This window comes from Colletotrichum costaricense (assembly GCF_030867565.1).
Source record: "Colletotrichum costaricense strain IMI 309622 chromosome Unknown Scaffold_38.1, whole genome shotgun sequence".
Taxonomy (NCBI): domain Eukaryota; kingdom Fungi; phylum Ascomycota; class Sordariomycetes; order Glomerellales; family Glomerellaceae; genus Colletotrichum; species Colletotrichum costaricense.
In genome coordinates, this window is record NW_026848267.1 from 1 (window position 1) to 134,054 (window position 134,054).

Here is a 134,054-nt window from a genome sequence, read left to right on the forward strand (position 1 = left end):
AGTATTTATAAAAACTTAAATTTCCTCAAGTTCTATAATTAGTATAACGCTAAAAATTGCATTTTTAAGCTCAGAAAAATATTTTAAAAATTATAGAGATTTAAAATACTTAACTTTATTAATTTTTCTAGCACGTATAGCTTTAACGAGGTAATACGGGATATTCTTATAAAAGAATATAAAAAGTAAATATTCATATAGAAGCAAGAATATATGAATATAGGGGAAATAAGCGTATATAAAAGAGGTTTTTATAGTAAAGAGAGTAATATAGTTAAATTACTATATGAGAAGTTGCTTGCTTAACGAAAGGTCTAAGTAGGTAAATATACGCCTATATATAGGCAAAAAAACCTCCTACTAGAATATTCCATTGCTTATTAATTATGATATAATTAATAAGCGCATACGTAAGTGAATGCGTAATCGTAGTACGTAATTCCGTCTCGAGAGAATTCCAGCTTATTCAGTTACCTTCCAGCACTTTCCATTGCTCACGTAAGCTTATGTAAGCAGTATTGCTTACATAATCAATACTTATAATAATCTACAGAAATCGTAGATTATTATGGTATATAGTTTGCTTACGTAATATTGATAATAAGGCGAATAATAAGGTAAATAAAGTTACCTTCGTAACAATTTTTAATAAAGTTAAAAATCTCATTTTTATATAGTAAAAAATCGCTATATTTAACTTACTAATATCTTAGTTAATATAGAAAATTCTAATTTATAAAAAATATTTTTATAAGAAAACTATATATTATATATCTAAAGGTATTTTTTATATAATTTTAATATTATAAAATGAAGTAGGTAGAATTAGTGGTTTTTGAGTGAATGTGGCCGAATTGGGTGATCTGTCGTAGGGGGTGATCCGTCGTGTGGGGTGGGGTCTTAGTGTGGGAGACTCGAGCGTCTGGCAGTCAGTCTGCGAGTACAGTAGCGATACGGCCTTGCCGCCATACCCCTTCCAGCCGAGCCCATGATTAATAAGGTACTCCGTATCCCGTACCTTCGATAAAGTCCAAGTACATTATGGACATGGGCCCCTAGCTTTCTGTACCTACCGCAAATGTCCACTCCATCTACTCCGTACCTACATACGCGGTTATGATATGCCTAGCACGATGGACAATCTGTGGACGGTGGACGCCACGAAAATCGTACTGCCTACCTAGGCGTTTGACATTTCGTGGGCACTTTGTTCTAAATCACTTCGAGGCGTGAATAATGAAGTATCCGCGTCTTAATTCTTAGGTGTGTATCCATACAGTAGCGAATGCCCACCACGACTAATCAGCTGGTGAGACACCGAGAAACCCTGCACATATGTATGCCTAGTGGGCAGTGCCGGAAAAGACCCTGCGTGCCTGCGTTGAAAGTGAAAAGCGAGAAACACGAGTCGGATCGGATAGGTACTAGCACAAGCAAGATCGCGAATACGCTTATTGACAATTTGGCACTGAAATCCAGGTCCAATTTCTCACTCACTTTCCCTTGAGACTCGCAGTAGCGGAGCGGAGTAGAAGTGCGGACCGTCAGGCATGTGCTACCTACTTTGGCCTTGGTGTCTATGGATAACTCTAAGTACCGACCATACCGTGTAAAGTACCTCAGACATAATGGTCAATTTTGTTATGTCTCCGTTCACTTGTGACCCTTGAGCTCAATTTCTTCAGGCAGCTGGAAGACAAACTTTGTTCAAGAGTTAACATTTCACTCCCCGTTCCACCCTTCCTCCTTGCCCTACGATGCCGCGACGTTTTCACCGTACGTTAGGTCACATCATGCATGGGAGGAAGTGTGGTAGCCAACGTGTCAACCTACACGACCTCAGCGACCAACGTCCGGCTAAAACCCGGGAGCAGAGCTGGCCGAGGCTTTGGTAAGGTGCCTTAGAGGAGTTCTCACCAGCACTCCTAGGCAAACGTCTGGACGCGCAACTTGCACTCACACTCACACCACAATCTCATGCACCATAGCCACACTGCGCTAGGAGACAACCGCTGCGCTGCCCATGAATCCGGTACACCGTACAGCTGCCCACGACCCCAGCATCTGCCGTCCGCCAATGATGATGTCCAAACCCCTCTGCTTTGTACCCAAGGCAGTGACCATCTCATAATTGTGACACAGGATAAAGTAAGGTGAGGGAGGGTGGCATACGCTGCATGTGTAGGTGTAGGTAAGCCCGTAGTAGGTAAGCACGTAGGGTACTTTTCTGCAAGTCGCACCACCCTCTCGTCAAATTCCCTTGTGGAGTCTCGATACAAAACTCTCTCTATCTTTCATCTTATTTCCCTGCATCTGGCACTTACATATGTATGGGCTCTGTAAAGACGCGCAGAATATCACGTGCAAAATGCATCATTCGCATCTCATGTCTTCTCCAGTCTGGATTTCATCCGAGGGCGAGGTCAGGCAATGTCAAGTAAGGCGCATGTTTCCCGGCAGGCTATGTATGTGACGAAGAACACAGGCTCCTCAGCCCACATGTTCAAATACACCGTCGTTGGACGTGGAAGTAATGGAGGTCTTTATTGCTGTGCTGCTGTTCTGGGTTCTGCTACTTATCCTGCAGTCAGCTGTCAAAATAGCTTACAACACTTGATAGGGCCGCAATCGTTTCTCTGCCTCCGACTCCCGTTTCTTCCCTAACCGGCGTCAAGTTGGGCCGATCTGACTCCGGCAACGGGCAGTCAAGCTTCTCGGTCTTCCGATCTTGCAGCTCAAGCTACTCTCCCTAGACCCCTATGCCCGAGGTGCCATGTAAAGTCGACACATAACTACCCAGCTTCAAAAATTAGTAGATATGACGCAGGAACCTGTATTTTCCTTTTCGAGATGGAATTTTCGAGACTCTACTCCTATCTATCTCACTGAAGAAATCTACCTACCCGGGGCTGAAAAGGCTACTTCTGCGCCGTAGTAGAGAAGTCCACCTCTTCGGAATGGCGATGTTGTGTCTCGTCACTTCTTCTCTGCATCCACCCCGACGATGCGAAGAACGCCAAGATCACTGTATGCCAGACAATATTTCGTTGGCGCCCAGGCCACAACCGGGCAAGGACCAGCTGTCTTGAAGGTATGGACGTGGTCTCCTGACTCTGCATGTCGAATATCCAGTCCAGAGCCTGGCGATGTAGTCAGCATCTGCGCTTTTCTGGCACCAGGCGACTTACCTTCATCGCTGCCTCCGACCAAGAAGTTACCATCAAAGGTGAAGCCTGTACAACCATTAGACACTGTTCGCAGTTACTAGCATATTTATTCAACTCACTGATAGACCGCACTGGGCCAATCATGCTGGTTATGGTTCGCTGGCAAATCCAGTCTGTTGTGTCCCACAGAGAAATTATGGAATCCGAACCTCCCGTGGCAAGATAACGTCCTGTGGGTTGTAGCTCGGCTGTCAAGCAGGAAGACGTGTGTCCGTTGAGGGTAAACTCCTTTGACTCATCACCATGTTTGAACTGGAAGGCAGGCTTAAAATCGGGATATGTCAAGATCCGTGTTCTTCCCTCGCCGGTTGTCAAGAAGATCGTATCGCCGGCCCAGTCAAAAGCAATCTGGTTGGTCTGACTGGGCTGCTGATGCGACGATATCGGCGTAGACTGTGTTGGTGACAGTACAAAGATATTATCCGTCTGGCAGATTGAGTGTCAGCCGAATGTACCCAAGTAATGCCAAAATCAACGTGGCTGACCTTATTTCCAACGACTAGAGACTGTCCGTCGGGCGCCCATACTAGAGTGAAGGCGTCTCCCAAGCCTCTTATCTCGTTGATGCAAGTCTTGGACCGAACGTCCCAGAATTTGACGACTCCATCGTTGCTTACACTACACAACTCAGCATCCTTGACTGGGTTGAATGCAACCTTTTCAATGGCAGCGGAGTGTCCTTTTAGCTCAGTTGAAAACCGTACGTTTGGCTTCTCCGGATTCCCTACAGAAGTAAGATATGTCAGCCTGCTTGCCCCATGGACAAGCGAATCACGTTCATCACGTACAGACGCGTAGCGTTTTGTCCGATGAGCCTGTCGCGACCAAAGTTCCCAATGGATTCCAGGCTATTGATCGTAGCCTGCAAGAATAGTCAGTATCTCCAACTCAAAAGCTCCACAGGGACTGTCCATAGGTAGGGGTCATACGTGTGCCCTCTAGAGCTTGAGCTGGGATCGTGGTACGGCTGGCTCTTGAGGTTGGTCAGAAAAGCCGGAAACCTCTCCTTGGAGAGGCTCAGCCTTGTGCGAGGAGGCACCATTATGACGCGCCAGGAACGCCTTGTATGATGAGCAGCAATGTGGGTTGAGTACAATCCTAAATGGTATGTGAGGGTCAGTCTGGGAGCGCAACTCGAACAGTGGAGGAGCAAGCTGGAAAATACGATAGTATGCAGTGTGAGTCGACCGCAGTGATCGGAATTCAAGTACACAATACTAATCGATCAGTACATACAGACTGAGTCTCTCAGCAGAACAAAATCAATGCTGTCTAGACTGTACGCTGATTATTGTTGGTCGACGCCAAACCCCAAAATGGACTTCACAATGTTGTCGTTAGTATGCAGGAGCGAATGCGGTATACAAAGTGGATATCTGTACCTACCTAGGTGCTTGGGTACCTTACTCCTCTGTATGAGGTAGGTAGGTAGTATCTCGAGGCACACCTCATTGAGTTCATCTTGCGGCGCCACTGATTATCTAATGATGCTCGGGTAAGGCGGTCCGAACAAAGCGCCTGTAACATGCTGGAGTGCTGCGTGCAGCTGCCAAAGACCGAAAAAGGCGGGTCGGGTACCTTATCGACGGGAAGCTCCCCTGGTGGCTTCACAAGCTCCCGCCGGCAACAAGAAGCTCGTACAACGATGCTTATCCCAAGCCGCCATTTCGCATGATCAATCACCTTTCCACTCCGCATATTGATGTCGTCCAAGGGCCTCGATTGGTTTGAAAAGAACACGATGATTCTCGTTTGAACAATAACAGCGGCCATGATCAAAACATTGTGCGGTTCGACGACAAAGAATACCTGGTCTTCGGCTCGACGAAACCCCCGTTTGTCACCAACAACACCTTGCCATTGCGACGGCACATCCTCACCGAAACGATCGACGCGTTTACATAGGGCCTTGTCGAGATGTATTGGCCCATAGGAACCCCGAGAATCTTCGCAACGAGCAGCAGGTCTGGTCCTGCCTTCAACCTAGTCGTGTCTCACGATGGCCTGCCCAATCCCTTCGACAATCGGCCGACAGGCGAGGCCTTAGAATCGCCTCCCGGAAATGCTCACCAGCAACAGTCGCCACACGATGCTCTTGAGCTGGCGACGCCAATGACACCGCTGACGCCCGCCATTCAACCAGTTGACGATCAAGATCACGATCTGGAAACAAGTCGTTCATCACCCCGCCTCAACGTCAATATTCCCCTGAAAGATCCCGTCCTCGCACTGCGCATCTCCCGTCCTGGCCACCTCTTTGCATCGATATCCTCTACTTCAATGACAATATGGCAAGCCAAGGTTGGTTCTTGCTCTGGATAGCTCTGTCTTTAAAGTCCAATGAACCATGCTTACGTTCTTCTCAAGCCCACTGTGATTTTGGCAGTGGTAGTCCGCTCGGAAACTTCTTTATCGACTTATGGCGAGAACGTCGACCTTCTTATGAGACCTGACTCGGCTATTCTTGTGGTTCGGACGACCCTAGGCTATCTTATCACATACTCACTCGCGATGGACTCTGAAGCCCAAGTTTACAAACCGTATTTCCCGAGTTACGCAAACATCCAACGACGTCGTCAGAACCACCACGGCCAGCCCGGGAGTACAGCTCCAGACCAGTATCTCTGGGGCCCTGGTGAGGGTCAAGGAGTGCGTGATGTAAGCGTTCGTTTCAGGATGGTCATCAAAGTTGATGCTGGCATAGAGAGCGCTCTAGCACTGGATGATGAACTAGTTGTTGCCACGCGCAAACCAGGCGCCATCCAGTGCATCCGATGGACCCCGGACCAGAGCGGAAGCCAGACTAAGACAGAAATCATCAGTCGAATGGGGTGGCTGGAAAAGAAGATAACCGTTGTCGAGATGACCCACGATCGGCCTATGAACCTGTCAACCTGGACCACAAGTGACGGCAAGGTCTATGCAGTCCAGCGACTTCATCCTCGCGAAGACGCTGACCCAAAAAAGCTTTTCAAAGGCTACTGCTTCCACACGCCCGCTGAACCGGAGGAGTCCGCCAGAAAAGCAGTCATCAACGCAAGATTCTCATTGATTGCTGTAGGTTGCGCAGATGGGTCCATCCGTGTTTACTCGGCTCGAGATTATGCTGGCAATATTCCTCCTTCGCATACACACACCATTCCAGTGTCGACAACGGTTTCTGGTTCACTCACGACGCTCAGCTACTCGCCTGACGGCTACTGTTTGTTTGCTGGATATGAAAACGGCTGGGCTACATGGAGCGTCTACGGGAAGCCGGGCAGTAACAGTTTTGGCGCACATGACACTATCATTGAGGCCAATGGCGAGAACTGGATTTCTGGCATTGGAGACGCCGTCTGGCTCGGCAGCGGTTCGGAGATCCTGATTACACATCGCAAGCACGAGGCAATATGGGTACTGGAAATGGCGAGAAGCGCAGTCGTCGGCAACTACAACGCTGCAAATCTCATGCGCACCGTTTTGCAGACGAGTACCAACGTCATGATATATCGCGGATATGACTTGCCAGATCTAGCCAGCATCTCTGCGGAGCCGCATCTGTGGCACACAACGAAAGTGCCCTTGGCCTATCTACTTCAGCAGTGGCCCATCCGCCACACTGTCATTTCACCAGATGGTCGATACGTTGCTGTGGCTGGGCGCCGAGGTTTGGCTCACTATAGTGTCAACAGTGGTCGATGGAAAACATTTGCCAACGAAGCCATGGAAAATGAATTTCAGGTCAGGGGCAGCATGTGCTGGTATCAGCATATCCTCGTGGCTGCTGTTGAGGCTAATAAGTCGCACGAATTGCGCCTCTATTCGAGAGAAACGGCGCTCGACAACTCTCAAGTGCTTCACACCGAACGGTTACCAGCTCCTGCAGTTTTAGTGACTACTTCAGGGGAGGACTCGTTACTTGTGTACACCTACGACAATCTACTCTACCACTTCATTTTCGCGCCCACCAACGGTTCGATCAGATTGGTGCAGCTAGGACAGATCGCATTTCATGGCATCGTGCGCTCGCCTGCAAGAGTCCGCGGTCTGAGCTGGATTTTGCCAGATAGCCAACTCGTTGACGGTGATCCGTCACAAGATGTCGCCGTGGCGTCTGTCCTGTTCCTAGTAGATGCCAAGTTGGTATTGCTACAGCCCTCATTCAATAGCGAGGGTAATTTGAAGTACGACATGAAAGTCATCGCTCAAAATGTTGAATTTCATGTTAGCATGCGGGACCAGCCCCATTTTGATGGGTTAGCTACACATGCTGAGGAGTTGTCACCTGCGGAGGCAGACGTGACTCTACGCAACTCACTCTGGGTGTTCGATGGCCAGGATTTCAAGGTCTGGGCAGACATACAAGAGGTGCTGCAAGCGGCTTCAAATGAGGCACAGCGAGAACTGCCGAAGACAATATCGGTCCCTCTAGACTTTTACCCCCTTTCGACACTTCTTGGAAAGGGCATTATCCTTGGGATTGAAGCTGATCTAATACAGCGAAGAGACATCAGCTTCTCCTTCTTCCGCTTCGCCATTCGAGTTGGTTTACCATTATTACTTTTGAGAGACGACTTGCTAATAGTAATTAACAGACACATTTATTCTTGCCTGACATTCTGCGATTTCTCCTGACCGAGGGCCGGAAAGGAGACGCAGTCAAGCTTTCAGACCGGTATCAAAATTTGGAATACTTCGCACACGCGTTGGAGATACTGCTTCACAAGGTGTTGGATAAGGAGGTTGATTCCGGACCAAGCCCTGAGGAGGCGATCTTACCAAGGGTGCTTTCGCTTTTGTCGTCTTTTAAGCAGTACCTAGACATTGTGGTGCAATGTACAAGGAAAACGGAGGTGCGGCAATGGCGCACACTTTTCGCATACCTCCCGCCAGTACAAGAACTTTTCGAAGAGTCGCTTCAGCGAGGGTCGTTGAAGACGGCCGGAGGCTATCTTATCATCTTGCATACTCTAGATGAGCTTGGATCTACGTCAGAACAAACAGTACGATTGCTATCAAGAGCAATGAAGGAGGGTGACTGGGAACTGTGCAAGGAACTTGCGCGGTTCTTGGCAGCAATGGATGAAACTGGCGACACGCTCCGTGAAGCGATGGAAGGCGTGAATATTTCCATGCAGGGTAACAAGGATCAATCCGGGCTGATGAGTCGTCTTGATGTGCCTCACAGCAAAGCCGTAAATGGCTTGGGGTTGAAGTATGTAGAGCAGAGCGACGAGATGGAGTTGGAGGGTCAGTCGGTCAGCTCTGCCGCCAGCTTTAGTTCAGACGGCCGCTAGAAGGTGCTGTCATACGTAAAAACGAAGTCCATGAGTGCCACTCTCAATAATTCCCCGCGACATTACAAGTATGATGAGCTTGTCCTTTAAATAGATGACCTTGATGAACGAGGCGCTGTTGTTCCATTGCCACTTGTGCAGACGCGCCTGCATAAACTTTGGGTTGTGCAATGACCGGTGCAAGAGGTACGTACCTCCCCCGCCCCCTCCAGTGTCCCTGGCAGGCACGGCTGGCCAGGCGCACCACAGCCCCGCCAACTGCTTTCTGCCCTGCAGATGAGCGCAGAGAAACACTGTCAATCACCACCCAATGAGAAATACCTTCCCTCCTGTTTCTTCACATCAGCGCCCATAGTCGAGACGGCCGAGCGACCGCGAACAATCGACATTTACGAACGATCTAGACGTTCCGACGCGACCGTACCTCTAGGCCATGATCTGAGCGCTCGTCGAGGCACGAGTCGCACTTTCTTCCCGCCATGATGGACGACTTCGTTAGCGAGTCGGACAGTGACTACACGAGCTACTGGCGAGACTGGGTGAGTGCGAAGAGACTGGCGATGGGCTATCTGCGGTCGAAGGGAAGGGAATTTTGATGAGTGTGGAAGCCGAGGTTGCGAGCTTTGGACTGCGACGCGGTCATTGGCGCGCTGTTGAATGCCCTTGCAATACCCTCGGAGGACGGCCACTTAGCCACAGATGAATCGCCTGCTGACCGTGGCTCTTTGTAGTTCATTTCCTCTCGCGGAAACGAATACTTCTGCGAAATCGACGAGGACTACCTCACGGATCGGTTCAACTTGACTGGGCTGAACACGGAGGTCCAATACTACCAATATGCGCTGGATCTCATCACTGATGTCTTCGACCTCGACTGCGACGATGAGATGAGGGAGACGATCGAGAAGTCTGCGAGACATCTGTATGGTCTCGTACACGCCCGATTCATCGTTACGACAAGGGGCTTAGCTAAGATGGTAAGCCATATCTTCTCTGGAATATTTGTCCAGCTTCTGTTTCTCCTTGCACCGATGGAGAATGAGAAGGACGGATCTTGGAACATCTGCACTTTTACTACGATGGCAATACTAACGCTGCTCGCAGCTTGAAAAGTACAAGAAGGCCGACTTTGGAAAATGCCCCCGTGTGATGTGCCATTCGCACCCTCTCCTTCCCATGGGCCTCGCCGACATCCCCAACCTGAAGCCCGTCAAGCTCTACTGCGCGCGTTGCGAGGATAATTATAATCCAAAGTCCTCACGCCACGCCGCTATTGATGGCGCCTACTTTGGCACCTCGTTCCACAACATCATCTTCCAGGCCTACCCGGCACTCATCCCTACCAAGAGCGCCGAGCGCTACATCCCGCGCGTCTACGGGTTCAAGGTTCACGCCCCCGCCGCCCTCATCCGGTGGCAGCACCAGAAGAAGGATTCCATGCGCCGTCGCCTGCGGAAGATGGAAGTGGACAGCGGGTTCCGAGACGAGGATCTCCTGGAGGAGGAGGACGACGATGTCGAATTTGAGGGCACAGCAGCCCGCGTACGGGCCGGGGATGACGAGGGCGTTGCCATGGCGTAAATTAGAAGAAAGAAGACAAGGCGAAGACGGTCTTCGCTCATCTTTGGCTACTTCTCTAGCCAGGCACAATATCGACATTGCACACGGGGGGCGACCTGATAAAAGGCCTTCTTCGGGCCAGGGCATGGCTTCCTCCCGCTTAGCTGTCACTTTTCTTTTCTAGTTTTCATCTCTCCTATTCGGTAGACTGGGGCCTCGGGAATAATGATATGATGGCTTTCATGATCAACAAGCTTACCCTTTCGGGCCGCGGCCGCTTGATGGTACACGTGAAAGCTTGGTGTGACGTTCATCAATCCACAAACCATCGATTCGTCAGCAAATGTATACAAACCTAGATGTCCAATGAGCTTGCAGATTCTCTTGCTGTTCAAAGTGGCTTGCTGTTCAAGGTAGCCAGGGAGAGTTTGGTAGTAGATCACGGCTCAGGTTGTCGACGCAGGCTCAAATTCCTCCCCGACATGACAGCACAGTCGAATAGCCATGTGGTAAAGTAGACCAGCTAGATATCTTCGTCTTGTACCGCGGTTCGTAGTCTACTCGGCCAAGCGCAGATACCCGGCTTGTATAGGCAAAGCTAGCTTGGTCTCGTGGGCAGGGAGCCCGGTGATCGTGAGCATGTATGTATGCCTCCCCCCGACATTTGATAAACTGTTCATAGCGCCGTGGTCCTGGCGTCGCCATTACAAATTGAAAGAGTGAGAATCAGGGCCAATTCAGAAATTCGAAGATAGCCTACTACAGCCAGGGCCCTGTAGATCTTAGTGGAGAAGGGCTGTAGCGGTAGGTAAGCTATCAATGTTCCTTGTCCATGATCAACATTGTGCACAAGTAGAACGGGTCAACAGAGGTCGTCAGTCACAAATCTATTCCGTAAAGGTCATATCTGTATGCCATGCCTGGCCCCCATAAGAAACAATTGCCCTAGGCACCCGCCAGTTCCTTTTTTCAGGCGGGTGGTATACCGTAAACTCCGTTCATGCCCCAATATGCCCAGTGTGGAAATGCGATGGATGCTATAGCATGCCGCACCCATTCTATCATAATCAGAACCGATTTTCAGCCTCAGGCTCATCATGAGAGCTTTGCTTGCCCATGTACTGCGTTGATGTTGCTTGACCAATGACTGGTCTCGACACATATGCCTCTTCCTCATCGCCAGGCCGAATAAAGTCTCCTTTGTCAGTCGCGTAACTGTACGAGCCAACACCAGACCACCAAGCTTTATCGTGGCTGCGAGGACCCCATGCCCAGCCAGCACCCTGAGTGATCGGAAGGTGGTAGTAGCGGAAGGCGAAGATGGATGTAAAAATTCCAATCATGTAGCCGAAAAGAATGTCGAAACCGTGATGGCGGAAGTCAAACCAGCGAGAGCCAGCAATGAAGATGGAAGCGAACCAAGGTATAACGACGATGGTCAGGAGATAGATCGGAGGGGCAGCAGCTTGTCGACGGACAGCCGTAACGACCTTGTTATGCTCAGCCAAGTTCCTGGCTGCAGTGGTGGAATCGGGATTGAGCGATCCGCTTTCGCCGAGTCCGACCTCCTCATAACCGGATCCAGCCTTCTTGATGCGAGATGGGAAAGCCGAGTGGGAATCGGCACCGTTGTCTGAAGCCACGAATGGTAGGGTAACGGCGAACTTGCTGGCGAGGAAAAGAGACAGGTAGATCAGACCGGCGGCGGCGGAGCTCGAGTGACCAGACGGGTAGCTGCGGAAACCATCGTTGAGCGTGTGCGAATCGGTATTTGTGCAAATGGCTGCAGACACAAGCTGACCAAAGCCTGCCGCACCTGTTAAGCCGGTAATGTTGGCGGATGTACCACCGACGATGTACTTCTGTATATTGGCCAGGTCGGGCTGGCATCGAGAAAGAAGATCGGGTCGTGGTTTACCGAACATGTTCTTCATGCCGTTGGTGATGAAGAAGGCGCCAACATGAGCGAGAGCAAGACCGAGATATCCAACGTGCAATTCCCACAGCTTCCGTTTCCAGATGAGAGACTTGGGAGTTCCCTTAGGAACAGTATTTCCGGGGACGAGGATGAGGCACACGGCAGCGATGACGATGATGGGGCCAGCGACAGCAATGATGGCGGCTAGCCACATAGGCACGGTCTCGTGGTGGGTGAACGGGAAGCTGTTGAACTTTGGGTCAGCAAGATGCGGTAGAAGAAGGGACGTTAAGCGGCGGTTCTAGTGTCTTACGAGATATTGGGGTCGAGGACAGAGAAAGGACGCTTGTTCGGCTCGACGATGCCCAATACGGTGGCAATGCCGCCGACAACGGCGAGGACAAGCCAGTCGAAGACGTATGATCCAATTAGCGAGGGAGTCCAGTGGCCGCGATGCGGACGGCGCCTGGAGTAGGGCGCTGGTGATTCGGGCATCTTGTAGTACGAGGGCCTCGACGAGGGCGACAAGTTTGCGAGAGGAATGGACGAGGACATGAGGTGAAGGGTAAGGGGAGAGAAGAAAAAGGCAAGAAGTAGTTGGGGGAGGGGAAGGAGGTCATCCGAATCCGAAGGGAGGTGGCTCCAAGCTACTTCAGGTGAATGAAAGGCAGCAGGCGTATCTGTATGGGCAGAGGGAAAGAGAGTTTTAGTGTTATGGGGTTAGGAATGGGGAAAGGATCCGCACGGCGACGATGATGGCGTAGTGAAAAGTGCACGCGGATACGGCACCTGGGTGGTGGCTGGCCGGGGCTGCGGTACCTCGCGGAGAGGTATCTAGGGTGAGATGTGAGTGAGGCAGAGAGCGAAAGGCAGGGGCAAATGTCGGGCTGATAAAATTATCAGGCCAAGGTAAGGATAAAGTCGGGTCTGAGTTGCGATGTGAAAGTGAGGAGGGTAAAGTTTGGCCGGCGCGAGTAAAGAGAGAAGTGTAGAAACGGCAACAAGACACGAGGGGCCGGCGACTTGTTTGATGTTTGAATAATGTGTAGTGTAAGGTACGTGTAAGGGACCTGAGAACGCGCCAAGCGTGGTAGCACGGTATATGTAGTGGTGTGTATTTGGTCTACTGGCTGATCTTGTCTCTGGTGAAGAAGGGCAGTGGAGGTCAGGTTACGGATTGTAGAAAACCCGATGGCAATTGAATACGCGAAGACGTTTGGAGAAAATATGAAAAGAAGTCGAGCTGTCAGGTACTCGTACACTCAGGGCTCAGGACCAAGGAGACATGGGAGCTGTCGAGAGGTGAAGAAGGTGGAAGGGACGGAAGCACTTTGAAGTCGACGACAGGGTAGGAGAGTGCCGAAACAAACGGAGTAAGCAGTCGCGTGGCAGTGCTCGAGACGGCGGCGGCGGTAGTTTGGGGCGATTCAAGAGGAGCGGTTGGCTAACGTGATACATTGAGGTACATCGATCAGCGGCAACGCAACCTTAACATTGAGCAGCCAGCCAGTCTAGCGGAGGGCATCAATAATCGTGCAGCTCACGAGCCGTCAAAGAATTCAAGCATGGCAGAAAAGTAATTGGTATTATCGACTGCGTTAGGGGTCGTTCATCCGTACACGTCTAAACTTTGATGGGCGTTATGGGGTCTGCAGATGGCTGACAGCGCAATGCATGAATGCTGAAGGTGAGCACGAGCTTGAGCTACGCCAACAGGCAACAGATGAAGGAAGTCCCCTGATGCAGGCGCAGCCGATCATGGACCATCGCATCTAATGTATTTTTGGGCTTGGACGAAGCCAACAGAGTACAGGCTAACACAGCATGGCCGAGCCATTTGACGTAGCTGTACGATTAGTATATAGCTCTTGTCCTCACTCGGCTAATCTCGCAGCTTAGGATCCCGCGGACTCGTTGCGACAACCCTGCCATTTCATCACCCACGTTAACCGGAACCCGAGGGGCGGTACACTTAGATGGATGGCAGCACGTAAGGTATCCATATGTTGCGCGTTACGCACTGCGTGAAGAACCGAAAGAAGAACGAAGATGGGAAAGGGTAAAAAGGGTCACGGCAGCCCCAGCCATTTCTTGACTCGAATCATCAATCCCGAGTCTCTCAAGTGTTTGAGAAAGCGCCTGAGGGAGCCCATTTGGCCTGCCTTGTGTGCGACTTCTTTCACCAGAGGGAGGAAAAGGGAAGGGAAGGAACATACCTAGGTACTTGGTAAGGCTGTGCCTGGCGGGTACTTGCAAGGTACCTCTGGTTTCCATTACCGTTGCGGAGGTGAGAACGGAAGGAAGGCCCCATCTGAGACTTCACACCAGACCCAGACCGACCTGTGCGCCTACTTCCCGTGTACCCGTTGCGAAGTACGTTCCTACCTAGTGAGGCAAGGTAAAGGTACTGAACGAGCCCCTTTCGCTTACCTTAGCTAAGGCAGTACGTACCACAAGATGCACGATGCACTGGCGAGGGTGGCTTGGGTCTCGGCACTGTGGATCACAAGAAGCAGTCAATCGACTGAATCCTGTCACTTCTGACTCTGCCAAGAGTCTTGTCAGCTTCACTTTCATTAACCTGCCTTTTTGACTTGCCCATCGCACCGCATTCTTTTGCTCTGATCATTGACCATGCTAGGTCTAGGATTCTATAAACCACTTTACAGACCAAGGACAGAAGATTGCGTACCAATTCGTTGCTCTATGCCACAAATGTGCCAAGCATGCGCCGTCACTCGATCTTCAATTACCAACCACTGACCGACCACTGGCACACACATTCATCTACACACAATCACAGCTGACACTTGTTCCCACAACGAGTCTTTAAGTCCATTGATGGAGCTTTTAACTGACAGAGAAACACGTACTCCGTACAGCTCTTGTCTTGGCCTGTCACCTGCTATTAGGTATTCCTGAGAGATTCCACGGTAGCTTACCTACATTCCAACCTGTTCCCTAACGTCGTCTTAATTTGCCAGCCATCACGACTCACGACACTCGCTTCTCGTCGCACAACGGCCTTGTGTGCTCGCCTGTTCCGCCTTGGTCCCGCCCATGCCCCGGGATCATCGGCAGACCGGCACGTCGACACCTTCGTCAATTTTCACACGCGTGGCCTCTGCCCAATGCCACAGCTCAGCCCGCTTAAGCAGAAGGCACATTTCAGAAGACAACGCTAACCAAAATCGAAATACGGGTATGGGTTCTCCATATTTTACTGCTCAGGGCCGCCATGAACTGGTCTGGCACAACAACATTGCTATCAAGTTTTTCCTCCACTGCATTGTGACAGCCAGTAAATGCTCCGCGGTATTCTCGGGCACCGATGCAACGGATGGGAAAGGTGTTCAATCGTCATCAATCAGTTTCTTGCAGACGGTCGCTACAGCAACCCAAAGTACAGTGTCATGGCGGGCGAAAATATATACCCAAGTAAAAATTACTTTGTTCATTTGTTCAAATGAACTGAGAACTTGATCAGGACTTCAGAGCCAAAGAACGCAGTCTGTATGAAGTACAACTCAAAATGTTTTCTGCTCCTGCAACGCAACATACCCCCATGACGCCTCCAGACTGGGAACGCCAAATCAATCCCTTGTCCCACGCCGTTTAGGGTGCTTCATTGGCTCTGCAGATCCCGAACCATGCCTATCGACCTGGAGGTCTAATGACCCTGGCTCATGTTTCCAAATGGCTGCCACCCCTGAGATGCGAACGGATTCAGCCAACATCCCGTCGGAGACAGGGTCAAGCTGCGGCTGAGGGCAATTAATTCTCCGAGTCTTTGAGATGGCAGCGATGAGTCGTGATTCGCCAGCACTTGGCTACCCTAAACAGGAGCAGCCTCACCATCACTGCATACATACTATAAACACAGGTACAACTGGAACAAGGTTCGCAGTCGGCCATGTTTATTCATCAAGTCACAGCACCAAAAGATGTTTTCGGGGCAAAGTGTAATGCTTGCGGCCCCGCTTCTCCCGTAGCTCGGCCGGACCATTGCTTTGGGATATCGGTTTCCGGAGACCCTCGACCCGAATTCGCCACAATTGTCGGCTTTCAGCGTTGAGGATATCAAAACACCAAAACAAAATCAGCCGTCGTACACGGGCTCTATCATTCACCTGCCGCAATGCAATCTAGCTTCTGAACGGCCACCGCCACAAAGGTTCGGATCCAAGTGGTAATCCGCTCAGTTGGCTCGGATTTGTGATCAGTGATCAAGCACCAATGGGGTCGATATCTTTGCGTCTTCAGATATCGTCAACCGCCCGTGGTGATGTTATTCGATTCTCATCGCCAAGTCTTGGGTCCGCGATATTGACGTTCAGCTAGCGCATAATATCTATCATGATGGTTCGCGATTTGTCTCAAGGATGCCTCAGGGCCGTTTCTCAGCTCCAGTCTACCACACGCAGGCTAGGGTAGCATTAGGTTGTTTCCGAGCAACTCTGACCTCGTCGACACACGGTCCTCGAGGGAGCATCCGCTAGCCGCATCCTACATCGTAAAAGCAGCCTGTTTCGGTCAAAGCCCCCTATTCTCGCCCGCACATCGCTATGCCCATTCTGGTCTTCCATCTCTCTGCAACGGCACCAGGAGTCTTTGTGGAACTAGAGCCATCCACAACTCTGAAAACGCCACCATCTCATACGATGTAGCAACCGATGGTAGTTTGGCGACCCAAAAGTAGTCGACCCTGACATTGAACTGATTCTCAAACACAGCAGCGGGGCCCCTTTACTACCGCGCCATGACAAAGATAGTCCCATCTCGAGCCTCTAGAAGGATCTCGCGGCTCACCGTTTTGGTGATTCGCGTTTTTCACAGCTTTCTTTTAGGGGCTTTTAGGGGCAATGGCTCGATGTTCTTAAATCGTCTCCCATCGCCGTATTTCTTGGCTTGATCTGGTTGACATTCACTCGCTCTTCTCCACACCACGCTCGTTCTTCTTGGCTCTTCGGGACTGTGCCCTGTTACTTGTCGACTAACAGCTCAACATGTCTATTCTCGAGCTCCTCGTGCTCGCCCTCGCTGGAACGGCTGTGGCCTCGCCTCCCCTCGGCATCCGGGCCGTCTCCCCAGATAACTCATGTGGAAAGACTGGAAACGGAGGTAGCTCCAAGGCGTACACCTGCCCTACGAATTTGCCATGCTGTTCAGTCAATGGCTGGTGCGGCTCTACTGACGCCTACTGCTTGCCCGCCAACGGTTGCCAGACCGGCTTTGGTACGTGTAAGGGAACGACGAGTAGCAAGGCCCCAGCGGCAGCAAGCAGCAGCAAAGCATCAGTGAGCGCTAGCAAGGCACCAGTCAGCAGTCCCAGCAGCACCGCAGTGGCAGTCAACGTCTCTCCCGATAACTCGTGCGGAAAGACTGGTAACGGGGGTAGCGCGGCGGGTTACTCTTGCCCGACGGATCTGCCCTGCTGCTCCGTCAACGGCTGGTGCGGTTCGACCAACGACTATTGTCTGGCGACCAATGGCTGCCAGACTGGGTTCGGTACTTGCACAAACGACGGCAGCCCGCCGGCAGGCGGTGGTGATGGCGGAGACTCCGGGTCAGGGGTCTGCGGCCCGGATAACGGGAACGCCAAGTGCGCCGCGAACGAGTGCTGCTCTGCTGCAGGGTAAGTGAACAAACAACCCAATCTTGAATTGTTCTCCTGTGTTGCTAACATCACACCAGATTCTGCGGAACAACTGCCGGTAATTGAATTCCGTGTCATGCCGGTTTAGATAAATAGCCCCTAACATAAATGTAGAGCACTGCAAGGCTCCCGACTGCTTGTTCCAGTATGGCCCGGCATGCGACGCCAATAAGATTCCTCCTGGTCAGAACACCTCCAGCATTGCCCGCCCCAAGCTCGGCTCGGTCGAGTATGGCGGTCCTGGTGTATACAGCTGCGTTAAGCCCGGCGACGTTGCCCTAACTTATGACGATGGCCCGGCCGCGTACACAAACGACCTGTTGGATCTCTTGAAGAAGTACAATGCCTCGGCCACATTCATGATCACTGGCATCAACAATGCAAAGGGTGAAATCGACAATACCACTTTCCCCTGGGCCAACACCATCAAGTATGACGACTTTGCCGTCCAGCAAGACTCTGGGAGCTTTTTGGGCTAATATTGAGCGACAGGCGCATGTACTCCGAAGGCCACCAAATTGCCAGCCACACTTGGTCTCACGCTGATCTGGTATGTATTCTTGCCAAGGATCCGTCTTCTCGTCGACGGGTTTGCTGACTTTGAGTCACCAGTGCAACATCACCTCGGCGCAGCGCAAGGATGAGATGTACAAACTCGAGATGGCTGTCCGTAACATCATCGGCGTCTTCCCTACTTACATGAGGTATGAAAGCAACCCCATCACCCAACCCTGCGATAAGACCCGACTAACACTCATCTTCTCCCCCCCAAAAAAGACCCCCTTACTCCTCCTGCACAGCCGCCTGCGGCTGCGAGCGCGACATGAAGGCACTCGGCTACTCCATCATCTACTTCGACCTCGACACCGCCGACTACCTCCACGACAGCGCCACGGAGATCCAGCAGTCCAAGGACATTGTCACCCAGGCCATCGCCGCCAAGCCTGCGGCCAGCGACAACTTCCTCGTCATTGGCCACGACATCCACTACCAGACCGTTTACAACCTCACAGAGTTCACGCTTCAAAAGTTCAAGGGCAAGAACATGGTCACCATTGGCGAGTGCCTCGGCGATCCCAAAGCCAACTGGTACCGAACGGATGCGCGCACCACCCTTGGCTAAGCTCTCCAGTCGTGTCGACAGATTTTGAAGAGTGTCAGATTCGTGCCCTCTTCAGCATAGCTGCTCGATGATGTTAGTGTCTACCCAATGATCGCCTCGTTTGGGAGTCTGTATCAAACCGTAATATAGTGTATATTATCTAGTGTTACATAGTTCTTGTTGAATAATACTTTTCTCTATGCAAAACAACTTGCGGCTCTGATACTCAGCAGAGTTGAAGACCATGGGCCTCATTCCCCTTTAGTGACGTCGAATATGAATGAACCCCAATCAGTCTACTTAAACAGGCTCAAGTAAGTCATCTCACGGGTGTGGCACTGTGGTAGTATAAGTGTGTTTGACCCTCCGCTGTGGATGCATACTGAATCCAACAGCTTACTGGCGACATAGCAAATATAGACACGTGAGCTCATGATGACTCCTATTATGTCGAACAGAAAAAAGCAATGCAATGTATTCAGCCCTTCCTGAACCCGATTCTCCGAACAGATGTATGTACAGGTTTTTTTCACGATGCCGTTGGCGATAAGCCAGCCCCCACTCCCGCCCCCGATGTATGGTATGTTTGCCTTCCCTCATTGCGCATCATCAAAACACTCCGAACGGGAGCAACGATTAGACGACGACAAGACACCCTCACTTGTAGGCCAGCCATGCCTTAACACACAAAAATAGTGAATTCCATGTCTTGCCAGCCCAGTGGAAGACAGAGTCAACGAACTCCAGCCAAACCGTCCGCTTTCGTGATATCCTTGTCCTGACTCCATGCGCCGTTCATGAGACAAGAGCAACGAAGTCCCAATGCGATGGAAAATATAAACCCACAAAAACAAAGCAACACAAAACAGCTGCCCATATCTGACAGATGAGTCTGGACACAATCTAACCCAGAGAAAAAGAATATAGCCCAATCGCCATCCCCCCGCAAGCCCGTGGGGGCTAATGTCAAGAACCTGGGGTAGCGCGACAAGGATGACTACTGCACCTATAGAGGTGCGTGTCGCCGATGTATGCATTCGTAAAAGTGGCCGTAAACGCAGAAGATGATCCAACTATTCGGCACAGGATGGCTAATAGTTGGCCTCCTCCTCCTCCTCTTCCTCAGGATAGTGCTCGTCTTCCTTGTTTGAGATCTGGTCCAGGGACAGATGAACATCGACAATGCCGAAGTGAGGAGCACTCTTCTTCGCCCATTGGCGGGTGAGGATGGAGGCTACACAAATGTCAGCAACGAAATGAGGCACGAGGCCAAGGAGGTACTCACCCTTGAGGAATTTCTTGCTCGCATACTTCTTGAAGAAGGCCTCGTGGACGACCGGGCGGGCAAGATAGTCCACCATGAGGCGAACGACGGGCTCAATCTCCTCTTCGTTGTAGCCAGCATAGAATGCGATGGTGTCATCCTGTTGAATTGTCAGTCAACTAGCCCACTTTGTTATGATCCATATTACATACCCAGTCACCACGGTCCAGGATGAGGCGGGCCAGGTACATAGCACCGGCCGCGACATGACTGGGACGGTATGCCATGAAACGGTGGTCGAGGAGGCTGATCTCCATTAGGTACTTGCCGATGGTACGGCACTGAATGTCGTAGTTGTCGGCCTTGCTGATGCGACGCAGGAAGTTCATAGGGTTGGGGTAGCTCAGATCATAGTTCAGGGTTCCAAGAACGAATCGCTCCGCGCTGAGGATCTCAGCCTCGCTAAATCCATCATCGGCAACATGGCGAAAGTTGGCGACGTGAGGCGACAAAACTTCCTCGTACTTGGAGGCGATGAACATAGCGGTGATGCCAACAAGCTGCAGGCGGTCGAGCTGCACGACCTTTTCCGAGAGGAAGCGGTCAATGATGTTGATGGCCAGGAAAAGAGTCTCAGGGAGGAGGTGGAAGCGCGTGTGCACCTCAATCAACCAGTCGACTAGAATTCCACGCGTCTTCCACTCCAAGTCGTCTTGGTGCTCCATGTAGTTGGGGTTGGGAATGGAGTTGCACTCCAAATCCTTGAGATATTCAAAGATCTCATTGGCATACTCGGCCACCATCAACGGGTCATCCAGGTCCTCCTCGTCCAGGTTGGTAACATTCTTGGGGTAGACGAAGGGCTTGTTGGCATTGACGGGCTCAGACTCGACTGGAGTCTGGCTCTTGACGTTCTCCTGGTCGGACTTGGTTCGGCTCTCGGTAGCTGGCTTCTTGCGCATAGGTTCGTTGTCGTCCAGAGAGATCTCCTTCTCCTCCTTGATGACCTTGGTCGTGACCTTTCTCTTCGAGATCGCGCCGGATCCTGAGCCGGGTGCCTTGTCCTTCTTCTCTCTGGGTGCCACAGATCTGGTGGTGCTGGTAGACTTCTTGGTGATTCCAGTAGGCTTCTCAGCCTTGGAGACGAGGCCAACCTTGCCGGTAGGCTTCTTGCCTGCGCCAGCCTCTGGCTTGTTAACATTGCTGACGTCGCCGAGGGCGGCGCGTTTGGTTCGTTGAGCTGCCGGGATCGCGTTGGTTGCAGACTTCTTCGTGGCGAGAGCCTTTCCTGGGACAGCGAGCTCGTCAACGCTTAGTGCAGCTGCTTTAGCACGCGTCATGCGCGTGGTTCCGCTGTTCTCATCGTTCTCGTTCGAAACGAGGCGTGTTGCACGCGCCGGACGGGTAACCTGAAGGAAAGGGTGAGCACGATATCGACGCGACGAGAGCTTACTGGACGTGTTGCAAGGATAAGCATTCACGAGTAGACTTACGGGCATCTTGTCAACTGAGTATGTCAAGTTGAGTATCTGAGGTGTAGGATTCTATTAGGTCAAGGTTAGCATTGGGACGCGTCGAGATGCCGGTGCCACCTCAAAGGTAAGGTTCCAAGCAGAGACAGTATAGGATAAAGCAACTTTATGCTTGGAGGAAGAGGAAGAGGAACAGCGCGGTAATGGAAAGAGGCGAGCAAGGTCGAGACATGCATACCTTGGGGAATGATGATGACGGGCGACTCGAACGCGGGCAAAACGCTTGCTCAGGCTCGACGCCAAACACTTGATGGGCGAGATCAGTCGCGTCCCAAGAGCCAATTGACAAAGATGCAAAGATGCTGAGACCAAGGAGGAGAGTGCAATACAGAGGTAGAGGTAGGGGTATTAGGAGATTGGGCTTCGGGCAAAACTGAGGTTGTTTATGTGGGAGGAGGTGAAAGGACAATCAATGTGTGATGTGTTTTGCTGAGGTAGTGGGAACGAATCGACGTGATGTGGTATGCAGTGGGGACCGTATTGTGAATGGGACCAGAGCCGCCAGCTTTGGGAGGTACGTACCGATTTTTTCAAGTCGCGGCTCGCGGTGGCCCTGGTTTGGTCACCACAGTAGCGTATCTGAAGCAGACAGGCGTGCAGTTGGTGCACACGCGAACGGCGGACAGGGAGTGGCTTCTTGACTCTCGCTAAAGGAAAAGTCGCGTCGGGGGTGTCTTTGTCGTGAACGATGGCTGAGGATGTAGTCGCGACTCAGTGAAATCTCATAAGAGAATTCGGTTTCTTTGTGTGCAACAGGTGAAGAATATGAGGGCCGGACAGCTGAGCTAGACAGATATATCTAGCTCTGGGCGTGTGTGGCGGTTGAAGGTAGTGAATCGAAGAAATTCACTGCCGTGAGTGATTCAAATAGAGGGCCTGGCGGTGCTGGCTATGACGAGCAGGTCGGATGGAATGCTGGTGAGAAGGTGGATGTGTGCGGTATGCGACAAGAAGGATGATGCCGTGGTGATGGTTTCGATTGTGGTAAAGTGAGGATGAGAATGAATAAGAAGCTGTCTTGAGGATGGAGGAGCAGCTTGAGCGGTGACAGTAGTGAGAATGTGTATCTGTTGTCGGTTGCCTGGGGCGAGATTGAAGATACCTCGAAAGGAGCAGCAGGAATATCAAAGTGCCTTGAACCCGGAGATAATCGTAGGCTTATGAGGAAGTTCGAGAATCGTGGTGGTAGCCAAGCGAGAGTGGAAGCAGTGTGAGGGTGGATACGCGATTGCCCCGGCTGCACGCGAAAGAAGGTCTGCTGGCTGATGGAGAAGACTGCAAAAAAAGACGTGGAAAATGGGGAGTTACCCCGGTCACAATAGCAATCAACAGCAGCAACCGCGGGGCAACCAGAGCACCATTGGCTGCCTTCCCGACCACGTCCCGTCACGCTTCCAGAGGCGGCCTGCCTGGTCGTGTCGAGGCGTCTGAGGCTTAACCCGAGGGTTCAGCCACCCAGGTCCACTAAATGTGGCTGAAGCTTCTGCCCCTTCAGTACGTACCGCCAATGACTGGGCTTCCGTTCCTGGACGTCAGTTCATCGGCGCCGGCAGAATAATTATTTCCTAAAGCTCGAAATCTGCACTGGCCTCAAGCGTACCTGATAGAGCCGCTTCAGCCATCACGACAACAGGGACTGTATTCCCGCCCAACGAGTATCCCAACAGCAATTAGGGTCGAATTCGGATAGTTCTGGGCACAATTGAGCAATTGAGACCTATCTCAGGGTTGTCTTCGCTATCCTGCAGCCACTACACCCCGACCGAGCCGTCCCTTTACGCGATATGCTGCGCCTGTCCAGCTTCTCCTGAACGTAACCAACCGACCCGAGAAAAGGGAGCCTTCACTTGGACTCATAACCGCACATTGATGCCAATATGTCGCGCTCTATGATGCTCTTGTCAGCTCAGAGGAGCTGCGCAAGTCTCCTCGGTTCGACCGCCTTTCGTGGGCTTGCGATTCGACAATATGCCACTGCCACGAGGAAGAAGTCCGTCGAGAAGCCCGCCACGAAATCCAGCGAGCCTGCCGCAACTGCCCCCACTATCGAGAAAGCAAACAACGACTCCGTAATTATGCGCACCTACAAGCCGCGAACACCCGGAGTCCGTCATCTGAAGCGTCCGATCAACGATCACCTGTGGAAGGGCCGACCCTTCCTGCCACTGACCTACCCCAAGAAGGGCCACGGCAAGGGAGGTCGTAACAACTCTGGAAGGATCACCGTCAGACATCACGGAGGTGGCGCGAAGAGGAGGATACGAACCGTTGATTTTGAGCGCTGGCAGGCTGGTCCGCATCTGGTCGATCGCATCGAGTACGATCCGGGTCGAAGTGCTCACATTGCGCTGCTCTCGAACAAGTCTACCGGGCGCAAGAGCTACATCGTTGCTGCTGAGGGTATGCGTGCCGGCGACGTCGTCCACAGCTACCGTTCCGGTATCCCCAAGGACCTTCTTGACAGCATGGGTGGCGTCGTCGATCCCGGTATTTTGGCAGCCAAAACGGCCTGGAGAGGCAACTGCTTGCCCATGCACATGATTCCTGTTGGTACTGTTATCTTCAACGTCGGCTCGAGAGCCAAGGGCGGTGCTGTGTTCTGTCGCAGTGCTGGTACCTACGCAATCTTGGTTTCCAAGGAGGAAGAGACCAGGGACGACGGTACCAAGGTTGTTACGGGCAAGTACATCAACGTTCGTCTTCAGAGCGGCGAGATTCGCAGAGTCAGCAAAGACGCTTGCGCAACGATTGGAGTCGCTAGCAACCCCCACCACCAGTACAGACAATTGGGCAAGGCCGGACGAAGCAGATGGCTCAACATTCGCCCCACGGTTCGTGGTCTTGCCATGAACTCCGGTACGTGTAACCAACCTTGCCTCTACGTATTGGAAACACTAACAATCGTGTGACAGTTGACCACCCTCACGGTGGTGGTCGTGGTAAGTCGAAGGGTAACCGCCACCCTACCAGTCCATGGGGCACTCCCGTACGTTTCTCCCTGCTGCCCCTCATACTCTCGCAGCTACTGATACACACATCCTACAGGCCAAGGGCGGCTTCAAGACCCGTCGCAAGCACAACTTCAACAAGTGGGTTGTCGAGCCCAGAGTACGCAACATGGGCAAGAGAAGAAGCAAGGCCTCATAAGTCATGCTAGTCCATCGACGAGATCCGACTGTAGACGGACGCGAACAGACATTTACCGAGCCTGAAACGACGCTCGATGCCCCTGCTGTAAATGTATGTCATAGTATTTGTATCATAGAGCTATTCATGTTGAGTTGCCGGCCTCCGGCGCATTCTCCCAAGATACCGCAGCTTCATTTCTGATCATGCCCATTATCCAAGTCTTTCGGTCACAACTATATACTATCACGTGTAGCAGCAGAGGCGCCCTGGGTTGAACCGGCCGTGCTATTAAGCCAAGCTCGTAGACGCTCAGCCATCTCCCTCGGGCCTGTTTTGTCCAGCAGTGGTCGTCTCCTCGGTGCGCTGCTCGGGATCTGGACCGGTCCCAGTTCCGGTTCCGTTAGCGGTGGTTTCTGCTCCACGGCTCCGCTCCCTCCAGGCCGTCACTCCGCCGGCGAATGTCTCCTTATACGTTTTCTTGGCTCTTTCAAGCTCTTCTTTCGCAGCTTTCTGAGCCTCCTTGAAACCCGTCTTCTCTTTCTTTGCGTCCCGACTTACCTTGTTCCGTTCGGCTGTCATGGAGAGAAATCGGTTCCAAGATGGGGATGAAGCGAGGCTGTTACCGCCCACCATGATCCACCACAACTTCGGGACGGGGTTATCCCCCGAGGATGTATCTTGGGACATTGGTTCTCTTTTTCTGAGCAAAGACTTTTTACGTGTTCCAACTTGCTTGTCTAGGTGTCTTTGGCTTTGGATAGCTCAATAGCTCACGACTTTTCGGTAAGCGTGAAAGTGTATTGAAATAGCCTGTTTCGAATTGATGTTAGGACGGGCGGCCCGTTTTGATTGAGGGTTCCCGAAGGTGTTGCTGACTTACGCTAGTTGCTGACGTTGAGGCGATGGAACTGTCGCCTTGGCTTTTCTTTATTTGATCAAGTAAATAAATCAGTCGCTTCTCTACCCTGGAGGGCTGTAGGCACTGCTAGTAAGTAAAGTGCTAGGTTGGTGAGCTGCTAAAGGAGGTGCATGAAGATCTCTTTATGGTAACAGGATTATCTCGCATCGGGTTGTTTCCAACGGTGAATCAGACGTTGTCACTAACAATACACGTAATGTACCAAGTGTCAAATCGGATACTGTCAGCTTCATTCACGGATTCACTGAGGGTTTTGCCAGACCGCTGGGCTTGCTTGTCATTTGTGTTGATTTGAAGAGATGAAAACAGACTGTTAACATGTTGCGTCGCTTTTAAAGCTGCTCCTCTATCGTAATCGCATCATGGCGATTTCTTAACAGTGGTAATCTGGCCTCCAGCCAGTAAAAGAAATCAGTGTCTCCCAGGACGCCTGTTCTAGGCTTATCCACCAGGAGCCAAACTCCTAAACGCCGCCTGTGTTTCCAAGCTTTCCCATTGAAAACAGATCCCAGTCTAATCTGATTCAGGCCCAAGAGCTCCGAGGCTCATAAACATCATGGCGTGTCGAAAGTCCATCGTCTTCGCCGTTCGTAAAAACATGTGACCAAAGTGTGATATTTGCGCTTATAGTGATCCAATACGCTCCTCGACGCTGCCAAAGTAGAGAACAGGGCGTGGCTCAAGAATGCTGAGCTCGCTTCCGAAGCTCTTGCGCTCTTCCTCGAGGTCAAGCATCGAGGGCTGACGGAAGACGATGCTGTTGATTGTGCTGACGGGAGACGATGCCGTGGTAGTAAAGGAGCCTCGGTCGCTGCTGGCACGGGACGATGCTGATGACGAGCGGCGGAAGGTGGTTCTGAGTGTGCTCGGAGAGAAGCGGGAGGTGATGGACTGGAAGCGGGAGGACTGCATTTTGAACGAGAAGGAGACGTTTCCGACACCTTGGTACGTATAAAGCTTGGTGAATGTGGGTAGTATCGAGAGAGTGGGAGGTGACAGTGTGCAAGTTCGATGACAACGCTGAGGAATCTGGGTGTAGATGTTGGATATTGGAGGCTCAGCCTGGAGTGTATGTGAACGAGTGAATGGCGAGAATTGAAAATGTTGGTTGGTCGAGTAGACTGAGTTCAAAAACTGGTTGTTAACAGCGGGAACAGGACGGATTATATCAAGTGTCGGAAAACATGGACACTCGAGAGGGAGAATAACTTGAGGCTAATAGTAGGCTAGTGGCAGAGTAGGTATGCTAGGTTCAGCAGCAGCAGTAGTCCGGCTGAGACGAGCGAATTGCCCCTGGCAGTAAATCAATCGCAGACGAAGCGAAGTGGCAGAGAGGGAACAAGGGGCCGCGGGAGGTGGAAAGGATGGGCAGGGAAGGCAACTAGGAGGTGGACAGGGGAGTGAGGATATGCGGAGGATTAAGAAGTGTGAGAAGGGTTCAAATACCAAGGATGTATACATAGTATGGAGAAACGGGCTTGAGGTTCAGGGGTGTGACGCAGACGGCATCAATGCGAGGTGTGGCATCAGGACGCTGCCTTCTTTTGGTGACGAGCAATGCGGTGGGAACTTGGGAAGAAGAGATGCATGGATGCCACCGGTGTTGGATGCTCGAAGACAAGTTGTTCAGACGACGGGCGCAGATATGCGCCTTCTGCCTGCACGGCAGCGTGTGAGTACGTAGGCAACGGCATGTTTTGGGAGTCGTCTTGGGTAACTTGACGAGCTCTGAGATTCAGTCTATGAGACTGGACCGGTCCAACTTGGACGAGGATGTCGAACCTGGCGTTGAGCCCGTCCATTGCTTGGCGGATGAACTTTGATCGAAGAATTCGGTAGTCTGTTACTGCGATAGATACTGAGGCAGCGTCTTTCTCTGACATGATAGACTTGTTTACGGATTTCTATCGATAGAAGACTGAGGGGCCGGTGGGAGACCGAAAGACCACATGAGATATGAGATGGCGTGCCGCATATGCCGTACCTGCGCACCACCTTCTCAACGAGAGATACGTTCAGTATCCGTAGATTCTGGCTTACATACCCAGTAAAGGAAGACAGTCACGGATCCAGAGCAAGAACCAGCGGTTTATGGAAGCAGCACGCGAGGGCAAGAGGCAACGAGTGCTCTGTAACGTGCAAGAGATGCCCCAGGAGCCGGTGCAAGGCAGTCTGAGGTATGTAGCAGCCTCCTGCTCCTTTAGTCCCAATTGGCTGCATTGTGTGATCGTCGTCAGGGGGGGCCAGGAGCAAGGGATGAGTTTCCCTTGGGGTACCTTGAGTTCTTCGTACCTCTTTAGGTACCGTTCCTGCGGTAAAAGTATGGGAAGGATACGGGCGGGTACGGAACGGCCTTCTCGGCTTGGCTTATCTTGGCTTTCCACCGACTTCAGAGCTACCCGTACTCCGTACTGCCAAAAAAAAAAAAAAAAAAAAAAAGTCTGTTAACGCACAGGCGGTGAGCGTCCATCCCTCAATGTACCACCCCACGCATCGTCGCTACGATTCTACTGACACGGGGGCCAAGATAATACATCGGATCAATGACTTTGGAGAGCAGAGTCTAGTAAGATACGAAGACTGGAAGAGTAGTGCTGGATTAGGTAGGCGTCAGGGGGGGACAGAGTGACAGCCAGACAACCTAGCGGTGCAGACAAAGAACGCACGGCTGTTTCAAGGGCGCCCGCCAACGAAATTGCCGATGTCATGCGTGCTTCATGGCTGACGCTGATGCTGACGCTGACCCTGACGACAGTTCTGGGACTTACAAGTTGGTGAGTGGCCACGATTACGTACAAACACCTCACCCTCCTCAGCCTCAGCGCCGTGCGTATGTCTCCATCCGGATAATCCGCTGCTACTTATGTGCAAGGCTTCAATAATGCCATCTTTCCCAAAATAAGAACCGAGCATTGCCCAAACCCATAGCCTCAAGCCTGGGAGGGTTGAAGGGCAAGCTATGGACAGGCATGTGCGCTATGTGGTGGATGGCTACCGCTGGACGGTTGACCGCAACCGCATAACGTGCTCATCGCCATAGCGCGGCGTTCGTGCCACTCGTTCGCACCAGCGTTTTCCCTTGACGAGGATGGCTGTTGCCAACGCGGCGGAAAGCCCGTGATGTGGGTGTCGAAGCCTTCTGGAAGAACTCTCTGAGCCACTGTGGCGATGCTCTGCCACGAATATTCTTGGGCCTGCCCGGAGACTTACTCATATAAGCCCACGATATTATATGCTAAAAAGGGCATATCAATCTAGGGGAGACTGTGGCAGTCTATCTATATGGTCTTCCCATTGCATCGTAAATGACACAGGTGAAAAAAAAAAAAAAAAAAAAAAAAAAAGGGACTGCCGATACCCGTAGTGGGTGTGGTGTTGAAGCTAATTACAGAGAACATGTTCCATCAGGGCACTGTACGGCGGACAGGTAACATCAAAGAGGTCATATTCCTGTCGGTTCTTCATCTCAAACCTCGTGTTGTTGTTCTGAGTACTAAACAGGAAGCTCGTCCGTTCCTTTGAAGTTATACCCGAATCACAAACGCCATCACACGCATCAAACTCTCCAAATCCAGGATCTTCACTCTCCTAATCGCTTTGCTGTCACATCTCCTAACTGATCCTCCGGCAAAACAGATGTCCAAGTGTCCTCTCTTTCGGGGGGCATCCGTCGATCTCATGATTAAAAGCTAGGAGAGGGGAGGAATAACGTGATGGGACATGGGCTCACTAACACTGGAAACAAGGCCACCCCTGGGTATCCCCTCACCATACCCCTGTCCTGTCCATACCCTATCGTTGCAAATCGTGCCCACGTCTGTGTAGACGAGTGTCGAGTGAGAGTCCGGATAATACTACAAGCAGTGAAAGCGTGCAACAAACGAAAAATCTCTCTCAATCTTGTCGATGGCCCCCGATCTCCCCGTCAGAAAGTAGACAGCCAGTTGTGCGCCCAGGACGGACAAAGTAGGAGAGGAGGGGCATATTGAAACATTCGCGAAGATGAAACGAGGAAGTGCCAAGCGACGACGAGACACGGACAAGACCAGACCAGACCAGGGCCTACACCGGACGAGACGAGACATGAAAGTCACGAAATACGAGACTCAGACCCGTCTTTACACTAGGACTTTATCAATTCCCCGAGGCCTACCCCCGGAACCATGTTCGACCCCGATGGGTGACGGTTGATGAAGCTTCTTTTCTATGTCGTCCCGTCTGATCTTTTTACTGCCGGCTTTCAAGGCAAGGCCCAAGACACAAGATTACTGAATTTAGGGCCAGGTATCGAAGCCAAGAGGCATTCCTCAATGTCAAAAGCGGCGTTCTTGGCACTGTTGCAACTCAATTTATCCGTCATTCCGCCAAGAGCCAAATCCATTCACTGTTGACGGCTCGTAATCCCGTATTATATATACTGAAAGTGATGGCTTGATACTGGCCAGCTTCTTTTATTCAATCTTTTTCGCTAGAGAGCGCACTCGTTTGTTCAGGGCATTTTTGGAGCAGGGTGCAAAGGCATCGAGGATGGAAACTTTCTAGAATCCTTCTATAAGATGCTCGAGAAAACATACAGCTTCAGCCCTCGGATTCTTCAATCCTGGGAGAAGGGATGGGCAAGGATTCGTAATTCCGGAGAAGGAAATCCACATCGTTCTGATGCTCTGTTCATGCGCAAGAAGTTTAACCTCTCTTTGACGCCTGCCAAGCAAACGTTACTGTTTTGATGTCTAAACCCGAGACGAAAGAATCACGAGAAAGTGTACGAACGGGAGCAAACCTCTCAATGCATGGAGAAGCTTTCAATCTTAAAGGGTCCTCTGCTACACTAGCAAAAGATGGTACGAGTTGGTAAGCTTGATATTTGCAGTCACGTCATGCCGTTCCCGTCACTGTCGTCGCTGGGAATAAATCGCCCTTTGCGATGGACTTTGCGATCATCGTCTTCAGATGAACGAAAAACTGGTCTCTTCTTTCTAAGCGTCCAAGTCTGGTCACAACGTCAAAGCGGGGCATTAATCCGTCTGGCCCGAGTGCAGTCAACTATGACTGTGCATCGGAGACATGTCTTAGATTAACATCGACCGTCTTCGCTAACGAGAGTCGAGAATGATCGTAGGATTTGTGTATGACACTGGGACAGCGAGATTGACAATACGGGTGCTCACTTTTCTTCACACGAAATACGTGTTCATGATATCCTCCGCATTAGCTACACTACCCTACGTGCAATCTACGAAGCCCTTGCTTGATCATAACTGTCATCATGCTGCAAGTATCAACCAAAGCCATGAGCAAGTTGCTTCGTCTATCTTTCTATCAAACATAAAAATCGAAAAGTTCATGGTGCTCATGCCTCTCGTGGCTTAGAAATGGTCTAGGAGCTACGCCCAGAATCGATGACACGTCTTCATCTCAAACCTAAACGCCGTCGCTGAAGGAACAAAATCCACCACGCACCACTTTCTGGTGCATCTATCTACTCCAATCGGATTTTCGGACCGATTTCCGTACTGTTGCAGTTCTCCGAATACTCTCAAGCCAAATAGAGTCATCCAGCATGTTGCTAACTTGTGCGGGGCTGACAGGGCTCTGTGGTGTGACAGCACTTCCCCTTCTACTGCTCTGAGCTGAAGTCTGGCCTCCTTCTTGCAATTCAAAGCTGAAAGCAGAATGCGTCGATTGGTGGCTCGGCGTTGTAGGCCCAGATCTCGGGAAGCTGAGCGGGTGCTGGTAGTCGCCGTCCGACGTATCTGTCGGCCCTGGTCCAGACCAGCTATTGTGTACCGATTTGTGAGCGTCTTCCACTGTCAGCAATGCTGACCTCGTTTGTCCGGTTCCGGCCACCGGCGAGGACTTGTGGCGTGTATCATCATCGTCAACAAGAATGTGAGGGATGTCGAGCTGGGGAATAGCAGTCATCCTCGCCGACTTTCTCATGTCAATGTGCTTCTTGAACTTGCGAGTCCAGTACCTGGAGATGATGTCATTAGTCATGGGACTCTATAGTCCGTAGTCATCGAGGAAACTCACAATGTGTCAAAGAAGCCAAGAACGACCCTGCGCCGCACCTCCTCTTCCACTCTCTGTAGCCGAGCACGCCTTCGCAAGAATTCTTCCAATCTGCAGAATTGTTAGTCTGATCAGTGACTATGGTCGATGAGGAAGTACCTACTTCAAACTCTTGCTGTCATTGATGATGTTATAGTGGGCCAGAATCATGAGCACAGAAGTGAACGAAATGCCTTTGTCGGGGTCCGCAGAGACCATGACTTCCTCGAAAAAGATGTTGAACCGACGGCGACGCTCGCGAACCTTGACAACGTCAATCTGTGCGAGTCTCCGATTGAGTCGTTGGATGTCAATGCCCGCACTGTAGTTACTCGCAGAAGCTATAGACATGTGGCGTGCTCCAGATGTCGAGGCATCGTTGCGAACATCCTCTAGGATCTGCCTGACCGAATCGTCGGCATCATAGATGCGCATTTCAAACACTCCAGAAAGCTCTCCTAGAAGTCGGGGGAATGCATCCTTGCTGATGAAGCCGGTCCCGGCAGGATCGACGCTCCGCCACGCCTCCTTGAAGCGCCGGATCTCATCACGGTCTACCGCAGCCAATCCGCTAGACCGTTGGTATACGTAACTAAAGCTCTCATAGATGAGAGAAACGAAAAGGTTGACAAAGATATACATGCTCAGAATGTTCCATGCAACGAAGAGGAAACGAGCCCAGGGTTTGCTACCGCAATCGCTGTTAAAGAAGTCGGCGTTGTCAACGCAAAGCGGCGGCTCGATAGTCGCATAATCTTCCATGACCTGGTTCCAGCCTTCACCACAACTCATTCTAAATAGAAGAATCAGGGCGTTAGGCACGCTGCGGAAGTTGACGTTGGCTTCTTCATTCTCGCCAAAGCGCGTCAGACTGAATGCTTGTGTAAGAGCAATGGCGAAAACCAGGAAGAACACAAGCCAGGTAGCGAGCAAGTTTCCAATTGTTGTTAAACTTGCAGCAGCCGTTTTGAATAGCTGGTCGAGAGCATCATTCCGCGGGATAAGAAGTAGGAGGATGGCCACAAGGAAAAACTTGTGGAGCTGCACATACGTATCGCTATTTCTGCTGATGATGAGCACGGATGTAGAGACGAACGCGCCGGTGACAACTACTAGCGAGTATAAGTCCCATGAGCTCCTTCGGAACCGGGCCCAGCCAAGACCAATGATCCTGATGGCAATGTTGGCCATGTAGACTAGCGTGAATGCCAAAAACAGTCCATCCCGAGAGTCTGTCCACCATTGTGGTTCGCCGTGATACTCGAGTAGAAGGAGTAGGAGATGGCATATGAGGACGTAGGTGACGGCTGTATACCATTTGCCCCTTTTCTCTATGGCGCGTTTGTGACACCACTTCTTCCAAGTTTTCTCTGATTCATTGTATGAGCTCTTGGACGGAGAAATCTGTCGTAACAGTTTTCGTAGTTCAAGCCAGGACCGCTGCTCAGCTGTCAAAAAGGCAACTCCAGTCTGCTCCGTATAATTGCGCATGAACACTGAGATAAACAGCGTGAGGACGAAGACTGTGGCCAACAGGTTGAAGACAACAAAGAACATGGCATTTCCCTGACGGTTGAGGTCTTTGGGCTGATTACCGAGCCCTGTGACTGCCTGTGCCGCGAACATGACATCGGTCCAACCCTCTTGACTGACAATTTGGAAGAGGACGAACAATGACGCTGCAAAGTCATCAAAGCTGAAATAGTCGTTGGAGGGAACACGTGGCGCCAACATGGGCCAATCGTCGTTGAAGGGTGTATTGTTGAATTCGCCAAAACAATCGGAAATGAGCATAATGGAGTCATCTCCGTCATTGCATTTAACCATCTGGCCGTTGAAGATATTCAGTCCGTAAATGGCGAAGGGGATTAGCAGGGAGATGGACACGAACGCAGCCTGTAGAATCAGTGAGAAAAAGATTGCTTGTGGGTTTGGAGGTGAAGCTTACACTGAGGATCTTCCATCCGCCAACTACGATGAGTGAGTGGAAAGTATCCCTCGCGCTGTCGCTGACATTGAGCAGGCGTAGAGCACGAAGAGCCTTGAATGCACCAATGGCTCTAGAGACGGCGCCATCGTTGGCGAGAAGTGTACCAACATTGATGAGCAAGGTGATGAGCACTATGCCATCGATGAATCCCCAGGAGCTCCGGTAGTAGGCGTTCGGCGTGAAGAAAAAGCCATCCGCGACGACTTTGATTACAGCCTCAACCGAGAAGACTGTGGCAAATGCCAAGTCCGTCCAGACATACCAAAACGTAATGCTGAACTCGGGATGCTCGGCTTGGTATTGCTTTTGGTAAAGCGGTGTTGTGACGCAAGCAATGACGACCATTGCAACGATACATGCGTAGATGAAAGCTGAGGAAGTATACCAGGCAATCTTATTAGGCTCGACACCTTCGAATCTTTCATTTCCTCGGCCAGGACCAACGATTCTTTGACAGAACCGCCTGATAGGGTTATTGGGCGTAAAGACGAATAGCGAGTTGTTGTAATTGGGGTGTCTTGCAAGATAGTCCCGCTGGGCTTTCTTGCGCGCTGATGTGGCGAAAACCGCCTGCCGTGCCATTTGCCGCGGATCAAGAGTATCGTTGGGACCATCGAACCGTAGATTCGAGTAGAACGGATTCGGGTCTTTGCTGCTGAATATAGACTTAAACTTCCCCCACATTGAAGACAAGAAACCAGGCCTGACCTCACCAACGTGATGCGTTTGAGCCCTTGTAGGCGAACGTTCCTCGTTGGGTGTATCCTGCGGCATATCTGCGGCATCATCGAGGAATTCGTGCACTACGGCGTCCTTGAGAAGCATTTCCATCATGGCAGGACCGTAGTCCAGAGGATCCTTTCTCCGTCTAGCCTTGCCGAAAGTAAAGATGTTTGATAGCGTGAGGTTACCAGCGGATTTGCCCAGTTCTTTTCTTTGGAGAAAGGCCTTGACCTGCTCGAGGCGCTTCTCATCCTCAGAAACATCAAAATTTTCTTGAATGACAGCAATAAACATATTGACGAGAATCAAGAACGACAGGATGAACCAGCCAATCAGGAAAACAGCGCCAATCCAGCCCGTATCGTGCTCATTCAAGTAAGAAGTGACGTTGTACAGCATGGAAGTCCAGTTTTCACTCGACAAGATCTGATACATGCCGAGGAAGGAGTTGTAGACAGTGAAGAAGGAGACCTCGTTGAGGTCGCCACTATCGCTGTGACTTGGTATCTCGCCTCTGAACAGTTGAGCCGCCAAAATCGCCATAAGAAAGGTGATTAAGAAGACGAACAACATCAAATTGGCAATACCGTTCGAATTTCCGAGGACCATGACAATAAGTTTCCGGGTCATTGGTACAGCCAAGACAAGTCGGTAGACTCGTACAATTTGGAAGACTGTCAGCCAGGCATAAGTTTCTCCAGAATTCCGGATTGGCGGGATCAGGATGATGGTTGTGATGATGGCGAGGCCCGCATCGATGAGGTTACGCTTGCTCTTGTGAAAAGAACGCCAGCCTGCGGCGCAACGTATGATGATTTCAATGTCCAGCAAGATAGTGACAGCAACCTCGGCCGAGTCAATGAACTGCCCGCGTTCTTTAGACATCTTGGAACTCCTGAAGCACTGGGCCATGAGACCGAAGGCAATGACTGCAATCCAAAGCAGAAACGTCTTGTCGTAGATTCGCTGCAAGGCAGGCACCTTCTGAGGCGGTTCGTCCATGGGCTCTTGCGCCGGTGGCTCTTCGGGAGCTGTGAAAGCACTCGCCCGACTTTCCTCTCGGATAACCTGGAAGGAAGACGTAATGACCGCAATAAGCAAGTTGACGAGCCAAAGCATAAGAATCATGATGCCGGCGCCGAAGAAGAGAGCTGCGGGAAGGTAATCGGAGTTGGTTGTGTAGTACATGACGTCGGAGAAGGTGTTGGAACTGATGATGACAAACACCATTTCTAGTGATTGAGCAATATTGTCGAAGCTGACAGTGCCGTTGAATGGGTTGTCTTGCTGAAGACAGATCGAGCCACGAGGACAAAGGAAGCCTTTTCCGGCTTTGCTGCCGTTTCTGAAATTGTCCAGAATACCATCATTTTCCATCATGACCCAGGGCATGCTTTCCCCAGTATCGTTGTTGAGGAATCCTCCACAGAACTGCATGTCATTTGTGAAGGATTTCTCCTTATTAGTCGGGTCTGTTGGGTCAAGCCAGACACATTGCCGACTCAAACTGGCCTTGAAGCTTTGTACTCCAATGATGGCAAACAGTATCCAGAAGAACGTGATTAGGAAGGCGACTCGTACAAGCAGCGGTGCAGCTTTTTTCAGACTTCGAAGGATAATCTGATTATTCAATTAGTGGCGCACTTGAGAGGGGTAGGGCAGGATTACTAACCGCTGTGCCGTTCGTCAAAGCAAGCAGTCTCAAGATACGAAGACACGAAATCATCCTGAAGACGTATAGATGCTTCTCACTTTCGACGCCAGTGATTCTCAGCGCAAAGGAGATCCAGTAGGCAACAACAGCGAGGAAGTCAAGCCGGTTGAATGAATGCCGCAAGAATGCTCGTCGGGCAAGTTGATACCTTTGCTGCTCCTCGACAGTCTGTGGCAGAGTCTGACCCTGCATGATTGTGAAGGACCGCTGAAAAGCTGAGGGGCCAAGGTGAATTTGTTGTCGCGGAGCCTTAACAGACTTTTGCCGCTGAGGCTGGAACAAATTTCTGTACTGATCGACAACCGCTGCTCGGACTCCTTTTTGGCGATCGATGGTGCTGTACTCGGAGGCATTCAAGAGGAAACCGGAGACCAAAATACGGGCAATCAACTCGAGTGTGAAGATAATAAACAGTACCAAAATCGCCCAATCAATCCAGGTGACTCCCCATGAGGCTGGCCGCGGGTTCGTGAAGACATCTGGAGCCGATTCCACGGCCAAAAGAGTAGCTTGAAGGATTATAAGTATGAGAATGAAGGGCTCAGTGAACGGGTGCACCAGCAGATCGCATAGCTTCGTTCTGATCGGATGAGTGGGAGGAAAGATGCCTAAAGACTTTCCTTTAAGAGGATTCTGCATCGGCACCCGTTGTTGCATGGGCGGAGGAGGATCAGCGAATACATTCTCCCCTTCGGGACCCTTCTCAGGTACTTGGAAGAGATTGGAATGGTAGGAGGTATCGGTGAACATCTGAGCAGAGTTGTGTAGCTGCTGACGGCGGTCCGGGGCCGGTGACGGAGATCGACTCCGCGATGTCCGATGGTCCACAAGTTCACCTTCACCACTGATATTGACAACACGCTGAGACATGGCCCTCATGATGGAGCCCGCCCTGAGGAGGGCGCCAGTAGTAGAGGGCGAGCGAGAGCGTCGCTGCTCCCCTCCCGGGCTCAGTGTCGCCCCATAGCTTGGACGTCTGCCGCCAGGTTCCAAGTCATACCCGAGCGATCTTGCATCCCGCGTCCTTGGTGGCGCGTTGTCGATGTCGGATACTGTCTGGAAACTATCTCTCGGCTGAGCGTCCCCCACATTTGCGCTTAGAGAGCCGGAAATGGGCTGGGCCCTGGATGTAAGAGGCACCCTATCCTCATAGTAATCGGGGTTTGTAGCCTCTTCGAAGTATGGTGACGGTCGGTCGAGGGAGTCGAGAGATGGCGAGTTTAATCGGGGAAATGGAGGAGGCTGATTAATATCAGGTGGTAAGGCGAATTGTAATGCTGAAGCATCGATGGGGGAGTCAGGGCCTCCGGAACTGTTGGACTGAGCATAGGGCTGTTCCCAATATGTTGAAAGACCGAGTCCGTTAGCAGACATTTGCGGTTGGCCTCGACGGCCGCGTTGAGATTCGGCTTGGGAGTCTGCCTGCAGACCCTCCCTGCCAGAGCCCGAGGACTCGTCTTGTCGCGAGCTCATCTCGTAGGAGTAGGGGTTGTTGCTTTGCATCGAAGGATCTGGGTTCGATTTGCGCCTGGATCGCTGCTCTTGGTGCAGTCAATGAAGTGTAGCCGCGTGTTAACAGACAGATACTGCCGTTGTGGGCGAGCAGAAGGAGTGGCTGTCTTTGTGTGCCGGTCGGAGGGTGGCCAAGCCCACGGATCGCATGTCCAGAACTATTGCCGGTAAAAGATTGCGAACATGTCGTAGTGCGAAATAGCGTCGCGTACGACAATTCGTTTTGCCAGATGTCGGATCGAATGGAACGGATTAAATCGCAAGTTCCGACAGTGCGGTGGGCTCGTTGTGTGGGAATATGAAATGTCCCCGATGGGCAACAGACGGTGCGTCGGTCGTAGAGTCGAGGTTTGGATGCCTGTAGAGAGGGTCTGGCGTCGTGATTTCGAACGCTACCAATCTGACAGTGTGGACTCTGTGTTTCCGTCGTGAGCGGGGCGGTGCGTTTGCGATTTCGTCCTGTGGTCCGCGTTCGTTGTACGAGGGAGGAAAAGAGCGAGGGAACAATACCAATGCTGTCGAGTGTTTCTTCGTATCGAAGTCCCCGACGAGGTGATGGAATGAAGGAGAAAGAGGCATAGGCTGACTAAGGCACCTTGTCCATGGCGGATTGAGTGCCTAAAATCAAAAGCACTGTAAGGATACTTGTCATCGGTGCCCCCACAAGGCGGGCAGTCGGAGACAGGAGTTTCTATTCTCAGCTTATCCATGGCTGACTCCCCAAGACGGCTGGCGCGGCAGGGGTTCTCCCCCACAAGGCAAGCTGGAATGGTAAGTACTTGTCTAACCGTTGAAGTTCCCAGGCACTAGCAGTACCCAGGCACTTTGGAGGACAAGGAGGCAGGCAGTGGTCAGTGGTCGCTGGCAGAGGCTTCCAGGTTGATTCGGGTCCCGAGAACATGGGGCGCCGTCAGGGGCCGAAAAAGTATCAGCACAGTGTGTATCCAGCCGTGGGCGTGTTTCACCCTTCCCTTTCAGCCCGTCTCGAAACTGCCAGGTTGCGAGGTGAGCCCCGGGAACCTTACTTGCTGCAGGGCTCATGCAGAGCAGCAGAGGATACGAAGTCTTGCTGGGCTTCCTACTTCCTAATACTGTCTAGGGTCTAATGCGGCATTCGGATCTTCCTACGTAGACTTCCGACTGAGACGATGGGACGGGGATGAGACGGCAGCCAAGGGAAGAACGGCACACGCATGAACAGCTTTCCGCAAACTCGTGGTACATAGGTAGTGTGCCTTCTGCCTCAGTCGTACCTAAGGTACCTACTGTCAGCACCTAGGACTTTCAACTGTCCAGTCCGGTCGTTTTCTGATAGGGCTAGCCAATAGTCACTGCCCTGTGCTGATGGGGACACTTGCCCCCCGAAATTCTACTTCTCGGGTTGTCGCTGGCAAGCACGGCAAAGTGCCCAATGCCCAGCTCGTGTCGGCTACGTCCGGCCGACGCTGTGGAGTATGGCTACGTAATATTGTTGCAAGGTCCTAAATATGCTCATCGCCATCAGCCGTGATCTGAATGAATGCCATGAGCATCAACATCAAGGGACTTCGCAGATAAGTAAATCCAGGAAATAAGACGCGAGTACACACATGGTCGTAGAGCGTCTTCTTCTTCTTCTTCTTCTTCTTATTTTCTTCTTGCCTTGGGCCCACATCAGGTAGATATTTGATCGCAGCAGGGGTGATTGCCAAGATGCGAGGAAGGATGGTGAAAATTGCCCGGGAAGGGAGAGAAAGAGAGCCACGAGAGCAAGGCCAAAAGGATAGTGCTCCCGATGGACCCACTCCTTCCCGAGCATCACCGGCCGGTGCATCCAACCTCCGTCCTGATCCCCCCGTTCTGCCCCGTTCTGTCCTCCGTGAGTGTATTATGTAACTCTGCCTTAGGTAATGCTATGGTACCTACCTTAGTAGAGAAGGCTCCCTGCGCACAAGCTTGGACCCGTTTTCGATGCCACCCGCCGGGCAGGCGCCCACGCGCCTGCACCTTAGATACCTACGCCACGGCCCAAACGCGTCCAGACCAGACAAGATCGAGGAAGGTAGGCTGTAGCACTGACGTTCGGCGTCCATCCACGCCAGAAAGTAGAGTAATTTGATTGCATCCACTCGACTTCATCCCGTGTCTTTTGCCTCGCCTTGCCATTATTTTACTTTCTAGTACTGAACAACTCCCCCAGCATTCTACTTCCGTTTTGACTCACTCGAATTCCCACCTCGGGTTTTTTTTCCCCCTCCTCGATCAGCTTTCGTCTTGGTCCATACCATCAGCCGCTCGTCACCACCTCACGATCCCTTCCATACAGTTGACCCGCAGACACTTCGATTGATCGACGGCCGACCTCCTACCCCAATTCGAACATACCTCTTCGAGACCTTGATTTCATCGGCGCTTCACTGCGCGACTATATCGTATCAATGACGCGACAGTCTTGAAGTATACCCAAGACGTCACCAGCAAGCACGCAGCATCATCAGGCCCCACGATTTCTGGCCGCATCGATTCCTCCTTCGACCGCCTTGGCGCATCAACGCAGAACGCAAGCAGAACCATGGTATCATCTCGCAAAAGGACACTGCAGGAGGCTGAGAATGGCTTAAAAGAAGAAGACTCTCTGCTCCTTCGCTTACGGAATCAATGGCAATTCGCAAATTTGTGCCAGTGGATCTATCTCTTTGGCAAGGTGGTCAAGATTGATGATAACCTAGATACAGAGGTATGCGATTCTTTGCCTTAACTCAATATTGCGTGGGCGCTACCACTTACTGACTGCTCGCTTCTAGGACATCGAGACCGAATGCCTGAAGCCGAATGCCCCTGTTCTCCAGGATATCGGTCTCGCCTTACTGAAGTTCGTTTCGTCGCATCGTGGCCTCACGTACGTTATTGAGCCTTGTTGATGTCGCTTGTCGCATGTTGGGACTTCCCATGCTAACATGTCGTAGACACGAGCTCTTTGACGAGTACACGCGAAGGCAATACTTGGCAAGGACACCTGAGAAGAACCCCTTTGGCACAGAAGAAATCGCAGCCAAGTTCACAGACTTCGATGTCTTGACCAAGGTAAATGCATGGTTACTCTCTAAGTCGGTGCAACGTGTCTAACCTAGACGCAGGTACGAATTCTTCAACAAATGACACAATGGGTCATGGCTCGCCCCGAGCGCGTCAGGGAGAAGATGGAAGAACAAAAGGACATTGATCAGACTAGCTGGGTGAGTACTCAGGAGTTCATCTGCTATGCTTTGGTATTCTAACAGGCTTGTACAGCGGATTGAGCCCATCGGCTGGGACAAAGACGATCGGACGTATTTTGTTCTCGATGACAATAGAGTCTATCGAATGACTGAACCGCCAAACCCACCTACTCCCAAGAAGAAGGCCAAAGCTGCGAAATACGGATCCCGTTCAAATAAAAGACGGCGCCTCTCTGCACCAAACGGTACAGATCATGCGGACCAGTCTGTAAATGAACCGACCGATGCTTCCGGGGACACGACCGAGGACACTGGCCTCGGCAGCATGAAATGGGAATGCCTCGCTGTCAGCTTGGAAGATGTACAGGAGATCATTGCGTCTTTCCACAAAACTAAGGACGACAACGAGAAGGTCTTGCGAGACCAGTTGCAAGAGCATTTACTTCCTATCCTAGAGAAGCAGGAGGAGTCGAGGAAGCGCAAGGAGCAGCAGCGAGAGAGAGAACTGTTGAGTCTGGCTAAGATGGCAAATGCGAAGCGTTCTAGCCGCATCGCGAATAAGGCAGAGCAGCAGAAGCAAGAAGAGAAGGCTCAGGAAGAGGCCAAGGTCATTCAAGTCCAACGGGCCGCAGCAAAGAAACAAGAGCAACAACAGCTCAAGATCGAAAAAGAGCGGGACCTCAGACTGATATCCCGAGAGAAACGGCTGAAGGAACGGGAGGCTCGTCGCTTACAACATGAACGCGAACTTTCTCAGCTTTCAGAAGACAACCGCAATGGCTCGGGTCGTATCTCGGAGCGACGGCTGCAAGCCGAGATAGAGAAGAACATGCGAGCACTGGAGGAGCTAGAAGACGAGGAGGAAGACTGGATCTTCGATTGCATCTGCGGTGTCTACGGCCAGGTTGACGACGGCACACATAGCGTGGCGTGCGAGAAGTGCAACGTCTGGCAGCACAGCAAATGCCTTGGCATTAGCGAGACCGAAGCTGAGAAGCCTGAGTTTCATTTCGTCTGCCAACCATGCAAGCGGCGTGAGCAAGAGGCTGCGGCAAAACCAAAGACGACTATCAAGCTCAAGGTAAACCGCCCAGCTGACGTGGCGTCCTCGCCTGCGAAGCAGCCGTCAAAGGAGAGCGACCGCCAGTTGAGTCCGACAGGCCATGACAGGTCGGTTCCATCGAGGGGGGAATCGGTGCTCGGGCAAGACATTGGGGCACTATCAGAGTCTGCGATCACTAGCCGCCGCTCTGGATCACCGACCCAACCTCTAGGGATAAATGGAGCCAAGGAGACCAGCCCGGAACCAAAAACACCCAAGGCTGAGAACGATGATGCTGATGATGGGCGAGCTCATCGTGACGCTACTGCTGAGAAGTCCTTGGCGAACGGTCACGACCATGTGCCTGCAAGCCCACCGCGGGCGAGAACCACACCAGCACCGCGGGACGTCTCATCGCCTAGACATGGAAACTCCAGTCTGCTTGCCACGCCCATCATCAGCCGCGAGCATGGCATCCCGGGCTCGGCACACTCATCATTCACACTGCCCGCTCCTGAGGGTGGACTTTCTCCGACCAAGCATTCTCCCCCGGCGCCCCGTCCGCAGCCCCCAAGCATCAAAACGCCTGCCCTCCCTGCCGTCCTACCGCCTGTGGCGACGCTTTCGCCGTCCCCACGTCATCAGATTCTGACGCCCCCTATCAAGCCTGCGGAGCCAGTCCGACGGCCACAGCCTCCAGGTGCAAGTCCAAATGCGCTTTGAGGCGACAGAGAGTCCGAGGCGTGCGTAAGACAGCTGAGTCGATGAATACGCGGGGTCACTCCTGTATAAGAAGTATGGGAGCCATGTCATAGGCTCTGCCTGGTGCTTGAATTGTTATGACCCTTCCACAGAGTGGACATGACTTGGCTGTTTGGATGTGTATGGATAGTACTTGTATGACGAACGACTGCATAGGATACCTCAGGTAGTAACGAGTAAAAGTTTCCTCAACACGAGCTCATGTGAAGGTGATCTAGGTCATTGCTAGAGACAAAATGGCGGGGAATACTGCTATCCCTGCGAATGAGATCGAGCCTCAGGTTTGGGGATATTAACCGGGTTCGTTTCTTTAGGGATATGCGAATGGCAACAAGTATCCTGTACAAGAGACTGATCGTGTCCCAGGTCAGATGAAGCTGCACGAGCAGCAGTACACGCTAGCTATTCTTGAGATGCGTTTAAATGTAGTTCGATGCGGCCCTAGATATGCCGCTGCAGGTCTCAGAGGTGAACCGCTCTTTCTGGGAGAGAGCACAACCAGCTGCACCGGAGCCAGCTACGATGACTTCCTCTCAAGGCCGTATCTGGATTGTCTGGAAGACAACAGGTTGATGACTCAAAGTCAGAAATCACATCTAGTCTCACGATCAACGAACCAATGGTCTAAGCTTTTAGACAGGCTTGGGCAATGGTTTGAGCGGCAACCTATGTATCGGTTCGCTCATGTCTTGCATGGGGAGGACGGGGAAGACGGGCCTACGAGGACAGGCATAACCAGGGTGATTTTCGGCTGTATTTGCCTGGCCTGACATGGCACAAATCCTTGACATCTCTTTCCCGTTGGTCTCGAGGGATGTCTCGGGCTGTTGAGATGACAGATGATCGTAGACGTGTGGTGGTCTATCATCACCACGGTCCACTGGCGTGTTTTCCCCCACGCTTACGTTACGGGACCACGGGGGGTCGCACCCTGCCGTCGCTGTGTGCTATCACCGGGGATGGCACATTGCCATCCTTGGGTTGGAGAGCAACGGCGTCCTTGATTTAATGGTGACTTTAAGGGAGGTAGTCGAGAGTGGACTTGCACCTCGGCACAACCTCGCCGCATGGCTTCCGGCTGCACGACCTGAACAGAATTATATGAGCAAGCAAATGAGCGAAGAGCATGAGAGGAGGGCAAAGGACAGTCTCCAGAGAAAACTGCACGTCTGCCATGAGGCATGCGTGCCCATGCTACCATGCATGCACATGCGGAAAAGCGGAGAGGCGAATGGAGACGGCCGCGGGCTACATTAGAGCCGGAAGACATATATGATCAGCCACCCTACCTCGCAGCAGTGCCAAGATGAGCCCGAGTCGTGTTGGACCTGAGGTAAACGCCGATACGGATACCATCTAGTGGGAATGGCGGAGGCGGCATGTGAGTCCAGGGCCCAGGCGTCATCTCTCACTCAAATTTGTGAATTTCTGATTCTCAACTCCTATGTAGTCCTCCTGCGGATACTGACGAAGAGTTAAGGACCGGCCGGGGGGGCCGTTACAGCAGCCTAGTGATGCATGGCTCCTGCAAGAACAGGTGCCTTGCATGAATGGAAAACGAGTTGAAAGCGCAGATGCATGTGGCGGTATCCGTAGCCTTTGGACGTCTGGAGATGAGGTGCCAGTGGGTGCAAAGAGCAGGGGCCTACGGGAGTCGGGGATTTGGTGTGTGAGAACGTGGTGTTCGTGGGTAGTGTGGTAATTAGTTTGTATGTAGATTTGACCTGGAGGGGGCCAGAGGCTGGAATCATCGGATGCCATTGGATGCGCTCCGTTGGGATCGACATGGGGCCTGAGGATGCAGCATCCAACCATCCATCCATCCCACCGTGCCACCGTCGGTGCCGTTCCTGTGTGCCTGCAGCGCGGCCGGCCAGTGCCTGCGTATGTGGAGAAGAGAGCGAAAAAGAGGCGAGATGGGGCCGCCGTCAAGAGTCAGGACGAGACACTAAGACGCAGACTAGGGGATTTTCTGAGCCAGCTCTAGGGCCAGATCTGGAGCCAAGAGGCACGGACGAAGACATGGCGCAAAGTAGCTTGCAGGCGTAAGCCGCAAGCGCAGAATGACGGGCAAGTGGTTCGGATGACAGACGACCGGGCAGAGTCTCTTGCGGCGTCCGGAAGCATGGCGGTATGGCCAAAGTCGAGGAAGATGGAGAAGCTGAACTGGAGTCTAGAGGCCAGAGAAGACCGACTAGGTCAGAGGCTGACTGAGAGAGGGCGGTAGCTCTCCCGCACTCTGCAGAGGGCGGCATCCTTCGGAATACAACGGGCTAGCCGAATATATGAACCTTATGGGCCGGAAACTCTCATCTCTCCGGTTAGGCCAACACTAAGTAGGTACCTCAGGTATGCCTCACCTCAGTCTTGGCCCAGGATCAGAAGGTCCTGATGGTTTTTTATGATGCTTGGCTGGCCGAGAACGACTAAGAGCGGGGAACATCGTAGCAGAATTGGGGAGAATCTAAACGATAGTTGCTGAGTGGATGATGTGCTATGCAAGATGAAGGATTGAGCAGATGTATAATGATTGAAAATGAAGTTCAGATGCCGATTTCTGCTGCGCGCGTTGAGTATCATGGGTGTGTCGGGCAGGCCCTGGTCACTGTGGGGATGATTTGCGAGTGTTTCCTATTGATGTGGGTTTGAATGGGAAACAACGAGAAACAAATTTGCTTTGCAATTGGAGGAGGTGTACACGGTGCTTGAGCACCCAGTAACGACTGACCAAGGCCAGGCTTCCGACGTCGGCTGGGGGAAAGGGTACTACGTATGTTCGAATATTGTCGGTTGGCTCTTGGAAAGGAGGGCAAGGTATCCATCCGTAAGGTAAGGTAGTCTTCATTTACCAGCTGGACGGTCGTGGCCATCTGCTGGTCTGGCCCGAAATGGCGAGGCCGGGTTCTGATGCAAGGGCACGGTTGACGATGCAGATACCGGGGCTGCATGTTTGTGATGAAGCGAACGAACAGAGTGAGGATGTCAGACGAGTGAGAATAGCGAAAAGAACGTTGGCCATGGCTTGAGATATGACATACAGTATTACCTTGGTGGAAAAAGAGAGAAACCTAAGTATTTGAGTTCCGTATCTCATGCTTCGGTTGAAGGACGGAGAATCCAAGGCGCCGCCCAAGATGAAAATACCTTGAGGTACTTTACCTTCTGCTGTAAGAGACAAAAAAAGTCGGAAGGAGGGAACGAGAAGCAACAGATTTCTGAAGTAGGCACGTACCGAATAAGGTCAGGTACCTAAGGTAGGTAGGCATGTCAGTACTTGCCCAAGACGAGACGGGAAAGAGAGAGACGGACATGCACCGATCCCCACGCACCATGGCAGGAAGGAAGGACCGACATAGAAGAGTCAAAGAAGGAGCGAGGTGGAATGCGCGCCACGCTCTGTTTCTGGACAAGACCAATGAGAAGTGACGCCACCAACACTTCCGGCAGCAGAAGGAGCAAACAAACATTCCAATTCCCTGCCGGCCCTGCCTGCCTGTGCGGCCTGCCTGCCTCGCCTTCCCTGCCAAAACCGTCTTGCGTGGTTGCAACTTGCGTGAGGTGCTGCGTTGGTTAGGTCCTTGGTGAAGGACGGGGAGGGCAGTGCGTCCCACGCTCCCACTCCCACTCCCACTCCCACCATTCCCAACTTTATCCTCTGGGCTCGTTGCTTTTCTTCCTCCGGGCCAGGGCTCCACGTTGCCGATCATTTTGCTCTTGATGCTACGCAAGGTACTTACAAGATCTAGCCGCTCTTCAACCTGATTATCCGGCTGGTTCTAGCTGAACAAACCTCAGATATTTACATCGCATCTTCCATCCCCGGTCACCAGCGGTTTTGTATCATCATCGACTCCTTTTGTCAATCTTTGCCTCACACGATATTATATCGACTGTGGCATGGCCTTCCTTGCTTCGGCCTCTCTCCCGACACTACTTTGAAAATCCTGCACCGTGTTTCCCTCCCTGCTTTCCATCATAAGTGTTCATGCTAAAAAAAAAAAAAAGGCATGTTCAGCCGCGGAGGGAGAGACGAACACGTGCACAGACATCCGGGGAGGCGTGGCTAAGCTAAGGGGAGGGGTGAGTGGAGGGGGAAGCTCTGTCAGAGTAAACACTGTCAGAAGCTCAATCATGTATGAATGGGCACGATAAAATAGCAGGATGGGTGGAAGACAAGGGTGCAGGACAGGGCGAGGAGAAGCGAACAGGCCATCAGTCAAGTTGGAACTTGAGTGAGTTCCCTCGTAAATGGCTTTGCCAGAAGATGGATCTTGGTCTTGAACTGACCGGCTATCAGCGTGAACCGGTGGGGGAAAACGGGATGAAATGACGAAGGCTGAGGGGAGAGAGCGAGACCTGAACCCCTGTTCAGATGGGAGCCATGCCGTCAGTTCAAGAGGGAAGCGATGCGTCTCGTCACTTTTGAACGTCCGCGCCGGTAGCAACATCAGACGAGGCAGATGCAGCACCACCCGTGCAATTGTGGCAGAAAGACATCTTCAGACTTCATATGGGAGGAAGGTGTCTCCCCACCTCAGCGATGCCCGCCCTGTCTTTATATCCCCTGTTGCTTGTTGGTGAGCAATGTCGTGCCGCACCGCGCTCCTCACATCGTCTCTGCCGCTATTTCATGTTGGTGTATTTGCGTCGTTTACCGCCCCCGTCAACATTGACCAGTTTCGTGTACATGTCCAGGACCCAGACATTGTAGGAACAAGGCATGGCATGGCATAACATGGCAATGGTTCCGTGCCGCGTTGGCCACTTGGGACCGCCTGACACGAGTAATCATAATGGCAGCCGACGATATGGCCGAGCTCGCGATATGGACACACAACCTAACACCAGGATACCGGACACCAGCGTCCCCCGGCCTTAGCAGGGGCGGGGATCTTTCTCGCTCGCTTTAACCGAAGACGGCCAAACAGACACAGCAGCACCAACAGATGAGTTGCCATTTGGTGGTGAGGGCTTGGTAAGGCTGGTACGGCCGCCCGGCGCCGCTTTCAACCCCATGTCCGAATGCGGCAATCAGCTAGATGCTCTTTCGGACACAGAGAAGCCAGCGACGGCATAGAAGGGAGGCTAAAGCAAAAGAAGCAGAGTCCCAACTTGCCCAGATGCACATGCGTAACATGTAGACATAAAACCATCCAGCCCGGCCGAACGCTTTTCTTTCACTCCCCATCTCGCCCCTCCCCTCTTGCAAAGGGTTGAATGAATGAATCCTCTCATCGGTTCTCCCTTCTGACAAAGACCGACTTCCCTTGGCCTTTTCTATATGCCTCTGGGGTTCTTTGAGCACGGCCAGGATCTCTTATTCGCTTGAAATTCAGATTCAGATTCGGATTCCGATTCAGATTGAGACCCTCAGACATCCATCTGGCACGCTCTCTCCCCCCCCTCTCTCTCTAACACACATACACACCCACATCATCCACACATACAGCCATCTCAGTTCAGCTCAGCTCACCCTTGCCTTCTATTCCCATTTCAACTCCCCACCTACCCCTCTGCAACACCGCCGCACTCCCGAGGGACCAAGAAAGAAAGTGAAAGAAACCCTGCTGGCAAGGAGACGCGGGGCGGCAACCCATCACCATCTTCACCCAACGTTGCTATCTTGGGACCGGAAGAGCGGGGATCAGAAGAATAGCCAATGTGCACCGGAGACGAGCAGAAAAAGAGAAGAGAAGCACCGAGGAACAACGAGAAGCGAACAACCGCCTGAACAACAACAAGAACACTCAAAGCCGATAAGAGAAAGCCCGAAGATACCACCCGAGAGCATCAGCACTCTACCGCCTCTCTCTCACTTGCTCTCGCCCCCACCTACCATCAAAGAGAAAGAAGACAGGCTATTCATGGAGTTTCTCATGCTTGGCCTCTCGTCATATTACCAACCCTCATAAGCCTGACCCTGACCAGGCCTGACCAGGCCTTCATCAGTTGGACATTGTGGTTGCTTCCCATATCCCAGGAGAACGGTTCCAGATCACCACCAATCCCTGCTTCTCGGCTGCTTGCAACCTCGTTCACCCGCCCTCCATCTTGGCCATCCCTGGTCCCTGCAACACTGCACCGCAACTCACTGCATACTTGCAGCTAGCTGCAGCTGCGTCTGCAATAGGCATACGGATCAGAGACACATACACAGGCAGAGACTCCAGGTACTTCCTGGATAGCCAACGGCACAAGGGCCTCTCAGGAACGAGCTGCCCGTAGTATCTCTGCCTCTCTCTATAGCCCTCCCTCCACTCTCTGGTCACCGGGGACTACTACTTCTCCCCCGTCCGATCCATCCTACCTAGCTCACCCTCTCCTTCTTTCTCATGCATACACCACCCCCTGCCTAACACCACCATCGGCTCCTCGACATCTACTGAATGTAGATAATCTGTGGGTGCAGCTGCCTCTTTCAAGCCATCTGCTCCACCGCTGCCATACCTGTCTTCTTCCCTCTCGCCTTTACTCACCTGGGAGCCTGCGTCTGCTGCCATACACATCCGCCACCTGACCCAGGCATTGCCTTGTGTTACCATCGGAGTTCAACACTTGCCTGTCGTCCAACGACTACTTTACCCATACACAAGTGCCGAGACAGCCGCAAGTGAAGACAAGAGCAAAACCACCAGAATTAGGAAAAGAAGCAGAACCCCCCCGAGGATCTGCGACAACTTGAGATTCAGGCAACGTCGAGAGAAATCACTTGGTCTGCTTCATCGTCTCTCAGTCCACCGTCTTCGCCCTCTCCTTGCTACTTGTTGACCCAACACTGGTTAGCAGTCGACGACAGATAATTCCAACAGCTTTCCTCATTGATTTTAGCTCTGTGGGATGGAACAAAACGGTCCCCCATCTCCTGCTCCCTCGAACGATGATATCTACCCGAACGGACTGCATCACTTGATACGCCCGGAAGGAGCCACATCCTACCCGCGAGAGCACTTACACCCGAGTGATATGGGAGGCATGCAAACTCCTTCTCGATACGGTACGCCTGGTCCACGACAAGAAATGCAATACGATCACCACTCCCCATACTCACATCGCCCACATGATGGTCAGATGGTAAGCAGTCCCGTCCCGAGCTCAGCTCCACGTGTGTCAATATAGCATGTACTAAACAAGCCTCGACAGTCGTATGGTCATGGATATGACACAAGCGTCAGCTCCATATATGGCCCTATGTCCGGGGAGTTGAGCCACCAGGTAAGCTACTTCGTTGTTCAACTTGGCAATACAGACACTCACATGCTTCCTTACAGCCGTACAGCACCCCTGACACGTCGCCACCCACGCCGTCGAGGCCACCGGATGGGCTGACCACACGTAGCGGTCTCAGCATCCAGAAGGGGCCAACTACCATCAAGCCCCTTGCAGTGAGAGCATCACGTGTTGAAAAGTCAACGCCCAAGAAGAAGAAGGAGCGGGCAAAGTCTGCCAAAAAGGTTGATGTCGTTAAGAGCCCACTAAGCGAATTGGCAAAGGAGCAACCGCACATCCCAGTAGCGGACATTGGGGCCTATGTTCAGCGATCTTCAGAAATACGGATGAAGGAGGTCGAAGAGAGCAAGACCCCAGGCCGAATCAAGCGACCGATGAACGCCTTCATGTTGTACCGCAAGGCGTATCAGAACCTCGCCAAAAGCCTCTGTACGCAAAATAACCATCAACTTGTATCTCAGGTCTGCGGTGCCGGCTGGCCTTTGGAGCCGGAACACATTCGGGACCAGTTTAATGAGTGGGCGAAGGAAGAGCGCGCGAACCACCAGCTTGCTCACCCGGGCTACAAGTTCACGCCTTCGAAACCAAGACCCAAAGCAAGAGAAGAAGAGGACTCAGACCAAGGCGACATGGATGACATGGAATGGAATGGCAGCCGCGCAAGCTCAAGGAGCAGGCAAGTGAGGAAACCCGGACACGGCAGGAACGAAGCACCAGCGTCCATCTTCCACAACTACCCGCCACTGCAGACAAGTCCCATGGGTCTGGGCGTGCAGACACAGTCCATGTACCATTACAGCAACCCTGGAAAACCTCTCCCAGCACCATATAGTCAGAACGGCCTTGGCGGCGGCCAGTACTACCAACAGAGCGTCCAACAGCGTCAGGACGCCACCGGCTTTGTTGAAGACGTGCTCATCAGGAAGACGCCATCACCAGCGATGGGCTACGCAGCACCATCGATGGACCACCGGTACGACGGCATCGACCACTACGGCCCAATGTCGCATCCTGACGGCATCGATCCGATAATTGATCCGGGTCTAATGGGCCATGGAGGTCATCCGTACGGCGACATGTATGGCAATCACATGCTACCGCGATGGACGAATCCGCTCAACTTTGGCGACGGAAGGCAGGAACTGATGGATGGTATGGGATATGATGAAAGTCTTCTGACAGACCCTCAAATTCAGATCCTGAGAGGACCAGAGAGCAGTTGGAGAGTGGAGGAGCTTGACAGCAGCCACTTCACCAACAGTTGGATAGAACCAGAATGAGCAGAAGGAGCTTTGCTTCGGAATCGACTCGCTCCTGTTGTTTGAACATTGTCCGAGAAAAGGAAGGGCGTCAGGAGTATTGGGTATCTTAGACCGTAGGCGGGAATCTCATTTCTGTTTGGTTTTGTTGAGACTGGAGATGAACCATGTTATTGAGGGCGGTCCTTGGGCAAACGAGCGAGCATGAAGTAAGAAAAGGGGAGAAGACGAGGAGAGAGGCCCGGGACTTGTTCCATCGAGGGCGCACACACCGTAGCTGAAGGCTTTCCAAACACAAGTGCCTACTTATTGCTCCAGCTTGCAGTGCCATCCCGATAGACCTGCGGTCTCCAGAGCTGAAATGGTTACTGATCAGTAGAGATGGCGTTCGTTCTTCGCTGTGAAACCCGACGCCACGTCCCTCGGGCCCGCTTCTAGGGATGGCTGGCAGCTTGAGGGCGAAGTGGAGGTCGGAAATCCCTTGTGAGCACGAGGTTTTATGATATGGCAATAAGACCCAGCCGTAGATATGTTTCCCCAGGTAGTAATGCACGAGTGACAATCCGGAGGGGACTTCGGCGGTACACGTGGGGTCGGCCGTATGTAACTAAGCCAGGTATTGGCCTTGTGTTAGTCCGTTATCAGGAGCTTCGTTTGTCCACTATCTTCTCCGCAAAGTAACACTCAACCACTTTAACGAGGCTACAGCAACGTACGTGCCAAAGCTCCCGGCGCCATCGACTTCAACATTGAAACCATTCTAGCTAGTAGCCTGGTCTATCCTGCACGTCGCCCTTCGCCTACCCCACATACTGAGCTCTTGAGCTTGCTAAGGTACGCCTGGGACAATCTCAAATCTTCTCCGGCACCAAATCAGTCGACAAAAACAAGTGTTCATATTGAAGCAGCTGATCGGTATTACAACAACAGGCTCGCGTCAATTACGCTCTTACATCATGACGTGGATCTCGCGCTCGATCACGGCCATTGGCCTCCTTCTCCTCGGCCATGCGTGAGTCTCTCTCTCCCACGTTCCGTTCTCCGGCTAGCCTCGCTCGCATTTATTTTGACACCTGCTTTGTTGAACAGCTGCTACTCTGCGCAAGAGCACTCTGCGCTGCAATCCTTCCGAGCAGCTTCGCCTTTAGCAACATCTGCCTCAGCCACCACGTCGCTACCGGCGGACATTACAATCGAAGCGGCCGTGGCGACCCTCATCGTCGTCCTGGGTATGGTCTTGGGCGCACCCAATCTTCGGCCGATCGAATGGCGCGTGTGGGCAGGCAAAATTGAACGAGAGGGCGAGATGGGATTCCTGACGGGCAGCGGGGAGGTGGAGAAGGACTACGTTGGCAACCCGTTTCAAATTCTGGAGAGCCGGCCCGGCTTCGCCGACGTTCGGAAACAAAAGAGAGACTTTACGAACTGGGTCAAGGCTGGGGGAAAGGCCGGAACCACGGCCAAGTCGGGTTGAGTTCTGGAATGGCGAATGAACATAGTCAAGCCAACAACATGCCTGCAACGTATTTTCAATGTGGGTACGCCCATGTCAGAGTGCTCATCGTAATGGCCTCGGAAGACAGCTCCCTACGATGAATTTGACCCTTCATCATGCAATAGGCAAGGTATTTAGATCCAGTGCTTCTTTCACCACTGTTACAGGAATTTGAGAAAAGGATAATCCAACAGGAAACGAACGGCAGAGAAGACTGTTCCACTTCCCAGGCACATTGACATCGTAGAAGTGCTCGAGGTCGCGTCGGAAGGCAACCTGGCTTCATCAAAGTTAATTGCCTACCCTAAATACCCGCTCATACGTAGTAGCCCCGACGGTTGCGCATGCAGGAAACCATCGAGAAGATCAGCAAAGGCTGGCACTCCTTTCGCGGTCCCGCCGTGCTTGCTTTGGGGCACCCAAATGGTGTCAGAGCTAGGTAATCAACGTGCGCCAGGAGCGCCTTCTACACAAGATTAGGCAAGTACCCTGGGCACCTTGCCTTACCAACCTTCCCATTGTCTCCGAGGCAAGCACGACTGAATTGGGATAAGTTCAGGTCCCTGACATTTAGAGCCGAGAATTATCTGAACTTGCCGCGAGCGAAATCGTGCCACAGTTACCTGGACATGCTCGTGTTAGTCCTGCCTCCTACCACTACCTAAGTTCTGCCATTCTGGGCTTCTCTTCGTCTCCTTTTCGGATTGTTCACACAATAAATCACGCCTGGATTGCCAAGCGGTTCTTTCCCCCAAGGACATATATTACTCATTGTTCTCTCTCGCCGTGTCTAGTTCTAAACGCCTCGTCATTCCGTCCCATTTACTCGCACGCCCAACAATGCCGGGACGAGGCAGCGCCATGTCCAGTCCTTGGCGTGGTCGACCTCGCAGGAGTATCCTCCACGGAGGTTCCAGAGACCGGTCGAGAGGTGGCTCGCAGAGGGGCTCGTGGGGAGGCCAACGAGGTGAATCATGGACTGGCTCGGATGTCAGCTCAAGAGGGAGCTCATATACACCTCGTCGTTCGAGGGGATCTTCCACTCATGCATATCGAGGATCGCGCGGTAGTTCCAGTGTCGTTGGTCCGCACCACACCTCGCCCATTTTCTCGAGCCCACGTCGTACCCGTGTACCATCACTTGAGGAGATTTCGCCATCTGCAGGACAATACATTGAAGATTCCGGATATCAAAATCACCTCGTAGACTCCGCGAATCGACTGACACTGCCGTCCAACAACTATTTCTTGCCCTCGATTGCTGCTGAAGTCGAATTCGGCAATCGTCAAATGCCCCCACCACTGTCAAGCAGCGAGTACGAGGCATCGTCACTCCTTGGCAGAGAAGGAATGGCTCAAGTCGAGCGGAGGAACGAGGTTCTTATGGCCATTTCCGTTCAAGTGAAAGGTGTCCTTGGTTGTGCCTATTATGATACAGACGAAAACAGCTTATTTCTTCTGCAGGATATGTCCTGCACTGCGCCGTTGCAGTTTGTCGAAATGCTCATGCTGCACATTCAACCAACGACCGTCTTGCTACCCCTGAAAGTACCGGATGCGATTCTTCACTTCTTTGAGCAATATCAAAGTAATGTGGACCGAGGTCAGTCATTCCTTGAGATAGGGGCTGTGATTTTGGGCGCTCATGAATCATTCTCATAGGATCTGAAAGGGATAACTACATTCTCCGACTTCTAGGTTCAACTGAATTCAGCCACGCGGCTGCTTTGGAGAGGTTAACGAATCTACCGATCGCCGCCTCGGAACATGCTCTGGTGACGAATACAGGATTCGGCCTCTCCAGTCGCAGCTTGCAGGGTCCCGGAGAGGAATGCCAAGATGTCAAAACGATGCGTCTCGGGTCTTTTGTAGATCTGGAGAGCGTTGCATCAGTAAGCTATGATGAAGAAAATGCCATATTTGTCGAATGCAATTCTAACACATATAGATTGGCTGTGCCGGTGCCGTGCTGTGCGAGACTATACGACTTCAGAATGCTCAACGGGCAGCAGAAAATATAGAGAGAGCTTTCGGAGTGTCGCTGCGGATGTTTGCTTTGGCGGACTTCATGTTTGTAAACGCCGACACGCTCTCCTCCCTCCAAGTATTCCAATCCGAATTACATCCGAGTAACCTGATCTCCGGCACGGGAAAAGCAGTCTCCGGTTCGAAAGAAAGCCTATCTCTATTCGGCATCTTTCACCCGTTCGCTGGCACCCCTCAAGGCAAGGCACGGCTCAAACAACTCTTTTTACGCCCACTAGTCAACATCGACATGATCCGCGAGAGGCAAGCAACCATTGCGGTATTCCTGCAACCGGGGAACGAAGAGGCCTTTTCGAGCATATCTCAAGGACTACGAAAGGTCACAGATATCAAGAAAACTCTGGCTCAGTTGCAAAGAGGCGCAGCAGAATCTCCGGCTGGCTGGGCTTCAATCGAGCGTGGTGTTTAGTGGACACTTACTCGATTTTCGCTCCATGTGCTACGTCTCAGAGACGCCATACTTCAGCTGCGAAACTCCAATGGCCTTGTCATCATACAAAAGGTCAGCCATGGTAGCAACTCGTCTGACGAAGCGAGAGCTGACTCTATCAACTAGATGGTGCAGGTCGTCGCAGTGGACAAGTTGACGGCAATTATAGATTTGGTAGGAAAGGTTGTCGATTTCGAGGAAACCAAGGCAAACTCACGCATCGCTGTGAAATTACACGTAAACACTGAACTCGATGAATTGAAGCAGACTTACCAAGGGCTAGAATCCCTGTTAAACGAGGTCAGCACAACATTGTCGTTGGAGCTACCGACGTGGGCTCGCAAATTCGTCACAGGCTGTGTGTTTTGGCCGCAATTGGGCTTCCTCACTGTTGTCCCTTTACTCGAGGGCACTCAGGCAGGCTACGAAGGTCAAGGACTGTCCGGTGACCATTGGGAGCAAAGATTCACGGCGAACGACAATGTATACTTCAAGAACAACCTCATGATGGACTTAGATGACCACTTCGGGGACACTTACAGCAGGATTGTTGGTTCGTGGCGAAGTCCTACTGACAAAATGATTACCTTGCTAAGATTTCTCTAGATCTCGAGGTTGATATCCTGCACGGTCTAGCCTGTAAGATCCTCGAACATGAGGCTACCCTCAGTCGCGTGTCCGATGTTTGCGGCGAACTTGACTGCCTTGTAGCCCTTGCTAGCGGAGCACTCAAATATGGCTGGATATGTCCCACTATGACAGAAGACAACACTGTGTCAATCTACGGAGGACGTCACCCCCTTCAGGAACTGGTGGTGCCTGCATTCATCCCCAATGATTGTATTCTTATCGGAGGCTCTGCCGATGAAGCAAAAACACCAACATCGATGCCAGACAACAATAACATTGGCATCAGCACTCTCATTATCACAGGGCCAAATCATTCGGGGAAAAGTGTATATGTCAAGCAGGTTGCCCTCATTGTTTACCTCGCCCATATCGGCAGCTTCGTGCCCGCTACCGGCGCGACGATTGGCCTCACGGACCAAATTCTAACACGTATCTCGACGCGGGAAAGCGTCTCGCAAGCGGAGAGTACATTTGGTACCGATTTGAGGCAGGTGGCCTTCCTGTTGAATCGTGCTACCCGTCGAACACTCGTGGCAATCGACGAATTTGGCAAAGGGACGGCAGCTGATGATGGAGCTGGTTTGATGACTGCCCTCATTGACCACTTCAGCACGCTCGGTTTACAGTCCCCCAAAGTTCTGATCACAACGCATTATCATGAGATATTCGAAGGAGGTTATCTTCAAGAGCGACCAAGGCTATCGCTCGTGCACATGGAAGTCCGTCTTGATATCGACGCGAACCAGATGGAGGACCAAGTGATTTTTCTTTACAGTCTAGTTCCCGGAAGGAGCACGTCAAGTTTCGGGAGCAGATGTGCAGCGTTGAATGGGATTGATACTGCAGTGGTCGAGCGAGCTGAGGCTATTGTACTGCTCCTCGCCCGAAATGAAGACCTTGGGGTGGTGTGTGCTAGATTAGATGCTACAGATGAGGCTCGACTTGAGGAGGCGGAGAACGTTGCCCGTCAGTTTCTTCGAATCTCCTTGGATGGCCCTGGAAATCCTCAGTCTAGAGTGCGAGGTACTTTGTCTACTCTGGGCATTTTGGAGAGTCTTCTCGTGCCGGCAATGGTTGAGTGAAGTATCTGCGAGAAGTTGAGCTTTATGAGCATGGGGGAAAGTACGAGAGGTCCTGGCGCGTTGCCGGATGACGACTGGCTTAGATGATGCGTGAAAGGGGAAGATTGCTGTTAAGTCTTAGATCCGGTAAAAAAATGAGACAATTGTTTGCTAAGTGGGTGATTCGAGTAGCTGATATCAAGACGGCATTTGAAAAAGGACCCCGGTATAGACGTTAGACCCAAGGTAACAAGAGACCGCAGACCCAATTGTCTTGCACTCGCACAACAGTTTCATCCGTGACCTCCCAGAAGACTCCATATGACTGATGTGATGCTATCGCTTAACGATTGAAGTCCAAGGTGTCTGCTGTCACACGTTGGCAATGTTACTCGTGATCAGTACTACCACATTGAGAAACATGAACGCGAATAGAGGCAGCCGCACGTCTCCAGTTATCATGTCACACACATGATATCTTTGATAAACCATGTCTTTTCTCAAGATGAATCGCTTCAACAAACGTTGGGCAGCCTCCGATACCCCTGCTGCATAAATACGGGCTGAGTGTTGTTGTAACCTCAAATAGGCGCCGACGCATGTGCATATAGCCGCCGCGAACCAACATTGGCGGATCCTCTGCAGCGAATCAAGTGAGACAGTGTGAGCGAGTGGTTCGCCCTCCCACTCTCTGTTGCATGGGGTCACCGGCCAGCAAGGACATAAGATGTAGGGCTGAGGTATTCGTGCAGCTCAAGGCATCATCGCAGACTTTAGCATCAAAAACAGTCTTTTCAGTCTCACATGCTCTGACTGATGGCTATCCGCCAAAAAGTTCAATGGTCGTAGATCATGGCGATACCATTCGCCGCCGCCGCCGCCGCCGCCGCTGCTGCTGTCACGTTGGACGACAAGTTCCAGAATCTAGATGATGAAGCCGTGTACACTCGCGTCAAGGCCGAGGCTGCCAACGACAAGGCTCTCAACTTTGTCGTCGAGTTCAACCTCCACGAGGCCTTCATCGCCTTCAATCTGACCTCTGATGATTTCGACCAGCTCGCCACCCGAAAGCGCAAAGACGACATGGTGCGATGGATCAATATCTGGTCACCGAGCATGCAGAAACCAGCCGTGGAACGCATCGGCGCCCAGTACGGGTTCTCCAGGAGACTTCTCGCCATCATGACGGCTCCGGCCTTGTCATTCATCAAGCAGCAGGCCAACGCGACGCAGGTGTCACCGCAAGGTAGCGATGTTGAGAAGGGGTCGTTGTCTGACGGCCTCGGACTTCCACCACCAGGACAGACGCAGGCGCAAGTGTTGGAGGAGCTTCAGATCTACCAACTCGTGAAGGAGACGGTCAATTACACCTCCATTGACCAGGGGAAGGACTGTGAGTTCTCGGACACCCCGATTCCAGAAGTACTGCCAGAAGATAGCTGATTATCGACCAGTCCTCTGCATCGGTGCTAACTGGTTGCACACCCGGCCACATTCTAAAGCCACCGAACATAGTCCAAGTCTGTTACCGCCCAGACACTGGTCATGGCTTGCCCTCAGCTCCGACTGTAAGTTTGCGACATGATCGTACGAATCGTCGTGCCGTGCTCATCACCGACATAGCCGTCGTGGTATCTTTCCACGAGACGCCATCGTCAGAATACCCCGAAGACGAAGAATGGTCCATGGCAGAACTCGTCAATACGAGATCCAACACCACCAGCGTTTTGTGCCAACTATCCAAGCACGGCGTAGAAGATTTCGAACGAAGGCTTCTCTCGCTGAAGCCGGTCAGGCAGGCGATGCCTCGCCAAGGACTCGGCAGCAACACTGCCTGCGAGGGCTCGAGTAATCTTTTCTATTATCTTTTCGAGGATTATTCATCGGCCCTGCCAGTTTTAAGAACTTCCAAGCAAGAGCTGGGTCGACTGGTAAGTCACGAGGACCGAGTCTTGACGACCATGACTTGTAATCGAAGATGGATACCTGCTGATACCAAGTTGCGTTGCAGAGCGATCAAATCTTGAAGCCGGTAGGTCACTGATGCCGTACCGGGAGCAGAGAACTGACTTTCAAGCAAGAGTCGAAGAACCAAGATTAAGACAGGGGAGATTATTGAATCACTACATACTCTGAGAAAGGAGCTCAGCCAACTCCAACACTTGTTTGAGGGTTATAAAAGCCTCATCAAGCGTATCTGTTGGTCGCCTCGGTCCCTAGATGCCTGTCACGAGGGTCAATGCGGACGCCTAGAGTTATCTGGAAATATGTTCGGCGAGGTAAATATATCGTCGTCAGCAAGAAGTCGCTTCGAGCGCCTTGGAGACAGACTGCAACTGTTGATGCTCAACACAATCCAAGAGTATCTAGACGAGCAAAACGCACTCTCGAACACGGTAGGTTTCCGGGAAACATGCTCGAGCCGAGTGTATTGAATGTTTGCTGACGATGCTGCTAAACAGTATTTCAACCTCACGGCCCAAAGGGACTCGCAGGCGACTGCACGCCTGAGCAGGAGCGCTACCGTACTAGCCAAGCTGAGCGTCTTCTTTCTCCCCATAACATTCATGACCAGCTATTTCTCTGTAGAGATACCCGATCTGGTGGAACACTACACCCCCAAGATGTACTGGGTCTGTTTTGCCGTGATTGCCGGAATCTCCTTCATTAGTCTTTTCTTTTTCAGTCGCATGATTGAGATCCTCAGCGATGTGCTCGAGGCTTGGGCCCACACCGCGGTGCGAAGCACCCGGCGTTTTGTTGGACTACGTGTACAAGATGATAGAGACGAACATTAATCAAGATGTCGGGGCGCCGCATTCAATAGTCAAGTGATGTACTGCAAAGAATCGGGGTATTCCCTGTCCATCTCATCTAAGCGGATAATGAGCAAGAAAACAAACAACGCAACACAATCGGAACTCCACGAGTCGTTTCTCTACGTGAACAACTTTGTTCCCACGTTGATCCAACTGCTTGCACTGATAATCGTCTGATTTGCCCTTCATCGCATGGCACCGAACACGGCGATCCCTAAGCCCGCCGCGAGTTTGGCCACACATGCCGCTGTCGGACGTGCTGCGGCGTTGATGACGACGCCATTCACCGTGGTTGATTGAGCACACTGGTCATTGTTCAAGCCGTAGCATGCTTGGGAGCTAAGACTGGAACATATAGGTGTTGCCGATGTTCCAACGTCCGGCCGGGTTGCGGCGACGGTGGTTCCACCCCCGCCAGGAACAATCACAGTAACGCCGAAGCCCGCATTGCCGTCTAATTGAGTGACGCAACTTTGGTAATTTCGGGAACATTGGCTGAGGGCCGATGAACACTCGCCGCGATCGAGCGATGTCGCTATGTATGGGAATGGAAAGTAGGCATTGGGGACGTATGAAACTGCCGTAGCAGTCGGTACTGTCGTCGGAGCCGTGCCGGTACAAACAGCTCTAAAATGTGCGACTCCAAATTAGCCGGGCTTTGTCTCGTAACGAAGTAATGCCGGAGGTTCAGTCATACCCAGAGGGACAGCAAGCTGGCCGGTTATTATCGTCCAGTTCGCACACTTGTCCCGTGGCGCAACATATTCCATCAAATGTCGCGCCTAGTGAATCCGAACATTTGGATGTGCCAGCCGGGCAATCTTGACGTCTAAATAATTGCAACGGCGCACCGCCTAGCACGTAGGCGGCGGTGGGAACCATAGCCTTGGTGTCAGTTGAAGTCGGAGTTGGGCTCAGGGCGAAAACCATTTCTGTGGTCCCCAGTATTGCCAGTCGCGTTGTCCATCGTGATAACCTCATAATTTCGTGGATTATAATGGGCCAGGCCCGGATCGTAGTTGACGTAGCCTTCCTGTTTCCTCGCCCTAGCCGTGCGGAAGTGGAGGAGTGTCTGTTGCTGCCTTTTGTGATAGATAAGCCGGGTGTCTCCTCGATCCAGGAGTGAATAGTCAGTTATCCGTCCCGGATGGCATCGGGCAGTTGTCTCACAAGCTGGCTACGAATTCGGTGTGGTTGTGGGAAGAGTGGAGGATAGATGGACCGGAGAGCTAATACAGTAGTACTTGTATGTCGCTCTTAAGCTGCTCCAACAGGAGGATTACACGAGTGTCAAAGCCTGCCCGCTGTCAATCTGCTGGGTACCAGCCACAGCCAAGGCTTTCGCCCAATTTCTCGTCCCTGCACTCGAACTACTGTGAGGAAGTAAGGTGAGCTGTCCAACCCCGCCCTCGTTGGTTTGGTGAGGTGGGTTGCATGCATGCAAATTCCCTCGGACTACCCAGGCCAAAAGGACCGCCAGGGTGGGTGAGGTGGCTGGGCATCTGAGCTTCGCAGGGTGAGGGGGTAGGAAGACGCCAATGAGGGTTGCAATCGCATGATGTCATTGGGCGGAGGACAGTTGGCAGAGCAACCCCGACCTCAGTCCCTCGGGCCCTGGTCTTGACGCACAGAGCAAGCTTTGCACGCAGCACAGCACCCTCGTCGCGATTAACGGCCTCGAACATGGGCCAGAATCTGTCTGAGCCGTTGAAGTGCCTGCATCTCGTCGGGGCCTGTCGTAGCTTCTGTCCCATCTCCGCGCGCCCCTTCAATTTCTTGGTGCGCTTGTCGGGCGAGGGACCCGAGGTCACCCCAAACTTCGTCCGTGTAGCTCGTAAGCACATCGTTCCAGCTTTCCATCCACATGGCTCTGGCTTGTTGCACATCTGCTACGCCAAAATGCTGCAATAATTCGCTGGGATCGTCTCCATTCAGAAAATGGGGCTGGAAGTCGAGGAGGGAGGTCCAGTTGGAGGCAGTTCTTCCATGGGCATCGTCGAAAAGGGCTCTTTTTAGCGACAATTCTTCTTCTGGGGATATATGCGTCTGCAGGTCGTCATCATTCACGTCAAACCCATCCAACTCGAGAGAGTTTAGTAGATCAACAACGCCTAGGCCGTCGTTGGCCTCTTGTATCTGGAAATCGGACTTGATGCCTGATGAGAGAGGCGTGTGTTGAGTGTGTTCGCTGACAAGGACGATCCCAGAGTTGCTTTCCTGAACCTCGGCTGATCTCTGAGGCTGAGAGGGGTCATCGAGAACCGCTTGAGCTTGAGCATCCATGAAGTCTTCATACTGCTGTCCACCAGCGGTGGATAGACCTGTTGCCGAACCAAAGCCCGTGGCGGTGCCGGGATTCGCGCTGCTTGGACTGCGATACGTAGCAGTATCTCGGTGGCTTCCGGAGCCCTGGGCAGAGTAGGAGGAAGTTCCGGGTGAAACTTTCGCTCCCGTCGTTCCGTTACGGATGGTTTCGGTGGCAGAGGAAGCTGTCAGAGCGCTGCGAGAAAGGCTGGCCGCAGATGCCGTGAGGCGGGATGCAAATGAGGAGTTGGGCGGTGTATTTCGGTCACCTTGCTGATGTAGAGCTGTGCCATCATCAGGCGCCGTTTGGACATCGGAGGGAGGGACGGTGGAAGCTTCTTTGCCCTTGCCCTTGTCTGAAGGACTGGAGACGGCATCGCGACTATTTTGCTCGACCATGCTGATAGGAGTGAAGAAGAGGTGTGTAGTGGGCGCTTGGGGGTTCAGAATGGCAACTTGGGCTCAGCGAGACAAGAGGTTGGTGACATGATATTGCAAGTGCGAGATGAGGGGGATCTAAATGTCTGGTATGTATTCGTGTGTTACACAGAGACCGAGGTTCATGCCTGCCGTGGGCTTCTGGTGTCGTTGATGTGCCGGCCATGGGCCGTAGCTAAGGTAGGTAGGTACCTTGAGCTTGTAGAACGGATAAGGTAAGGTAACCTAGGTAAGGTAGGTACGAAGTACCGTGATTAGGTGTACTCTTTACGTTCCAGGTGATAAACGGTACCTAGGGTACCTACCAACAGTAAGGTAATGGGCACCAAGCGTGCGAATTGACCCGGAAGCAGTTGACGTCTCTTCGGCAATCTCCATTCGGCCGGGCTCTTTGGCTGCACATGTGAGCCCCGTTTTTGAGTTGCGAACGGAGTACTGTGCCCCAACGCAGCTGGCAGCTTCAAGCTTCTACTAGGTAGATATTCACCATTCCACTTACGTAGTCGTGGGACGCAAGTGGGGGAAGCGCAGGGCGGGGAATCAGAATCACAGTCAAGAGGGGCGTCTTGAACCCCTCAACGCCTCATCGGGGCAAGGCAACATGGCCGAGTGGTCCAAGGCGATAGACTTGAATTATTTATTGTTCTATATCTATTATCTTCGGATGCGCAGGTTCGAACCCTGCTGTTGTCGACTTTTTGATTCACGACCTACTGAATCATTTCTGTGCCTCTCTCTGTGTCATTTGAGGGACTTGCCCGTGAATGTTGAGTGATACTTACGCTTTTGTCAAGATTATTTATGTAAGCTACTCTACCTAGCTATCGCTCCGTACATGGGACATACATCGATAGCGGCACATTACGGATAAGTAGGTATCCGTACTTACTTACTTTACTTACCCTACTCCGTACTGGGCGAACCTAGGTATGCCTCCAACCCAATCGTGCCACCCACCTCAGACTAAGTAAGGTAAGGTAGGTACTCTGCCCCTCCCCGGTCCCGTCAACAACTGTCTACTGAATTCCAGGTCGACCTTGGGTAGGTAGGGAGTACTCCGTGGCGCGTAGGTACTTCGATATCCAATCGTGATTCCCGCTGGATTCCTATGTTGACCCTCATCCCGCCCGCTCTTATGGCAGCCACAAATCGGAGCTCGTTAGGTTGGGTACGACAACAACCAATGTAGGTACCTCACTTTACCCAAGGCACCTTACCTAAGGTAGGTACCTGGGTAGGTCGCAGTGGACGGGAGGGCAGCACCGGTACCTTACGGCGCCCACCTACCTTATCCTGCTACCAGTGCCATCGATCAGTCAGCCCGGGGTGTATGGAATACAGTACGGATTGGATACCTATCCGTACCTTAGCGAATCTGGAAGACCTGGAAGCAAATCAAGCCCACGCAACATCCCTCTCTCTCTACCTTACCTTAGCGTCACCTCTTTCTATCCCGTCCACCATCACTCCACCACTCCCACCTACCTACCTTACCTACCTGACCTTACCTTCTCACCCCAACCTCAACCTTGCGCAGTCTGCACCCTGCTCTCGCCTACCCGCAATCTGCGCCGCGATACCCCCCCTCCATACGAACAACGTGCAAGCCCTCGACCAACCGACTTTTGGTCTTCGCCGTCATCAGAATATTCAACCGTCCCAGCATCCGAAGCAATACGCCTTTGTGCAAATCCCTGAAGCATTTCCACTCCCGCTGCCGCATACGCCAAACACCACGCACCTACCCTTCCTTACCGCAGAGCCTTCGAGCTACGGGCCTCCCTTTTCAACCCCTCGTCAACTACGACCCGCCCGATCTATCTCTGCCTCATCCCAACGACATAGAAACCACTCGCCTGCTCTTCGTCCGCAATTGCCTCTCGCACTCCTCCACTTTGCCTGCGTGTTTTTAGGTCCCTCTTCTGCGCACACCATCGCAGTTACTCTCACCTCAGCACCAACCCACGCTCTTCGCGCCGTCCAGCTCGACTGTCGTGTGGCCCATCTCAGCCCTGTCCATATTCTCCCAGCGCCGAGAGACAACCTCTCTCTCTCTCTCTTTCCGCACCACTAAAGCTCGCCCCTTCGTTCGTCTTCGACATACCCCGCCACCTCGCCTCTTCCGCTCGTCCATATCAACATCTACAAGTCCATTCCTTAGCTCGTACAGAACTGGTCTGCAAACATGGTGGACAGCGACACGAACTCCCCCACGTGGAAGTTCACCCAGTACGTGCTCTTGCTCCTTGGCTCCATGTCTTCCTTTCCATTATCCTCATCTCGACTGCCCCGCCCTCGCCCTTGCTGGGATAAGTGCTTACGCTACGCAATAGGTGCTTTGGAGACAAGGGCGATGTGGAGGACATCACCGAAGGTAAGCTGCAGCCCGCAATTCCTTGTCTGGCGACCATTACCGCCGCTACTATGGCAGGTTCTGTCGACTCTATCGTCTATAGATCTAACCCTTTCTCTCAGCTGATATCATCTCAACGGTCGAGTTCGATCACACGGGTAACTATCTCGCGACGGGAGACAAAGGCGGCCGGGTCGTATTGTTCGAACGGAACGAAACGGTGAGCCAAACCTGGCATCCAAGTGGAAGGCGTACTCTTCATTCTTGACCTTATGCTAATATTCTTGAACAGAAAAAAACATGCGAGTACAAGTTCCATACCGAATTCCAGTCCCACGAACCCGAGTTTGACTACCTGAAGTCGCTGGAAATTGAGGAAAAGATCAATAAGATCAAGTGGTGTCGTCGACAGAATGCATCACACTATCTGCTCTCAACAAACGACAAGACGATCAAGCTATGGAAGGTATTCGAAAAGTCGCTTAAGGTCGTTGCCGAGAACAATCTATCCGATGACTTGACTCCCGCAAACCTCGCTGGCGGTGGGGGTGCTCCGAAGCAGTCACCTGCGCATCGCTTCAAGAACTCTGAAGACCTCATCATGCCCCGCCTAACCCATCATGACACCGTCGTTGCCGCCGTACCTCGCCGAACGTATGCAAATGCCCACGCCTATCACATCAACAGCATATCCGTCAACAGCGATGGCGAGACATTTATCAGCTCGGACGACCTCCGCATCAACCTCTGGAACCTGAATATCCAGGATCAGAGCTTCAACATTGTCGACATCAAGCCTGCAAACATGGAGGAGCTGACTGAGGTTATCACCGCTGCCGAGTTTCACCCTCTAAGCTGCAATTGGTTCATGTACGCAAGCTCCAAGGGCACCATCAAGCTTGCCGACATGCGCCAGAGTGCTCTCTGTGATAGCCACGCAAAGCGTACGTACTGCGCTTCTCCGTCCGAACTCTTTGCGATCTGCTCGACGCTAACATTTTGTCATCGATGTAGTCTTTGAGCAAGAGGAAGATCCGTCCTCGAGGTCGTTTTTCTCCGAAATCATTTCCTCCATCTCAGACGTTCGATTCTCCTATGATGGTCGTTACATTCTCTCTCGCGATTACCTGACGGTGAAGATTTGGGATATCAACATGGAGCGACAGCCCGTCAAGACGATTCCCATTCACGAGCATCTGCGTCCTCGGTTATGCGATACGTATGAGAACGACAGCATCTTTGACAAGTTTGAGGTTGTCTTCTCAGGGGATGCCAAGAACGTCATGACTGGCAGCTACAACAACAATTTCATGATTTATCCTTCAGACCCCGACAAGGAAGTTGAAGTGGTGCTGCAGGCCGACAAGTCTGCCTTCAAGGCTAAGAAGGTTGGCGTACCGACACCCATCAATTCGTCTACGAGCCCAACCGCAACCAATGGTGGCAAGAAGGGAGGTTCCCGTGCTGGTAGTCCTGCTGCTGGAGCCGGTGGCCAGGGCCAAAGGATGCGCAAGGAAACCGATGCCGACCAGATCGACTTCAACAAGAAGATCCTCCATATGAGCTGGCATCCATTTGAGGATAGCATCGCGATTGCGGCAACGAACAACGTAAGTCCTTGTCGGCATGATGATTCTCTTTCCATCCCTGGAATTTGGGTGTTGAGTGGGCTGACTTCTTTCATAGCTATTTGTCTTCTCTGCACTATAAGGATGGATATCAACCGAAGCCCTTGAGCACTATGACGAGTGAGGACACTCATGCTCGGACGAAGCACAGCAACACAGTTGGACGATGTGGATCGAGGCTATCGCCTCCTATAACCTGGAGGATTTGGTTGACAGGAGAAGATGTCTCGGGTCTACGTCGCAGCTGTGGCCTCTTGATACAATCGCCGTCTTTGCCAGACTTTCGAATCAAGAGGCCAACTCGACCAGTAGGAAAGAGTTTGCTGGGTACTCGGGACCATCGAAAAGTGCTTGAGGAGAGGACAGTGGTGAAGGAACACGTGGAAGATATGGAAGAAGCACTAGGAATAGATGGACCCGACCATCGTGTCACGTCGTCACGGTTATCAATGCCTCTCTGATTTCTATAGTAGAATTGGAGGCAACGAGATTCTCGCCTGTTTTGAGCATATGGTGACGTATGATGGTAAGCCCAAGTACACGAGATGCAGTATCCGAGTGTCGCAGGTGGGCACTGCGGAGGTTATTGACATACCCTTATACCTAATTATCCAAGGTAACGGATATTTCACATACCTTTCTGAGGGTTCCCTAAAGGCTACTGCTGCGATTTGAACATGAGAGGACGGTGCTTCCTGCATGCGATTCGACAATCATGCAGCGACCTGATGCCCAGATGCTGTCATTCAAAATTGGTCCCACGGCTGTGGTTTGTCCCGTTGCGCAAGATTTCGATTTCTTAACTTTATTCCCCGAAATAGATCTGTATCAACTACCTACTACCTAAGAACTCGCACTTATCTATGCAGGTAAGTGAAGTTGGGTGGGTTGGGTGGCTTGAGGTACCTAGATTGGTTCTCAAGAGATGTCGAAGTTCCTGTCAGGTCCCAAGCCTACCTAGCTAGGACGAGGGAATCGAGCAAAGTATGGATCCTCACGCAGGCACGCTGAGGCCATCTTTAGATACCTGACCCAGGTAACGGAAGGTACGGATAAATAGTCGTGACGGAGTTATGGTAGCAAGCGTAGTAAGTAGCACGGCAAGAGCAAGTGGAGCGGGGCATGTTGCTTGAGGTAGCCGCCCCAACCTGCAACCGCTGGCTCATTGACTTCATTGTACAACTTTGATCATAACCCAAGACTACCTTACCGCTTGAGGTAGTAAGTGAAGCCTCCAACTTTGAGAGCATGAGCGGAAAGCCTGGGTGGGAGCTTCAGCTGGATCCAATGCAAGGCAGCATGTATCAACTCCAAAGTGAATTCGAGTAGAGGCTCCTAAGGTCTGTCAGGGACAAGTGCCATAAAGTAGGTAGCCCGGTTTCCCAAGCACCCGACCCCCATCGTGAAAGTCTCCATGGAACCATAAAACGACTGGAGAGACTGAGAGACACAGACGTGGTCTTTGATGGAAGTTTGGGGCGGAGCGGAGTCCCGACACAGCCTGGGCAGCTCAGATCCCAATTGCGCCACTGTCATTGGCCGCCCTCGCCCTGATCTGTCCTCTAAACCTTAAGGTAAAGGAAGGTACCTTACTAAGTTACTCCGTACCTCGTACCTGGTTCCCGTCCCAGCTGTACCGGCGTCCCAGTGTCTCGGACACGCTGCACGCTGCGCGCCGCACCTTTGCAATTATACTTTGAACCCCCCCCCAAAAGTCTAGTCCAATCCTTTCAACTATTCGCACGCAGGCTTCGAGCAGCCTCAATGTCCTCTCCGGCGACTACTCGACGACGCGGACAGCCGAAAGGCATCTCATCGCCTCCCTTGGAGAAGATGGATTCTCCTGCTCGGGGTTACGATGACGAGAAGACGGTCGATCAAGCCGCCAAAGGTTCGGCCATGAATGGACATGCTTCTAGCGAAAAGTCCCTGCAGACTGCCGGTCGCATAGCCGCCGGTCTCTTTTCCCAATGGATCACCGTTGGTGTTATGCTTGGCCTGATTTTTGGCGGCTGCTGCTCCAATGTTGGTGAACCTATGCTCAACCGACCGTATCAGAGCTACAGACATGCTGACCTCACTGTTTAAAGGTGTATGCCTTGGAAGCTATCATCAAGTAAGCACTGCTCCCATACTCCGGCTTTGCCGTCAAACTTCTGAATGTTTGCACTTGCTAATCGTGCCCTTTCCCTCCAGGGTCGAACCTGCAAGTGGTATGTCACCATGGACCCCGCGCTCTATAGCCCCTCCTGACAAGTTCGTGTGCAGGAACCCTCCTGACGTTTGTCCAATTCCTCTTTGTCGCTGTCACCGGATACTTTTCCCAATTCGATCGATCGAGACCACCGCTCTTCTTGCAGCAGAACAAGGTCCCTCTACGCCGCTGGATTATCAATATTGTGCTGTTCTTCAGCATCAATGTGTTGAACAACCATGCCTTCAGCTATGACATCTCCGTTCCTGTGCATATCATTCTTCGGTCCGGTGGAAGTATTACAACCATGGTTGCCGGGTCTCTTTATGGGAAAAAGTACTCTCGCATACAGATCGTGGCTGTCGTTCTCCTGACATTCGGTGTCATCACCGCAGCGTGGTCGGACTCGCAGTCAAAGGTACGCAAGCGTTGCCCAAATCCTGACGGGCTCTCTCGTTCTAATTGCTGTCCAGACCTCTTCAAAGGCAATCGAGGGGAGTGGCAAGCCCGCTTTTGGGACCGGCCTCGTTGTGCTGTTCGTGGCACAGGTCCTCTCCGCCATCATGGGTCTCTACACAGAAGAGACGTATAAACAATACGGCCCCCATTGGCGAGAGAATCTCTTCTACTCACACCTTTTGTCACTACCGCTCTTCTTGCCGTTGGCGCCATCACTGATCCGCCAATTTCGGAAACTAGCAAACAGTCCGCCTCTATCGCTCCCCATGGCGCATCTTCCCGGCCTTGGCCTCAAAGGAGACGTTGGAGATAGCCTCTTCAAACTTCAAGTTCCGAGCCAACTTGCCTATTTGGTAACAAACGTCGTTACCCAGTACGCATGTATCCGGGGTGTAAACTTGCTCGCTGCCGTATCCTCAGCATTGACTGTCACCATTGTCTTGAACATTCGCAAGCTGGTCAGTCTACTTTTGAGCATATGGCTTTTCGGGAATCGCTTGGCTGTGGGGACTCTAGTCGGGGCAATGATCGTGTTTGGAGCTGGAGGCCTATACTCATTGGATTCCAGAGCTAAGACCTCTAGGGTGCAAAAGAATGTGGGTGCGAAATAGAGCTAGAAAGTTTAGACAGTCACTGGACAGACTTACACATCCGATTCAGAGATAGAAAACCCTTCCAAGAGACTTCCAGACATCCATACCTATGGTTGTGTTCAACAGCAGGCGTCTGATTGGGGAACCAGCATAGTTGATGTTTGTACCTCTCGAAAGTGGCCCACCGACATTATGACTACAATCTTTGACTCATCCGGCGAGCTTCATGACTTGGTTATAGACTATTGAATGGTAACGACCTAGACAGGCAGGGTAGATGCCCGTAAGTCAAAGACAAGACTGGTTCCATAATATCTTACCTGAGGGGCCAGAGACATAGGCATAACGGGTAGGTGCCCTACCTTAGGTAGGTATATGATAGCCTATCACCGTGGTCGCGGTCAGTGGCAGCTTAGGACCCCGCCGCGGTCACGAGTCGGAGGTCGGAGCCAACCGCTACCCCTCCACCACCCGCTTAGGTATCCATTGTCCTCTGGTTCTTATCCCACTTTGGAGTGCTAGTGCATGCGATTACCCGATACTGCGATAGCTCCTGCATCATAATTCTGCCGTTGTCTCTGGGGAATTGCTGGATCTTTGTTTTCTTTTTTTCTTTTCTTGGGGGAAGGGCTCTACAGAACTCCACGGTAGGGTTCAACACGCTTCTCAATATGGCTGGTATGTACTCTTTGAAGCCTCTTCCCCCAAACGGATATGGTAGTTTCAATTCACGCTGGTAAGCTACCCCTCATTCCTCATAGAAGGCCAAGTTCTTCTCCCATCCTATAGCGTATAGCTTCGTGCTTCGTAATGTGCTGACAATTTGCCGTAATCAGACACAAGCCTTGTTGAATCCAAAAGACCCGACGTCCGCCTCAACCTCCCCCAAAAGAGGCCCCACGTTCTCGCTCCACGATGGTGACACCGACTCTGACGGCGAATTGGGTGCGCTGGACTCTCGAGGCGACAATAGCTCCGAGGGGTCAGGGGGGCAAACTCCCGGTGATGCACCCGCGTCAGATGCAAACCCTTTGTCGCCCCATGGCCAGGAACACGATGGAGCGAGTCTGCAAGACGGCATGCTTCCTCGGGACCTCCCCACAAGGACCGCCTTCTACGACCCTGTTGCGGACCGCCAGATGAGCCAGACTGACGCCAAATTGTTTTACCAACGTAGCCAGGTTGGTCAGCTGAAGACGGGTAGTGGTGTGTGGTCTCAAGGCCATGCGACACCCCACGGAAGCCCAGTCATTGTCGGCTCTGAGCATCGTGACGTTTCTGCCGGCACTCGGAATCTCGACCATCCGATGGACTCATCTCCCCTAGGTAAAGGACAGGGCCAAGTGAGAGGCAAAGCTGCGGCACACGAAGAAATGATGCTGCCGGAACCGACGCAGCAGCAGCAGCAGGCTGCCAGTGCAGAGCATTTCTCGCCTCCGCGGAACCAGCCTTTCCACGAAGTCGACCCCAGGCTTTTGAATAGTGAGTTCAGCAATCTGGGCCTGGGCCACGAGCCTGGCCCAAGTATTGGCATTACGAACCAGCCTGCTGCCCTTGGTGTTGCTGCCTTTTCAGATACCGATCCGCACATTACGGCCGAGCTCAGTGCTATCTCGAAGAATATCCAGAGCATCATGGATCTACGAGAGAGGTACATCGGACTTTCTCTCCAAAGGCCTGATGACAATCCTAGGGATGATCCTACTTGGTCGATATACCCACCTCCTCCCCAGCCAGCTTGGGGAGCCGAGCACGCAAGAGCTGCGGTTTCTGTCGAGCATACCACTAGCAACGCCAATAGCTTGAATGGCAGCATGGTCTTGCCATCATCTGCCACAGCGGCAAGTGACCACACAGGCCGTCGGGCACAGGATTCCGAAGCTAAGCCCACATCGAAGAAGCGGAAGCCTGGCCAAGACATTGGAGAAGACTTCGATATGCAGGACCTGCTCCCAGTCCCCTCCGCCGACAAGATGACGTTTAAGCTTGACGATAGTGGTGTCTATCAAGTATTCGATGACGCAGAGGCCGAGGCGAGAGGAAATCCGGTTATTCGGGTTCCTACTATCCGAGAGTTTTACATGGACCTGGATCAAATTCTGAGCATTTCCTCAGACGGACCAAGCAAGAGTTTCGCATTCCGTCGACTCCAGTATCTCGAAGGCAAATTCAATCTTTACGCCCTCCTCAACGAGTACCAGGAGACTGCGGACAGCAAAAAAGTCCCCCACAGAGACTTTTACAATGTGCGCAAGGTTGACACCCACGTTCACCACTCTGCTTGCATGAACCAAAAACATCTCCTGCGTTTCATCAAGAGCAAGATGAAGAAGTGCCCGGACGAGGTTGTGCTTTTCCGCGACGACAGGCACCTAACTCTAGCGGAGGTGTTCCAGAGTATCAACCTCACCGCATACGACCTTTCCATTGACACTCTAGATATGCATGTAAGTTTTTGTCCTGGAGCCTTTTTTTTCTTGATACGTTCTGGACCTAATGACTAATACCTATCGAAAGGCGCACACGGATTCGTTCCACAGATTTGACAAGTTCAATCTCAAGTACAACCCAATTGGCGAATCCCGGCTTCGTACAATCTTCCTCAAGACAGACAACTTCATCAATGGCCGCTATTTGGCAGAAATCACCAAGGAGGTCATTGCTGATCTTGAATCGAGCAAGTACCAGATGGTTGAATGGCGCATCTCCATTTACGGAAAGTCCCTTGACGAATGGGATAAGCTTGCGGCCTGGGTTGTTGACAACAAGCTTTTCTCCCACAACGTACGATGGCTCATTCAGATTCCTCGTTTGTACGATGTGTACAAGGCCAGCGGGCTCATGGACACTTTCGAACAGGTGGTCAAAAATGTCTTCGAGCCCCTGTTCGAAGTCTCAAGAGATCCCTCGAGCCACCCGAAGCTGCATGTCTTCCTGCAGAGGGTGATTGGGTTCGACAGTGTCGACGACGAGAGCAAAATTGAGCGGCGCCTGTTCAAGAAGTTTCCCGTGCCTAAGGTTTGGGACTCGAAGCAAAACCCTCCCTACAGTTACTGGCTTTATTACCTGTTCTCCAACATGTCATCGCTCAACGCACTGCGCCAACGTCGGGGTTTCAACACGTTCGTGCTGCGACCACACTGTGGTGAGGCTGGTGACAGCGAGCATCTGGCTGTGGCTCTCCTTTGTTGCCACAGCATCAGTCATGGTCTCCTGCTACGCAAGGTTCCGCTTCTGCAGTACATTTTCTACCTTGAACAGATTGGCATCGCCATGTCGCCGCTGAGTAACAACGCTTTATTCCTTGCTTATGAGAGGAACCCGTTTTACCAGTACTTCCGCCGGGGTCTCAATGTCTCGTTGTCGACGGACGATCCACTTCAATTCGCTTTTACAAAGGAGCCTCTCATGGAGGAGTACGCCGTGGCAGCCCAGATCTACAAGCTAAGCCCTGTGGACATGTGTGAACTCGCAAAGAATTCAGTCAAGCAGAGCGGCTTCGAAAGTGCGATTAAGGAGCAGTGGCTTGGACCCAACTTCAAGCTTCCGGGCAAGGCAGGTAACGCCATGGTAAAAACCAATGTGCCTGATCGCAGGGAAGAATTCAGATACCAGACCCTGAGAGAGGAGCATGACATGTAAGCATCACGGTGGCGGAACTCCGACCAAGATCCAGGAGCATGCTAACGGGTAGTAGGCTTCACAAGTACATCAACTACGGTGCCAATGAAACCTCTGACTCGGCCGTCACAGCTGACCAGCAGAGTGTGGCCCAAAGCATCATCGGTGGACACCACCCAGCAGTGCAACGCGGGCCGGCCAGCGCGGGTGTTGACAGTGCTGCGGGTAACGGAGGTGGCACGCAGACAGCGGTGGGAGGACCCAACAGCGCAGCGGTCCTTGAAGATGATGTAGTTGCCTCCCCTGCCAGTCTCGCACCTTCTGGAGAAGCGTCGTGGTCAACTGACGGCCACACCTCGGGACGAGATCCTAAATTGTTTCCTGGTGTTTTCAGCCGGGGTAGAACAGGGAGCAGCCAGTGAGGTGACTGGCTGCGCTGACGTGGTGAAAGAGATGGGGAAAACAATCTGAGTCCGACATGGCGGATTGCAGATCGGAGATAAGGTTAAGGGGAAGCATTGGCTAATGCATTAAGATACCTGGATATAAGACATTTCTGCGGATATTCACGAAACCATTCATGTGTGCGATAGTGAGTGATTTGATCGCTTGTTCAAACAAGGTGAACTGCCATGTTGCGGAGTGATTCGACCTTCAGCCCGCAGTGATCTTAACCTCATGAGCCAGAACTACCCGTCTCCGACAAGGCCATGGGACAGATGTCCACATTATGAACCGCTCTCTGTGGCAGTGTCCCATATCGGGCAGCGAAGCACGGGGGAGAGCCATTCGGGCCGCAGAGGAGGTTCACTGAGCTTAGGGTGCCTCGAGGCGCAACACCAGGCATGGCACATTCCAATTTGAGGAAGGGCGTTGCGGGATGTAAATATTGTCATGGAAAGGTTATCATTGCGTCGAATTGTATCACAATGAGGAAAAACATGCAATGAGGAAGGTCCATTGACATTCTTCTGCGAAACAACATGGATAGAGTACCTATGCTGAGGAACATGCGCGCCAACCTGACGGATGACGCATGTGTATGTGTGTATATGCATCTACCCGTATTTTCGAGTCTTCTGGTATGGGTGAACAGCCAGGTACCTGCCAGGTTTCTAACAATGACGGCGGCAGTGACGGATAACGGAGCCCCCCACCCAACTTTGCCTGCCACCCTGATTAGGTACAAAGTACCTCAAGGTATCTTCATCTTCCACCCTCCCCATGGCGCTGCTCGTAGTCCAGCTCAGCACCCAGAGCGTACCTAGGTAGGTTACCATTGTCATGCTCCACACCGGGCCAGTCTCACTCAGCGTACCGGTTCCAAGCCCAGCTCCTCCGGTTCCTAGTGCCCATGTATCACAGCCACGACACCTCCACCATCATCGCATATGGCAATAATAGTGTCTAACGGATAACCGCAACTACCTGAGCACCCGCCACGATAATCACGTCTCCATCTCCCATTCCACCTTCTACCTTCCACCGATACGCCTTTGCTCGGTCAAGGTACCTTATTCCTTCAACCACCATCTTGCCTATCACATTAAATCAACAATCAATTCCTGTGGTACTGCACCAGCTGCCAAATCCCTGCAGCCGCAGTTACCGCCAGTCAAGCTCAACTCGCCTTCATTCATCATCCGTACCCACGAACCCACGAACTGATGCGATCGCGATACCCGACATACTTGCAGAGTGCATACTAAACCGTTGCCTGATGACTTGTGAGTTTATTAAGAATATCTTTCATGGCAATTGTTTCGCGCTGTATTTAGTCCCGTCCACGCTCTCTGTACTTGCCTATCCTCCTCTGCTCCGCGACGTTGTCTAGGTAGTCTATGGCAGATGTCATCGTACGGCATTGCCTATCCGTTCCCCAATGCTCGATATATCTTCACTGACCCGGCCCTCTTGAACGTTTGGCTGTCTAGCTGTTTGGCGGCTCTGAAGTTGACCTCGGCCCATTGTGTCTTTAGGAGCCTTTCAACGCCTGATCTCCCAATCATTGCGAGTTTTGAACCGTTGCCCATCCGCGGGGACGCCGGCAGCCAGCAGCGGCTTCTCCCCATACTGCCCTTCAGCTAGAAGTACGACACCCTCAACCACCCACTCGAACTGCGATCCTTCCATCTCATGATACGCGGATTTCCCCGCACATAAACGCCTGCGCGATCATTTACCCTACTCGCGAATATTCCGGCACACAGAAGCCCACGAAGCCCCGCCAACATGGGATTCTTAGGAGTCTATAAGGCCGTCTATGACTACCTTCCCCAAGCCGAAGGCGAGCTTGCCATCAACGATGGGGATATTCTCTACGTGCTTGAGAAGAACGCCGAGGATGATTGGTGGAAAGCAAAGAAGAAGGCTAGTGCCGACGACGAAGAAGAACCCGAAGGTCTCGTTCCGAATAATTATGTAGAAGAAGTAGGCGCACCTGAGGCCGCTCCCACCGAGGCTTCATTCAGCGTAGCGATGTGTATACTAACTTCATCTCAGGCACAACCTGTCGCAAAGGCGCGCGCTCTGTTTGAATATACTAGGCAAACAGACGAGGAGCTTTCCTTCCCCGAAGATGCTGTCCTCGACGTCTACGACACATCGGACCCTGACTGGATTCTGGTCGGTCTAGATGACGATTATGGCTTCGTACCTGCCAATTACATTGAAGTTGGCGAAGCAGAGGATACTGCGGCTCAACCTTCGCCGCCTCCAACGTTACCGTCACGCACAAGTTCTGCTTCTGCTGTCACGGAAAGCTACTCGGAGAGGCCGGAGTCTGCCTACACACCAACCAACTCTAACGATAACAATCCCGCGGCGGCTCTGGCAGGTGTAATGGCGGGTCGTTCCGTCCCTCCACCGCGCGCTGCTACTCCCCCAATGTCACCGCAGTCCCCAGCATCAGAGCCATCGGATGAGGAGCCGGTTAGAAGCCCGGCTCTGCCCGCCCGTCCAATTTCACAGGTCGCACCGGCACCCGCACGTATTCAATCTCAAAGATCGATTGACACCCGTCTGTATGACCAGGAACCCGAAGTCGAAGAACCACCTTATCGTGCGCCTGGTGGATTCCACATGTACAATATCAACGAGATGGTATCCGTGATGGGCAAGCGGAAAAAGATGCCCACCACTCTAGGTATCAATCTAGCAACTGGGAACATATTGATTGCCCCGGAGCGTGCCCAGGATGGTCCCTCACAAGAGTGGACAGCGGAGAAGATGACCCATTACTCTCGCGAGGGTAAGCACGTGTTCTTGGAACTTGTCAGGCCGAGCAAAAGCGTAGATTTCCATGCTGGAGCCAAAGATACAGCTGAAGAGATTGTGGGCGCTCTAGGCGAACTAGCCGGTGCCGTCAGAGCAGAGGGACTCCGAGAGGTTATTCTTGCCGGCTCAGGAAAGGCACAGAAGAAAGGTCAAGTGCTTTACGATTTTATGGCTCAAGGCGACGACGAGGTCACTGTTGCCGTTGGTGACGATGTCATCATAATCGACGATACCAAGAGCGAAGAATGGTGGCAGGTTCGGCGTGTTAAAAACGGCAAGGAGGGCGTCGTCCCGAGTAGTTATATCGAGGTCACAGGCTCCATCGCCCCACCCGCCAGCAACACCGGATTGAACGCGGCGAAGTCAACCGTCGAACAGAACCGCTTGGAAGAGATCAGGTTGACAAAGGAGGCTGTCAAAGCGGCTCAGAGGGACAGCTCACAGCAGGTAGGGCCAGGAATGCCTCTACCAAAGCGAGGCAGCAGTCTTATGGCAAGAGAAAATGGTAATAACTATGGGCAGCGGAGCAAACGCGAAAACGGACGTGGCGAAGGCGGCAGTCAAGGCCGATCCGGCAAATCTAGTAAGCAATGACCCTCAGCCTTAGGTTCTGGTGTACACTCTGTACTAACACTATTGTTACAGAGCCGGATCCCGCCAAAGTGCGGACGTGGACGGACCGATCGAAGTCTTTCAGCGTCGACGCACAGTTCCTCGGACTCAAGGACGGCAAGATTAATCTGCATAAGATGAATGGCGTCAAGATTGCAGTTCCTGTGGCAAAAATGTCAGTGGAGGACCTCGAATACGTCGAACGTGCTACGGGCATTTCACTGGACGAAGACAAGCCATTGTCGAATGTCAAGAAAGCCAGGGCCTCACAAGCCAGAAACTCGCCGCCTGCCGGAATCGGCGCCTCAGTTGGACAATCGCAGAAGCCCGAGTACGATTGGTTCCAGTTCTTCCTCACTTGCGATGTTGCCGTAGGCTTGTGCGAGCGATATGCACAGGCCTTCGCCAAGGACTCGATGGATGAAAGTGTACTTCCAGACGTTGACGCCTCGGTGCTTCGTAATCTGGGTCTTCGCGAAGGAGATATACTAAAAGTTATGCGTACACTGGACCAGAAGTTTGGCCGAGTGAAGAACGGCGCTGACAAGGCAAATGGAGAAGGCGACGGGGCTTCTGGAGGTCTCTTCTCTGGTCCTGGCGGGGCTCTCCGGAACAACACCAGAAAAGGCAGACCGGCACCCGCAGTGCAAACGAGTGATGTCGTGGACCCCAAGGCATTCACTGCAAAGGGGTCCAGCCCGAGCGAAGACACCGACTCCAAGTCGCCTGCCTCTGCTTCAACAGCGACGGCCAAGACGATTAGTGGTTTTGATGATGATGCATGGGATGTGAAGCCCGCAAAGCAACCCCAAGAGCCTCCTCGCCCTGCCGCAGCTCCTACTCCGGCTTCAACTCAACCACCGGAACAACAAACACCGCCCCCTCAAGTGCCTGCTCTCACTGGCTCCATGCAGGAATTGTCACTGCTGTCGAAGCCTCTGGAGCCGCAACGGACAGCCCAGCCGCCGGCGCCAAGCCCGGTCGTTGTTCAACCACCGGCACCGGTGCAGGCGCCTCAACCCACTGGAGCTACGCCGTCATTCTTTGATACCATCAGGCCGAGTTCTACAGGCTTGCCGACATCCCAGCAAGCTACACAGCGGCAAAGGCCAGCCCCGCCTCCGTCTATGGCGACCACTGGCTCGCTGATGCTGCCACCGCCGTCGAGACCATTGTCAGCACCTCAGACTGCTCAGCAGAGCGCCTTCGCGCCACCGCCTCTGATGCCTCAAATGACTGGCGTTTCCCACCAAACTTTCCAGACTCAGGTGGCACCGCCAGGGCAGAGCATGAATGACCTGAATCAAGCACGTTTGCAGCAGCAGTATACCATGCAACAGCAGCAGCAGCAACAACCACAAATGCCACAGCAGCAGATGAATGCCTATCCCGTGCCTCAGCAGCAACCAGTCCCGGGGGTGATGGGCTTCAACCCTGGCATGCAGCAGACTAGTGGACAGTTTATGCAGTCGATGCAGCAGCCAATGATGACAGGCGCGCCTTCTCAAAGCCCTTTCGCGGATCCTCAAAGGCAAAGCCAGTTCTCCCCAATGCAGGCGCAACCTACCGGCTTTCCTGGTCAGTTCGGACAGCTCCAGGGCTTCAATGCGCAACCCACCGGAAGCATCAACTCATTCTTGCCCCCTGCCATGGAGCCGCAAAGAACCGGCATGCCTGGCTTCCAACCGCAGCAAACTGGCATGGGAGGATTCAACAATATGGGCAGCGCCGGACTTCAAGCACCGGTGCAGCCTTTGCAACCTCAGAAGACAGGTCCTCCTCCGCCGGTTCGCTTCGGAGTTACAGGCGACGCAAAGAAGTTGATGCCGCAGGCTACAGGCCGGCGGGCCAATCTCTCACAAGCAAGTCAGTATACACATTCTCATCTACAGGGTTCCTGCAGGATTTTGCTAACTGGAATATCTAGCTCCCAACAACCCCTTCGGTTTCTAATTGCATATCCATCTCCGTTCTTGATGGACTCGTCTTCAGGATTGGAGCGAGCGAATCAACTGGCCGCATTTCCCCCTTTCTAAACACACGCTGCATAGCACAGGTGCCATGTGTGTTTACCACCGTCTTACCAGTGTACGTGCATAGATGTACTTAATACTACTTCTTTGACCTTGCTTTCGGCATCAATGTGAAGCTCGTGATGATTCAAGCCGTCGCTCTAGTAAGTTTGTCTTTGAAGAGCATGGCAAAGTCAAGCAGGAGATGGGAGGCATGTAGGCAGTTCTGAAGGATGAGACAGAAAAAGGCCGTGTCTTTCAAGCTGGTGTGTCTGAACAGCGCAAGTTAAACGAAATACTGATCTATAGATTATGTAAAACAATAAGCAGTAAGTCACCTGCCACCCACGTGCAAAGATTGGGCAGCATCCTACCGTATATTTGTACACTTCCTCGTTCCGCCTAGGGCTGTTATCATTCAGCTTCCTCACACAAAACGCTGTCAAAGTTGGGAAGCACTCTTCGACACACGACGACATGCAAATGGCCCGCCCCTTCCCCTAGAATCGCTCTATGCCTTGCGCCGACGGGCTTGAGTTGCGGGAGATGCTGCTGTGGCCTTGGCAGTAGAGGGCTCGATCGTAGCTTGCTTGTCTGTTGACTTCGCCGGCTGGAATCTCTTCCGAACCGCGCGAATCATCATGATGAACCAGTAGAAGTTCAAGCTGTTGAGAGTTATATTGCTCATCAGGTACGTCACGGCTAGCCAAGTTGGCACCGTTGATGTCGCCGTCGCAAACCTCATAACACCAGTCGGAGCGAGCACCGCGCCTGTTTCCGGAGAAATCTCTTTGGACAGGACGGGATGTGCATTGATTGCAGCGTAGATGTCCGAAAAGACCTTGACGGACTGGTATGTTCCGTATACGAGGCGGCAGGAGAAGAACGTGAATAAGAGCATGAGGCCGTTGTAGAGTTGCGCGCGAGACCCAGTCATTCCCAGCTTGTCAAAGAACCAGTGGATGTTGAGGAAGGGCGTGGATAGCTCCCATAGGATGAAGATGCAGCCATAGTAGTTGAGAAAGGGTCGCTGATTGATTGACAGAGGTCAGCGAGAGAGACATGAATTTAGAGCACTTCGTCCGAGGCAGACTTACGAATCCAAGAGAGAAGACAAACAGGGCGCTGACAGCATGAGCCAAAGTGCCGAGTCCAAAGACATCCATGTTGAGACTCGTGACGACCAAATCCCACAGGAAGTAGCCAGCGGCAAGGCCCTGGATCATACCGGCAGCACCAGTGTATCCCCACATGCGGGCTTGCCAATCCATCGTGCTACGCTCCTCATCAACCAACATGACCCAGAGGGCCAAGCCATTGATGAGAAGGCTCTGGACAAGAGAGACGACATGGGCGTCCCAGTTTATGCGTCTCTTACGGGGTAGATCGAGGTATTTGCGGCCCACTATCAATCGCGACAGTAACGGAGACACGGGGTAGTAAATGACCGAGTAGAGAAGGGCTGAGGCGAGAACTTCGTGGATGTGGATCGGCAGTGTCGGCAGCGAGAAGTAGTCAGCAAAGGGCTGAGTCGCCTTGACGAGCCATGGCAGTGGCTCGAGAAAGAAAGGATCTTTCATTCTTTGTGTTGACGCCTTGATTCGAGTTCAGCTATCTGCTTCTGCTGTGGAGGGTCTTGAAAGCTGCTTCGGTTCGGGAGTGACAGGAGACTGTGGTATACTGGGGAGACGGACGAGAGTGGGCTGCGTGGCTTGATTGCGGCGCTGGACGTTTGGGATGTCTTCCTTTTCAAGGTATTCTTCGACAGGAAGATTCTGTCACCGGATCGATTTGTCAGTCTATCAAATGCTTGAGGTGAACGAGACAAGATAAACAAACGTGAGCAATGAGTGAGTGGTTCAAGGTCTCGTGTGGCTATGAAGCAGGCGAGGTAAAGCAGGGGTCGGCGCGCGGGGAGCAGACGGATTGTTGGGGAAGCTAAGCTTGATGGAGGAGGACCCTTGAAGACTTGTAGCACCTGGCCACCCGCCAGCTGCGTCGTGACTTTAAGAGGTGCCCTGAGTTGAGCACTGGGCACAGAGGTGGGGGCGGCCGTGAGCACAGGTTCACAGACAAGAAGTGTTTCTCAGGCAGTTGTTTTCGAGGCCGTTTCCGCCTGCGCCCTAACTTTGTCTTTTTATTAGCTACCTTGCGCGTCAGCTGCACTATGGTTAGGGGTCGTGGGATGCTATGGCCAGAACTAGCTGTCCGTCTCATGATGGCATCACACGCCTAGGTAGCGCAGTGTAGTTGATCGAGGCGGTGCTATGAAGTGAACCGTAGTAAAGGAAATCGGCGGGGGACTGGCCCCAGTTCCAACCCTTTATTGCTTGGGTACGGGATCCGTACATACTGCAATATGAATACTGAAATAATCAGTAATCAGCGCCCAGGAGGTTCAAACATTCCTGCGCACGCGGCCATCCGTGCTGGTGCACTTGTGTCCGATCTTGAATGCTACCTACCCAAGCGATTTCTCCAATAGCATGGTGCCTACCTAGACTGTGGGAGGCCAGGTGAGACCAACAGCATACCTAGCTGGAGTCCTCGCTTTAAATGGTTTTCTGCTTAAATTCATCGGCATAGCTTTCGGTAACAGGGTAGGTACTCAAGCTATGGTACCTTACTCCGACCCTACACTACCTTAGTCAGGTGGATGCCTTTCGGTGTGCACCTACCAAGCTACCTTATCTTGAGGTAGCCTGCTGGTGGTGCCACCACTTGCTCCTGCCCCAAAGTGACAGAAAACCCCTTGTTCTATCCAATGACATCTACCTGCTGCCCAAGGTAGTTATCAACAGCAACTTTCCAATGTGAACAAGCCGCCAATATGGCTGATGTTCTCCTTGATTTACTCGATGCTCGGCAGTCTACGAGCCTCGCTACCGACGCCAATGCTCTGTTCAACCCGACAACTAGGTCAACCAAGCTCGCATACCTGTCCCACCTCGCTGATCAGAGTCCGGAAGCACTAGCCTCGACTGAGCCTCAATCCCTGGCCCAGACATCACATTCACTTCTCCTCTCGCTCCAAGGGGTCTCAAAGCGCTCTCACAAATCCATCATCGACTCGGCTTCAAACCACACTGGCCTGACCCGCGCATTGCCCACTCTTGTTGCAGACACGGCAGACCTGCGCAATGCCATTCCCAAGCTCGAATCAGAGGCCCTGCGCTTTTCCACCATCTACAGTAAATCCAGGGACAACGAGGACTTGGCCGAAAGGAAACGCGCCTTACTGCTACTGCGCAATGTTGAACGTCTCGTCGACGTGCTGGAACTTCCTACCCTCCTCTCTTCCGCCATCAATACTGTTCCTGCTAATTACGCGTCCGCTCTCGATCTCAATGCCCACATTCGGAGACTTCATGGCTTGTATTCATCTTCGCCGCTGGTCGACCTCGTTTCCCAACAAGCTGACGAGGCCATCGTGAAGATGACGGCCGATCTCATCGCTGCGCTCAAGTCCCCTGGACTCAAGCTGGCCGCATCACTGCGAACGATCAGCTGGCTCAGAAGAGTGCTTCCGGACATGTCTTCAATGAGCTCCACGAGCCGCGGTTCTCAGGAACACACCCTCTCACTACTTTTCCTCTGTTGCCGCGTAGCCACCTTGGACGCTACCTTGGGGGCTTTACAACCCCTTCGTGAGCTAGCTGATGACGAGAGGCAGAGGCAACAGAGCGCCAATCAACAGTCCTGGTCAGGCGGGCAGCAGACAGAAAAGTATCTCAAACGCTATGTCGAGATCTTCCGTGAGCAGAGCTTCAGCGTTGTCTCCATGTTCAAGAGCATATTTCCCAGCACTGGATATCAGACCGGAACTACTTACGACGACGAGGATCCTTTTAGACCCATGCCATCAACGCTATCGACATTCCCACTTCATCTTGTGGAGATGCTTCTCGAAACCTTGACAATATATCTTCCGGTTGTGAAAGACCAAGCAGCAAGGGATAGTATCCTCACTCAAGTTTTGTACTGTTCAGGGAGTTTGGGCAGGCTCGGAGGTGATTTTGGGATGCTCTTGGCAACCTTGGGGGACGAACACGAAGTAACGAAACAGTCTGAATGGGTTGACATAGTCAAGAGGCACCGATTACTTTCTGGGCGCCTTGAATCGGTTATCGGCGACTTCAAGGCGACAGGGGCCAAAGAGGCGTAAGTCCCGAGTTGTTGCTAGTCGTGGTAACGTGCTCGGGTCACGTTCAAAGGAGGATGACTACAAAGGCGGAAGGCAGGGTCGAAGGCAAGGTGGAAGGCGAGTCCACAAAGCGGAAAATCATCTCCACCTCATGAAAAGGAGGTTCGACAGCATGTTAGTCATCGTAAGCAGTTGGCATTATGTTTCTCGCTGCGCTCGGATAGCACCAAACCGGCAGACGAGAGCATTATGCTCTCGAGTAGCTCACCGGATACAACCAGAGGTTCATGTTTCTTCAACGTTGTGTGAGCAAACGTCGAGAATCGGGTCAGGAACGCCGGGCCTGCCGGAGGCTACCTGACCGGAAAGACCCGGTCGGACCCATAGGATTCATATGTATATAACCGTCATTACACCGATTATTGCTCCCTGACTTTCTGCTAAGCGTTGCCCGATACGGCTAGCGACTCAGAAGCACCGACCTGCCTTGACGACCTTGCCTTACCTCAACTTAGCTACCTCATGTGCTTATGTAGATATCTAGCTACCCTGCCAGCCGTTCTGAAAAGTCATCACGACTTGTAATCATTCTTCCCTTCTCATTCTGCCTTGAAGTCCATCACATCTGCTTAGGCAACCCGTATATTTAGGATAAGAACATCTTCGGTTATTGACGCAATGGCATTTGCTTGTAACACTCATTTCCACACATAAAACAAACTCGCCGCCGCACCACCCGATATTGCACCGCAGTTCGCCCAGTATCATCTCCCCGTCTAAAAGATACGACACCAACTCTCTCAGAAGTCCCCATGTCTCAACAGGCGACTCCGGGCCGCACAAAATCATGTAAGAAAAGGACAGGCACACTTATTCACCTGCCACTGTCTGGTCATATGCATGACTCCCTGCGAGCTGCCACTTTGAAATTCTTCTCTAAACTCACCCGTGATCGAGGCTGCGCTGACCTGTCCCTCTCCTCTCACAGCTCGACATTTCGTTGCTGGACTAGGTTCCGGCATTGCATCGGCAGTGCTGCTGCAACCGCTTGACCTACTCAAGACTCGTGTTCAACAATCTGGCCACCGGTCACTGACGTCGTATCTCAGGGAGGTTGCCGCTGCTCCCAACAAGATCCAGACGCTTTGGCGCGGCACAATCCCGTCAGCCCTCAGGACCGGCTTCGGTTCGGCCCTCTACTTCACATCCCTCAACTCCATCCGCCAGCATGTGGCCCAGTCGCGCTTATTGAGCCAAGCCGCCGGCAACAGGGCAGCACACTCGTCCTCACTACCGACGCTAACCCCATCGGCCAATCTGGTCGCCGGCGCCGTCGCCAGGACGTTTGCCGGTTTTGTCCTCATGCCGTTGACCGTCATCAAGGTTCGATATGAATCCAATTTGTATTCCTATAAATCCCTGCTCGGCGCGTCTTCGGACATATACAGGACGAATGGTCCGCGAGGATTCTTTGCTGGCTTCGGTGCTACCGCCGTCCGTGATGCACCTTACGCGGGCATGTATGTATTGTTCTACGAGCTGCTAAAGAAGCAGCTTAGCAGTCTGTCTACTCGAAAAGACAGCCCCAATCCGAATCGCCCCGTCGCCATTACAACATCACATGCAACGCTAGTCAATTTCAGCTCTGCCGTCATGGCGGGTGGAGCGTGCTCCGTCATCTCGAATCCTTTCGATGCTATCAAAACGAGGATTCAACTGCAGCCAGCTGTTTACAGAAACATGTACCAGGCTTGCCAGAAGATGATTTCGGAAGAAGGTGTTCGGTCACTTATGGATGGTGTTGCGCTCCGCATGAGCAGAAAAGCAATGAGTTCAGCTTTGGCCTGGACTGTGTATGAAGAACTGATGAGAAGAGCTGAACGCACTTGGTCCTCAAACTTGACGACGACAACGACAGCGGAGCCATAGCGAATGCGCACTCCAACATACAATCCCAACTTGATCCACTGAAAGAAACCCAACGTCCCGCAAAGACGACTTGTACTAGTAGCCGATGGTATATATTCCCCCCGAGAAAGAACAAACAATCTGGGAAGCTCTAATAGAGCGTTGGGCATCTAAGATATCTTGTGTGGTGTGATTGTAGGATGTTGTCCCAGACACAAACACCCATCCTCGCCTTCGATGCGATAAGAAGTTTGATGTACTCGGTCCAAATGGCGACCAAAATGTCGCCTTTCCCCCCTCCTTTCCTTCCTCCCCCTTTCCTCCTCAAATCATGCTGGTTTCGCTCCCGCAAGGTACATGAGGAGCGCGGGTGACTTGCTTCTCTTCCGGTCACTCTTCTTTCTGACCCATTCAAACTCTGGTTCGTGGCGGTGCGACTTCTTGTCTTCGATCTCAAGTACGAGCTTGGATGAGCGCTTCTCACGAATCGACCTGGTGTGTCTCCAAAGGGTATCTTGCTCCCATTCCGGCACCCATCGTCTGATGAGCACGTAATCAGGATCCTGAGATAAGTCAGCAGATGCAACAGAGGTCAGTCGCCTTCTGAGTATGCTTACAACATCCATTTCCCATTCAACCTGATATGTTCGCAAGGTTTCAATCGAAAGATGCTTCCGTGCCATACGCGTGTAGGTTGGGCGATTCCCAGCAACGAGCGCGTTTTCATGCTGGGCTGGTCTTTGTCGCGGTGGCTCCGGAATCTTCTCCTTCTTGAGGATGGCAGCAATAGCCTTGTCGTCAAGACCTGATTTACGTAGGTCCTCCTGGAGACGTCTTTGGTACTCCTTCTCGCGCTCCTCCTTCTCCTTCTTCTCCCTGGCTAGCTTGTCCAGCTCCTTTTGACGCTCTTCCTTGAGCCTTTGCTGAAATTCCTTTTCACGCTGTTCCTTTTCCTTCTTCTCTTGCGTAAGTCGATCTGCCTCCTTTCTCTTGTAGCGTTCTACGGCATCGGCAGCTTCCTTTTCTCGCTTCTTGGATAAGTCTGCCTTCCGCATGTCCTCTTGGTACTTTTCCAGCTCGATCTTGGTCTTGAAGCGCTGTTCTTCAGCAGCGCGAGCCTCCCGGGTTCGGATATCTTCGAGATCGCGCTTGGCACGTTGGAGCTCAGCTTCCTCCCGGAACTCCTTTTGAACCCGGCGTTCCTCTTTCTCACGAGCCTGACTGATTCTGAGTTCCGCCAGCTCTTGTCGAGCCCGTTCTGCCTCATAATCCTCCCGGGTCATGTAAGAGGATGAAGGTGAGCGGGAATGAGATGAGTGACCACGGGAGTGAGAACGGTGACGGCTGTGGTAGACCTGCATGTGGCGGTCGTCCTCATCATCGGAAGAATGTTCGTTGTAAATACGGTTGTTGATAATTACAGGAGCCGGGGCCGGAGCGGAGATGGAAGCCGGAGCGGGACCCGGTGGAGTGGAATGGCGCTCACGGGAACGCTCTCTTGACCGAGTGCGAGTGGTTATGACTGTGCGCTCAGGAGCCAAGAAGCTAGGCTGTTGACCTGCTGACGGGTAATAGTTCCTACTGGGTCTCGATCTCGCTTCAACATAGTGAACCTGTGAAGGCGACGGTGCCCGACGCCTCGAGACTCGTATGTCAAGGTCATCCGAATCGGAGTAGTAGCTGTTACTCATGGTGCCTAAAGCGCCGAACGGCTCAACAATGGTTGAAGTTAGGATGGTGTGGGCAGCAGCGGAGAGTGAGAATCAGAGGCTCAGTCGCTAGATACCTCTGTGAGCCTACGAAGTAGGAAACGATAGGTTTTATGAGAGAAAACACAACGACGGCGAGCAACCGGAGGGAGGGACAGGTGGTTTAAGAGGGGTTGGGGGCGGAAGAGTACAACTCGATGGTCTTTTATGCTTTTTCTGGCTTAGGGTACTAGAGTAAGGTAAGAGCTGAAGGGGGGCGACGAGATGCGCGACATGAGGTAGTGGTCGCTGGTCGGTCGGCTTACATGGCTGGCATGGTAGAAAGGGGAGCCAGTGGTTGGATTGGCCATAGTGCGAGGATCGAGCCAGGTGGAGGGGATGGCCCACCAGGCCTAGGAGGGAAGCTAAGCGACCAGGTTAGGAGAGGGGGTTTGTACAGGATGACAGGGCCTAGTGTTCCAACACCGTCCGAAGAGGGAACCCAAGGTAAAGGTAAGCGTGATTTAAAAGAAGAAAAATGCTGAGGTACCTAAAGGAGGGTAAGGTAGGGTACCTACCTACCTCACGAAGTTGCTGTGAATGAGGGGCTGTGATGTGGGAGCGGTGTCGCGGGGGCAGCGACCGCTAAGATAACTAGTAGGTAGTTCGAGATGGGAAGAAAACGGGCTGAGGTTGTCTACCTAGGTACACTCAACAAGCGGACGCCAACGCCGCAGGATCATATGCCGGCGTCATAAATTACAACCCTTGGTCAATGGAAAGAGTATCAGGCGTACGCGCCTAGCAATTCAAGCCTGACATCTTCGAAGAGGACGCCGGACCAGAAACATTCACCTCGAGATGGTGTACTTTCCTCACTCCCATCTGTTGGTATATCGGGATCAATGGCGGGGCAGTCAGCATCGGCAAGGCACGGGGCCGACCGTTCATTCGTCGGTTCATCCGCACAACGGATGGATGACCGCCATCCCACCTGGATGGGCGAAGATGCGTTAATACGGATACCTAGTTCTGGACTTATCGATATGTACTGGGTGCCTCCTTGACCTGACCTCCGTACATAGTTCGGCGCAGGGTGGCAGGTGGCAGGTGGCAGGCATGGCAGGGGAGGTACGCAGATATCCTCCCATTCGAGGCCCGAAACGGCTTAGCCTGATGTCGTAGGGCTGCGCGATTGCTGACAGAGTGGGTTCGACGGCCTGTATCCGTATGTACGGAGTACTGAGCATGGACGGAGCACGTACGTAGCACGGAGAAGGACCTAGCAACCGTGCTGACCTACGCGCCTAGGTACCCAAGGTGCCTAAGGGAAGAATAAGGACCTACATGGTTTCAGTTGGCTTCTTACCTAAGGTACCTTGCCTAGGGAGCCTTACCACAGGGCGCTCGCTATAAATCCGTGTCTCATATGGCAACTTGAGGTGTTTGCTGGTACGAATAGAAGCGAAATGGGTAGGTGGTGCTCTCAGAGCATCATTTACCTCACTGTGGTACTTTGCCAGACCTTGGGTAGGGAGGCAAGGAGGGTACCTAGGCACATGTTGTAGGTGGATGGCACTGCAAATCCCTTGTGGGGTCAAAGCCTCCAACCCCGGCCCCGACACCCCGGTCACCCCCTCACTTCTGAGTCCTCCAGCGATGAGCGGCAAGCCCTCACGTCTCCAGCAAACCGCCAACCATCCATCAACCCAACCCACCTTACCAGGCAGCCGTTTTTGGGCCCAGTCGTGGCATCTTGCGAGAACAGTCTGGCTGGCGCAGTGAAACATTTTACTCAGGCCATGGATTCCTTGCCCTGGCTAGGTGGTCAAACATGGACCAATATCGTGAAGCACCCTTTTCGCGGCTGCCTGCGTACCCAGGTAATAATAGCACCCCGAATCGGCTCGTGTACCCTCAAGTACCAACGGGCCAGGCCCAGGTCACCAGAGCTGAACCTCAGCCGCCGGGTCTTACCTTGGGTGTACACACACAAACACAGTAATGTACCACAAGAGGGCTGACCGCCGGTAATTTGGAAAGGAAGGGGAGACGACCAATATAGTTTAGATGGGACTGCTCTTTTTAGCTGTTGGCGGCAAACTCGCCCCAGTCGCGTGGTACGACCTCCTAGACCCTTTTGCAGGCCTAGAGCGATTAGAACATAACATCATCAATGAACGGAAAACGGACAGGAAATGGCTACATCGTACTACCTTAAAGCACGCTTGAGTGTACCCAAGACCACCCGGGCGGCGGTTGTCAAAATGTCCCACCAGAGTCTTATTCTCCCACCTCACCCAGAGAAGACCCATCTGCTCTAGACGAACATACACACGAGACAGTTGACATTGGACTTTGCCGACGTGAGAGAGAGAGAGAGAGAGAGAGAGAGAGAGAGGCGCGGCGCGGCGCTTGAATCGTTGGCGCACGACACTCGCTCATCTTCGTCAAACTGTTGGCAGTAATAGATAAAGTTCAGGTTCATCTTCCACCTCTTATCAGTGCGTACGAGTATATCTTCCCGATCTCCAGTCACCTCACAGAGTCATCGCTCATATGAGAGTCGTTACCGCATGCTGACACGCATGAATCGAGCTCTGAATCGCAAAGAGTGCTCTTGGTCGTCCATCACAGCACCGTTGCTTGCGCCCTCATGTTCGCGAGCCAGTCCCAACTGTGGTCAATTCGATGCTCGAAGAACCCCCCCCCCCCCGGACGAGGATAGCATCAAATGGCCACTAACATGCACAAGTACTTTGCTCACGCCGCATTGCGAGCGATGGCTCGAAAAAATACGTCTTCAAATGCTGTACTACCCGTACTCGGAGCCGCAGAAGTGCTTATCAACTCGGTGATGCTTGTCGTCCCGTCCCGATGCTTAAAGAGGATTGCATGACAAAACATTCCACCTCCGCCTTTTCTTCTGTTGTCCCCGATGCGATAAGCTCCTGACCCCATCATTTGGCCCCCCTACCCTCTGGTCTCTTACAGAATCTGTCATCATGACTGCGCCTTGAGCATCTGGTCAATGTGCTGCCGGCTGTTCTTGTACGTTGTCTCCAGGTAGTGCAGCTTCTGGCTCAGCTTCTCAACCTCGCCCTCCCTATCCTTGATTTGACCCTCCAGCTTTTGTGTAAGCTGCGGGGTGGGTAACGCGACGAACCTTTTCCGCCCCCGAGGCTCGGCGTCAGCAACGTAATCCATATACTCTGGTCCTGGCTGCAGCCGCTTCGTCATCCGACGTCCGTCAAACACGGAACTTGGCTGCAGCGTACACAATCACAAAATAAGAACATGGGTCAGCAGGGAATTTACGTACATCTTGCCGACACCTTCGTAGACGTTCAAGTTTGAGGGCAAGGTGGAAACCTCATCAAGCGTCAGACGGACCATGCGCATTTCTCGTTGCTTTGCCGTCATCTGTGTGCGTGCCTGGCCAATCTGCTGCTGGGCCACGATTGCTTGGCTTTCGATTTCTCGGATCAGCTAGTCAGATACACGTGTGAGTAGGCGGCAGCTGAAGCGCAGAGTAGAGACCAAAGGCAAGGGGTTCCATCGTTGTTGTCCTCTCACCTTTTCAAGCGCTTGGTTCGGGATAGACATGTTGACTTGATGTAACAATGAGACGGTTCCTGGCGGGTCACGTTGTATCGATGCCCCTGGCACTGGCAAGTGGCTCTTTGTAGCTCAAACGATAAGGCTGTCGCGGAGGAAATCGTGGTTTTCGCAAGTGAACTCAGTGTCGTTGGCGACGATGTTGTGGGCAGGCTGAGGCGTGAGATCGCAACTATGAGATGGGGTTTTCGTTTGGCTGAAGCTCGCGACAAGGTGGGGATAATTAGTGGATGGTGAATGCGTGTAACTTTAGTTTGCAGTGGACTGGTTTGGAAAGGCGGTATCTAGCCATACAGGCAAGTGGGTGACAAAAAAAGTGATGCACAGTACCACACCGAAGAACTACCACTTCCTCATACCCAGCAATGCCTACTTTAACCTATTTTTGAGCTTTTAATATTTTAAAAATAACAGAATGATCTTCTCATCTTCTAATATAATATCCTAAGAAACCTAATTAGTATTGGTCTATTTGGGTCGTTGTACGAGTGGTCAATCTTGAGGTTCTGGTAGAAGGTAGTGTGTACCAATTTTTGGCACCAGCCTGACAGGTAAGGTATGGACCGTCACAAATTAAGCAAGACTCTACGGCACTCCTTGCCTACCTCAAGGTACCGTGGCACCGTGGGTACCTCCCAGTGGAGAAAGGCGTTTGGTAAGATATGCAACAAGGAAGAATACCTTCAGGGGATTATGCATTTACCGCTACGTCGTGCTTACTGGCTCCGCACTTACATTACCTTAACTAAGGTACCACGTAAGGTAGGGTACCTGAGGTGAGGTAGATGAATAGAAGACGGCATTGGACTACCTTTCACTTTGCAAAAGGTCACACAAGTTCTATATTTTGTTTCTGGCTCGATTCAATTGCAATTGATGGGGTATTTCTAGTATGCCGCAGGTGCGGGCATATGTCATCCTGCCATCTGCGCCCAGCAGTGCTGGCTGCTAGATACATCCATCTGCCAATGGTTCTAAACAGGGCTCCTAGAGGTGCTTGTGTCTTCCTTGGCTTGAGAATATGCGGCTGCTGTCGCCAAACCCTCGGCTTGGGTGCCGGTGCAATCTTACCTTGAACGGTTACCGATTGTCTGTCCACCATTGATATCCTGATTTCTTAGTCCGACTTCTCTGCTTTGACCACTAGCGGTATCGACGAAAGGGACCTTGGCCAGACGAGTTTGTACTCATCTTCGCGACCCTCGAGACATCTGCGTAGCCATATGCCCCATGTAATGTAGTAGTAAGCTATAACTCATTAGCACATGTCGGAGGTGGGAATGCCGTATGTCCTCTGATCCATACCTCCTATACATCACATTAGCAACAATCTTGGTAGAAATGACAGTACCGCTCCAATCAGAAAACGTACCAACACCTGTCATCAAGTGCCACCAAGCATGACCCTCTAGCAGTGCGCCCCAAGGCAAACCAAGCTGTCGTCGCCATTGTCTTATTTGGCTGCAAAACGCATTGTCAATATTCCAGATAAGAAACCCCATGAGGAAGACACTGAGTCCTAATCAGTCATGTCAGCATTATAGAACAACATGTATGGTTTGGGGCCGTTCCAAGAGACCTGTTCCAACCATGATCCACATGGTTTTGAGAATGAGATCGGCCTTGTCCTTGTTTCTTCGTGCCAGAACTGGCCGCAGCTGCGTCTCCATGACATACAAGCTGCGTAAAACAACCTGCACAGCGTCAGTCAGCATTTCGATAAGGAAGGCATTCTGAGCGCTGATTGAGTTCAAAGTATTACCGTTGCTGTCAACGCTGCATAGCAGGCCTGGTGGAAAGCCGGATCTTTGGTGATGTGGTAGTAGGACTATTGCACAGTGGTCAAAACGGTGGGTTCTCACAATCATCACGCCGTGGATGGCATTGGTTCAGAATCCACCCACCGTGATAAGGCCAGCCAAGAGGACGAGACCGCCGCCCAACAAGACCGAAAACCTGCTAGACTTGGAGAATGAAAATGTTGCAAAGACCATGAGACACGTGGTGTATATCATGGATAGCTCGTCGATAAGCTGCATAGGGTCTAGCCAAGTAATTTTGTCAGTTCAGTACTCCGCGTGCAGATAGCAGAAGATGTCCTGAGCGAGGAGTGAGGACGAACACTTCAAGGATGTGTGGAAGGCCGTAGAGCCCAGTCCAACGATAACGTATCCGAGATATGCGACTAGGAAAATGCGTGGGTGGCCCTGAGATACGCAATTATGTACGCCTTTGAAGCCAAGCCACAGGAACAAGAGGTTGGTCAAGGTCTTTTAGAGGGTCAAGTCAGTAAAGATGAGAGCTGACTGAAGCAGGAGAATGTGTAACTTACATTGCAAACTTCAGCACAGTAATAAGAAACTACATAGTCCTATGTCGACAAAGGTAAGCAGGGGTCAGCAACACCAAGAATGGCACAGAGCGACCACACAGGTGGACGACGAGTTTCTCACCTCTTCGCAAAAATTCAGAGTTGAGGTTTTTTCTCCCCAGTAGCCCTCTGGAGAATCATCATTGTACGCCACACGCAAGGCCTGGAACAGTGGAGATGAAGCCATTTGTAACGAACGACCTTGGCCGGATCAACCCGGGCGAGTGAGACAAGAGGCAGAGGGAAATGAGCAGTTGTTTGTCCAGCTCAAATGGGCCCTGGTTCAAAATAACGCAGATTGCAACTTTGCTGAGAGAGAGAAAGGGTTGTACTGGATCTTGGCCACGGTTGCAGAGATTGTGAAGGAATCCGAGTGTTCTAAAATCTTTTAAACTTTCCGTCTACGTGTTCCAAGCGGCACCGGAGACACAAAGGTGAGGAAGCAGAACAGCAAGGCGCGCGCCCGGTGAACACGGAGAATATAAGCGAGAATAAGAGAACGAGAGAAAGGAAGAAGGAGAGAAGGAGAGGGGGGCATATGAGGAGGGGGAGTACCACTAGACTCGTAGAAAGGGCCGGGTCGCTCGGGGGAAATTTGAATCAGTCAGTATCTTGCGACAGACTGGGCCAGATTCCGCCGGTTGAGCTCCAGTTGCACAGTAGAGAGATAGGCAGCCACAAGCACTTTGGTTGGTACTCGAAGAAATGGGAGGTATTGCAGGTTGCAAGTTGAAGAGGGCCGTCTTGGACTAATTCGTGGCCTTTGCCCGTTCGTTGTCTGATGTTGAGAAATCCGAGGTATGAGAGCACGACGAGCGTGTGGCCTGCAACTTTGCGGGAGGAGGAAAGAAGACGCACTACGATCAACGCAAGTGATTACGGGCTTATACCCCAAGGTAAAGAATGAGTTCTGCCCATAAATCAACGAAGATAGCAAAGACAATCCGTGGTACCTCGTTGGTTACACGTTGCAGACACGACTCGGTTTAGCTCTGGTGGACGTTCCGAGGCCCCAGTGGAGGATGACGTACCTTCACCTCTTGCAGCCCCTAAGGTAGGTACTTCGTACCGGAATGCGGTGGATGCACATATGCACGTTACTCGCATGGGTAATCGGATTGGAGGCTCCTATCAGGTCATTTTCCTGCTTACTTTCATGTCTACTGGAATGAGTATCCCAAAATTTAGGAGTTGGTGTTGTGTTGATAGCAGCGCAGTGGCCATCTTTCCGACTATTACAAACCCAAGTGATCTACCTTGGAGAATATCTAGTTCGTGTCAAGTCACAACTTGCGTTGTTCTTCGTGTGAAAGGTCTCCATAGAACGCCATTAGCCACTTTAGCAAGGGACCCTGGCAGAAAAGGCACTGTTTACCCATCATATCGTCTTGATGAATCCGCGCCATGGAGCTAATTACCAGGTGGCCGGAAAGATAGATGATGGCATACAGTACCATAATATTACGACCTTGGGCTATATATGTGTGCCTATGTTGATCACGTTGGACTCTTATAAACTGCCTCACTTAAAGCAGAGGCAAATTTCAATGTGATACCAGAGCTACACACCCATTGAGGTGGGTAAGTGAGGCGCCCAGCGTGAAACGGTCACCCCTCTTTGAGCTAGATCTTCGTGCTGTACGGAGTAAGAAACTGTAGTTTTCTCATCTGCTAAGTATCGGTGCCGTGTGTACTCTGTACGGAGTACCTCACCTCCCTGCCTTGCCGCGACCCGACACGGAACCGCAACTGCGCTTTGCCCAACCTAAATAAACGATATTGCTCCAGCTCCCTTACATGCCACGTTGGTTGTCCATGTGAGCATTCTTTGTCTACACACCTGGCACAGAGAACCAATACATTCTTCCTTCCACTTGTTCTCAGCCGATCGACGCTCAACCCGATTACTAGCTGCCGCGCTGTACTGCACTGCTCTTCTTGGTCGCAACCGGCCCACCTCCTTCAGCACCACGGATCCCAAAGCTTCTTGCTGTTTTTCGTCACCGAACGCGCAACCTCCACACTTTCTTGTCGAGTACAGGGAAGACAATCAACTCCCTTCTTGCGAGTCGGTAGCACGACAGCTCGATCCACTCCCATCGCATCACGGTCTTTGAAGGCGTACTCGAAATGTTCATGACCTCCGAAACACACAGCAGCCACGAGGCATAGCCCAGCCGTCTTCGTTTCTAGGTATTCAGGACCGATACATCAGCCGATCATCATTATGACAGCTCCCGCAAAGTCGACGCGTTGGGGCTCTTTCCTTCAGCAGGCTGTTGCCGGCGTCGAGGCCCGTCTCGATAACATGCTTGCTGAGGGAGAGAATGGAGCTATCCCACCGCAAGCTCCCCAGTCTGCTACGGCTTCTACCACGGCTCCCTCCAAGGACCAGCAAATAAGTAAACCACCCCCTCCCTATGGCTCGAACCGTCATGGAGTGATACCACAACAATCGTACTGACCACATCTACTTCAGGCCAGCCTCGATCCTCAACGAGTAGCCGTACCAACGACCGCCTACAAGAGCGTCTTACAAAGGCCATTGCCGCTAAAAACACCCAGCCGTCCGATGCCCGTAGCATAACGTCAGACTCCCAGAGTGCTCGACCGAGCGCTGATGGCGGCCGTCCAGGAGCCGGTTCGCTTCCAAAACGGGGTGCTGATACTACTAGCCTGGCAAACACTCTAACGCCGGTAGCAGTCCTGACTGAGGCCGCCGTACCCAATAACACCGTGCAGAATGAGGGCGATCTCGTTGAGGCTTCCAAAGAAGATCCTCTGGACAGCCAGCGAGCTCCGAATTCGCCAGAGAGGAGCCGAGACTCGGAGGCTCAACAAGACAGTGTCTCCGCCGCCCCCAGCCCCCAGCCAGAACTCGAGACGGCCACCACCTTCACTGGCAACCGTCTCGAATGCAAGGATTGTGCGGTACTCCATGCACAGGTCGAGGCTCTGGAAGCTAGGGCAGAACAGTCAGCAAAAGAGCAACAGGAGGAGATGCATCGCTATGTCGAACAGTTTGAGTCCATGCAGGCAAAGCTGCAATTCCTGGCACGGGATGCTACAGACGCCGCACGAACGTCTGCAGCGGCGGCAGGTGCGGGGAGTCACGAGCGAATACTTGCCGAAAGGGACATGAAGATTACGGCTCTTATGGACGAAGGCCGGAATTTGGCCGCTACGGAGCAGAAACATCGGGTCATTATCAGGAAACTCAGGGCGCAGATCGCAGGCGACGAGAAAACTTTGGGAGAGCTACGTGCTCGTCAAGAAAAGCTAATTGCCGACATGGAGACTCTGCGGCCCCGAGCCAGCCGCGTTGAGGAACTTGAACAGTCGAACCAAGAACTGCAGATCAAATCCAACGGAATGCAAGATGAACTAAGCGCGTTGCGCGATGAAGTGTCAACTAACAAATCAACGATGCAGAGGCTACGGGATGATCTCCGGAGGGCCTCTGACCAGGCTACTTCCGCTGTAGGTAAAGCGAACGAGGAGGCGCTGACCGCCGAGAAACGCCGCGTCAAAGACCTTGAAGATACCGTTGCTGCATTGCAGCTAGAGCGAAGCCTCATCGCTGGCCGGGCAAAGGAAAGTGCAGCAGAGGCAGAAGCAAAAGCAGCGCGCGCCGCCGAACGCGCCCGTGCCAAGGAACTCGAGATGAAGGGGGAGCTTCAAGCAATGGAGGGGAAGCTGGAGGCGATGCGTGCGCTAGCAGAAGAAGCTTCCTCTGGCGCTGTGGGTGATTCTCAAGTCAAACTTCTGCGTCAAGTGGAAACACTGCAGACGCAGCATGCCATTGCTGCCGAAAATTGGCAGGGTATCGAGGCCAGTTTGGTCGCAAGGGTAGCCAACCTTGAGCGCGAGAGGGATGATGCTCTGCGACGCGAATCAGACATGCGGAAAAAGGCTAGAGAGACTGTAAGGCACATGATTATTCCTCCAGGCCATTTACCGGAGCTTCTGTCATTGAGTATCATTATTCTAAACGATTACAGGCAACCCGATGCAAACGCCAGGATGAGGAGCTCCAAGAGCTCACGAGCAGGTTTCCAAACTACCAACGGGATATCGAGAGTGTTCAAGCTCGTAATGAGACGCTGCAGAAAAGAGCAGAGAGCGCCGAGGCAGCGCTATCTCAGGTGAGGCTCGACCTCGAAAAGCAGCAGGCAGCTTGGAAGAATGAAACCGTTGAGCCCGACCGTCGGCCTTGGCTGGAAGACCACTTACCCGGTCCTGGATCTAGAGTTCAGAGTCGCCCAGACTCGCCTTTGCTCTCCGTACCTACGCGTACGATGAGTAATGACCTGCTACTTCTGCACAGTGTATCTGGCAAGGGTCGTAAGATATCGACCCCGACTAGCGGAACAGACGGCTTCCAAGAGGGTTCACAGCTGGGGAGAAGACTGTCAAGCCAGCCTCCAGCAAGACCGCCCATGCTGCCCAGCGGCTCCAGTTTACCGGTTGCGCCGTCCATTACTTCGTTTGAGTTGCCTCCAGACTCGTTGCCTACGCCCACATCCTACGCAGGCGACAAGGACGATTTGTTTGACGGCGTAGAAACATCGTCTTCACCTCGCCAAATGATGCATGATATGGTTTCTGTGTCAACGGTTGGTGCAGGGCCTTCGGTGCAGCTGGTCGAAAGAATGAGTGCGGCCATTCGTCGTTTGGAAGCGGAGAAAGTAACGTCCCGAGAAGAGCTGGCGCGCATATCGGGACAAAGAGACGAAGCTAGAGCCGAGATTGTTTCCTTGATGAAGGAACTGGAGTCGAGCAAGACGGCTTCAAAACGGGTGACCGAGTTGGAGGGACAGGTTGAGGATTTGAACTCGAGATACCAGACAACACTAGAATTACTCGGGGAGAAGAGCGAGCTAGTAGAGGAGTTGCGGGCTGACGTGCAGGATGTCAAGGCCATGTATCGAGACTTAGTAGAACGCACCATCAAATAAAGGAATCTTAAGTGCTGAGCACACAAACTGAACGTATTCTTCAAGCGGCTGTCATTTGCTGCGAGTCCATGGAAGAGTATGGTCTCACCACCGCCCTAGCTGGGGAGGCAAAATACTGTATGCTATTCCTGTGGCTAGCTCAGCTGACTCATAGCTCTATGCCGTCCTCCTCGGCTGCACGTTCAATGAATCGGCGGACCTGCAAAGGCTCTCGAGCCCCCAGATTAGCTAATGTAGTTCGTGAAGCAGAAGTTCTGTCGAGCTGATATCATCACGTACCTCCTTATCAGGGGCCAAATCTAGAGGTAGACATCCATCATTGTCCTTTTTGTTGATCACGGCGCCAGCCTTTAGCAAAGCTACTGCTGTGTCACCTAAAATAGAATGTCAGTTGTACTTCATATCGCGTAGTTGAGGCTGGGAACGAGACGCACCGTGGCCCTCAGCAATAGCGTGGTGTAGGGCAGTGTAGCCAGAGGCGTCGGTGGCATTGAGAGGACTCCCGTGTTTGATCAGAAGTGACACCATCGGAACTGAGCCTATGGCAGCAGCCCTGTGTATGGCATACTGGCTGCGTTTGTCGCGGATCTTGGTGGACGCGGGCGGGTCGTGGTTGAGAAGCTTCTTTGCGACGTCCAAGTTGTTTTTTGACGCCACAAAGTGCATAACACTCTGTGTTCAACTTGAATTAGGTCCTAAATAGGAATAGCGATAGCAATGAGAGATCCCTTCTACTCACCTGTCCATTATGGTCTGAAACATGCAAGTAATGATTAGAAGGGTTCAAGTTTGGGGGCGCAACAAGCATAATGAGAATATCTCACTCTTCAGGTTGACATCGGCGCCCTTTTGGAGAAGTAAATTGACGAGATCATCGCCATCTTTGAGACTTGCAGAGATCATCAGCGGCGTCCAGCCGCTGCCATCCTAAGTGTCAAGAGTTGAGCTTAGCGTATGTTTTATAGTCAAGTAGATGGCTGACAATCATGAGACATCCTCAGAGCAGAGCCTCCCAGAAATCTCACTTACTTGGACATCAGGGTCAAAGCTACGACTCTGCGTGAGTAGAATGACGATGTCGATGCAGTTGGAGGATGTGGCCCAGTGTATGGGAAGCCTGCCGTCATCGTCTTCTCGTGCAGCGAGCTTGGGCTCCGTCTATAGTCCGAAGTCGGTCAATGCATACTCCTTGCGTGGCTTCGGAAAATAAAATACCTTGAGTATGGTTTCTGCGATAGATACTGCAAGTCAGGTTAGCCACATTCTTACAACCAAGCGTTTTTGAGAAGCAAAGCGGTGGCTGCTGCCTTCTTGGCAGAGTAAGTACCTTTGCCCTCGCGAGCTGCAGTATGGAGAGGAAACTTGTCCTGGGCCTCTGCCATGTTGACTGTTACCTCCTTCTGGTTGAAGTTTTCGACAGTCTTGTAATGGTGACCAATGGTTGGTGGCGTGCTGTAGTACGAAGAACAATATCGTTACGTGAAGTTGATGGTTTTGGGGTCAAATACCGGGAGAAGTCAATTCAGTGAGAGAGGAGTTCCAAGAAGTTGTAGGTGGATTTAGACCGTAAGAAGTTGCGAGAAATAGTCGATCACAATCCGGACGAAAACCTATTGTACCAGGAAGCCGAGTTCGAGAGGGACCTAGTATCGATTGGAATTTTCGCGTGTCACTTGTCCGAGATGAAATGATGAAAGGTAAGGAGGGCAGTTGTTGAGGTAAGGTAGCCAAGAGGAGTCGGTCTCTCAAGTAATGTAGGTACTTAGCTAAGTAAGGTAGTCACTGCCACCTTGTCTTCAATATGTCCAAAGTTCGGCACCGAGGAATTCACTTCAGCCGCCGTCCGGAGCCAGTACGCAATGAGCAACGCTGTCACTACCGTTACTTCACATAAGTAAGGTACGCAGCAAAATTTCTCAGTCATGTAAGTGACCAAGCTCATAAAGAGGTCTGGAACCATTGCCCAGCGAGAGAAGCTAGGTGATAGGTGAGATCTAGGTTTCTAGGCAGTATACGTCTAAGGCAGTGAAGCTAAGGTACCTTACCTTACACCTTTAATAGCTAAGTCAAGCTTAAGAAAAACCGGGTGAACGTTATATACTCACGGTTGTGACTTTGTTCAGAAATATCCATGACCATGGATCTGTTGATAAAGCGACGCCTTAAAGGCTCATTGCTCCAAGTCCCAAATTACCTACCTGAGGCCTGGTGGTACCTACTCCAGATAAGGTACCTCCTGTATGTAAATACCGTTAGTTAGGTAAGGTAAGGTAAGGTAGGCGCGCACGTTGGTACCTACACGACCATAGAAGCACGTACCCACCCAGACCATCGCTAAAGATGGCTATCCAATTCAAGACTCTGGCGCGTCAGTCTTTTTCCAATCCATCCCATTTCATTCCGCTACACCGCGACGCACCACAATAACTATTCGGCACCTGGCGCATAAACAAGATCGTCGAATCAAGGAAAATTCAACCAGAACGCGCTTCTGCGATACTTCCGCTCCATCGACCCAGTCAGGTTGCCACTGCGATGGGAGCCGCCATGGCTGAACCGACGGCGCCCTCGTCCGACACCACCCCTTTAAGGTCCCTCCTAGACGGCAATCAGAAGACGACCAGAACCATTTACCCCCAGGCTCTCGGCCTTCCCTCTAAGAAACGACAAAGAAACGAGCCCAGCGACTCGTCGACCGAGAGGCCCAGCGACGAAACGGGTGCCGATCGCCGGTTCAAGCTCGAATACTCCGGGGTTCAGCAGCTTCCACCAGCTCTTGCTGCTAAGCAGCCCGCTCCCACGAAGGCACGGCGAATCAAGGCACACTCCAAGCCAGAGCAGGCTGTCATCAGACGAAATTCTGCACAGAAGCTACTTGAGGGCCCCAGTGGACCCGGCCCTGGCGCTCCTCCCATCAATAATGAAAGACCCGGCGTCAAAGACAACAACTACCAACTTTCTCAGCCCACAAGTCTGACCCGAGCGGGCGCGTCAACTCCTCACGGCGCCAGGCCTGAGTGGCATCCGCCATGGAAGCTAATGAGAGTCATTTCTGGTCACTTGGGATGGGTTCGGAGCTTAGCAGTCGAGCCAGGCAATAAGTGGTTTGCAAGTGGTGCTGGCGACAGGACTATCAAGATCTGGGATTTAGCCACCGGCTCCTTACGCCTGACTCTGACTGGTCATATATCGACCGTACGTGGCCTTGCCGTAAGCCCGCGCCACCCTTATTTGTTCTCCTGTGGCGAAGACAAGATGGTCAAATGCTGGGATCTCGAGACAAACAAGGTTATCCGCCACTACCATGGCCATCTAAGCGGCGTCTACACACTTGCGCTTCATCCCACCTTGGACGTACTGGTCACTGGTGGTCGAGACGGTGTCGCAAGAGTCTGGGACATGCGAACCCGAAGCAACATTCACGTATTATCCGGCCACACCGGGACTGTATCGGACGTCAAGTGTCAAGAGGCCGATCCTCAGGTCATGACCGGGTCTTTAGATGCGACAGTGAGACTTTGGGATTTGGCTGCCGGAAAGACCATGGGTGTCTTGACGCATCACAAAAAGGGCGTTAGGGCCTTGGCCACGCATCCCTCAGAGTTTACGTTTGCTAGTGGTAGCACGGGAAGCATCAAGCAGTGGAAATGTCCCGAAGGAGCCTTCATGCAGAATTTCGACGGCCACAACGCCATCATCAATACGCTCAGCGTTAACCAGGAAAACGTTCTGTTTTCCGGTGGCGATAATGGCTCCATGAGTTTCTGGGACTGGAAGACAGGCCATCGCTTCCAGGCTCTAGATACTACGGCACAGCCGGGATCCTTGGACGCCGAGGCGGGCATCATGAGTTCTACGTTTGATCGCTCCGGGCTGCGTTTGATTTGCGGAGAGGCCGACAAGACGATCAAGATATGGAAGCAGGATGAGAAGGCGACACCTGAGTCGCACCCCATTGTTTGGCAGCCAACACTGGCCAGACGCAAGTTTTAGATACTGGCAAAGGATCCATGTAGAATAGGATTGGCTCGGAAACCCCAGCCTTACTTGTCATTAATAGATACCCGACCCCAAAGCGTGCCTGTATTCGGGACCTATATTTCAGACAGTGACCTAGAAAAACAGACCCAAGGCTTTTACTTCTCCATCATCTCGAAACGCCATCTTGACCTCCTCATCACCCACAGCGAGACGTACCTTGCTTGGTCGTTCTGGTTTATGTGCTTCTAACACAATGATGCCAGCGCCCGTTAGTTCAAGCGCCGCCTGAGGAAGCGCCAGAGATTGGACTACTCGGATACTACCATTGCCTTGGCCGACGTCACCTCCTGATGGCCCCGTCGACAGAGCTCCGAGGATGGTGGACTCGAGAGTCGCCGTGTCCAGGTTGATGATGCGGTGTATTTCGTCCACTACATCGCCGAATGTCGTCTCAACAGTGCCGCTTCTTTGAATTGTGACTAGCAACGAACACAGGAATAGCTTGGGTGCGAAAGGTAGAGACCGAAGGTGTTGTTGGACAGGATTGGTCGTGGCCTCGTTGATGGCACGTTTGATTGTGGCGATAGTGACCTTGACTGGCGCATCTGATGGTCTGCCTTTGCTCGGGGTTGATCGTCGTGCCTCGGGGTCGACTACAAGCGTCTCGATGCGGGTGTCGCCTTCGGCGAGCTCTACAGCTCGCCTACAAATGTCCAGGGCTCTTCTTGCATCGCCGCTCACTGCAGCCACCTTCCGGCTGGCGAATTGAATAGCGTCCGCCTCCACGATGCTCCCGGGCACACATTCGAGCCTTGACTGAATAATCTTCATGAGTTGTTCATGGTTATAGCCTGGGAATGTGATTCTTGTCAAGCCTGGTTTGTCATGTCAGCACGAAACACTTTTCGCAGTATGCATGCATAGAACTCACCTATGCGACTGCTGATTTTGTTACTCAGAGTTCTCTCCGGAAGGTCCATGGTATTCGCAACAGCTAGGACAATGAGCCTGCTATGTCGAAGGCCAGGCCAGTTGAAAAAGTTGTACATGACGCTCTGGTTCTTCGTCACCAGCTGGTCCAGTTCATCCATCAGCACAACGCACGGCGTCCGGCGAGGACTTGGATTGTTGAACTCTCTCTCTAAAAGGTCGATGGCTTGTGTAGGACTAACTCTCTCGCCTTTGAGTGCCTCCCACAGGAGGGTGTAGGACTGGTGAGGGTCGGTGATCTTCATGCCATTGATCTCTACGAATATGAAATCGTCAAGTTCATCGGCCTTCACGCTGTCTTCTAGGCGAGATATCACTTCTCGGACAGTGGCTGTCTTCCCCGTCCCTGGAGTACCAGCAATATAGATACAACTTCCTGAACCATCCGCAATGGCTGCCTCCAGGTGTGAATACACCAGGTTGAACTCGCTCTCGCGGCAAGGCAAGCTTCTTGGTACGGAGGCAACGTGGAGCTGGGAACGAGCCAGCTGAAAAGGCGAAGACTGCAAGCGTTTTGGTGACAGTACTCTCGTACCTAAAGGCGTAAACTCGAGCGTCTTCTTCACCACGATCCTGCATGAACACGGCCAGTTAGGCGAGGCGCCTAATGAATCAGGTATGGAGCAGAGACATACCGTTTACGAGACCCAGGTGTCGTCGTTATCCGGGCATCTCCCTTGGGCGTTGAATGTTCGGCCTTCGGGGTTCGTTTGGGCGTCGATGCACCCGCCAAACTATCTGTGGTCATCTTGTACGACTGCTCCGGCGTTGATTGCCTCGCTGCCTGACGATGTCGCGTCGACTTCGTTTTTGATTTGACAAACCCGATCAGGTCAGAAACGCCCTGCTCACTCGCATGATACACTTCTTCCCACACAAACTCATCCGTGTAGGTTGCTGTTCTTGTGTTACATGCGCGACGGCAGATGAAGGTCTTACCAAAATCGGGTGAGGATCGAGGTATTTTGCCCGACGGGTACTTTTGATGGAATTCTCGATGAGAAATGACAACGGCTGTGCCGTTGACAGCGGCGAGCGGATTTACATCCCACGAAGGTGAGATGTACAGTTCATTCTAGATGACTCAAAAGTAAGCGTTGGCACCATCAATTAGCCTGGGTCGAATGACATACAGGCAGGAAATCCGACCGTTTCCTCTCCTTGTTACGGATTTCCTTCTCTGTCGAGAACCACATGAAGTTCGCTGCTTTTTCGCCATCATCTTCTTCTAAAAACTCGCAGACTATGGCGACCCAGGCCTCGTTGGACCCTTCCGCCTTCAGTAGAACACAGTCGCCAACGTAGCACTCAAACTTGCCCATTCGGGCACCCATGATCCGCCCCTCAGTATTGGCTCTCCTCCGCTTCCGAGAGGTTTGCGTGTCGTCGCCATGGTCCTGTGGGGTATCCGCATCATTGGACTCGAGAATCCATTCCCATGGAAGATCATCTATGCCAAGCTCATCATCTGAGTCGTCCCTGACAACGCCTGTAGACTTTTTTGACTGACGACGCCCTCGTGGAGCTGTTTTGGGCGCGAGAACACCCATTGAAAGCTGCAATAAGATGCTGCAATTGAGGCCCTCATTAACTTAGTTATGCAGTCAGCGATGCAATGTTGTCCGCGGCGAGGGACCCGTGATTTAAATAGGAGGTTCAGCTAAAAGTACGTAGACCTCCGACCACGGATATACGGAGGTGCGTCCCAAAAGTTATAACAGTGGGGACATGGGTTAATTACCTAGTCAACAGGATCGGTATAAGAAGCTACTTCGAACTTTAATTAATAAGGATATTAAATTATCGATTAAATTGAATAAATTATTAATACTTCTTATTATATAGCTTTTAATTAATATTTTATTAATAAGAGATAGAGATAGGGATTTATATCTTAGGGTCGCTTATTCAAAATAAGTTTTTATTTATTTTAATATTCTATTTTTATTAATTATTAAAGTAGTTCTTAATATTATTAATCCCTTTAAGGTCCGGTTCGCCTTATTAAGTACTCTTTTTACTTTTATTTGTTTTTTATTTCTACTTTTACTAGCTATTTAGGTAATTCTTAATATTAGTTATATAGTATTAATATATAGTATTAATAAATACTCTTACTATCTTATCAAACTATTTTTTTAAAATATTCTTTTACTTTTTTAAATTTTCTTTTTTATAAACTTTATAATTACGGATTAATAATAGTATTAAGTACGATATTATTATAAGCCGTTTATTTAGCTAAGTTTACGTCCCTCTAGGTAATAATAGTTTATAATAGTAGTATTAAAATACTATTATTATTATTATTAAGAATAGCTAGCGCCGACCTTATATTTACTTTTTAACTCTATTTATATATATATATATATATATATAAGAATTAATATACCGGTATTATAAATTAATATACCGGTATTACTCTTATATTAATATTATTATTTTACTTTTTAATTAGTTTAAAAAAATAGTACCTTTTTATAAAAATAATAAAAATAATTATACTAATATAGCTAGTCTTATTATCCTTTTTAACTTAAGCTCTAATTTAAGATTTTTAAAAATAAGAATACTATTATAACTTACGTACTTATTTAGAACTATTATATTACTTATTTAAAATTTATAAATTTTAAATTAGTTAGTAATATAAGCTTTTATAAATTTTAAATAAATAAGGCTTTTTTTTACTATATATTTAAAATATATAAAGAGTAAATTATAATAACGTCTACTTAACTACTTTTTTTAATATAGTTATAATAATTTATTATTATTATTTATTTTTATATTCTACTTTTGTTAGCTACTTAGGCAGTTCTTAATATTAATTATATAGTATTAATATATAGTATTAATAAATACTCCTACTATCTCAATAGAATTTTTTAATTTTTTTTAGATTTTCTACCTTTTTAACTTTCCCTCCTTTTATTATTATTATAAACTATTTTTTATTAGCTCCGTTTTTTTTAAATACTAAGTATAAGAGATTAGGCTATAAGTACTTAATTAGCGAGGCTATAATATAAGTATAAGTATATTATAAAACTAAAGCTTATAAAGTTTTTTATATAAGCTCTATTTCTTAAAAAGTTCTTTTATAATACGATCCGTATACCGGTTACTAAGTTATTAGTATCCTATTATTAATTATATCCCGAATCTATTATAATTACTCCCCCCTTATATAACTTTAATCCCTAAAGTTATTACGTAATATTTTTTTTTAATACTAATAATAAAATTATTAACGTCGTTATTCATAATAAATTTCTTAAAATATTAATAATATCCTTTTTTATTTAAGAATAAGGTATTATTCCTATTTTATTATTTAACGGATATTTTATTATTATTATTTAGTAATAACGCGCCGACTAGTTACTAAGTTAGTAATACGTATTCGTAATAAAGTATTTTAACTATTATAATATATAAGGGCCTGCTTAACTTTATAGTTATTATTATTATTAAGCTATTAAGTAAAGTAAAAGATTTTTTTTTATTACTAGTTACGTATTTATTTATTTTTTCCCCCTTTTTATTTAGTAACCGTTCTACGAATTCTTTTTTATATAACTATACCTTTTTTTTTATAATATTCTAATTTTATATCGTTTTTTAATTATAATTCTCTTATTATATTATTACTAAGTATCTACTAAAATGTTTACTATTTTACGTATTTAGGATATACTTAATATAAAATATAATTTTAAAAAAGGCTTTTATAATCTCTATAATAGTACTCCCTATATACGCTACTTAGTTAGTATATATTATAATATTAACGAGCTCGTTTATATTACTAATGCTTACGTTACTAAGTATATTATTTATTAAGTTAATAAAAAGAAGTATTTTACTATAAGTCGTTAAGTCCTTATTAATCCGTTACCGAAGTATTTAGTTAATAATATTTTTTAAGTTCCTAAGAAGCTATATAGCGCTGCTTAGTTTATTTAAAATACTTTTATAAAGTTCTATAATATTAAAATATAAGGTAGTTTTAACTTTTATAAGCGCGGCTACGTTTTTTATATTTTTAGCTATATTATTAGTACGTAAGAGAAAGTCGCTACTTATATTATTAACCCGTTAATAAGTAATACGAAAAAAAAGATCTATTTTAAATAGGCTATTTTTTAAGAGCTTATTACTAATTACGAATATCTAAACTTATTAATCTCGATTATAATAAGTCGTTAGTAATTGTTTAGTAAATATTTCCTCTTACTAACTTAAATTTTTTTTTAAGTTAGTATTATTAATATTAATAACTAAACTAAGATTATCTTTTATTTTAATTACCTCTAGCTAGCTTATTTTTATAATAATAGCTACGTAACTACTTTATAAAATAGCCTTAACGCTCTAGTTTAGTATTATAAAAAAAAACTCCCTAGGGCGTTATTATTATATATATTTAAGAGTTTTTTAATTTCTTTATTTTTTATAAGTACGTTACTAAGTACTTAGTAAATAAAGTACTTACTTATATTATTATTATATATAATACTATTCCTATTTCTCGTAGTCCCGAGACTCGGACTCTTATTAAAAAGTATACTCTTATTATTAACTATATTCTTAATAATAAAAACGAGTAGGATAACTTCGGGTTTAAGTTTAATAAGTCTTAGTACGAGGATAATAATTTTAAAAAGCTCCTTAATAATTTAAAAAATTCTCCTTTTTAGCGTTATAATAAGTATTACTATTTTAATATTAATAACTTACTAACCCCTACCTATACTACTTTTTTTAATATAAATAAAAATTCTCTAGCCCTTAATTATATTATTTTAAACTTTAATATAGCTAGTATTATGCTCCTCTCGCTCTAAATAAAAGCTTTATAATAGCTTAATATAGTTATTATTATAATTAAAGTCGAAGCTACGGGTCGTAATTAGTAGTTCGATATTAATAAGTTCTTTATAAATATTAACATTACTAAGGCCCCTTAGTTCGACTTAGAAAACGAGAGCGTTACTTTAAATAATATTTATTATTATTAACTTATTAATAATAATAATAGTATTACGCTCCCTATTTCGTTTTTTATTATATTTCTTATTATAGCTCTTATTATACTTTTTATTATAGCTCCTATCGTATTTCTTATTATAGCTCCCATTATACTTCTTATTATAACTCCTATTATACTTCTTATTATAGCTCTTATTATACTTTTTATTATAGCTCTTAGTAACGACTAAGTAGCGAACGCTTTATAAACCGCTATTATTATTATATATAATAACCTATATAATTTTAACTACTTTTTTCTTATTTATTATAATATTAATAAAATTAACGGTCTTATTTTAAATAATTAGCTTAGTATGCGTATAAAGCCTCCCCGCTTCTTATTTACTAAGCGTAGTATTATTACTAACTATTATACTTTAAAAATATACGTTAGAGCTATTATTATTATTACTAATATTACGTAAGTTACTTATCCTATATAGCTAGATCTTAGTAATCTTTTAGTAATATATTACTAAGGGTTATAATATTATATTTTTTTTTTAAGAGTTACGCTAAGCTAAATAAAAAGGGTTCTATAAAGTATTATTAATTAACTTATTTTTAGTAACCTTTTATTATAAACTTAACGTTTATTATCCTATTTTATATATATCCTTTTTTTATAGTATTTAAATTTTTTAATTATTTCTGTTACGCTTTTAAAATACTTAATAAGCTCTTACGTATTATACTCTATAAGCTACTTAGCCTATTTAATAAAATAATATAAGTTTTCTCTTTTGCTTTATTTCGTAACGATTTTTTTAACTTTTTAAATATTTTACTTATTCTCTAACTTTAAGAGATTTACCGTTTAGTTACTAACTATTTAGTAATTTCCCTATAATTCGAGCTAAAAAACTAAGAAAATATTATATATTCTCCGATATTACTTTAATAAATATACTTAATAAGCCTATTTACCTACCCTTTTAACTATTATTATTTTAATATATCTTAGTACTAGTTTATTATTTTTAAAACGCATATTTTTTATTAATAATCCGACGACTTCTTTATAATTAAACTCTTTCGGGGTATATTTTTTATTATAATAAGCTACTTAGTTCTTAGAGGCTTATACTTAGGCTCGCATAGCCTAGGCCCTAATCTTATTAATTTTTTAAACCCTTTTATAAACCCCCTAAATTATAGTTTTATAATTAAATATATATTTAACGTACTTAAAGTAATAATTATATAGTACTATATACGGGGATACTTTTATAATAAAATATAGGCTATTATTATATATAAACTCGGCCTTTTTTAATTATACTACTTACTTATTTAGCGAGCCCTCGGTATAAATCTTTAAATACTTTTTTAATATTTAATAAGTCTACTCTATTTAGCTATCTATTTATAAATAATATATAATAAATAGTTAGTAATATATTACCTATTCCTTAATAAACTCCTTTTAAAATACGTTTATAAAGAGCTTATTTTTATCCGTAATAATATTTTTTAACGTACTGAACTTATATTTAACTTCCTTATATAGGATACTTACTATTTATACTACGTTAAGCGTCTTAATAGTAAATAGGAACTTTATAAACTTTATTATATAATAAATAATAACTAAAATATAGTCGTATTTAGTACTATTATTATAAGCGCTTAGTAATAACCCCGTAATAAAGTCTATAAATATTTCTTAAAATAAATATAAGAGTAATAGTAGTAATTATAACTACCCGTATAGCTTATATTTTAAAGTTATAACTCTTAAGTAATACTTATAGTTCTTAATGTATTCTTAGATATCCTATTAAATATTTTTTTAGTAAAACTTCTTTTAGATTAGCTTAAGAGTTTTCGTAGTTCTTATATAACTTACCCTATAGTCGTCGTAATATTAATAAAAAATCTCTATTTAAAGAGACTTTACTTAAAAAATAATAAGTCTTTTTTTAAAAAATAGTATGCCCTATTTATTAAGTAAATATATTTTTAGCTTATTAGTTATAATACGAACTCTTATTAATTATAATATATAGAACTTATTTTTAGTTTATAATTCTTTAATAAGCTCCTTAGTTTTTAATAAAAAATAAAAAATAAATACCGTTTTACCCCTTATAAGCTCTTTTATAATAGGATATAGGATATATTATTTTAATATAATAACCTTAGCTCTATTTAACTCCTCTTTATTCTTATTAAACTATTAACGAGCGTTTGTTAATAACTCTTTTATTTTTTTACCTCGAGTCGTTATAATAATAATTATTACTATTTTATTAATACGCCTTATAGTACGCTACTAATATAAGGGAGAGGATTCTCTATTCCTAAAACTAATTAATATTTAGCTAGGATTATAAAAAGAGGCCTCGACTATTTAAACGTATATTTTAGTAATATTTTTTTTTTTTAAGTTAATTATTTTTTACTAAACGTTAAGTAGTAGTTCGCTAATAAGATATAGCTTCTAAGTTAGTATAAAAAAGATATTTTTATAAAATACTTTCCCTTTTATATAATTTAGCTTTTTAAATAGACCGTTTACCGGGTTTATTTTCTTTAATTAGTATTTTAAGTTAAAGTTAAATATTAATAGTTTATATACTTATTTTATAAGCCTTTTTTAAAAGTCCCGTACTAGTACGCCGATTATTTTCTTAAGTACTTAGTAGTTTATTAGAATTATAAACTTTTATAAAAAGCTTTAGAAGTAGTAAGCTTAGTATTCTAATTTTTTTATTATAATAAGTAGTTTTTATTAACTCGTAGCCTATTACTATTTTATATTTAAGAGCTTTTATAATTAATAAGTAATATATTACTATTTTCTATTAGCTTATTATAATAAAATTATTATAATAGTTTTAATTAAAACGTTAGTTTTTATTTATATAATACGTTATAAGTTTTAATACGTAAGTACGGTTACCGAAATAAAAGTAACTTTTAACTAATTAAACGCCTTATTTACTTCCTTAGTTTATTAAAAATCCTTTACTTACCCCTTTTTTATTTTTAATAATACTATTATTAGTATAATAATACCCGAGTATTTAGTAATAAACTTCTAATAGAAGTTATAGAACCCTAAGAATACTTAGATATCCTTAATAAACTCTAGTGCTTTTTAGTTAGCGATCGTTCGTATTTATAACGAGTTAATTTCGATTCTTTTTAATATAATAATATAACCTTAGAATTCGACCCTTTTTTAATAAAATAAGTACTTTAATAGTTTAGTAAAAAGCCTATATAACCGTAGTTATTAGAGAACTTTTTTAATATCCTCCGTATATTACTCCTTTATTATTAAGTAAATTATTAAATCGTCTATATATACTATATAATAAGTATTTAGTAAGTCGGCGAGCGTTTAGTAAATATATACCTAAAATATTATGGGTATGTTCGTTAGCCCGAAAAGTATAATAATATATTTAAAGTAGCTATATTAGCTCTAGAACGCTATTTTTTATTAGTTTTCTTTTTTAATTTAAATATAGTAATAAGTATCCTTAATATTTATTTTTAAAATCTATTTTACTTTGCGAAGCTTATTTAAGAGCTTATTAATAAGTAGTAATAAGTATCGATTTTTTATAATTATTTTATTTAGTTTATAATAGTTTATATAGAGGTATAGCGTACTATCCTTTTTTAATACGAATAAGACTAGTACCCTAGCTTTACTAACCGAAAATATAATATAACCGTTTATTAAGTTCTTAACGATATACGTACAAAGCTTATTAAGTTATTTTTTACTTAGTAAATAAATAGGGCTATATAGTAGTTTAGTACTTAGAACTAAGTTAATTAAGTATTTTACCTTATTATATAACTACGGTCCCTTTACTAACTACTCGTTAAACGTTTTTATTTCTAATTAAAGTTTTAATAATAAACCTCTTTATAGTTTAGTCTCTATTATCCCCGCAATACTTTTTATAATAATAATATATAATATATAAGCCCTCTTACGATTTTTAATAATATTACGAGCTATTACCTTTAGTTTAATAATAAAAATAGGCTCGTATAACTATATATTTATTATAGTATTAATATAAATACCCTCTTAGCCTATCGATAGTTATAATAATAAAAGGTTTACTATTTTTTTATCCTTATTAATTATAGTAAATAATTACCGAATTTTCTTTAGCTATTTATAATAGTTAATAAGGAAGAGCGTTAATTAATAAGCTTTCCCTTAGCCTATAGCTTTACTTTAAAAATCCCTTAATAAAGGGGCTATAGTAATAGCTAAAGTTAATTTTAAATAAGTTACGAGCTTAGTACTAATAATATCTATTTCGGAGTATATATTTATATTAACTTTTATTAGCTTTTTAATAACCCTTTATAAAACTATTACCCTACTTTTCGTAATTATTCTTATTAATACCCTCTTAATACTTAGTATAAGTATATTAAATATATTACTTATACTTATTCGTTTTTTAAAAAGTCGATTTTTATAACTCTTAGCTTAGTAATAACTTATTAAATAGTTATTAATATTAGTTTTAATTAGGGGTACGTTAGCTTATTATTACCCCGACCTCCCGACTTATTCTTCTAATACTTATTAAATATATAGCTTAACTTATTATATATAAAGTATTTAATATTACTATTACGACGCTTTTATAATAGTTCGGCGCGAGTACTTTTATTATATAGCTTTTATAATATTATTTTTAATAAGTTTTTAGAGCCTAGCTTTTTAAAACTCTCCTTATTCTTTTTTTTATAAAAAGGGGATATTTAACGCAGTTATTTTAATAATAAATATAACCTCTTTTTATTATCTTTTTATAATTAATTACCGCCCTTTTACTAATTTAATAATTATAGTTTATTAGTTTTATAAGTTATATTATATACTTTTTTAATTAAAACCTTATAATAAATTAGGTCGTCCTATAACTAAAATAGTAGTCTAAAAAAGAACTAATATACCTCTATTTTCGAGTTTTTTATATTTTTTATACTTAGGTTATAATAAATTACTAACTATTTAATAAAGAACTAAGTAGGGGTTTAACCCTTTTTTAGCCTCTTTATTCTTAGCTCTTTATAATATTCTCGTTTTTACGTCTCGGGGTCTACGTACTATTAATAAACGAACGCTAAAAAGTCGCCCTAGGAGAGGGGATTTTAAAAGCTTTTTTTATAATTACGTTATTATATTTATAGTAATAGGGATATTTTAAATAGGGCCTATTTAATATACTATTTTATAGTACTTTTTATACGAAGATTATTACTTATTTCTATAGTAATAATCTAGTTTATTACTTAAGTACTCGTAAACTCTTTTTTAATTAGTTTATAATTATAAAAAGGAGGCTTTTTATATTCTTATTAACCTAGACGTATTACTGGCTACTTAGTAAGCTATTAAATAAGCTCCTCGTATCGACGCCGTTCTTAGTTTTAATTTTTAATTATTATTTCTATTATTTTATAGAAATAGGTTATTATTAGGCTTATAGGGTTTATTAAACTAGCTATTTTAGTACTACTTATACTTTTATATATACCTAGACCTCGTATATTTAGTAATTAGTCGTTAATAAACGCCCCGTTTATAATAAATAGGGTCCTCGGGGTATTAACGAGGTAACTAGTTTATAAAAGTAATTTATTTTAATTATCTTTTTTATTTAGTTTTTTTATAAATACTAGTATTTAAGTAAAACTCGTTTTATAATAAGCTCGTTCTTCTAAATAGAATAAGGTCGAGTAGTTAATTTTAAATAGCTATAACTTATTAATACTAACGGCTTTTTATTAATAACTAAGTATCGCTTTATTAACGTTCTGTTCGTTTTTATAATTTATTATTACTTATATTAGTTACTTTATAAAAATAAAAATTTTAGAATTATAAGAGATTAGGCTATAAGTACTTAACTAGTAAAGCTATAATATAAGTATAAGTATATTATAAAACTAAAGCTTATAAAGTCCTTTATATAAGCTCTATTTTTTAAAAAGTTCTTTTATAATACGATCCGTATACTAGTTACTAAGTTATCGGCGTCTTATTGCTAGTCGTATCCTAAATTTATTATATTAAGCTATATTAACCGTTTATTTATATAATTCCCTATTATTCTCTTTTTATTAAAAACGCTAAACTAGCTCTTTATTATTATTAAAATAAGCTTAATATTTAGCTTTAACTTAGCTAACTTATTTTTTTTATAAACTTAATTAGTATTAACTTATTTTTATTTTTAAATAAGTAGCCTCGCTTTTTATTAATTAAATTTTAATTATTATAAGTAATACGAGCTTAATTAACTAACTAGCATTTTTTAAATAAAGTTAGTTATAATAAAATAGGTTATATTATATTTTTCAACTTATTATAGAGGGATATAATAATTTTAGAGTTAAAGATTTAATAATATAAATTTAAAAAAGACGTTTTTTAAAAACGTTATTAAAAGTATACCTCTTACTTATTAAAAATAATTAAATTTAATATTTTAAAATGAATTTTATAATAATATAAGATATTTAGCTTAATTAAAATAGTATAATTTAAATTATAAAATCTAAAAAGGTTTTAAAATAGCTTTTTATTAAATAGTATTACTTTTTTATAAGCCGGCCTTATATTTTAATTAAAGTAAAATATTTTAAAAAAAAAGTATTATTTAAAATTTACTTAGGTACTTTAAGCGAGTACTTATATACTCTTAGCTTATAAATACTTCGTTTTTATATAAGTTTAGTAAAAACGTAGCTCTTAATTACTAATTATATTTTATATAACGTTAATAAACTAGTATAAATAACTAATATTATTAAAAAAATAACTTTTAATATTATTATTACTTAACTTAGTATTAAAAATAACGTAAGTATTAAAGTTTTAATATTTTTAAATAAAATAATAAGCTTATTATATTTTTAAAAATAGGTATATTACGTAGAGGTATTGAAAAATTAAGTATTAGTTATTAAATTTTTTATAGAGCTTAGTCTAGGCTTTTTAAAAATATACTTAGTTTTAATAAAAATAATAAGCTTTTATATTATAAAAACCTTATAATATATATAAGGGGGGAGGCTTATTAATAAGTATATTAATATAAGCCTTATTTTTCCCCCTAACAGAGTAATCCGCCGGGGCCGTACCGTATATTACGTATTAAAGAAAACTAGGTATATTACGGTCTATACTTAATTACTAATTAAAATAGTAATTAACTAACTTAATTATTATTTTCTTTTTATTAATAGCTCCCGACCTTCCCCCGCTTATTTAAAGGGCGAGCTATACTTATTTTAATATATATAAGACCTTTTAATACTAGCTTATATAAGTAGCTAGATCTTATATTATATACTCTTTTTTATTAAAGGTTAAGGGGCCCCTTATATATTCCCTTATATTTATAATATAGCCCGTATTAAAAAGATTTTTAGCTCTATAAAGTATAATTTCTAAGTTAATATTAATATATTAGATCTTAATATCCGTATTAGCCCGGTTATTTATAATATTCGTATTATTACTTAGCTAAATTCCGTATTATTAAAAAGTATTTTATTAATCCTTAGGCATATTTATATTAGTTACGATAGTTATAGCGTCGAGCTAGCTAAAAAGGGTACTTAGTTTAAAAAAAGTAGACTTATTAACGGGTATATTTAGTTTTAACTTACTAATTACTAACTATATATTAGGAGTAAAGTAATAGTTTATATATTAATAAGTTTATTTAATAGATTTTTTTAATAGATTTATTTAGTTTAAATAGAGAGTAGTTTTAAGTAATACTAGAAATAATAAGAATAAAAAGAATTTTTATGAGCTTTAGTACGAAGAGTAGTAAATATTAGCCTATTTAGCCCTTTTTTAAAAAACCTCTACGTCGTTATTAAAGTTTAGAACTTCTATAGTTAAGGGCTATTTTTAACTATTATAGCTAATTATTATAACTAACTTTTACTATTAACCTTTCTAGTTAGTATTATTATATAAATATATTACTTAGCTTATTATTAATAAGTAGTAGGGTAGCTTATTTATCCCGAATTATATAGCGGTTTTCGTATTGAAATTATTATATTACGTTAAGCGCGTACTTAGGGTATATTATATATATTATATAATTAAAAAGTATACCGTATTATATAATTTCTTTTAAAAGCGTAATCCCATTAAGGTCGATCTTTTGCACCTATAAAGCCGGAAAAAAACCACTATATAAGCCTTATTTTTATTACTTAGCGTAACTATTACTTATATTAATAACTAATATAGTGGTTTTTTTCCGGCTTTATAAGCGTAAAAGATCGACCTTAACGGGATTACGTTTTTAAAAAAAATTATATAATACGGTATACTTTTTAATTATTATACGGTATACTTTTTAATTGTTTAATATGCATAATATACCCTAAGTATGCGCTTAATATAATATAATAATTTTAATACGAAAATTATTATATAATTCGGGATAAGTAAGCTACTCTCTTTAATAATAGTACCGGTTAAAAAGGTTAATAATAAAAGTTAGTTATAATAATTAGCTATAATAGTCGGCTATAATAGTTAGAAACGGCCTTTTTTAACTATAGAGGTTCTAAACTTTAATAATAATATAAAAGTTTTTAAAAAAAGGGCTAAATAGGTATTACGGCTAGCTAGTTATAATAAGTATATTAATAAAAGTTAAGGTTATGAGTATTAAATAAATAGTATTATAATTATAAATAGCTTCTTTAAAACTATATCTATAAATTATAAAATAAATAAGGCTTTAGTAATTAATCGTAATTTTATTAAAAGAGGTTCTTAATAAAAATAACTAAAAACGATTATAAGATTTAATACTAAGTTAATTACTAAAGAAGCTATAAAAAGTTTATCCTTAAGCCTAGCTTAAGTTTATACTATATATAAATCTTATTTATAAATATATCCTTTATAATATTCTTATTTATTATTATTTAACTATTTATTGAATAATCGTCCGTTTTATTTATTTATAATCGTCCGTTCTATTTATTTATAAGTATCCGTTTTTTATTTTATTATATAATTATAATTACGTAACTTATTTATAATTCTTCTATTTTAAGAGGAATTACCTTAAGTCCGTATTTTTATATATATAATATAATAGTTACCGTAAGTTTTATAGGGCAGGACCCTAGCCTTATTATACGTATTAAGTTATAATATTAGCTCTTTTTTTTAAAAATCTAGTCCTCTAGGTTTATAAATAGGTTATTTATTCCTAAGTTAAGGAATTATTAAGTATTTTCCTTTTTAAAATATACTAATATAATATTAAGTTAAATTAAAAAATCGAAATCTTTAATAACTACGTCTCGTTATAAATTATTATATATTATTCGTTTTTTTAATAAAAGTATAGAAATAATACTTTATTTAAATTATTACTTACGGGGGGTCCGTTATTTAGTTCTTTTTAATTCTAAAGTTTATAGAATATACTATTATTTAGGTATTTTGTATAATACGTTTATTAATATTATTTATATTCGTAAATATTACGTTTTTATTTACTAAGTTCTAATTAATTAAGTATAATTAGTTAGTTAGTAATAGAGTTTAACTATTTTAATTATAAAAAAGAAGTAAAAGAGTCGTAGTTTTAAAAAAGAGTTACGGAGTTATAAAAAAAGGCTAAGGCTTATTAATAAGCTTAAACTAAGTTAAATAAGTTATTATTTAAGTTAAAGCGTTTTCGTTTTTAAAAGCGAATAATATTTAAAAAGAGTTAGATTATATTAAAAAAGTTTCTTAAAGATTTTAAAAATATTTCCTTAGTAACCCGTAAAATATAAGCTAATAGTATTTTTAAAATTATTAATTAGGATGTTATAATAACTAAGAGTTCTAAGTTTAATTTTAATTTTAATACTTTTTAAAAAGTTATTAAGAGTTCTAAAAGTTTATAATAAGTTTTTATATATTTTCTTTATATTTATAGTTTTTTTATTTAATAAGGTATTCTTTTTTATTATTTTTTATTTTATAATTAATAATTCGTTTAATTTTATATTCTAATTAGTTTAGTTTAATAATAATATAATTTTTTATATATAAACCTCTTAGTATAAGCTCGAGTAATAAGATATAAAAAACGGGGTAGTACCGTATTATATTTAGTAATTTTAATTCGTAATTAACTAATAAGACTTTTTTAATAATTTCGAAAGGTTTAAGTTTTTTATAATCTAATTTATTACTTAGTCGTTTCGTTTTAATATTATAATAAAAGAAATAGGTACTATCCCCCTTTTTTAAAAATAGTCCTTTAATCCTTAATTTATTTATATTTCTTTTTATATACTATTATATAAATTTAAGGTTTATTAATACTTATTTATAGATCTTTTTAAGTTTATTTACGTTTATTATAACTTTTATAGCTTATAATTTTTATTATACTTTTTTATATATTATTAATTAGAATCCGTAGTTAAAATAAAACGGGAATTCTTTTATACTTTTACTAATTATATTATTATATATAAACTAGGCTATTAATAAAAATACTACCTAATTATTTTAATTATAGTTTATATAATAATAAAAGTATATTTTAAAAATCTAATTAATCTTTTTTATTTATTTATTAGTTTATAAATAAAATACTATTAATAGTTTATAATTTATACTAAGTTATAAAATTAGTAATTTCTAAAACTTCGAAATAAATAGCTTATCCTTATTAAAAATAATTTCTTTTAGTAAACCGTAGTTCGAAAGTATAACCTTAGTAAATACGTATATTAGGTTTTTTATTATATTAAATTCTTTATAGGGGATAAAGTATATAAACTTAATAAGTTAGTTAACTATAACTAAAATATTATTATACTATATTTTAGTAAATAGTTCTCTAGATTTTAATAATTTAATAATAAAGTCCTATATAATTAACTACTATACTTTTATAAGTAGTTATAATAGTTATAGCTCGTTATAAGGTTTATATAGGCTATTTTTATTTTTTTTATAAGTTACGTAATCCTTAATTACTTTTATAATTTTAGTATATATAGCGGATTTATTATAATATTAATAAATCCATTTTTATATTTTCGTAATTCTTTAGTAACTATATATTAATATATTATAAATTTCTATAATAAGCTTAGGAGTTATTTTTTTAATTAAGTTAGTATTAATCTTTTTAATTATTATAAAAAGCTTCGTAGTTAGTATAAGGCTACTATTCTTCTCTTACTTAAAAATAACTTATATCTCTTTAAAAACCGTAATTTCGTAGTTAGGTTTTTTATTAAGAGCGTTTACCTTACTATTTTCTAAACCTTTTTAATAAATAATTCGGAAGTTATATTTAAATAAGAATTCGCTCTATTTAACTTATTATTTATTTAAATTCTTATTTATTATAAAGTTTATAAAGTTCTTATAGTCTATATAAATTATAATAATTATAACTTCGTACTTAGTTTTAGATAACTATAGTTTCTATTTTTAAAATACTTCGATAATTATTATTAGTTCCTTATTATAGATTTACTAATTTAATTTTGTTTTATAAAATGCTTTAGAGTAGAAGTAATATAAATAAAGTTTCCTTTACTTATTTCGTTATTTTAGAACTGCTTTTATAATAAAGTTTAAAGTATTAATCTCGATTTCGAAAGGTTTTTAAAGGTCCGGGATTATAATAATTAGTTTAAAAATAACTATATTCTTAACTTTAATAAATACTTTTTTATACTTAGGGTCTTAAACGAATAGGGTATCCTTTTATATTAAGTTATTAAGAAGTCTAATTATATTAATATAGTTTTTAAAGAATTATTAATAAAAGTTAATAAAGCTTAAGAATTTTTATATATCCTTAACGTTTTATAATATAAGCTAGTCCCTAATTACTTTTACTTTTGATACTTATATATAGATTTATTTTAATATAATAATATATTTTAAAAAATCTATTTTTTATATATAAAACTCGTATTTAAAAGGTTTAGTATATAGTTTAGTATTTTAAAGTTTTTAAAATACTATATAGATATATTTTTTATATATTTTAAGATTAGGGGAGAAGATAAGGATCTTATTAATATAAATAATAATAAAAATATTAATATACTTTTAAAATACGTAGTTAATTATTATTTAAAAAGTTATTAAAGCATTAGTAAGTCTAAAGGGTATAACGAAGTACTTAAAAAGTCCTTTATGAGTTTAAAATACCGTTTTTTACTTATTTTTTTTTTAATTCGAATCTAGTTAAATACTTTTTTAAAATCTATAGTAATAAACTAGTTAGCTTTATAAAATAGATTTTTAAGTTTAGTAATAAGTAGTAAGGGATAGTAATTCTTTTTTATAATTTCGTTAAGTCTTTTATAATTAATAATAAGTCTTAATTTTCTGCCCTTTTTTAGTATAAAAAATAAGGGGAATCTTATAAGAGAATTTAATAATTAAATATATCCCTTTTTAAGTTTCTTATCGATATATTTATTAAAATACTCTTATTTTTCTTAGTTTATTAAGTATATCGAATAGAACCTAGGTTACGTTCCTTTTTTAAGTTTAATTTTTATATCCTAGTTATTATATTTTAGTAATCCTATTTCTTTAGGTTTTATAAATAGTTTTATATATATTTAGTACTCTTTAAGTATAGTTTAGAGTTATTATAATCCTCGGTTATTAATACTATATATAAACTTTTTAAAGCTTTTTACCGTTTTAATAAAAGCTATATATTATATTTATTCTCGTTCTTTAAGAGTTACTAAAAATCCGTTTAAACCCTTTTTTTTTTTAAGTAGTTTAGTAATTAGATTTTTTTAGAGGACCTAATTAGTAGTTTAATCTATTTATAAGTTATACTTTTATAATTACGAGATTCTTAAGATAATATTAATATCTCCGATTTTTATAATATCGTATTATAGTTATTTTTATTAATTATTAATATATATTAAAAAATATACGGTTTCCTAATTAATATACTTATAATTATAATCAACTCGTTCCCTTTTTTACTATTTATAGTTAATATAAATTATCCTTTTATATTTATAATAAGTTAAGCTTATTTACTATTTTTAATAAAATATAAGTTTCTTATATACTATTATTAATAATAGCGTTTAGTCCTCGTTTATAAATATTAAAGTTAATTTATAAGTATACGTCGTTACGTTATTAAGTTATATATAAGAACTTTTTTTCTATTCTTACTTTTTATTATTTTTTTATAATTAGCTTTTTTAGTTTTTTAATATACGCTTCTTTTATTAAGTACCTTACTCGCGTAGTTCTTATTATTCTCTTTATATTTTAGTTTTTTTAACGTAGTAAATTTAGTATTAATTATATTTATAGTTTTCCTATTTTATATATTCGTTATTAAAGTATTTTATAAAGAAGTTAGGATCTAAATTAAATATTACTTTATTATTATTATTAAAGCTTAGTAATATCTAACTAAGTAGTTAGTTTTTTATATAAATATCTTTAATAAGTTTATTATTATGTTTTTATAAATAAAAACGGCTATTTTATTTATATACGAGGTACTAAAAATACTTATTATCTAAGTACTCTATTTAAAATAGTTCTTTATAAAAAGAGTTTATAAGGTTAAATAGAAAATAGTCTTTATTTATATAAGGGGTTATTATAACCTTCTTATATTCTTTAGTTTTATAAAACTAAATAGTTTAGTTATTTACGAATAAATAAATATATTTATATAGTGGTTTTTTTCTAGCTTTATAAGCACAAAAGATCGACTTTAATAAGATCACGCTTTTAAAGGAAATTATATAATATAATATACTTTTTAATTATATAATATACGTAATATACCCTAAGTACGTACTTAACGTAATATAGTAATTTTAATACGAAAATTACTATATAATTTAGGATAAGTAAGCTACCCTTTACGTAGTAGCGCTAGTTAAAAAGGTTAATAATAGAGGTTAGCTATAATAGTTAGTTATAATAGTCGGCCGTAATAGTTAAAAGCGGCCCTTAACCGCAGAGGTTCTAAACTTTAATAGTAACGTAAAGGTTTTTAAAAAAAGGGCTAAATAGGCTAATATTTATTACTTATACTAAAGCTTATAAAAATTCTTTTTATCCTTATTACTTTTAATATTACTTAAAGCTACTTTCTATTTAAACTAAATAAATTTACTAAATAAATCTATTAAATAAACTTATTAATATATAAATTACTACTCTACTCTTAGTATATAGTTAGTAATTAATAAGCTAAAGATACTCGTTAATAAGTCTACTCTTCTTAAGCTAGGTGCCCTTTTTAACTAGCTCGACGCTATAGCTATCGTAGTTAATATAAGTACGCTTAAGGATTAGTAAAGTACTTTTTAATAATACGGAATTTAGCTAAGTAATAATACGAACGCCGTAAATAGCTAGGTTAATACGGATATTAAAATTTAGTATATTAATATTAGCTTAGAAATTATATTTTATAAAGCTAGAAATCCCTTTAATACGGGCTATATTATAGATATAAAGGAATATATAAGGGGCCCCTTAACTTTTAATAAGAAGGAGTATATAATAGAGGATCTAGCTCCTTATATAGGCTAGTACTAAGAGGTTTTATATATATTAAAGTAGGTATAGCTCGCTCTTTAAATAGGCGGGGGAAGGTCGGGAGTTAATAAAAAGAAGATAATAGTTAAGTTAGTTAATTACTATTTTAATTAGTAGTTAGGTATAGAGCGTAATATACTTAGTTTTCCTTAATACGTAATATATAGTATGGCCCTAGCGGATTGCTCTATTAGGGGGATAAATATATTTATATTATAGTTCTTTATTATCTTTTTTAAAACTAATATTATTAACGCTAAGTAGTATTTTATAATCGATCTTTATTTAAGTATATTATTAAATAATATTATAAAGTTCGTCCGAATTATAAAATAATTTTACTTTGTTAAAATAAAAGGAGCTAAGTCCTATTTTAATATTTTTTTTTTTAAAATTAAAATTAATTTTTTTTTTTTATAATTCCGAAGTTAAGAATCGGTTTCTTAATTACTTTAATTTTATTTTTATATAAGAGGTTTTTAAGTTATTCTTTAATTTTATAAATAAATTTTTTATTACTATTTACTTTTTATATTATATAAATAAACTTAGTTAGGATTTTATCTAAATCGAGTCCTTCCTTAGACTTAGTAAATTATTTTTAATTTATATAGTTTTGTTATACTATATAAACGAGGCTATTTATGATTTTTTTAGTATCGGGTCCTCTTTTTTTAAGTTTAAAGAGTTATTCTTTTATATTAGCTAGGAGTCTTTACTTAATTCAATTTTTAAAAAAGTAAAATATATTTTTTATAACGGGGTCTATTTTAGCCTTTTTTTTTATATTCTTATAAATCTAAGAGAACGTAATAATATATTTAATATTATTTTTTTTAAGAATATAAGGTTAATAAGCGGGTATTTTTTTTTTATTATTATAACTAGGGTTTTAATTAAAAGTAGAGTAGTATCGTATTTTAATTATTTATTATTTTTAGATTATTTTAGGTATTATCCTATTTATTCTTTACTATTTTAGTAAGTAAAGTAGTTGTTATCGTAGTAAGCTATTTATAAAAGTTATTTATAGGGGACTTCTTTATTTATAATATTAGTTTACTTTTTTAAAATAAGTTAGTATTAAATATACTTAGGTTATTAGTAGTCTCTAGTTATATATCTAGGCTTATTATAATTATAGTATTTAAAGTCTTTTTTTTATTAAGGTTATTCTTTTTTAGTAACGCTAAGATCTATTAGTCCGCTATAGTATCTTATTATAGTAGTCGTTAGTTTATATTTACGTTTATTATTAGGTTTAGTTCGGTTATTCTAGGTATTCTATCCTTTTTATTTAAAGTATTATTTATAGAGTTAATTATTAATTTTAACTATTATATTAACATAATTATAGAGTTTATTAGGCTAGTTTTATTAGGAGAGGTTATTTTTAACCTCTTTTTTTAAGCTATAACAAAAGGCTATTATAAGTACTTCGTTACCCTAATCGAGCTTAGAAATAATCTATTTAAATTTAAATATATACTTACTAACTAACCCTTTTTATATAAGGGTTATAAGCTTTTATTTAGTAATTCGTTTTTTATTAAGGTTACTAAAGGTTTTTTTAAGTCTTTTTTTAAACTCGTTATAATTATCGAAAATCTTCTTAGTATTTTTATCTTAGATATTATGTTCGTTTTTAAAATAGTTTTTTATAGAGGGTTTAAACTAAGCGAGGGTATCCTTCTTAAGGAATAAAGTTACGTAATAAACCTTATTTATTTTAATAATAAAAGAAGTCCCGTAATAATATAAATAAGTCCTAGTTTAAGTAAGAAATCCTTAGAGAGTATCCGGGGACTTATTATAGGGTTCTAGTTTAGGGTACTTAGCTCTAAGTACTAAGAGAGGTTAGGGCGCTATAAACTAAGTATAAAGCTACTCGTTTTTATTTTTAAATTTAAGTATTATATTATATAACTATTAAATAGTAAGTATAGCTACCTTAATAAGCTATGTAATATTATTATTATTAATAATTAATATATTTATACTATTTAGTTAGTTTTTTTATAAAATAAACTTATTAAATAAGAGTAATTAAAATATTATAACTAGTTAGTTATAGTAAGTATATTAATAAAAGTTAAGGCTACGAATATTAAATAAATAGTATCGTAATTATAAATAGCTTCCCTAAAGCTATATTTATAAATCGTAAAATAGGTAAAGCTTTAGTAATTAATCGTAGTCTTATTAAAAAAAGTTCTTAATAAAAATAGCTAAAAATAATTATAAAATTTAATATTAAGTTAATTATTAAAGAAGTTATAAAAAGTCTATCCTTAAGCCTAGCTTAAGTTTATACTATATATAAATCTTATTTATAAATATATCCTTTATAGTATTCTTATTTATTATTATTTAATTATTTACTAAACGGTCGTTTATTTTATTTATTTATAATCGTCCGTTTTATTTATTTATAAGCGTCCGTTTTTTATTTTATTATATAATTATAGTTACGTAACTTATTTATAGTTCTTTTATCCTAAGAGGAGTTACCCTAAGTCCGTATTTTTATATATATAATATAGTAGCTGCTATAGGTCCCGTGGGGCGGGACCCTGGCCTTGTTATGCGTATTAGGTCGTAACAATAGGCTAATATTTATTACTTTTTAAAGCTTATAAAAATTCTTTTTATCCTTATTATTTTTAATATTACTTAAAACTACTCTCTATTTAAACTAAATAAATTTACTAAACAAATTTACTAAATAAATCTACTAAATTAATCTACTAAATAAACTTATTAATATATAAACTACTACTTAAATAGCTAGTTAGATAACTAGTTAAGAGGTTAACTAATTAAAATATTATTTTAATAAGAACCTATTTTAAAAATACTTATTAATAAGTCTACCCCTCTCGGGCTAGGCACCCTTTTTAACTAGCTTAATACTATAATTATTATAATTAATATAAATATACCTAAGGATTAGTAAAGTACTTTTTAATAATACGGAATTTAGCTAAGTAATAGTACGAACGTTATAAATAGCTAGGCTAATACGGATATTAAAATCTAGTATATTAATATTAGTTTAGAAATTATATTTTATAAAACTAAAAATCCCTTTAATATAAGTTATATTATAAATATAAGGGAATATATAAGGGGCCCCCTAATTTTTAATAAGAAGGAGTATATAATATAAAATCTAGCCGCTTATATAAGCTAGTACTACCCCCCGACGGAGCAATCCGCCGGGGCCGTACTATATATTACGTATTAGGGAAAACTGGGTATAATACGCTCTATACCTAACTACTAACTAAAACTCCTAACCTTTTACCGTAGTCCTCCTAAGCTCTAGCTACCTATAGGGCGAGCTTTACTTACTCTAACGCGCACAGGACCTCCTAGTACTAGCCTACGTAGGTAGCTAGGTCTAGTATAATCTATTTTTTTATATAAGTATTATTATTACTTAGGGGGTCCTATAAGAGCTATCTAAAGTACTAGCTTATTACCTTAACTTTATATATTTCTAGCCCGTTTATTATAGCTATTATAACTAGGCCGGTATTAATATACTAGATCTTAATATTCATATTAGCCTAGCTATTTATAGTACTTATAATATTACCTAGCTAAATTCTGTATTATTAAAAAGTACTTTACTACTTCTTAAGTATATTTACGTTAACTATAATAGCTATAATATCGAGCTAGCTAAGGGTACTTAGCCCGAGAGGGGCAGACTTATTAATAAGTATTTTTAAAATAGGTTCTCGTCGAAGTAGTATTTTAACTAGCTAACCTCTTAACTAGTTATCTAACTAGCTATTTAGGTAGTGGTTTATATATTAATAGGTTTATTTAGTAAATTTATTTAGTAAATTTATTTAGTAGATTTATTTAGTTTAAATAGAGAGTAGCTTTAAGTAATATTAAAAACGATAAGGATAAAAAGAATTTTTATAAGCTTTAGTATAGTAAAGTAGTAAATATTAGCCTATTTAGCCCTTTTTCTAAAAACCTCTACGTTATTATTAAAATTTAGAACCTCTATAGCTAAAAAAGGCCGCTTCTAACTATTACGGCTAACTATTATAGCTAATTATTATAGCTAACTATTATAGCCGACCTTTACTATTAACCTTTTTAACTAGCGCTATTATAAAGTAGCTTACTTATCCTAAATTAAATAGTAGTTTTCGTATTAAAATTACTATATTATATTAAGTACGTACTTAGGATATATTATATATATTATATAATTAAAAAGTATACTATATTATATAATTTCTTTTAAAAGCGTAATCCCGTTAAGGTCGATCTTTTGTGCCTATAAAGCTAGAAAAAAAAACCACTATATAAGCTAGTACTAAGAGGTCTTATGTTACGGCACTGGGCGCTAGGCCCCTATGCGCTCGGGCCTTAAGTACTAAGCGGACCCCCTACGGGTTACGTAACTACTAGATTACTAAGCCTAAAAGCCTAGTAGCCTAGATTTTACTTATTAATCTACTTTTTCTTTTTTTATATTAAGTTATATTTATTAAGTTAGTATAGTAGTATTTTAATTTACTTTAAGTTCTTTTTTATAATACTACTTAACGTTTATTATAATTCTTTTTTTAAAAATAGAACGATAATATTTTAACTTATTTAATTTATTATAGTAAATAGCTACCCTTATTAAAAAAAAGCGCGACGCTAAATAATAGCTAACTAATTAATTATATAAAGTAATTAATACTTCCTAAATATATATATACCCCCTTTATTAAATATTATAATTTAAAATAAGAACTAAGGAGGATAAATATCCCTCTGTATTAATAACTTTTAATAGGGCCGTTATTTATATAAATAGCGCTAGAATATTATTAGTATTAATAAAAATACCGAGCTCTTTATATTTAACCCTAAGGTTAACTTTATTAATTAGCCCGTTAAGTAGCTTTTACTCTCTATTATATAAAACGACCGTTTTAACTTCTTTTATCGTATTATTAATAAATACGCGTCCCCTATTTAAATTCGTAACAAGGGACTTTTTAATAATACTAAGTAGTACCCCGTTAACTTTAAGTTTACTTAGGAGCTATATTAAAAAAATAACGGCGCTACTTTTTATATTTAAATTAAAAACTAGTTAAAAATACGTATTACTTAGTATTAGCTTAAGTAAGTACTAATCTTTATAATTAGCTAGTTAAATAATAGTACCGAGTAGCTCTATAAAATAACTAAAAAAAAATTAAAATTTTTAATAATACTATTATAAAGCTTTAGAATATTAAGAAGTAGCTAAATAAGGCTCTTTATGCTAATATTATACTTAACGAGCGCGTTTAGTAACTAAAGAACGGTTCTATATTTAGCTATAATAATAATAAGTATAATAATAATAATAATAATAAGGCCTACTGCGCGCTTAAGTAGCGTCTTACTTAACTCGAAGTATAAAAAAGCTATGAGGGTACCCTAACTTCGATTTATTAACCCTCTATTAAATTAAATAAAATACTTAACGTCCCTATTTTCATGGGTAATAATAATAACAAGGGCCTAAAGTTCCCTTACTAGCTTTAGTATATTATAAAGTATTTTAAAAACGTAAATTTTAGTATTAATAGCTACTATTTAAAGTATATTATTAATAAGATTAGTAGCTTTATAACCGAGTTTATCTACCCTATACTAATTACGAACGAAATTATTATTACTAATTAGTTATTATATAAGCTTAAGTTAGTATATACTAGCCCGATTATTATAAATAATACTAACTAAAAGCTAAATACCTTTTTTATTACCCTTAAAAATATTTACTAAAAGCGCTCTATATTTATTAAGCTCGCCCGCGTTAATAAACTCCTTAAGTCTTAATAAAAACGCTACTTTTATAATAAGCTCTTTATATATTTTAAAAACTAGGCTATTTTTAAGTACTTAAATAAGAACGCTATTTTTTAAAAATATACTAAGTACGTTACCTAGCTTATTAATATTATATAGCCCCCGGTAGTTAGTAATAAGGCTTAGAAAACTACTATACTTACCCGTATTACTCTTATTAAAAATAAAAATAGTAGCGCTACTAAGTAGAATATTTATAGTTAAATTACTAATTATAAAACTATTCCTAAGGCCTTATATTAAAAATTTAAAAATAGTAGTACTTATTTTATTTATAACGAGCCTAGCTATATTTCTTAGAACTACTTTAAAAAGCCCGCTATTAATATAGCTATTATAAATATTATTATTAATAAATAATAAGCCTTAGATTTCAAAAACTAAGCCCCTTAGTATAAATAACCTCTTAGCTAGGGAATAAGTATAAAAAAATAAAAAAATAATAATTTATTTAATAAACTTATAAAATCTTATAAAAAAGTAGCTTCTTAAAATTAAGATTATAATAATATTTAATAAATATAGAATTCGCTTAAAAACCTTACTTAATATAAGAGCTAATAAGTACGGATTTATAAATAATTATATGACTTTATTATTACGAGATTTTTATATAGCCCTATTTAGTAAATTACTACGCCCTATCCCTATTACTAAATTTAATAACGAGCGATTAAAAGATATTAATATAATATAAATTACTAACTTATATATTAACCATTAAGTTTTTTTAAAAATACCCTTATTCTTACTTAATATAGGGCGCTACGACCTAATCCTTAGATAAAAATAGTTCGAGTATTATAGAATTAACCTAAATATATACTATAAGTACTTAATATAGCCCGAGGATCTATTATTATAAAATACCCCTTTTATTATTATTAAAAATATAAAGGACTTATATACCCCCGAGGTTATTAATATATAATACTAAATCGATACTAAGTAATAGTAAGAGATATTTAAAATAAATATAATATAATATAATAAGTAGTTATAAAAAAACGGGTACTACTTAAGCTTATTAAAATACTTTATTAATTATAAGGCTTATTAAATTAATATATATAATAGTTTAATAATATCAAAAATACTTAAAAAATAGATCGCGCGCTCGTTAGTACGCTATTAATATTTTAAAAAAAAAAAACTTATATAGACTTTTACTTAGTATAAGGGCGCTAATATAGTACTAAATATTACCTTTATTAATACCCTAACGTTCGAGATTAACTTAAAGTAAGAAAATATAAAACTAGGCTCTATATTACTATATAAATTAAACTATATAATTAAAAATAAGTACGGGGAAAAAGACCCTTTAGAGAGTAATAACTAAGAGACCTAGGACCTTATTACTACGAAGCTCTTAAAAGTACTAAGGCCTTAGACGGATATATTTAATAAAATAATAAGTAATATACTAGTGCCGTATTATAACTATAATTATAAAATAGAGCTTATAAAGGGGGGCTAAGAAAAGCTTATTTACTACCCCCTTTATAAATAATTAGTACCCAAGCTAAAAATAATTAGAACTTACTTATTAAAGTACTTTTATAAGGGATTTATTAAGCTTAGTAACGCGCCCTTTATATTATTAATACTATTTATTAAAAAGTATAATAGTAATTTACGATTCTATATTAATTTTAAAAAGTTAAATAAAATTATAAAAAAAGATCGGTACTCTCTATTTCTAATTAACAAGATATTAATATAACTAAGCTAAGCTAAAATATTTACTAAACTTAATATTAAATAAGCTTTTTACCGTATCTACCTCGACCCTATTTTAAAAAACCTTACGACTTTATATACTTATTATAAAATATATAAATATAAAATACTACCCTTTAGTTTTTATAATAAGCTAATTACGTATTAATAATATATAAACGACGTATTAATAAAATATTTAGATAATTTTTATACTATATATATAGATAATATCTTAATCTTTTTAAATAACCCCCCGTAGTATTACGAGTATATTACAAAAGTACTAAATTATTTATAAAAAACTAAATTATAAGCTAATATTAAAAAATACGAGTTTAGTATTATTATTATAAAATACTTAGGGTTTATAATTAGTACTAATAGTATATAACTTAATAAGGATAAGGTTTTTATTATAAAGAACTAGAAGCTACTTATATTACTTAAGGGTATTTAATTATTCTTTAGTTTTTATAATTTTTATAAAAGGTTTATAAAGGATTATGAGCGGCTAGTTAGATTATTAATAAAGTTAATTAATAAGGGTATACTTTTTTAATTTAATACTAATTATAATATAGTATTTAAAGTACTAAAGCGGGCCCTTATAATAGTACTTATATTTTATTATTTTAAACCCGAGCTATTTATATACTTTAAAATTAATATATTAAATTTAGTATATACCGGAGCCTTAGTTTAATAATAAATAAATAATAGCTTATAATACTCCGTAGCGTTTTATTTAAAAATTATAAATAATATAGAGCTTAATTACGCTATATATAATAAGGAAATATTAATAATAATTATTTATTTAGAAGAGTAGTGCGCAAAGCTAGTTAATTATTACTAAAAATTTAATATTATTATAAACTACTAGCCGCTTTTATTTTTTATAATAAAGCGCCTTTTTAACTTATAATAAGCCCACTAGGTTAACGCCCTAGTTAATTTTAATTTTTAAATTTAGTATTACCTAAGGTAAGAAAATGTACTTATTAACGTATTATTAAAAAAGAACGAGGATATTAGGACTTAATAAGTACTAAAAGAGGCTAACTAAACTTAAGTTCTATTATTACTAAAGCTATTATTATTAAATATTATTACTAAGTTATAAGTATTATTAAAGAACGCGGTATAGTAGCCTAAGCTTATTATAGGGTCTTTTATATTAAAAAACGAGCTTTAGAAGTACTTATTAATTAAAAAAGTACTAAAACTTAACTATAACTTAGAAATAATATTACTTATTTTAATATAAGTACTAATAACTAAGGGCTACGAGCGCTAAAAGATTTAGAATAACGAATTATTTATAATAAATAGTAAGCTTATTATACTTAAAGAGGATAATTTATATATTATAATTATCTACGAGGTTTATAAATAAAAGCTCGTTGCGTACTTAGGGTATAATAAAATAGTTAAAATAATTAAATAGTAGTACTACTAGCTAGGCCTTATAATAGACGTATACTAATACGTAAAGAATTATTATATATATTATTATTTTTAAAAACCCCGCAATAGGCCCCTAAAAGAGCTAAGGCCTCTACCTATACCTAACTATTTATAATAATATATTTTAATAAACTTTATAATAATACTCCCTAACTAAAAGGGCTATAATACGATATATGTTATAGTTAATAAATTAGATAAAAGGGCTATTTTAATACCTTATTATAAAACTACTACTACGTAGGATATAAATAGGATATTCTATAAATAAATATTACTAATCTTTAGGCTATTTAAAATTATTATTTCTAACTACAGTCCTTAGTTTATATCGGACTTTTAAAAAGAACTATATAAATTTTATAGTATTAAACTATAATTATTAATAATAAACTACTTATAAACGGACGGCTAAATAGAGATTTTAAATTAATATATTCTTTAATAACTACGGCCCTTAGTTAACTATTATTAAAACGACTAGAGTAATATACTACTTATAATAAACTTTACCTATATAGCCTAACCTAATAAAACTACGGGGCTATTACTTTATAAAATTAAATTTAGTTACTAACTTTAACTATTTTTTAACTAAGTTATTAAAACTTAACGCTTTAAATTAATTAAAAAAAAGCTTAATTATATTAAAACTTAAAAAATAGCCTAAAGTATTTATAAAGCTTAGGAGATTATTAAAAATAATATAGAGGTTATTTAAGTAAAATATTAAAAATATACTAACTACTACTAATAGCCTAACGACCTAAAAATTGATAATAGGGTATTTATAAACATATTTTATTAAAAAATATAAAACGTTAATAAACTATAATAGCCCTAAGTTAGCCCCTAGCCTATTATTAATACTAACCTAAGTAGTATATAAATTATAAAATTACTTATAGGGAACAAAGCTTACCTAGTTTTTTACTTAAATAAGCTATAAAAGGCTATAAAAGACCCCTTATTAAGATAGTACTAAGACCCCCCGCTACCGATCTAACATAATATTAATAAGCCTAAATACGAGGTTTTATAAGTAGTTAAATTATAAGTATAGTACGGTAAGTTATAATACTAAGTTAATTAAAAGGGGTATAATAACGACCTAATATAATATAATACTAAGAGCTTTTACTACGCTCTAATAATACTATAAACCTTTTATAAATAATACTTTATAACCGCGGGACCGCTATAGAACCTCTTATTATAAATAGAAGTAATAGCTAATAATAGCCTAGCCTTATTATAAGTTAATAATAATACTATAGCAACCCTTACGATTTTAATAGCTTATAAAAAAGTAATTATAAAAGATTTAAATAAATAATTAAGTACTATAAATAATACTTTTTGCGCTAAGAGGGGGGGGTAATATTATAGTACTAGGCGCTAGGCCCCTATGCGCTCGGGCTTTAAGTACTAAGCGGACCCCCTACGGGTTATATAACTACTAGACTACTAAGCCTAAAAGCCCAGTAGCCTAGATTTTACTTATTAATTTACTTTTTCCCTCTTTACGTTAAGTTATATCTATTAGGTTAATATAGTAGCGTTTTGACCTGCCTCGAGTTCCCTTTCGTAATACTTATATATATTAAAATAAGTATAGCTCGCCCTCTAAATAGCTAGAAGCGGGGGAAGGTTAGGAGCTATTAATAAAAGGAAGATAATAGTTAAGTCGGTTAACTATTACTACGGTTTTAATTAGTAGTTAAGTATAGAGTATAATATACCTAGTTTTCCTTAATACGTAATATACGGTACGGCCCCGGCAGATTGCTCTATCGGGGGGATATTAATAACTAATATTCTTTATTATTAAACTTATTATTATTATTATTATAACTACGGTCCTTAACTTACTTTTACTTAACTTTAAGTATAATATTAGAGTTAATATAGTAAATATAGCCCTTTAGGGTCTAGTCCGCCTTATTAGGGGCCATCTTCGCTTTTATAAGTAAGCTAGTTTATTAAGGTTAATATTAAGTATTTTTATTATATAATAAGACTTTATAACTAACTATAGCCGGCCGTAGCTATTACTAATTATTTATTTATTTATTCTACCTTTACTAGCTACTCGGGCGGTTCTTAATATCGTTTATATAGTATTAATATATAATATTAATAAATACTCTTACTATCTCGTTAAACTTTATTACTAATTATTAATATAATGGTTTTTTTCCGGCTTTATAAGCATAAAAAATCGACCTTAACGGGATTACGCTTTTAAAAAAAATTATATAATATAGTATACTTTTTAACTATATAATATACGTAATATGCCCTAAGTATGCGCTTAACATAATATAATAATTTTAATATAAAAACCGCTATATAGTCTAACGAGACAATGGGAGTATCCACTAATACTGTGTGTTATTACTGTGTAACCGATATCGAGAATCGCCCGAGCAGCTAGCAAAGGTAGAAATAAAAAAACAAATATTCGTTACTTTATTTCCTTTATTAAAGTTAAAAACGCTTATCTTACTATTTGTTATTATTATTATTATTATTATTATTATTATTATTATTATTATTATTATTATTATTATTATTATTATTATTATTATTATTATTATTATTATTATTATTATTATTATTATTATTATTATTATTATTAT

The 134,054-nt window shown here is 45.5% G+C and overlaps 36 protein-coding genes across 36 annotated transcripts; 20 read left to right on the forward strand and 16 right to left on the reverse strand.

The window, feature by feature from the left end:
- Positions 1-2,976: 2,976 nt before the first annotated feature.
- On the reverse strand, positions 2,977-4,269 carry CCOS01_17025 (WD domain-containing protein; the record flags this gene model as incomplete). The annotated part of the gene is made up of 6 exons (XM_060465159.1): positions 2,977-3,140; positions 3,189-3,233; positions 3,287-3,653; positions 3,713-3,951; positions 4,016-4,089; positions 4,157-4,269. The coding sequence occupies 6 exons, from the start codon at positions 4,267-4,269 to the stop codon at positions 2,977-2,979; spliced, it is 1,002 nt and encodes a 333-aa protein (XP_060304249.1).
- Positions 4,270-5,144: 875 nt separating this feature from the next.
- CCOS01_17026 (uncharacterized protein) lies at positions 5,145-8,506 on the forward strand (the record flags this gene model as incomplete). Its single annotated transcript, XM_060465160.1, has 3 exons — positions 5,145-5,528; positions 5,595-7,751; positions 7,805-8,506. The coding sequence occupies 3 exons, from the start codon at positions 5,145-5,147 to the stop codon at positions 8,504-8,506; spliced, it is 3,243 nt and encodes a 1,080-aa protein (XP_060304250.1).
- Positions 8,507-8,985: 479 nt separating this feature from the next.
- CCOS01_17027 (casein kinase II subunit beta-2) lies at positions 8,986-10,087 on the forward strand (the record flags this gene model as incomplete). The annotated part of the gene is made up of 3 exons (XM_060465161.1): positions 8,986-9,045; positions 9,238-9,483; positions 9,611-10,087. 3 exons carry the CDS (start codon positions 8,986-8,988, stop codon positions 10,085-10,087), a joined length of 783 nt encoding a protein of 260 aa, XP_060304251.1.
- A 1,046-nt stretch (positions 10,088-11,133) lies between these two features.
- Positions 11,134-12,539, reverse strand: CCOS01_17028 (PAP2 superfamily protein; the record flags this gene model as incomplete). Its single annotated transcript, XM_060465162.1, has 2 exons — positions 11,134-12,229; positions 12,298-12,539. The coding sequence occupies 2 exons, from the start codon at positions 12,537-12,539 to the stop codon at positions 11,134-11,136; spliced, it is 1,338 nt and encodes a 445-aa protein (XP_060304252.1).
- A 4,451-nt stretch (positions 12,540-16,990) lies between these two features.
- On the forward strand, positions 16,991-18,763 carry CCOS01_17029 (chitin deacetylase; the record flags this gene model as incomplete). Its single annotated transcript, XM_060465163.1, has 6 exons — positions 16,991-17,619; positions 17,679-17,698; positions 17,755-18,070; positions 18,133-18,190; positions 18,253-18,344; positions 18,418-18,763. 6 exons carry the CDS (start codon positions 16,991-16,993, stop codon positions 18,761-18,763), a joined length of 1,461 nt encoding a protein of 486 aa, XP_060304253.1.
- Positions 18,764-19,338: 575 nt separating this feature from the next.
- Positions 19,339-19,779, reverse strand: CCOS01_17030 (uncharacterized protein; the record flags this gene model as incomplete). Its single annotated transcript, XM_060465164.1, has 1 exon — positions 19,339-19,779. One exon carries the CDS (start codon positions 19,777-19,779, stop codon positions 19,339-19,341), a length of 441 nt encoding a protein of 146 aa, XP_060304254.1.
- Positions 19,780-19,833: 54 nt separating this feature from the next.
- CCOS01_17031 (cyclin) lies at positions 19,834-21,505 on the reverse strand (the record flags this gene model as incomplete). The annotated part of the gene is made up of 4 exons (XM_060465165.1): positions 19,834-19,976; positions 20,028-20,166; positions 20,219-21,415; positions 21,500-21,505. 4 exons carry the CDS (start codon positions 21,503-21,505, stop codon positions 19,834-19,836), a joined length of 1,485 nt encoding a protein of 494 aa, XP_060304255.1.
- Positions 21,506-23,415: 1,910 nt separating this feature from the next.
- On the forward strand, positions 23,416-24,685 carry CCOS01_17032 (50S ribosomal protein L2; the record flags this gene model as incomplete). The annotated part of the gene is made up of 3 exons (XM_060465166.1): positions 23,416-24,394; positions 24,451-24,524; positions 24,584-24,685. The coding sequence occupies 3 exons, from the start codon at positions 23,416-23,418 to the stop codon at positions 24,683-24,685; spliced, it is 1,155 nt and encodes a 384-aa protein (XP_060304256.1).
- Positions 24,686-24,976: 291 nt separating this feature from the next.
- CCOS01_17033 (uncharacterized protein) lies at positions 24,977-25,354 on the reverse strand (the record flags this gene model as incomplete). Its single annotated transcript, XM_060465167.1, has 1 exon — positions 24,977-25,354. The coding sequence occupies one exon, from the start codon at positions 25,352-25,354 to the stop codon at positions 24,977-24,979; it is 378 nt and encodes a 125-aa protein (XP_060304257.1).
- Positions 25,355-26,210: 856 nt separating this feature from the next.
- On the reverse strand, positions 26,211-27,469 carry CCOS01_17034 (uncharacterized protein; the record flags this gene model as incomplete). Its single annotated transcript, XM_060465168.1, has 2 exons — positions 26,211-26,648; positions 27,350-27,469. The coding sequence occupies 2 exons, from the start codon at positions 27,467-27,469 to the stop codon at positions 26,211-26,213; spliced, it is 558 nt and encodes a 185-aa protein (XP_060304258.1).
- A 208-nt stretch (positions 27,470-27,677) lies between these two features.
- On the forward strand, positions 27,678-28,626 carry CCOS01_17035 (uncharacterized protein; the record flags this gene model as incomplete). The annotated part of the gene is made up of 3 exons (XM_060465169.1): positions 27,678-27,763; positions 28,342-28,416; positions 28,515-28,626. 3 exons carry the CDS (start codon positions 27,678-27,680, stop codon positions 28,624-28,626), a joined length of 273 nt encoding a protein of 90 aa, XP_060304259.1.
- A 2,435-nt stretch (positions 28,627-31,061) lies between these two features.
- On the reverse strand, positions 31,062-37,567 carry CCOS01_17036 (ion transporter; the record flags this gene model as incomplete). Its single annotated transcript, XM_060465170.1, has 5 exons — positions 31,062-31,560; positions 31,620-31,709; positions 31,762-33,533; positions 33,586-35,970; positions 36,023-37,567. The coding sequence occupies 5 exons, from the start codon at positions 37,565-37,567 to the stop codon at positions 31,062-31,064; spliced, it is 6,291 nt and encodes a 2,096-aa protein (XP_060304260.1).
- A 1,959-nt stretch (positions 37,568-39,526) lies between these two features.
- On the forward strand, positions 39,527-42,538 carry CCOS01_17037 (PHD-finger domain-containing protein; the record flags this gene model as incomplete). Its single annotated transcript, XM_060465171.1, has 6 exons — positions 39,527-39,617; positions 40,006-40,292; positions 40,360-40,454; positions 40,522-40,639; positions 40,693-40,791; positions 40,847-42,538. 6 exons carry the CDS (start codon positions 39,527-39,529, stop codon positions 42,536-42,538), a joined length of 2,382 nt encoding a protein of 793 aa, XP_060304261.1.
- Positions 42,539-43,149: 611 nt separating this feature from the next.
- Positions 43,150-43,347, forward strand: CCOS01_17038 (uncharacterized protein; the record flags this gene model as incomplete). Its single annotated transcript, XM_060465172.1, has 1 exon — positions 43,150-43,347. One exon carries the CDS (start codon positions 43,150-43,152, stop codon positions 43,345-43,347), a length of 198 nt encoding a protein of 65 aa, XP_060304262.1.
- Positions 43,348-49,414: 6,067 nt separating this feature from the next.
- Positions 49,415-51,084, forward strand: CCOS01_17039 (HMG box protein; the record flags this gene model as incomplete). Its single annotated transcript, XM_060465173.1, has 3 exons — positions 49,415-49,648; positions 49,718-49,789; positions 49,846-51,084. The coding sequence occupies 3 exons, from the start codon at positions 49,415-49,417 to the stop codon at positions 51,082-51,084; spliced, it is 1,545 nt and encodes a 514-aa protein (XP_060304263.1).
- A 935-nt stretch (positions 51,085-52,019) lies between these two features.
- CCOS01_17040 (transmembrane protein 32) lies at positions 52,020-52,537 on the forward strand (the record flags this gene model as incomplete). Its single annotated transcript, XM_060465174.1, has 2 exons — positions 52,020-52,075; positions 52,153-52,537. The coding sequence occupies 2 exons, from the start codon at positions 52,020-52,022 to the stop codon at positions 52,535-52,537; spliced, it is 441 nt and encodes a 146-aa protein (XP_060304264.1).
- An 861-nt stretch (positions 52,538-53,398) lies between these two features.
- Positions 53,399-56,746, forward strand: CCOS01_17041 (MutS domain V; the record flags this gene model as incomplete). The annotated part of the gene is made up of 5 exons (XM_060465175.1): positions 53,399-54,161; positions 54,257-54,450; positions 54,507-54,863; positions 55,161-55,587; positions 55,641-56,746. 5 exons carry the CDS (start codon positions 53,399-53,401, stop codon positions 56,744-56,746), a joined length of 2,847 nt encoding a protein of 948 aa, XP_060304265.1.
- Positions 56,747-57,577: 831 nt separating this feature from the next.
- CCOS01_17042 (ADP-ribosylation factor) lies at positions 57,578-59,523 on the forward strand (the record flags this gene model as incomplete). The annotated part of the gene is made up of 6 exons (XM_060465176.1): positions 57,578-58,118; positions 58,180-58,293; positions 58,349-58,656; positions 58,737-58,757; positions 58,807-59,121; positions 59,188-59,523. 6 exons carry the CDS (start codon positions 57,578-57,580, stop codon positions 59,521-59,523), a joined length of 1,635 nt encoding a protein of 544 aa, XP_060304266.1.
- Positions 59,524-59,729: 206 nt separating this feature from the next.
- On the reverse strand, positions 59,730-60,474 carry CCOS01_17043 (uncharacterized protein; the record flags this gene model as incomplete). The annotated part of the gene is made up of 3 exons (XM_060465177.1): positions 59,730-60,171; positions 60,242-60,287; positions 60,396-60,474. The coding sequence occupies 3 exons, from the start codon at positions 60,472-60,474 to the stop codon at positions 59,730-59,732; spliced, it is 567 nt and encodes a 188-aa protein (XP_060304267.1).
- A 738-nt stretch (positions 60,475-61,212) lies between these two features.
- CCOS01_17044 (uncharacterized protein) lies at positions 61,213-62,247 on the reverse strand (the record flags this gene model as incomplete). Its single annotated transcript, XM_060465178.1, has 1 exon — positions 61,213-62,247. The coding sequence occupies one exon, from the start codon at positions 62,245-62,247 to the stop codon at positions 61,213-61,215; it is 1,035 nt and encodes a 344-aa protein (XP_060304268.1).
- A 1,369-nt stretch (positions 62,248-63,616) lies between these two features.
- CCOS01_17045 (uncharacterized protein) lies at positions 63,617-64,360 on the forward strand (the record flags this gene model as incomplete). Its single annotated transcript, XM_060465179.1, has 1 exon — positions 63,617-64,360. The coding sequence occupies one exon, from the start codon at positions 63,617-63,619 to the stop codon at positions 64,358-64,360; it is 744 nt and encodes a 247-aa protein (XP_060304269.1).
- A 111-nt stretch (positions 64,361-64,471) lies between these two features.
- CCOS01_17046 (protein phosphatase PP2A regulatory subunit B) lies at positions 64,472-66,349 on the forward strand (the record flags this gene model as incomplete). Its single annotated transcript, XM_060465180.1, has 6 exons — positions 64,472-64,515; positions 64,620-64,660; positions 64,762-64,859; positions 64,932-65,583; positions 65,654-66,249; positions 66,326-66,349. 6 exons carry the CDS (start codon positions 64,472-64,474, stop codon positions 66,347-66,349), a joined length of 1,455 nt encoding a protein of 484 aa, XP_060304270.1.
- A 1,682-nt stretch (positions 66,350-68,031) lies between these two features.
- Positions 68,032-69,531, forward strand: CCOS01_17047 (NST UDP-N-acetylglucosamine transporter; the record flags this gene model as incomplete). Its single annotated transcript, XM_060465181.1, has 5 exons — positions 68,032-68,292; positions 68,358-68,383; positions 68,464-68,480; positions 68,536-68,879; positions 68,947-69,531. The coding sequence occupies 5 exons, from the start codon at positions 68,032-68,034 to the stop codon at positions 69,529-69,531; spliced, it is 1,233 nt and encodes a 410-aa protein (XP_060304271.1).
- A 773-nt stretch (positions 69,532-70,304) lies between these two features.
- On the forward strand, positions 70,305-73,556 carry CCOS01_17048 (AMP deaminase; the record flags this gene model as incomplete). Its single annotated transcript, XM_060465182.1, has 3 exons — positions 70,305-71,960; positions 72,031-73,151; positions 73,211-73,556. Coding segments are annotated over 3 exons (3,123 nt in total), but the record flags the coding sequence as incomplete, so codon positions are not given.
- A 1,810-nt stretch (positions 73,557-75,366) lies between these two features.
- Positions 75,367-78,975, forward strand: CCOS01_17049 (SH3 domain-containing protein; the record flags this gene model as incomplete). The annotated part of the gene is made up of 4 exons (XM_060465183.1): positions 75,367-75,564; positions 75,637-76,993; positions 77,056-78,888; positions 78,950-78,975. 4 exons carry the CDS (start codon positions 75,367-75,369, stop codon positions 78,973-78,975), a joined length of 3,414 nt encoding a protein of 1,137 aa, XP_060304273.1.
- Positions 78,976-79,545: 570 nt separating this feature from the next.
- Positions 79,546-80,614, reverse strand: CCOS01_17050 (TLC domain-containing protein; the record flags this gene model as incomplete). Its single annotated transcript, XM_060465184.1, has 2 exons — positions 79,546-80,064; positions 80,132-80,614. The coding sequence occupies 2 exons, from the start codon at positions 80,612-80,614 to the stop codon at positions 79,546-79,548; spliced, it is 1,002 nt and encodes a 333-aa protein (XP_060304274.1).
- A 1,250-nt stretch (positions 80,615-81,864) lies between these two features.
- On the forward strand, positions 81,865-83,199 carry CCOS01_17051 (Dor1-like family protein; the record flags this gene model as incomplete). Its single annotated transcript, XM_060465185.1, has 1 exon — positions 81,865-83,199. One exon carries the CDS (start codon positions 81,865-81,867, stop codon positions 83,197-83,199), a length of 1,335 nt encoding a protein of 444 aa, XP_060304275.1.
- Positions 83,200-83,990: 791 nt separating this feature from the next.
- On the forward strand, positions 83,991-85,107 carry CCOS01_17052 (uncharacterized protein; the record flags this gene model as incomplete). The annotated part of the gene is made up of 2 exons (XM_060465186.1): positions 83,991-84,027; positions 84,167-85,107. The coding sequence occupies 2 exons, from the start codon at positions 83,991-83,993 to the stop codon at positions 85,105-85,107; spliced, it is 978 nt and encodes a 325-aa protein (XP_060304276.1).
- A 308-nt stretch (positions 85,108-85,415) lies between these two features.
- CCOS01_17053 (uncharacterized protein) lies at positions 85,416-86,777 on the reverse strand (the record flags this gene model as incomplete). The annotated part of the gene is made up of 2 exons (XM_060465187.1): positions 85,416-85,649; positions 85,704-86,777. 2 exons carry the CDS (start codon positions 86,775-86,777, stop codon positions 85,416-85,418), a joined length of 1,308 nt encoding a protein of 435 aa, XP_060304277.1.
- A 3,000-nt stretch (positions 86,778-89,777) lies between these two features.
- CCOS01_17054 (prefoldin subunit) lies at positions 89,778-90,380 on the reverse strand (the record flags this gene model as incomplete). Its single annotated transcript, XM_060465188.1, has 3 exons — positions 89,778-90,036; positions 90,097-90,263; positions 90,351-90,380. 3 exons carry the CDS (start codon positions 90,378-90,380, stop codon positions 89,778-89,780), a joined length of 456 nt encoding a protein of 151 aa, XP_060304278.1.
- Positions 90,381-91,650: 1,270 nt separating this feature from the next.
- On the reverse strand, positions 91,651-92,950 carry CCOS01_17055 (alkaline phytoceramidase; the record flags this gene model as incomplete). Its single annotated transcript, XM_060465189.1, has 8 exons — positions 91,651-91,700; positions 91,765-91,911; positions 91,972-92,086; positions 92,155-92,220; positions 92,297-92,436; positions 92,515-92,662; positions 92,725-92,763; positions 92,846-92,950. 8 exons carry the CDS (start codon positions 92,948-92,950, stop codon positions 91,651-91,653), a joined length of 810 nt encoding a protein of 269 aa, XP_060304279.1.
- A 417-nt stretch (positions 92,951-93,367) lies between these two features.
- Positions 93,368-93,571, reverse strand: CCOS01_17056 (uncharacterized protein; the record flags this gene model as incomplete). Its single annotated transcript, XM_060465190.1, has 1 exon — positions 93,368-93,571. A coding segment is annotated over one exon (204 nt), but the record flags the coding sequence as incomplete, so codon positions are not given.
- Positions 93,572-94,990: 1,419 nt separating this feature from the next.
- Positions 94,991-97,721, forward strand: CCOS01_17057 (M protein repeat protein; the record flags this gene model as incomplete). Its single annotated transcript, XM_060465191.1, has 3 exons — positions 94,991-95,165; positions 95,243-96,687; positions 96,765-97,721. The coding sequence occupies 3 exons, from the start codon at positions 94,991-94,993 to the stop codon at positions 97,719-97,721; spliced, it is 2,577 nt and encodes an 858-aa protein (XP_060304281.1).
- Positions 97,722-97,869: 148 nt separating this feature from the next.
- Positions 97,870-99,103, reverse strand: CCOS01_17058 (uncharacterized protein; the record flags this gene model as incomplete). Its single annotated transcript, XM_060465192.1, has 8 exons — positions 97,870-97,920; positions 98,001-98,095; positions 98,156-98,393; positions 98,461-98,474; positions 98,546-98,648; positions 98,751-98,879; positions 98,937-98,962; positions 99,049-99,103. The coding sequence occupies 8 exons, from the start codon at positions 99,101-99,103 to the stop codon at positions 97,870-97,872; spliced, it is 711 nt and encodes a 236-aa protein (XP_060304282.1).
- Positions 99,104-100,256: 1,153 nt separating this feature from the next.
- Positions 100,257-101,714, forward strand: CCOS01_17059 (WD domain-containing protein; the record flags this gene model as incomplete). Its single annotated transcript, XM_060465193.1, has 1 exon — positions 100,257-101,714. One exon carries the CDS (start codon positions 100,257-100,259, stop codon positions 101,712-101,714), a length of 1,458 nt encoding a protein of 485 aa, XP_060304283.1.
- A 120-nt stretch (positions 101,715-101,834) lies between these two features.
- On the reverse strand, positions 101,835-104,242 carry CCOS01_17060 (ATPase; the record flags this gene model as incomplete). Its single annotated transcript, XM_060465194.1, has 4 exons — positions 101,835-102,577; positions 102,634-103,265; positions 103,328-103,767; positions 103,826-104,242. The coding sequence occupies 4 exons, from the start codon at positions 104,240-104,242 to the stop codon at positions 101,835-101,837; spliced, it is 2,232 nt and encodes a 743-aa protein (XP_060304284.1).
- Between the last annotated feature and the right edge of the window lie 29,812 nt (positions 104,243-134,054).